Raw genomic sequence first — 144,179 nt, 5'->3', positions numbered from 1 at the left:
TAGGCTTAGAGGCTTAGGTTAATAGACAGTAACTGATTACACAGAGACAAACCTACACTGTTATGGTGGAAATAACATGATTTTTATAGATCATAAAAGAAAAGCTGATAATATATGTTGAAACACTTCATATCTCTATGGAAAAACAAGTGAAATCAAGACCCTACCTCAGCCCTTATGTAAAAATATATATTATTAAATATAAATACCTAGAAGTAAATCTAAATGTACAAATATTTAGAAAACTATAAGGGCAATATTGTATTATATTGACAGAAAGTAAAACAAAAAATTATAAAGAAAAATATTGACACTGAATAATGAACTACAAAGTGGGGTAACACATTTTCAACATGTAAATACAATAAAGGATCCATGTTTAGATTATAAAAAGTAAACATCAATCAGAAATTTAAAACAATAAATAATGGGACGAAATAGCACAGGTGAAGTAAATTACTGTAGAAGTATATGGATTTAACATATGCATAAGTGTTCATAATCAATACCAATATGAAAAATGGAATTGGAAACCATCCAAAGATAAAAATCCAAACCTGGCGTGGCGGCACATGCCTGTAATCCCAAGGAGGCTGAGTCAGGAGAATTGCGGTGAATTTGAGACTAGTCTGGGCTACAAAGTGAGTTCAAGGTCAGCCTAAACTGCATAGCAAGACTGTCTCAAAAAACAAAACACCCCCATGGGCTGGGGATTTAGCTCAAAGGCTCAAGCACTTGTCTGGTAAGCAGCAGGTCATAAATTCAATCCCCAGTAATAAAAAAAGGACAAAAATCCAAACCCAACAGATTAACAAAACTTACAATCTGATAATGCTATGGTTTAGAAGATTTCAAAGAAGTAAAATGTCTTGAGTATTCAGAGATATATAATCAGTAGTGAATGGTCTGCTAATTTGAATACATTTTGATATCATCTTATAATCTTGAACATCTTGGACAATCTTCTTTGTCCAATAACAACTTCAATTTAAAATAACAATACCAAGAAGAAAATTTAGGCATATATGATAGGAAATATATTTAAGAGAGTAACACATTTTATAGCTTCAAAAGAAAATTAAAGAAATAATATTTAAATAATTGAATTTTTGCATACTAACAATAAATATCTTTTTAAAAATCTATGATATTTAAAAATATATTTATTTTAATATCAGTTTATTAATTTTGCACTTAACAAAAATATCCATTTATCTTGATGTAGACTTGATTTTCCCAAACCTCTGTGGTAATTTGTAGATGAGAAATCTAGGATGTTTATCAGCAATTACATTTACAAAACAATTGATATGCTGATAATTCAAAATTCTATCTCTACTGTTTGAGGTCAATAGCCTTTGCTCTATATCATTTTTTATAGTGTCTCAGTGAATTTCACAGCCTTGGACATCAAAGATGTGGAAATCTACACTGGTATTAAGAACAAATATTTTAGATTTTCTGAAAAAGACACTTGTTTTAAAGACTGTGGAAATGGTAGGCAGTTAAAAAGTCAGAGATTGACTTCAGGTTGATGCAGTTTTGGAGAAGAAACAAATTAGGAACTTAGTGTTTTAAGTCGCTTGAAGGCAAAATTACAAACACTTGGAGTTATGGTTTGCATGTAGATGCCTTCCCACAAAATCACATTGTCTCATAGGTGGGGTCTTTTCTTGGGTGGGCAGTACAGGGATTAAGAGAGTGTGATAACTAAATTGGTTTAGCATAATCCTGGTGTTGATAATGGAAGGCCACTGTGTTTGTGGTATCAAACAACAGACTTGAAGCCTGAATGGATATAAGGGAGAGGGGAGGCAGAGCTGCCAGTGTCCCCCCTGCTGCTGCTGCTGCTGCTGCTGCTGCTGCTGCTGCTTTGCAACAGACTGTTGCTCCTCTACCATTCTCTTCTGCTATGCCATGGAGTCAGCCGACTGTGAACTGAATCGTCTACAAATGGTGAGCTTTACATTTGGATGTTGGGTATTTTGCCTTAGCAATGAGAAAAGTAACGAAGACACCTGACTTCCAGTTTTGAGACAGAATGAAAACCAACTTCCAAAGCAATCCTTCACAGAAACATCAGAGAAATCAATGTCACAGCTTCATTTTCCAGAGGCCCAGGTCTATGCTGCTCCTTCTGGAGCTATGGGAGTAATGTAGGTCGTTCTTTTGCAGACCATGGCCTTGCAGTGGGGAATAGTAAGCCAACTGGTCAAATGCCATAACATTTTCTTTCTTATATGATTTCAGAGAGCTTATTTAAGTATTTTTCTAGTTATTAAGTTTTGATTACGTTGATCCAGAGATTCAGAAAATGTTTTTCTTATATTTAGTTTAATTTTTCTGCATTCCTACATCTATGATATGCTATCTCACAATAATTTTGTTAAGTTTGCAAACCTGTTTTTTGAATATTTATTCATTTTGTCTTTCTTAGTCTGGTTTTCCAGCATAGCTTATACTACTTTGTAGAAAGCAGATCCTACTGTGTTGGGGAATTTAAGATGTGGTAATTAGACATTTTGTGTAAAGACTGTTGTAATCTTCCTCACAGTTAGCCTTGTATTTAATTTTGTGGTAAATCTGAGAACTGAAAACTTCCAGTTTTCCTAAGATCTTATTGTTTTTTATTGATTTTTTCCTATTGGTTCTGGGTTTGTCAAAGAAATATACTTCAGTAAGTCAGTGTGATGTATATCATTCAGCTAAAATTCAGTTTTTATGTTGAGCACTATTGCTGTGGAAAGTCTGAAGATCTTTGTAATTTTTCCAATTAAGTCCAAGTCTTACTTGTCCTACATCTTGGGATGTTGATATTCACAAGTCATTATCACCAGTGCCATACCTATGGCATTCTCAATTTCCTGGAAGCCTCAACTCCTGCTGACCTTTCTTCTTCTTAAGTGAGGCAAGGAACATGAATTATTGTAATGAAAACCAACTCCTTTCCCCAAAATGGATTAAGATTTCCAAACTAAGCATAGGTGCCTGTGTCTTTGCTAGAAGAGGAGACCTTTATGGTGGAGAAGTTTTGGACACATTTCACAACTGTTAATCTTCCTTATTCTCTCTGCCAGAACAATGGAGGGAGGGTTCCTCCTTAAAATGTAATCATGTGAAGTATTCAGTTTTTATTTGATGGTTCAAAATACCTGTCATACACACTTTAACGGAGGTGATGTTTTATTTTTGCCTTATAGTTTTGGAGGTTTCCATTCATAGTTAGATGCCCTCAAGGCAAAAATAACTTGGTACCAGGTCATGATAGATGCAAGGTGCTCCAGCCATGGCAGTGAGGAAGAAGAGACATCACTAGAGGCCCTGGGGAGAGATAATACCTGTCTAAGTTATGTTTCTGTTGACTCAGCTTCTCCAAACTCCCTCATATACTACATTCATTGTCCTCATAATTCAGTAACATTCCAAAATTCCCATCTCTAAACATGTCTTCAAAGGATGCTTTTGATTGAAACCATAATGCCATGAAACAGAATTGGTTGAAGAACTGAAAGGAAAACAAATTAAAATGTAGGAATCTCTCTAGGATTCCTGATCTTAAGGTTCTTCACACTCATAATTAATAAAACCTATGATTTGTGTTGCTTCTGGTTTACAGAACCTTCTGTTCTTGGTAAGCTATTTGGTTGCTACCTCTCTCCAAATTCTCCTGTCTATCCAGATTTCAGGGTGCCAATGTCCCCCTTAACTTCTGTTCTCTGGCCAAACATCACAGAGTTTTCATTTTGTCTTTATTGTATAACAATGAAAATGACAGTTTCTAAGATCTTTATATGACAAGAGTTAAGAGCAACAGTCCTGTGTTCTTTGTTCCTGAAAATTCAGTGTTAAAAAGAAAGAAAAGAAGCAACAGTGAATGCTTGTGCATCACATTCTGATGAAACCTTTAACCTATAATATATATCAATGGTCAAAATTTTATAATAAGAAAGTAAGCACATGGATATTTGGATATGAAGTGTTAGTATATGAAGTGTGTGCTTGGCGTAACTCTTAAGGGAATGCAAATTAAAACCACAACAAAATCCAAAACATAAGTTTAGAATGGATAAAATTAGAAAAACTTAACAAATTGTTTCAAGAATTAGAGAAGCTGGATTCCTATAGCATGCTGCAAATGATACCATTTGCAAAACAGTTTTGAAATTTCTTAAAACATTATACATATCTTTATAATATGATCTGCATTAGTCAGGGTTTTACTAGAGAAAGCAGAAATAACATGAGATATAAGATACATAAGAAGGACAAGATTGGCCTACGATGGTCAGCCACAGAGTGCGATGAGGAAGCGTGCAGAGGGTGTCTACAAGTTGGAGACCGAAGGATTCAATCCAAGGTCTGGAGTTCACCCCAGTGTCTTGTGCAAGTCCACACCAGAAGGCTGGTGGGTCTGCAACAGAAGGAAGAAGGCTTTATGATGGAAGGCTGAAGAGTCTATGCCAGAAAGCTGAAGAGTCTACACTGGAAGCCAGGAGATGATGTCCAAACCAACGGCTGGAGCTTTTCCAAAGAGTGGAATGAATTCGTCCTTCCTCCTTCCTTCCCTTTTATACCTCTAGGTGACCAGCCACCCCAGGGTGCGTCTTCTTCTGCATCCTTGGGTATAGAGTTGTTAAACCCATTTAGTTAAGCTTCTAAATATCTCAAGCTGACATAATCAATCAACCACTACATGATCCCACCCTGTTATCTCTATATATTTACCTAAGAGATAGGAATATCTTGACAAGATGGATATATTCTTTATCTTAATTGAGATATTGGTCTTAATTCATACATGTAGGCCAAAAATTGTCAAATGTAATACCTTAGCAAGATGTACTTTATTCTTTATCAACTGTAACTTTAAAATGTTTTTAAAATACATCAATATTTCTTGACATAAACTAAATATAGTTTCTTGACATAAACTAAAAATATGACTAAAAAAGGAAACAGCACTTTTATTCTCTATTCTTTAAAAATAAATGTTAAACATCCTAGATAAAATTATATATATATGTATATATATATATATGTATATATATATATATATATATATACATATATATATATATATGTATATATATATATATATATCTCCATAGAGTTTCAGCAAATGTTCAAATGAATGATTGCAATGCTATCTAAATTCTTTTTGGGAGTGTACAAACAGATAATACTCATGGGATGAGGTTACTACATCACGTTTTTTTAGATATTTCTCAGAGAAGTTCCCTTATTTCCCATCCCTTTTGCATTTTTATTTTAGTTCTTCTGTACTCCATCATAATTATTATAAATGATTTTATACTACCTTTAATTTTTGTAACATCTTACGCTTTAGATTAATATATATTATTGCCATTCTTTTGCATTTTACTATAACTTCTACTTCTTGAAGTTGAGTAGTATAATCAACTGTCTCTCTGATTCTTTCACTGTCTGCAATGTATCAATATTCAGTAGTCCCATCTTTCAGAGATGTATAAGAGTTCTCATATTATAGGACCCGTATATCAGAGGATTTATTAAATGTCATAAGTAGCAACAAAACCAGTTAAATTTGATTTTTCTTCTAACTTGCCACAATTAATTCTGCTGTTGTGCAATGACTGCTGTCTGAGTAATTTAACTTGTGTTTTCTTGTTTCTGCCAATCACCAATGTGGAATGGGTCCCTTGGGATTTTCAAACACATGTATGTCTTTCAGATGCGACTGCTTCAATTAAGACATCATTAGTTGAGCCTACAGAACTAAAGTAAATCCTTTTGAATGTGCTCTATATAGCCTGTGGATATACTAATTCTTTATCTCTTTCTTTTAATGTTATCATTTTCTTTATATTTGGAAGTTATCCCTCACAGTTTAAAGTTATAAAGGGTAAATACTTGTTTATTTCTTTGAAGATGGTATCTTTTACTCTGTGTATCATTCTTTTCATCTATAATATTTAGTTGTTTTGGAAAGGATAATGCAAAATGATATTATTTAAAATACTTTTTAAAAAAATTTCAGATGCCTGTGAGAATGGTTTTTCCTGTTAGTGCATATGGAAATTGGAGTCTTCCTTTTATTGAGTTCTGTCCCAAGCTTGTTTCATTTTCATTTAGTATTTATTTATTTTTACTTTGAATCAAGATGTTTCTAACTTGCCTACAAATATGAGAGTGGAATTTAGAATTCTTCTGCCTTAGTCTCCCAGATGTTGGCATTAAAGCTGTGTGCATGACATCAGATCAAAAACAATTTGATAATCTTGGAGCTTGAAAAATTCTAAACAATATACAAAGCTCAAAATCCATTAAACTAATTGTGTTGGTTACTTTTCTCTCATTGCTGAGACAAAATACTTGGTGACCAAAATTAAGGAAGGAAACATTTATTTAGCTTACAACTTTTAGAGAATTCGGTCCATAGTCAGCTAGCTCCAAAGCAAGGTGGCCTGGCTATACTCTGCAGGGCAGGTGCAGCACTTACTTCATAAATTCCAGCACTAGAAAATCAGCCAATCACAAATGCTAGATTGAGCCACCTTTAAAAGCTCTGCCTTCATGACCACATGAGGCTTTGGGGGACATCCAGAGTCAAACCATAACATTTCACTCCGGATCCCTCAAAAACTCATGCAGACCCTTTAAGGGGAAAGGTATTTTGTCCATCTGTAAGAATTACCAGAGTCCTAACAGTACCTCTCCTCAGAGATCTAAGGCAAATTGTTAGCTGTAACACCCTATACAAATTAAAACAAAGTTAAACACTTTCAACATTCAATGGCACAAGATGAACATTGCATTCCAAGGGGTACAAACAGGAGAATACAAAGGAATGGGACTAAAGGGCAACAGGTCGAACATTAAGTGCTGCAATTCCATGTGGAACATTCAAAACAATCTGTGGCAAGTTGTGGACTCCAAAGGGTTTGTGCAGTACTTCCCTTACAGCACTTCTGGTGGTTGTAGCTCCTACGGGTTCTCTCTTGGGTTGCATTTGCAACCTACAAAGAGCCCAGGTGCAGACGGATTCACTGAAGAATTCTACAACAAATACAAAGAAGATTTAATGCTAACACTCCTCAAACTCTTTAATGAAATCACAAGGGAAACAATTCTTCCTAAATCATTCCTGGAAGAAAATATTACTCCAAAACCTGAGAAAGACCCAACTAAAAAAGAGAACTACAGGCCAATCCTGCAAAAATCCTCAATAAAATACTGGCAAACAGGATGCAGCAAATCATCAAGAAGATTATATACCATGACCAAATGGGATTCATCCCAGGCATGCAGGAATGGTTCAACATATGTAAATCAATAAATGTAATCCACCATATCATTAAAGCCAAAAATAAGGTTTACATGATCAATTTCTATAGACGCAGAAAAAGCTTTTGATAAGGTCCAATACTCATTCATGAGAAGAGCCTTACAGATAATTGTGATAGATGGTCTTTACCTCAATATAATAAAGGCCATCTATGACAAACCAACAGCCAGCATCATTGCAAATGGTCAAAAATTGAAGGCCTTTACTTTAAAATCAGGCACATGACAAGGATGTCCCTTATCACCACTCCTATTTACTATAGTCCTAGAAATACTAGCCAGTGCATTTAGACAAGAGAAATAAATAAAAGAGGTAAGTATAGGAAAAGAAGTTAAATTATCATTATTTGCAGATGACATGATACTCTACATAGAAGAACCCCAAAACTCCACTGAAAGACTCTTAGACACAATAAATAAATTCAGCAATGTAGCTGGATACAAAATCAATACTCAAAAATCAATAGCATTCCTATACACTAACAACAAAATCACAGAGAGAGAAATAAGGGAAGCCACACCCTTCACACTAGCAACCAAAAATATGAAGTATTTAGGAATTACTCTCATGAAAAAAGTGAAAGACCTATACAGAGAAAATTATAATACATTGAAAAAGAAATTATAGATGATCTCAGAAAATGGAAAGACTTCCTTACTCATTGATAGGAAGAATAAATATTGTGAAAATGGCCATTTTCCCAAAACTCTTATACAGATTTAATGTGACCCCAATAAAAAATACCATCAATATACCTTATAGATCTCGAGAAATCACCCCTTAAAATTCATCTGGAGTGAGAAGAGACCTAGAATAGCAAAGACAGTTCTAAGCAGCAAAGGCAAGGCAGGAAGCATCACAATCCCTGACTTGAAGTTGTACTACAAAGCAAATGTAGTAAAATCAACTTGGTATGGAAATCAAACCAGAGCCGAAGATCAATGGAATAGATTAGACGATACAGGCACAACTAAAAACACACTCAACCACCTTATCTTTGATAAAGGGGCCAAACATGTTCACTGGAAGAACGACAGTCTCTTTAATAAATGATGTTGGAAAAACTGGCTTTGCACAGGCCGTAAACTAAAACTAGACCCATGCCTACCACCATGTACTAAAACAAAATCTAAATGGATCAAAGATCTGAAAATTAGAACAGAAACACTAAATCTATTGGAAGACAAATTGGGTAAAAACCTTGAGGAAATAGGAGTAGGTAGAGAATTCCTGAACAGGACTCAAACTGCATGGGAAATACTTCCCAGAATCAATAACTGGGATCACCTCTTATTAAAAAGTTTTTGCATGTCAAAAGAAATCTCTAGCATAGTGAAAAGAAAACTCACAAACTGGGAAAATATCTTAGTGAACTCTCCCTCAGACAAAGGGCTTCTGTGTAAAACATATAAAGAATTATAAAAATCAGACCCCCAAAATTCAAAGATCCAATCCAGTACCTTTTTTTTTCTTTTTTTCATTCTTTTTTTTTTTTTTTTATTGGCACCAGGGATCGAACTCAGGACCGCCTGCTTGCAAGGCAAATGCTTATGCCGCTGAGCTAAATCCCCACCCTCAAAGATCCAACCCAAAAATGGGCATCTGAGATGAATACACACTTCTCAGATGAATAAATATAAATGGCAAATAAATACAAGAAAAAATGTTCATCATCATCAGTCAGTAGAGAAATGCAAATTAAAACCGCACTGAGATTCCATCTCATTCCTGAAAGAATGGCCTGGATCAGGAAAACTACCAACAACAAATGCTGGAGAGGCTATGGGGAAAAAGGAAGTCTCCTGCACTGTTGGTGGGAGTGTAGACTGGTGCAACCATTGTGGAGGTCAGTCTGGAGATTTCTCAAAAAGCTGGGATTAGAGGTCCCATTTGTTCCAGCTATTCCATTTCTAGGCATATTCCATTTCTAGGCCAGAAGAACTGAAAGCATCATATCACAGTGATATATTTGCACCCATGTTTATAACAGCACAATTTGTAATAGCCAGATCTTGGAAACAACCTAAGTGTCCATCAACTGAAGAATGGATGAAAAAGATGTGGTATTTTTATACAATGATGTAGTACTCAGCTATAAAGAAGGATCACATTGAGATATTTATAAATAAATAGGTGTAGCTTGAGACTATACTCATAAGTGAAATAAATCAAACTCACACATGTGAATACCAAATACTCTCCCTCATGTAAGAAATGATATGAATACATAAAATTATGTGGTAATCATGATTCCCCATTATATTGAACAAGACATCATAATAGCTAGTGGTGATTTAATATCATCTTTTTTTGAAGTCCCATCAAACTGTTCTTTTGTCTCCATTGATTTTCTCATACTGTATCTTATTGTATTTTATTATATGTAATAATATAAACAAAAATTTTTATAGGCAAAGAGATAAAATAGAAACCATTGTTCGTTTTCTGCTAGCTGGTTCTAAATACCCTGTAATACTTCCATCATCTTTAATCGTGTCATACTGTCCTGATATGTTTGATGCTATATTATATGAAGTTTAACTCAAATATTTCAAGGAAAGAGACACTATGGTAACTACTATTATGTCGGGTTATCTTGTGGTGAAACACTATGTTGCTTAAATTGTTCTACTCTGACCTGTGTTGTGATGCAATCTCCCCCTTTTTAAAAATTTATTTATTTATTTATTATTTTTTAATTAAGTGAAAAAATAAATTTAAAAATTAGCAGGCTATATCATAGTAACTTTTTTGATTTCATATTAACTTGATTTGAAGCCATGGATTGCTCTTACCATCTTGTTTTGACTGATTTTACTCTATTCTGTTTTGTTTGATAGTATCAAGTTTGAGGGTATAGGCAACTACTTTGAAGGCAATAAGATTCACTGTGATGCCCATTCTGGTTTGACTATTATCGTCTTTTGAAGTCCTGTAATGTCTCCAAGTTTTAGGTTTTATTGGTTTTGTTCTGTACTGTTTTGTTCAATTTTATTATAACTGATGGATGATATAGACAATTCTTTTTAAGGTAGCAAGAGGCATTATTGTAACCATTTTTGATTATCTTGTATTCTGTTTTTACATCATGTACTATGTCCAACCTTTGTTTTGACTAACTCTGCTTTGTTTTGTCACATTTGGTTTTATTCTCTTCCAAAAAAAAGTATTAAGCACTGTGCGAGTAATAAAACCCTAAAATGTGTAATTGTTATTGTAAAAAAAGAGAGGAAAAGGAAGTGCTCTGAAGGATACAACTGCATGTGTGCTTAGGGGTGTAAGACAGATGACTGTATTACTAAGTTTTTGTTGGATCATTGAACACAACTGTTTGCAGTCTCACTTTTGAATGTCCACTTTGTATGCTTTAATTTTGTAACTTGAACAACTATTTCTTAGATGACAAAATGTAATCTATTGACTAGTGATTTCTTACTGTTTATTTTTTGAAATTCTATATTACTTGTACCCTTCTACTATTTTTTCTCTTTAAATAAAATTTAAAATAAACTATTTTAATTACAGATTCACATATGATTGTTTATTTAGATGTTGAAATTAATGGTAGCTATTATGTCCCCATCAAACAGTGGTAAGGATTGGATTTAATACTTCGAATACATTGAGTGGGTAATGTTATGCACTAGGGAACACTGCAAATAGCCAGTCTCTAAAACAGAACTCCACAGAGCTATGTTTCCCATCGGGTCCACAAACTTCATAAAAATAAAATTATTAGAAAATAAGGCAACAAAGTATCACGAAAAGTTTACAACCCACTCTACACTGATCTCACAGATACTACAGTGTGTAATTTCCAGAAAAAATTTTAAAACTGGCCAAGTGTGTGTGGTGCATGCTTATAATTTCAGCACTTAGAAGGCTCAGCTCAAGAGAAGTGCTATAACTCAAGGTTAGCCTGAGCTATATAATGAATTCAGAGACAGACTAAACTACATAGTGTGATCTTCTTTCAAAAAATATTTTTTAAAAACTAGTATTTGAGACAATCCATATTATCAAATAGATAGAAACAATAAGCAGAATGAATCAATTAGTAAAATGATCAATGAGCCCAAAGATGGTACAAATAAAACTGATTGAATTAAAGAAGATAATGCTGGATATGAAAGATCACTTCTGTAAAAATATAGTAGTTTCAATAAAGAAGCAAAGAGGGTACATGGAAAGAAAATTCTCACTTAATCAAACAAAAAAACTAAATTGAAACTCTCAACAATAGGCAAGGAAGGCCAGAATTAAAAAAGAAAAAGAAAAAGATCACAGCTTGATGACAAAGTAGAGGTAATAGACTATTCAGTAAGTATCAAAATGAACTAGAAGAGCACCTAGACAACTTGAAAACAGAAAATGTAAGAACCATTGCCCTATGTAAGGATGTGGAAGTAGAGACTAATAGCATAGAACGTGCATTCCCTGATGCATTCCTTTGCAAAAAAAGTCACAATTCTGGAAAATGAGATGAATACCAACATGCTGGAGGCATTAAGAACCCCAAACAGATGCCAAAAAACCAACCCCCCCAAAAACCCTTCTTTTACATATCATACTTAAATTTCTAAAAATTAAGAAAAATAATATTACAAATTGTAAAAGAAAAATACCAAATTATACACAGTAGTAAATCCATTAGAACAAAAGAAAATTTCTCAAGAGAAAATTTAAATTCTATAGTCTTGAATTCTGTATTTAAAGCTATAAGAGAAAAAAATATACACTATAGATTATTGTACTTTTCAAGGGTATCTTTCAAAATTGAAGGTAAAATTAAAACACTAAAAGATAAAAAAAAACTACAGAAATTTATAACCACTAAGTCAGCAGTACAGAAAGAATACTGTGCAAATCTAATCATTAGAGAGAGAATAGTCACAACCACAAAACCAAATAAAATAGTAAATCTCATTGGGAAAGTACATTTTAAAAAAAAGAATGCCAGAAATGAATGAAATACTGGGCAAAAATAAAATGACTGGAATGAATACACACATTTTAACGATAATAATGCAAGTGATCTTAATTATCTAATAAAAAGTCATAAGCTGCTCAAAAATTAAGACTCAACTATCTATTTCCTTCAAGAAACACAGCTCACATTCAAAGAAACAGACTGAAAGTGAAAGAATGGAAAATGATATAGCAAGCAACAGGAACTAGAAAGAAAAGAAGCATGGCTATACTCACATTTTCAAATTATATTTAGTAAGGGGAGACAAAGAAAGCTACTACTTATTGGTAAAGGGAGCAATCCACAAAGAAATATAACAATTATAAGTGCATATGCAACAAACCTCAGCATGCCTAATTTCATAAAAGATAAAACATCTCCTTGATATTAAGGATCAGACAGAGTCTGATACAATCATAGTGATAAAATCATAGATACTTTTTACTCTCAACCCTCACAAACAAACAGTTTACCTAGACAACAAAAAATCAACAAGGAAGCATCAAACTGCAACTGCACTGTAAGTGTAATAGATGTCTGCAGTTTTCCATTCAACAATAATATAATTACACTGTTTTCAGAAGCTAATGAAATATACTATAATATAGATAATATTTTAGATTATAAAGGAAGCCATAATAAGTACAAAAAGTGAAATAATCTCATGCATTCTATCAGATCACAATGAAATAAAGCTACAAATCAACAGCAAAATAAATCAGAGTGACTCCACAAACCACAGTGATTGAAAACTGTACTAATTAAGAGTTCATTCTTAAAAAAGTGAAAAAGATCGATGAAAGTGTAGTCAAACTTAATCAAAAGTAAGAAAAATAAGACCCAAATCAATATTTTTTTTAAAAAAAGTATAATTGCAATAGAATTTACTGCAATTCCAGTGATTACTAGAAACTATTTGGAAAAGTCATATTTCAATGAATTGAAAATCTATAAGAAATAGTTAAATTTCCAGAGTTATATATCCTATCAAAATTGAGCCATGTAGGCTGGGGATTTAGCTCAGTGGCACAAGAACCTGCCTGGTGAGCATGAGGTTGTGAGTTCAATAGCCTGTACAAAAAAAAAAAAAAAAAAAAAAAGAATTGTGTAGACATAAAACAAACTAAAGAGATCAATAATAAGCAGAGAATGAAACTGATTAAAAAAACTCTCAACAGGGGCTGGGGATTTAGCTCAGCGTCATAAGCACCTGCCTTGCAAGTAGGCAGTTGTGAGTTCGATCCCTGGTACCGATAAAAAATCGAAAATGACAAAAAAACAAAACAAAATAAAAAAAAAAAACAACTCTCACAAAGAAATCTGAATCTTACAGTACTTTTAATGAAAAATAAACATTAATGATCCTCAAACAGAACTGGTGTAACAGATTAGATCTAAAATGGCCCTAAAGTTTCATGTGTTTAGATAACTGGATTATGGGGCTATTGCTGACTTCTTGTTAAGAGGTGACAAGAGTTGGCTCACTGGAGCATAATCAGAAAGGGTATATCATGCCCTTACCTCTTCCTTTCTCTCTCTGCTTCCTGGCCATTGTGTCATGAGCAGCTTTCCCCAGCCAGACCGTTTTCACCATGCCACTCCTGCCTTGGAGCCTGATGACAATGAACTGAAATTGCTCACACTTTGAAGCAAAATAAAACTTTCACCCTCTTAGTTATGAGTGCTTGGTGCTGAACCTCAGTGATGAGAAAGACAGAGGGATTATTCCAAATACTTCAAATGAAGCTAGCCAGCGTTACACTGATATCAAAACTAAGTTGCAAATATTTTTTTTAAAAAAAGAAAGAAAAACTACAAACAAATATTCGTAGTGACATTAAATGCAAAAATTCTTAATAACATCTTTGCAGACGCAATTCAACAACTCATAAAAAAGATCATGTACTGTGACCAAGTAGGTTTCATTCCAGGAATACAGAGTGGTTCAACAAATATAAGTCAATAAATACAACACACCACACAAATAACCAGGGAAAAACTCATATGATCATCGCAGTAGAAACAAACAAACAAACAACCTTTGAAAAACTTCAATATCTCTTTATGATAAAAAATTCAAAGAAGTTTTATTACTTTTTTTGTAACAATGGACCCGCAAAATTCACAAAGGTTTTGCTCCTAGAGCACTGTGAATTGTGAAAAGCTGTGAATTTCAGATATGGTTAGTAAAAGTGCTCTAATGCCTATCTTTATAGTTTCAACCCTAAATGTCTCCCACAGTTAGGTAATTTAATTTAATAATATACTGTATTGAAAATTCAAAGAATGCAAAAAGAGAAAGATAGGTCCTCAAACTGTTGCAAGTTATACATCACAGTATCATTCTCAAGGGGGAAAAATCTCAGACCATATTTTTTAGATTCAGAAATGAGACAAAAGTGGCCCTTCCCATCACTCTTGTTCACTATAGTACTTGAAACTTTAGACAGGAAAATTAGGCAAGAGAAAAAAATAAACAGGATACAAATAGAAAAGGGAGAAGTCAAATTATTCCTATTTATAGGTAATGTCCTTTACATATAAGAACACCCAAAAATAATCAATGACTCTTAGACTTGGCAAACAAATTCAACTATTAATATGGAAGGATTTAAAATCAACATACAAAAATTAATTCCCTTCCTATACGCTAATAATGGGCCCACTGAAAAAGAAATCAGGAAAATATTTCTAATCAAAATATCTTCAAAAATAATAAAAACCTAGGAATTAATTCAACCAAACAGGCTGAAAATCTCTGTCATGAAAATTATAAAACATTGAAGAAAGAGATGAAAGGAAATATTTAAATAGTGAAAGGACTTCTTTTTTTCATGAATTGGCACAACCAGTATTAGCAATACAACTCTATTACTGAAAGCTGTCTGCATATTCAATGTAATCTGTTAAAATACAGCAATATTTTTTCATAGAACTGGAACAAACAATCCTAAAATTCAAAGTGAAGTACAAAAGACCTGGAACAGTCATAGCAGTTGACCACAAAGAACAATGCTGGGACATTACAATAACCAGTTTCAAGCTTTACTGTAAAGAAGCCACATCAATAAAAGTACATGGTGCTGGGAAACAACAAACATGCAGATCAGGGTAACAGAACTGAAGACAGAAACAAATTCGTGCATCTAGAGTTGCCTGGTCTGATTGCTGACAAAAGGACCAAAAACATAAATTGGAGGTAAGTTAGTCTCTTCAACCCAGATATCTACATGCAGAAGATTGAAACTGTATCTTTACCGCTCCGCCTGGTCACATGTCAGTAGACATGGACCAAAGACTTCAATGTAAGACCAGAAGAAATACAACTGCTGGAAGAAAACATAGGAGAAAAGTCTCAGGCACAGGCAAACATTTCCTGAACAGTCTGCTAACACAGGAAAAAATATAAAAATCAACATGAGAATGTGTGACTACCTCAAATAAAAATCTTCTGCATAGCAAAGAAAGAAACAGCATGAAAAGGTGACCTAAAAAATGGGAGAAAATTTTTGCTAGATACTCTGATAGAGAATTGATATGTATGATACATAAAGAACTAAAAAAAAAAAAACAATACCAAACCCCAAATATTCCAATAAATAAATAGTAATTAAACTGAACAAAGAGTTCTAAAAATAAGAGATACGAATAGCCCATAACCACATGGAAAAACTTTCAAAATCTGTAACCTTTAGGGAAATGCAATCAAAACTACATTGAGATTCTATTTCATTTCACTTGAAAGAATACAAGAAACAATTATGCTGTTGAGGATGTAGGGGAAAGGAACTCTCTTACACTGCTGGTGGGAAAGTTTATTAGCACAACTATGGGATTTCTCAGACAATCACAACTAGATATACCTTTTGATCAGCTATATCACTCCTGGGTATATTACTGAAATAACTAAAACTAGTATACTTCAGTGATACATCTATATATGGTACAATTCATAAATAACTTATATGCATAAATATTCTCACTGAAATTATGGTAATTAATCATATTTAACTGATAAAAGTGTCTACCTCTGATGAGATGAGCATATGAGATGAGAGTTCAATTTTAACTTTATACAATTCAGAATTTGAGCTTTTGATGCAGAATTTCTACATGACTTAAAAATAATGAATAAAAGACATAAACATCTTAAAATATCCACAAGCAAATAGACGCACACAAAATGCTAGACCTATTCTTTCAAGGCTTGAGATTTATATCCTTGAGCCTCCACTAATATTTGAGTTCCAAAACTCTATTCTAGATAAGAGGAATTTATCCCTCTAAAATGTCCTATTTCCTTTCCACATTAACCTATTAAAGTTGTTCCTTGGCCATGATTCTTGTCTTTATCTTCTCTTCTACTCATGTTTTGAAAGTTGCTGTTCTGTTTTGTAAACTTGTAGTTATTTTGTACAGTTTATGTGCACCTCTATGCTAAGGTTTCATCATTCTAAATTAGAATAAGTTCCATTATTAAAAAATTCAAATCATGTGTACATAGGTCTATTATTATAGCTATCACTTTGTCTCTTAATTTTTTTCTTTGGCTTTGCTTCCAATAATAACCTGTATTTTTTCAAGTGGATTGAGAAAATACAAAGAAACAGTTTATATTAATTTAGTCTCCTATCACTGACACAGATTTGGGTGTGGCAAAACTGGCTAGGACAGTAGGTGTGACCCTTTAATTATAATATCCCTGAACACATGCACAGAACACTTGCCAAAGCCTGGCATGTGGGCTTCTCTGGAGAACTCTAGCAGATTTTCAACAGGTGTGGCTAGATCTGATGCCAGCCTGAGTTGTGGGACCCCAGCACTGCCTCTCAGTACCCATATGTAGAAGATCTCATGGTTTTCCTTAGGATTTGTACAGTATAAAATGACCCAGACACCAAGAAGACCTTGCTCTCCTGGCTTTTGTCAGGAAGTCCATCATGCTTCATCCGGAGTGTACGTTTCTCTTGCATTTTCCTCTTTTTCTTGGCTCAAGCTCACTCTGTAGAGGGAGTTTTTCCTTCTCTCTTTATTTTCATTTTTTTCAAATAAACTTTGCCATAGTTTTTTGGTCATTTCATGCAGTTTCAAGTGAAAAGAACCCGCAATCCAACTCCAGAAGGAGAGGTATGCAACTCAAAACCAGACAACATTATTTGGTGAGCCACTTTTAGAAGGAGCCACCAGATGATATCATGACACTACCTACCTGTCATTACTCAAGGTTATAAATAAATGTTTACATTTTCGTGGCTTAAATAGCAGCTGACTCAGGATTTCAACTTATCTTCAATAGATATAAATAAATGAATATGTGAGGCTTCAATATTGAATTTTGTGAAAAAACGAACACAATGTTCTCTAGAGTTTCATTGTTTGTAATACAAGTAATATAATACTCCAAATAGCATGAGAGAAATAGAAACCATTTATGTGGTACAAGGTAAAATTATATATATAACATTTGTTTTGACAAATATGAAAATGTTGGGAGCTTCGAAAGCTGGAAATTGGCTACAAATGCAGGGCTGCAGCATGGCCAGTGCATGGCCATCCAAGGACAAAGAGCAACCCAGGCAAGCCACATGAAGAAGCTACTTCAGCCCAGAAAAACATCAAGCACTAGGCAACTCAGTAATGGGTTGTCAGGTAACAGGTTCAAATTGACATCATCCTTCTGAGTTTAAAAATAAACATGCTACTGTGGTTGAGCACTTCCTTTCCTCCTATAGGAAGGTAAGGGCTCCATAAGACCCCAACTTTTGTCTCTTTTTTATTTTCTCATCCTCTCACAGTCCTTCACTTCAAGAGGCACATGGGTCACGGCATGGAAGCATATACAAAAGTGTCAGAGAAGTGGTACTTGAATAATCACTTGATAACAAGGTAGGATTTCATTGTTAAAAAATGAAAGGGTTGGGGAGAAAAGGGAGGTAAACAAGCATTACTAGCTAAGAAAAAACACAACACACTTAAGAAGCTTTCAAAATTGTAAAAAGTCTAGTCTGTCTGCCAAACAGCAATATATTTAAAACCAGGTCAGAGAGATGGAATCCTATTGCATTGGCAACTGAAAGACTTTGAAGCCATTTATTCCTAGGGGAGTATGACCAAAGGCTATGTTTTCCAGTGATTATCCCAGCAGGGAGCTGTTGTGTGGGTTGGTAGGAAGGAGAATATGAAGACAGATAATCTACTTAGAAAGTACTATCAGTCATCAACAGGAGAAACAATTGTAGCCCAGAAAACAGGTGCAACAAATGAAAGAAGAGAGAATCAATCAGTTAGGGAGACGTTATAAAAGTCTTTTACTAACTGGATTTTTCTGACTTTTAAAAAATCTTACAGCAGTGTTCAATGCTGGTATCTACATAACAATGTTTTTAAACAACAATATAAGAAACTGTGTATTGGGCTGAAACATCAGATATTGCTTATCTGATCTTAGCAAAACAAGGGGTTATTTACTGAAATATTTCATATGAAGAGTACAGGTTCCGAAGACTTAACAAAAATCCTTTAAAATGAAGACAAAACATACCAATACGTTGCTTGAATCCACCAATGAGTTATTGAATCATTTATCACTATAAATACAATTAAATCATTAATTTCAGTATGATGTGGTATTTACATCAAATATGTTCCTTTAGATAGATAGTCAGATTTGTGATAAATTTGTAGAAAATCATGAGCAATGACAACTGCACAGAAGCAGATGGAATGGAAGTTGTCCAATAGCCTTACACAAAGTATTTGTTATAATAGCATGCAGAGAATTTGCCCAGAACACTGATTTAAAATTTACTGCTTTGCTGACGCTTAAAAATGCAATTGAATTGGAATTCCTTTCCATTTTCTCCTATTTTCCCTATAGTTGCAGATTTACAATAAAATTTTTATTCAGGGATCAGTCTTCAGCACTGAAACTATTGATATAAGTACAAACACTTACTAAGGCAGGGTAAGGAAGCAGAGGAAAAAATGAGTCTAAGCTCTGTACTCAGGAAGCAAATGCCATGTACATTTTATCTTAATTGATTTAATATTGGCTATTTTACAAGAGACTAGACTATTAGTGCACAATAGGCAAATTAAAGAAAAACAATGTTTTTGAGACCGGGGATGAACTCACAACCTGGCACTTGCCACGTAGGCACTTATGCTGCTGAGCTAAATCCCCAGACCCAAGAGTAATAGATTTTGAACACTTACTGAATTTCTTTATAACCAGTTTTATAACCCGTAGTTAATTTTGGTAATGTGATAGAAATTTAGCAAAATCTTTACTGGATCTTTTTTGTCTGAGTTTGTGCAGAAAGGTACCTCTTTTACATTTTAGTATGGAAGAGCAGAATAGCGTTTGAGTTCAGGAACACTTGACTTCAGAGAAATTTTGTTTCGATGAATGTTATTGGCTGATATATCTGGATGAAATTTACAATGAACCTAATCAAACAAAAAATTAATTAAATCAGGTTAGTCGATAGAGAGTTGTTCAATCCACCTCTATCTTGAGTTAAGCATGCTTTTGTAGTCATTTGTATCTGACCCACTTCCCTGAGATGGAAAAAAAAAGCCACCAGAACTGAAACCTAGAAAATTAGTACATGAAAACAAGAAATGCAAGATATGAGAGTTCTAGTAGGTAATGAGGGAAAATTAAGCTGAGGAGGAAGCACAGAAAGAAAAAGAACAAATCCTGGACTTCCTGCCAGTCTTGTCTTCAACTCTAACTACAGGTTTTTCCAGCATTTGATTACACTATCCATCGCAATCATTATTCCTGTTCTTAATTTTCATAATAGAACATTTTTATTAATGAAGGTACCTTTCATAACATGGTAAGTCTTGTCTCTACCTGTCAGGCTGGGAACTTTTTACAATGCAGCGCTATCAGTCTCTGATGCATACACAGTATGCATGTGTACTTCTGATGTAACTCTGAAGCATAAACCATACCCAGCCAGAGTGCAGAATGCTAAGGTACACTCATCCAGACTCCAAAATGCTAGTGTATGTTCATGTAAGGGAGACAAAGGGAAAAATTGTATAAAAATGTGCAATTACTCCACATTCAGCGCTCAGTCTTTGGATATGAATCTGCTGAATCAGAGCTGGCTTGAAATCAAGCTGCTTCCTAGAGAAAAGGCCTCGATGTCCTATCTCTCTACCTCACAGGAATAAAGCCAGAAAACAACTGGTGGAAGACAGTGATTAAATACTACAGGGTTTTATCTGTGGATTGTCAAAATTTGGTAGATGAAAGCAGTCTTGCTCGAGATCATAGCAACTGGTAAATACTGCACACGAGGATCTTAGCGTCTAGAGAGCCTATTTACTGCCTCTACACCTTCTTTATATCACAGCACAAATTCACCTCTTATTTGTGCTTGTAGTATACCTGTGCTGGACTGTGCATTTCTTTCTCACAAACCTATTTTATATAAGCTAACCACATGATATATGAAATCATCACTGAATGGAGAAGAAAAATGAAAGGGTGAATGAGAATATCTGTTATTTAAAATGGTGTCTGCTACAGTCTGCACATTACAATATCTGCCAGATCAATTAATAATTCCAATGCATTTAGTATTTGATTTGTATCATAGTTCTTGTAAAATATCCTCTCTCTCTCTCTCTCTCTCTCTCTCTCTTCCAGACTTGGAGCACTCTAATCAGAGGAAAAATCTAGACTGTGAATTCAATTTTTCTAGAATTTTGGTGAGACTATTAATCACCTGAAACAGAAAAAGACACACAAAATAACAAAATGAAGATTTCTGAGACCCCAGTCAAGAAATCCTGACCAGGTTGTTCTAGAGCTATTATTAAAAATCTACATTTGAAAAAAAAAAATTATCATAGGTGTTTCTCATCTAAGTGTCCTGATTTTTACTTTAAAAACTATGCTTCTAGTTTATTAGATCCTTTCAATAAACGGTTCCTTGTTTTGAACATACCAAGATTCAGAATTATTAAATGAGCAAAATACTTAAGTGGAGTTTATGTATGATAATGTTACAAACATTGTATAATTTCTGGCTAACATAATTCTCACAGCAACACTAAAGGCAGATGTTATTGGTTTTCTCATTTTACAAGTAAGGAAACCAAAGCTGGAAAAGTTAAGAAACTTAACAACAGAATCGCACAGGAAACATAATTCATTCAAAGTTTCCAAGTTCATACACAACATTCATTGAAATAAATTATACTTTTTCTTTTGGAAGCTGACAATTTATCAACCACTCTACCTCCATTTTCCTCTATGACCTTAACGATACCCTTTGAAATAGAGACAGTAGGAATTATTATCTCTACTTGAAAGATGAGAAAATTGAAGGCCCTGAGGATTCACAGAATTTGCTAGAGGTCACACAGTAACAGTCTGTCATCCAAACTTAAGCTTAGTTTGTCTTTTATATTTTTTTCATCCCAGCTCAACTTTCTTTCCATTGTACTGACATTAGTAGAGAGAAGTTTGTTGGTGACAATTACTTTTTGGTAAGCACCAACTGCTTCCTGGTCTCCAGCCCTGTATTGTGTTCTATTTTCACACAGAGAAAATAATAGACCCTGGATTTTTAGGCTGCTTTCTGTTGTCTGCTGTCAACTAAAGCAGGGCAGCATTGACATCATCATATCTCAGGGACAGATTTTCCCAGAGCAATTTATTCTGTGTGAGTTAATTACAGTTCCCCTCTAATGTAGATGGAGAACCTGGACCATATAGGAGACATTCATGGATGCTTTCATGTCCAGAGGATCTTTTCATGGGCTGTTCTTGAGCTGCACAACACTGACAGTTTTATTTAACCTTTTTATGAATGGAAAAATAAATTCTCTCCTGTTGCTGGATAGAGCCTTGTACACTGAGACATAAAACGCAATGGATTATACTCTCTATCAAGGTTACCCTTTCAAAAAAACCCTGAAATTTACTATGATTGCCCTGTAATAGAACAGCTGGATTATCAGCTCAATTGCCATTGGGATTAGTGAAGCACATTCTTGGGTGTGCTTGGGAGAGTATAAAGAGTTGTGAGAGTAAAGCAGAGCCATGGATGTGGGGCCTGTGGCGAGGTGTCACACTGGGTCCCTCCTCCTTCCTTTTTGAGGTTTTTTTTTTGTCTGCTTTGCTTATGACCCACACAAAGTGAACACCGTTCTTCCACCAAACATTTTCACCATGACATTCCTGCTTTCAATCATACCATGAAGGGTTAAACATTATAAGGGAGTTGATCAATGCACTGTCTCACCTTCTAATCAGTTGAGGACCCAAGGCTTTACGTCTTAAAATAATAATCAAGAACCCGAATTTGGAGCAAAGAAGATAAATAACGTTCATCAAACTTAAAAGAATGGGGTGGAGAAGTTTCCTTGTCTGATCCATGTTTTTAATCACTACCATTCTCCCCCCAAACCCAAAAGACGTGTAGCTCTAAAAACTAATTTTTTCAGTTCTGTGAATGTTTTAAATCTATTTATGAAGCATATTCAACTATTTGTTTCTTCTTAAAACCATCATTCAGTGTCTCTTAAGTCAGCATCTTAAACTTTAAACATTTTTGTAAAAAATTCATTATCATATTATCACAAATGTTGCAGGCCGGATCTCGCTGTTTAGTTGACTTGAAACTTGTCAGGCACAGTATTTTCAAGATCTCCTTCCCACTGATCATACAAGGCCACAGTCCATGTCCTGAACCAAAGAGGGAAATGGAGCCCGACATACATTTAATTGACTCAGCAATTTGAGGTACTGAACTATTCTGGATGAAAAATTAAAATAAGAAAAAAGAAAGAAAGGAAAGAATGAAACAAGAAAGGAGGGATAGAAGGAAAGAAAGAAAAAAGCAAACTTGGCTGCAAGTACAAACTCTGAATTTTCATGTAGAGTATTACTTTGTCCATTATTATCATCATTAATCCATTATGTGACGATTGGATAGATAATTATGGCTGTGGGATTTTATAACATGTTTTATTATTATTACTTTTCTAGACCCAGAAAATAAAACAAGCAAGTAAAATGTGACAGAACATATATTTATATCTAATCCATGTTTATTTTAAGTGGGTATAACTGACCTTTTTTTAGTTCTAATAAAATATAGACATCCCTTAAAGACTACATTTACTAGCAACTTCTAATTTCCAAGAAACCAAGATGATTCAACCTCTGGCTCTCCTTTAAATCATTGATGATTACTTGTACACATGGTAGATTAAAAGGCACATAAAAGGCAAAATAAAACTGGATTTGAAGTGTTTCTAGAGAATTCAGATTAGTGCAATCATTTGGGAGCAGTGCATCCTTGTGTCTTATATTCTCACATTTATTAATCAGTTACCACTGGGGGGAGAGAAACTACACACGGAGACAGTATTGGTGTTAACTGAACCCCATGAATGTCATTCTAAACAGTCTGTTATGATGAGTTCTTTAAAGGTCAGATATTCTCTCAACTTCTGAAAGTCAATATAATTCAAACTGGTAATCTGTGCAGATATTCTCTACACAAAATTCCTCTTCTCAAGTGAGCTCTGTGTCCAGTGGAAATGTTTATTCCATTTTATAAGGCTAGGAGATGGAAACTGTAAATTGGTTTAAAAAAAGAAAATCTTAGGGTTTATTGTTAGAAATATGCTAAATGTTCCTTTCAAATGATCTTTATACTTTAATATTTTATATAATTTACATAAGTGAAAATTACTTTCCAATATTTATTTATTATTATCACCCCCCTTGTATTTCAATTCCCTTATAGAAGGAAAAAAACTTAATCATGTGTCTTAGAGGTCACAAACAACTGGAATGAAAATTTTTTTAATTTTTATTTTTTTCAGTCAGTGCCAGGGATTGAACTCATGACTGTGCACTTGCAAGGCAGGCGCTTATGCTGCTGAGCTAAATCCCCAGCCCTTTTGAAAAAAAAATTTAAGTCTCTAGACTCCAGTCTGCTCATGTATGCTGTATTTTATTTACATTTTCACTTTCTGGGATTTTGTATGTTCTCTAGAACAACAACTTTGACCCCGATAAGATTTTTTTTCTTGATATTAAGCTGAAAATAGTTTGAATTTTTGTGCATTTGTGTATGTATGATTATGTTTTGGTTTAAAATGCAGGGCTGTAGTGGGACAAATGGGAGGGACACATAAATATAAGTACAGACTACACCCTCCAGACAGAAACTTAACAATATTTAGGGCCGGAAATATAAGTCAGTGGCACAGTGCTGCCTAGCATGTGTAAGGCCATGGTTCAATCCCTAGCAACATAAAATTTTAAATAATTAAAATATTCAAATGACTTATTGCCAAGTGTTAAAGAAAAACTCATGATCAACTTTAGAAATCCACTGTTTCTCTAGTTAAAATAAATAATAAATTACCTTTCCAGATTTGGCTGGTTAAAGCCAGCTTCCTAAAAAGTAACGCTTTCAGGACTTTGAAATTTACTCTGATTTGGCTCTATCTGTATCTTGCCATAATGTTTTCTTTAGTGCTTTTCCTACCTCATGTCTTGCATTTTCACTTATTAATAAGTGAAATAATTCTTAAGCTAACTTAGGATGTCTTCTCACTTGAAAAGTCTGTAATTCCATAATCAGCCCTGAATTATAACTTCAGAAATTGTGGAACTTGAGCTCTAAGTGTCTAAGAGACCCTCACAGTCACCCTCATGTGACCTCTAAGACACATGATTAAGTTTTTTTTCCTTCTAGAAGGGAATTGAAATACAAGGGGGGTGATAATAAATAAATATTGGAAAGTAATTTACACTTATGTAAATTATATAAAATATTAAAAATTAAATTAAAATTTGTATTTTTTTTAATAGAATGACAACTTACACTTTTACACGTTTTGGTGTTTAGAGCATGTGGGTCTTCATTCTCCGTATATGTGATAAAACACCATGAGTATAATTATTATTTAAAATGAGTCTCCAGAGGTTACAGTAGCCATCACCCTCTCTGGAGGAATTCCTAATTATGGGTTCTAGGATAGAACAGAATTCAGTGAAAATTACCTCATTGCTCAATACAAAAGAGTGAAATAAAAATGCTTCCATCTGTCATGTTGCATAAAAAGTCACTAATCAAGCTGAATTCCAGTCAAATACACATTACATAGATGATCTACAAAATCAAGATAAGGAGGTAGTATTAGCAGGTGGAAATCACTTGAAGAAAATCTGTGTCATCTCTAAAACTTGCTATGTCTATAGGTAATACAGTAAATATATTGAAGTAAAATAAACCATTTAGCATAAGTCCATATAAAAAACATATGTCATAAGTAAAACAAGCAGAAATACAATCCCAAATTCCCCATGTAATTCTTCTGAGATAATGATATAACTATATTTACTAATTTGAGCACATAGAACATAATAGTAAACAAATATATATAACATGTAAACTTCTCCAAACCACTAGCATCTCCAGAACTAAAACTATGAAAATCCCAAAGTAAAAGCTCAATAAAAGCTATAAAATCAATTACTAATAAATTAAAAATTAATGTATTGGTTTAGTAGAAACAACAAATGAAAGAAGTGAGATGTTAGGAGTGAAACATTCTAAAATATTTTATTGTTGCTTTAGGAGGAGTATGACAGACACTGGAACAAAATCAAGAGACAATACTAAGTATTTTTAAGATGATGAAATAATCTAATCTACAGATCTAAAAATTCTAGTCAATTCCACACATGGCTTATGGCTAGATGTCCCCCTAAAAAGGCTCATGTGATGATAGGTGGCACCTTTTGTAGATGGTTACATCTCTGGCAAGTGAGATGGATCTGAATTGACCTGATAGCAATGTTAGCTCACTGAATGGTTTAGGGTAGTTCTATGTGGCAATAATGGGAAGATTCACCAAGGACCTGGGTGGAACTGACCAATAGGCTGGTAGCCTGAGTGGAATTAAAACAAAAGGGAGGCTTGTTGCGTCCTATTTTCTGCTTCACCTGCCTTGAAGCGTTCCTTCGCTATGAAGCTCCTGGTCTCTGATATTCTACCTTGGAATCAACTGACTGGATTTAAACCTCTATAAAATGAGCTGAAATAAACCTTTGCTCCTCTAACTTGTGGGGATTATAATTTTCTTATAACAATAAGAAAATGGCTAAGACACTATGCAGATAGATAAACCAATATTCACACCTAGACATACAATAGTGACATTTCAGAATTCCAGGTAAACAAAAAAGCTTGTGAAGCATCCGTAGAGAAGTTTTCCTTAACATCAGTTGTTAAACTAAAGTTTACTTCACAACAATCAACAACTGAATATAAGAGTGATTATAATATTACCTTCAAGGTCCTGAAAGAAAGTCATTGGCAAATTAGAATTATGTACCTTAAGATACCATCTTCCAGACTGAAAATGAAATAAAAATATTTTCATAAAAACAACAATTGAGGTATGCTCATGGTATTTTGATTGGGATTACATTAAATCCGTATAAGAGTTTTGGAAGTATGGCCGTTTCCCATATGTCGGGTCTTCCTATCAATGAACTAGGGACATCTTTCCATTTTCTGATATCTTCTTCAATCTCCTTTTTCAGAGTACTGTAATTTTCAATGTATAGTTCTTTTATTTCCTTTTCAATTTTTGATGCTATTGTGAAAGGTGTGGTTTACTTAATTTCTTCCCCAGTGTGTTTATTGCTTATGTACAGGAATATTATTGATTTTTCAATGCTGACCTTCTATCCAGTTATACAACAAAATTTGGTTATTAGAACTACAAGAATTTTTGTGTATTTGAGGTCTTTTATGTAGAATATCATGTCATCCACAAATAATCATAATTTAACTTCTTCCTTTATTATCCTGTTCCTTTTATTACTTTTTCTTGTCTAAGTGCTTTGGCTATTGTTTCCAGAACTATATTAAACAGGAGTGTTGATGGTAGATTTCTGTGTCTTGCTACTCATTTCAAAGTGAAAGTTTCTAGGTTTTGACCATTCAGTATGATACTGGCTTTTGATCTATCATAGATGGCTTTTATCAGACTGAGATAAACACCATCTCTGAAAATTTTCCCTACAGTTTTTTTTATCATTATACTGAACGTGGTCACATTTTTTTTCTGTGTCTAGTGAGATGATTATTGTGATTTTTGTCTTTGGTTCTGTTTATATGGTGTATTGCATTTATTTATATGTTGAAACATTCTTGCAATCAAAACCTCAATCACACAGGAAGTAATGCAAAGAATCCACAACCGGGACTTATCTTATTAAAAAGCTTTTGCCCAGCAAAAGAAATTACCAATAAACTGAAAAGACAACCCACAGAGTAGGAAAATATTATAGGCAGCTGTCCCTCAAACAAAGGACTTTTATCTAAACATACAAAGAATTAAAAATTCAGACACTTAAAGATCCAGTCCAAAAATGGGCATCTGAGATGACTATGCGCTTCTCAGAGGAAGAAATAAAAATAACAAATAAATAAATGAAAAACTTCAACATCACTGGTCACTCAAGAGAAACAAATTAAAACAATAGTGAGATTCCACCTCACTCCTGAAAGAATGTCTGTTATCAAGAAATCAATCCGTAAAGCTTGTTTGACAAGCCTTAGGGATAACACTGATTGTTGGAGTATAGACTGGTGCAATCACTGTGGAAATCGTTGTACAGATTCCCCACAAAACTAGGATTAGACATCCCATTGGACCCAGCTCTTCCTTTTCTACGTTTCTGTGTTTCTATTCCCTTTCTATTCCCAGAAGAATTAAAAACATCATGCCATAGCAATATGTATACACCCATATTTACTGCAGCACAATTTGTAATAGCTAAATCTTGGAAACTACTGCACATCAGCTGAGAATAAAAAGATATGGCTTTTTATACAATTGAGTACTACTCAGCCATAAAGAAGGATACACTTGAAACATTTCTAGGTGGATGGATGCACCTTGAGATCATTTTTTTTTTTTTAAACCGGGGATCGAACTCACAGTCTCAGGCTTAACAGGCAATTGCTTGAGCTGTTGAACTTAATCCCCAGCCCCAAGACCATATTCTTAAGTGAAATAAATCATTCGCACATGTGTAAATATTGTATTGTTTCTCTGGTGTGAAAAAAATGCAAATGTAAATAAGGGACCAAAGTGTATAATAGGTATTGTGAAATAGGAAAGAATGGTTCAAAAGAAAGGGGAACTAGGGACAGGGAAAGGAGACAGGAAGGAAGGGGAAAATGATAAAAGAAGGACAAAATAGAAACAATGCTTTGTAAATAAGGAGAGTAAGACAGTTTGAAAGGATGGGAGGTCATTGGGGAAAAGAAAGAGAAATCAACTTATACCATATATGGGTGAAAATTCCTTATAATGAATATGATCATTATACGTATCTAAATTGCAGCAATAAACAACAATAAGATGGGGAAAATTGTAGTTTCATCACAAAAAGACACAATGAAATTGTTAAAAATGCATGCGAGTCATGAAGTAGTCTCATACAATAAATTTAAAATATGAGAGAAAAGAAGATTTAAAATGGGAAAGAGTGCAAAAAAATAAATGTGCATTGGCTAGGTAGGTAATGCTGTCTGAGAAGTTAAAACTGTAGAAAACTATTTCACAACAGCAGATCAGAATGAAGGCAAAGGCAATGAATGTGCTCTGAGTCTTCATTTGCTAGGGAAAATTAATTTCACACATGGATAAGTTAATTACATATGTTAGTCATATTTTTAAAATGCCATAGAGTGATCAGTTTGCACATGAATTCTAAACCAGTGCGGGGGAAAATGGGACAATAATATAAAATAATACATCTAGAAACCTAAGGACACATGCATAGAGTCAAACTATAAGACAAGTACGGAATGGCACATTAGATGCAATTCTAAATATATCAGTCATCATACTAAGTGCAAAAGTATTTTACTTAAAATTAAGAAATTGTTAGATTATACTAAAAACTTATGCAAACTCCAATAAATGTTGTTTCGAAGACTATGTCTAATATAAACTCACTGGAAAACTGAAAATAAGACATTAGAAATATTGTACAATTATGTAAAAACTAAGAAAGAATTAATAGATTATATCAATATTAAATAACAGAGTTTAAGAAAAATAATATTTATGTGTGTAAAGAATCATTTTATAATCAAAAAGACTCCTTTTCTTCTGAAAAACACAAGTTAAATTTTGTAAACCTTTAATAACATAGCTTCAAAATAAATAAGCCAAAATCTACAGTATTACAAAAAAGATAAGCCACAATGGAATGTAAAATACCTTTCTCAGCAATTAATAAAATAAATTTTAGTAATGACACTGAAATTATCAAGAGCATATCAGCAGAATGACTTAATGAATATGTACTACATTGGGTACAATTTCTGAATATGTAAATGCTGGAAGCACATGTGCAGATAATCGTACCATTTTAGAGAAACTAATACTGATTTGATAAGTATGAGCAGTACCTTCTACCACTGCACAGTAAACAAAAAGCATGATATCACACAGTAGTACTGCTCATTTACACAAATCCTAAAATTCATGCAACTGGTTTACATCCTTGAATATTTCCTTGTTCTTGGATTATTTCAAATTACACTTCTGGGATAAAGTTCAAAGGTAGCCAGGATGATAGCTGTTGGTGTATGTTAATAGAATGCATGCAGTCCCTAGCATCCTCTGCACACTTGGAAGAAAAAAAGAACAAAGAAAAGAAAGGAAGGAAGGAAAGAGTAGAGGAATACAGGGAAACAAGGAGAAAGAAACAAGGGAATACAGGGAAACAGGGAGAGAGAAAAGGACAGAGAAAGAGAACAAACTAAGAGGACCTCTGACAGTAAATAATTTCTGTCTTGAGGAATTTAGTTAAGAATGAGACAAGGATTTCAAAAGACAGTAAAAATATATGAGAGACATGGGTAATGAAAGGCTTATAGAGTAAAGTTTAGAAATTTGGGCTTGGTTTTATATGTGCTGAGCATCACCTAACATTTAGTGGCAGGGTATTAACACGTGTGATGCTTTATTTTAGGAAATCTCTGATGGGATGACTACAGAAGAAGCTGGAAAGGAAGAAAACCAGTAAGGAGGTTGAGCGAACATTCCAGGCTCTCTTCCTCACCTCTCCTTTCCCAGCTCCATTAGGATAGTCATATCCTCTCTCTGTCGTCCTCCTGCACTTGTTAGTTTCGCTCTCCATAGACTATACATATATATATTCCAACTAGAATGAATAAAATAGTCATCCTGCATCCTTCACAAAAATTCTGAATGGAACCATCATGTGATTGAGAAAAGAGAAAACCCAGAGTTGTTGCCAATACCAAGAACTATTTGATTTAGAAGAGGACAGAACCCATCAAAATAAATCAGCTGACAGAAAATCCATGAATTTGTTTTGAGTAGAAGAGAAAACACGTCTTCCTCCTAGAACAGTCCACTTGATTCCAAATCGAGAACCAATTCATAAAATGGCCCAATTCTCTAGAACACACTAAATATAGAAATTTATAAAAATAGAAAAATCTTATGGGGCTCCTTCCGTATAATGAATCAACCTTCTTATTTGCTTGATGTAAGTTAAAATAAATAAAAATGTTATGCTATTAATATGACTTGGGACAAAATAAATGCTATAGTGTCAATGATTTCTTGTCACAGAGGCCAAGAAAGATAAAAAGGAAATCCAGAATTTCAGGTACAAACATCAAATGATGACGGCAAATTCTGAAGAATTAGCAGCTCAAATTGGTAATACATTTATACTCAGTTTAAAGTTCAAATTTGCTACCATGTTTTGCTACCACTACTAATGTTTGAATTGGAACCAATGCCTGTACATTCCTCAAATAAATACTTCTCCTTTGTCAAGGAGTTGATTAAATATGTAGGTTTGTCTGAGAGGAGTAATCATTTGTCTGAGAGGAATGATTTGCCTGAGATGAATGATCACTGGGCATATAGTACATAAAAGGAATAACACTGAATTAACAGGCTGTACACCTTATTGGAAAAGTAATTTGGGGGACAGCTCTTTATATAATGTTTGTGTTAAATTATATCTGTTGCTTTAAAATAGGTTTTGTGCAGTAATAAATAAAAGACCAAAATTAAACTCTTAAATAGTTTATGAGAAATTAAAGGTCTTGGCTTTTAAGAAATATGGTGCTTATATATTATGTCTTTATTTTAAAAAATTAATTAGAAATGATAGTTTAACTTGAATTATTGCAATATCAGTGCTCATGTTTTGGAGGTCTCTATTAACTCTAGAGGAAATGCACTGGACCTACATTAAAAGGCCGGACCCTACTCTTGACCAGTTCAGAGTCTTTAGCAACATTCTTAACTTTTCCTGATCTACTAAGAGGACTCTTGATATGAAATCATTGCATGCAACATTGTCATTTTGTTTATTTGTATTACCCTCTTATTGGATAAGATTATTTTAGCATGAGTATCGTTTCATTCACTAAGAACTGTGTAATATTGACTGTCAGAGCTATTGTTCTAATACTTTGAGACCAAAAAGGTTGATCATTGAACAGGAATACCTGAATTTACTAGGTAGGAAATACACAGAAAGATTGGGATATTGATTAGTAGTTTCAGTGAGTATATCGGAAACGAGACAGAGGAAGTTTATTGGTTTTTTTTCTTTTTTTTTTTTTTTTGTTCTCTAACAATGAAAAACCAGACAGGCATTTCTGCGTGGTGCCTTTAAAAGCAGCCTCACTACATTGGGGACTATTTTTATTTGTCATCTTTCCTCTACAGATACAATATTTTCCCTAAATTGAATTGTTACCCTCATTCAGTAAATGGACATTTTACATTTTTTTATCTGATGGTTTGGTCATTATTTAATTTTTGGCTTTATTAAAATGAATAATTTCCTCTTTAGGAAAAGTCACTATAGATTTTTAGTATGTTTTACTTGGAATCATTTGTCATATCCTACCTTGCATTGAATCAACATATAGAGCACCTAACTATGTGCAAGGTAACGTGTTTGTGCATGAAAATGAAAAAGACAGTTGTTATCTTTAAACAGTACACAGTGTAGTGAAAAGTCACTCAGAGCTAATGGCAGTGCCATGCCCAAGAAGCAGAACTATACTCCTGGAAAAAACACGAAGGAGTGGCTCATCCTGCCTGAAGGCATTATATAAGTGGGCTGGATTTGAAGTTTGACAAGCAAAGAGAAGGGGCAAGAAATCACCCAGAGAAAAGGATCATCAAGTTCTGAGTAAGAGTTTTAAAAATTATAGAGTACAATTAAGAGTACAGGGATATATATATATATATATATATATATATATATATATATATAAATAATTGTATATATACTGTATATTACATAAATATATTCTAATAATTAATATTATTAGACTATATTATATATAATAATATATAATATAATATTATATTATTAGAAGGAGAGTGAGATAATACTGACACTATCAATGAGCAGAACACATTGAGGAAGAAATTATAGGCCAAATATCAGATCATAGGTAAGTGTAGCCAATCAGATGTGGGTTAAGAATAATGATGACATTAAATTAATAAATAACTACTAAGTAAGTTTACCTTAAAATTCATAAATGATGTAAAGGTGTAATGGACTTCATAAATACTGTGTAGACATCTAAATAAATAATTAAACTACTGGGAAAACAATCTCACTAGGTTAAAAATATTAGCTGTTCTGTCATTTGTGCACGACAATCCTAATCATTACAAGAAAATGTGGAACTATTGCATCATGTACTTGGCCAAACAAAAAGGCATTCCATAGAAAGGTATTGCAAGCATGCTGCCGGCATGGTACTTAGAAAAGGCACAAAACAGTATGAGCTGGGGTTAAATAGTGGGAAGGCAGCTGACTGTGCAACACCACCCGGCAGATTGCATTAAGATGAGTCCTTCATCCTGTGATGTGAGTCATTTTAAGAATATGAGAGAGTTAATGCTACCTGTGAATTAAAATCAGCACTGTCAGCTTTCAAGAAGAAGATCTCATTAGGTGAGAACCACAGTGGATGATGGAAAAACACCTGAAAGATTTGGTTTGGTTTGGTTTGCGAATTTTGTTTTTGTTTTTGTAGAGATTTGGGTGGGTTTCATTAGAAGATGAAAGGGACAGAATGGATGTAAGAGAGAGGTGAAAAATGACTGTGTATATAAGTAGTCAAAATGTCTTAGGGAAACATTTCAGGATGACAAGAAAAACGAATATGTGAGTAAACTTTGAAGTACTCCAATTTTTTAATTTACATTCATCTTCAGTGGATACATAAAAACATAAGAATTGTACATTTATAGGGTTTCATGTGATGTTTCAGTACCTGTATACTTCAGAAAATGTTCAAATCATGGTACACATATCTGTCTCCTCCAGTGTTTATCATTTATTTTTGGTAAAAAGATTCAAAATCCTTTCCCCCAGTTTTGTGAAATAAATGTTACTCTTTTGTATTGTCATCCTACTCTGCAATACCACACAAGAATTTATTATTGTTATGTAAATAAGCCTAGTACTAGAAGTTCAAATTTTGAATGGGCAGGTTGAGCAGTCACAATAGAAGAAAAGCAGCCAGCACTTTAGAGTATGCTAAGATATGAAAGCCAAAGGAAAAACACTTTGCAGGAAGAGGGAGTGGTCCAGTGTGTCTATTTTGATGGACTCACCAGCATCTATTTTGTTCCTTAACATGGTAGTACTTGGCAACCCTACGGAGAGCTGTGTCAAGAGTGGAATGGAAGCCAGGTTGAAACATTTCAGCAGTAAATACAGTATTAAATACAGGTAATAATACTGTAGCATAAGCTAAGGTCTTTCAAAAATATTGGAAGTGAATTAGGAAGAGAAAGAACAGAAGGATCAGATATGGTTTAAACAGAAACCTTTGGTTGTAGTGGCTGGGTGTTTACTTTTTTAATAGGAAACACATTATCTTTTTTCATAAAACTGTGTGAAAAACCTAACTGAGAGTGAGGAGTTAATAAAATGAAATAATTGCAAAAGTACAAGGAAGGGTTATCCTGAATCAGTGAAATCCAAAGAGAAAATAGGAGTCCCTGGGTGGGGAAGAAAGGCGAAGGGAATGGGGGAAAAACAAGAATCAAGATATAACACTTATAGGTACAAATTCTCTATGATGAATGTGATCATTGCATATGTGTGTGTGTGTGTGTGTGTGTGTGTGTGTGTGTGTGTGTGTGTACCAATCAATTGAAAAAATAAAGAACAAATAGAACAACCTCAATGTATTGCTAATACAGAATTATACACTTATTTGGGAGAGGTTTATGCAAAGCACCTTTGGAGAGTAGAATTCCATCCATTGAAGAATGATTTGACTTGATTCAGAAACTCTCTCCTTAGAGCAGAAACAGCTGTACCTGAGTTAAACAGGACTTCTGTAATCTCACCATCTCTCAGCCTGAATCAAATACATATTTTCAGAGTCAAGTGTGGTCAAAAGGAACTGAAATCAGAGGTTATCTTTTTTACAATATCAAAGATGCTTTTTAAAATTTCAAATCCATTTAAATAAGCTACCTTCAACTTCTTCTAAAGGCTTATTATTTGGTTCCTCAAACACTGGGTTTACCAACAGGAATTGATTTTCATTTGTGCTATTTTCTCTTTGAATTTCCTTGATTCAAGATATCTGTTCTTTGTACTTTTTCAGTAATTTCATTTTCTTAACTCCTCACCCTCTCAATGTTATTAATAGAGCTCTGTGTAACAATTAGTAACTATTAGACAACAAATAAATGACATGACATGTAAGGTTATGGACCTAGGTCTTATATACATAGACTAGCCGTATCTCTAAGGACAAATTTGGAAGTATAATTACTGATGTGGGCTGGCAAAATCAATTTGAGCTGCAAGCATCCCCATAGAATTGAACCGAGGGCCTTCATATTAAATTACACCCCCTTTCTTTTCTGTATTTTAATTTTGAGACAGAGTCTCACTACGGTGGCCAGACTGGACTCCAGTTGGAGCTCCTCTTGCATTAAGCCCCATAGCAGCTGAGATTACAGACATACACCATACACTCAGTTTATTTTGAAGACTTTAAAAGTAATAGATCTATGTTTCAAACTTGATTATCTTTTAGCCTATTCCATAGAAGCACAGATTTTACACGTTGGTGCCACAGTAGAAGCAAATACTCTTCAAATACTCAACTGGAGGATGTTAACAACCTCCTTGGTTATTTTTTTATTTACACTTTGAGGTCAAATAAGAAGTTAAAGTATTTCTTTTTTTTTTTAAATCGGTACTGCCTGCTTGGAAGGCAGGTGCTTATGCCGCTGAACTGAATCCCCAGCTCTGAAGTTAAAGTATTTCAAGGCTTCGCATGGATGTTCATCTCAGGTCTATTCGTTATTGTCAGACCTTGGTAGCAATCAAGATGTTTTACAGTGGCCGCAGTGGTTGTATATGACCTAACAAGATAGTATAGATATTCAACGCTGGAAAGAAATAGAATGTCATGATGTGGAAAGACTAAGAAGGAAGTTAAAAGCATATTAATAAGTTAAAGAAGGCAATCTGAAAATGCTCAATATTGTAGGATTTCAACTGTTATAACATGAGCTGCAGTATCTCAGTAGTATGCTGAATTTTGAATCATTTGGGTACATACACAGGAGTGCTATAGCCATATCAGGTAAGAATTCTACTTTCAGTTATTTGAGGGACATTCAGACTGTTGTCCAGAGCAGTCATAGTAATTTATATTCTCACCAGCATTTTTAAATTTTTATAACACGTCCTGACTAGAGTGAAATAGAATATTAACACAGTTTTGAATTGTAATTCTATGGTGACTAAAGGTGTTGAATGTTTTCATACATTTATTGACCATTTGTACTCCCTTTGGAAGTGTTTGTTCAGTTTAATTTCTCACATATTAATTGCACTAGGATTTGTTCACTTACTGTTAATTCTATAGTCTTTATTATTATAGTTGAGATCTAAAATATCTGCCAAAATGCTCATTGTGCTGAAAACTTGGTTACCTGTTGAAAACATTTCTGGAAAATGATTGATCATAACTGCTCTATATTTATCAAGTGGATTAATTCATTGATAAGTACATAGCTGACTGGGTTTATTAGGGGTTGGGGCCTTCTAGTTACTTTTTACTCATTGCTGAGACAAAATACCTGAAGCCCAAAGTTGGGAAAGAAAAGGTTTATTTCTTACAGTTTTTGGAGGTTTCAGTCCATACTCAGTTGGCTTCAAGGCAGGGTGGCATGGCAGAGCCGCAGTTCATGGCAGCTGCAAACAGCTAGAGAGTGAGACACGCCTTCTTCTTGCCATTACATTACCTCCTGGCTCCTCCCCTATGTGGGTGTAGCACTGACACCATCAATCCAAGCACTAGATGATGAACCAATCACAAATGCACAATGCAAAGGCATGAGGCCTGGGGGCCACAGACATAAACCATGACAGGGCCTAACTGCATGAAGGAGGCCACAGGGTAAGGCTTTGAAGGGTGTATTTTGTCTTCAGCCCTTCCTCTCCGGATCTTCTCTCTCTCTGCTCCTTGACTGCTATGCTTTCTTCCACCTTTGCTAACAGTGGTCCAGCTAACAGTGGACGAAAGTTACTAAAACGACAAGACAAAATAAATCTTTATTCCTTTAAATTGATATTGTCAGGCATCTCAGTCACTGTTGGGAGCTGCGGCCGACACCAGTCGTTTTACTTGGCGGACGTGAGGCCTGTAAGGAAGGAGCAAAGCCTGAGCTAAATTACCCCTCCCATCGAGTGAGCCAGGTTGGCGCCTGCTTCCTGCCCCCTGATTGCGCTGGCGACTTAAACAACCCGCTCTGTAAGATAGTCTGCCTAGCAACAACTGATGTTAGCCAATCAGCCCGCATCGCGCGCTTTGAACTGATTGGCCACTGTTACCCTATAAAAGTAAATGCCTCTCCCGCCACGAGAGAGAAGCACAGAAGAAGCACAGAGAGAGATAGAGAAAGTCCACCGGCGAAAAAGGGCTGGTGGCAGAGAGGAGGCCTCGCGGGGCCCACGCGGAGACAAATAAAGGCAAGGTTGCACACCGCCAGACTTTGTCGTGTGTCTTTCCTGCCGGCCGGGAGCGACCCCGACAAGTCACAGTGATGAAAAGCTAACATATTTGTATATTCCAGATATTTCCTTTGGCTGTGTAGAAACTTTGCAGTTTTCTGTACTTGGTTTGTCAATTTTTGGAATTATTTTCTGTGATATGGGGCCCTTGCTCAGGAAATCACTATTTATATCCTTCTACTGAAGTGTTGGTCATATATTTTCCTCTATTTGTTTCAGTTTCACGTCTCAATTATTTTGAGTTGAGTTTTCACAGGATCAAAGCCAGAGGTGTAGATTCAGGCTTCTAGAGGTGGCTGTCCCAGCGCTATTTGTTGGAGGGCTGTCTTTTCTTCCCTATATTCATTTAGCCCCTCTGTCAAGAATCAGATGGCTGTAGATGTATAGTTTTTCTTCTGGGTCTGCCATTCTATTTCATCTATGTGTCTACTTTTAGATCACTATCATGCTGATTTTTATAATAGCTGTATAATATATTTTAAAATCTAGCATTTTAGTAGCTCTGGCATTTTTATTTTTGCTCAATATTGCTTTGTCTATTCGTGACCTTTTGTGCCTCCATATGAGTTTTGAGATAATTTTTTTTCTATTTTGGTGAGGAATGCCTTACGCATTTGCATTTTAATGCACATTACATTGAGAACTGTAGTCACTTTACCGATACTAACTCTCCCAATCTATGAATATTGGAAGTCCTAAAAATCTTTTTCTTTGTCCCATTTTAGAAATAGAAAGTGTCTGAAATAAGTCTAAAACACAGATCTCATCCCTTCTAACATACAAGGTGTGATCAAAAGGTATGGTGGATGTTTAAATTTAAGAAACTTATTAATCTCTCTGAAAATATTCCTTCACACTTCAAACACAGGTGTCTCATCGTTCTCTGCATGAGTGTCTTAGGGATCAGAATCTAATGTTCTAACTCATTTATAAAGTTTACCTTTTATGGTAATTTTTATTTTGGGAAACAGTCAGCCATCACACTGTGCTAGATCTGTGCATACAGCAGTAGAGGACACACCATGGTGATTTTAGAAGGCTGCCCTTGTGAGGCATGAAAGTTTCTGTTGGCTGGAACTTTCTACCTGGTAAAGACATGATAGAAGACTTCTGTAACTGCTTCAAAATGTGGGAAGAATGATGGGGTAAATGTGGTCAAAATGAGCAGGAGGATTCTGAGGCAAATTAATGGTGACGTGTTAGAACATTTTAGATTAAACATGCACCATACGTTTTGAAAACACCTCATGAAACCCTAGCATTAAATATTTTGGTTTTCCCCTTATAAAAGGGATAAATAGAAAACCATTGTTTCATTTGCCCATTACATTAACACTTTAAAATAATAGCTGTTTGAAATTCAAGGAAAACAGATCACAGAATGCTAAAATGCTTAAAAATACTAAAGATCTATGATTAGGTAGTTGAGAAAAATTGTATAACAATATTTAGGAAAATTATGTAACAATAGCTTGATAATTTTCAAGTACTTTTGTTAGAAACATTAGCTGTTTTATTGTTCTTTAAAAGCTAAAAGCTATTTTGAGAAAAGGCACACATAAAATGTAATATTAAAGAGTATTAAATCAAGAGGAAAATTAAGCACTATCACTTTTCTGTCTTCCCTTGACTAAATGACTCCAAATAGTTATATTTCAGTATCGTCATCTTTATATGATATAATCAATATAATAATACTTGTAAAATAAAGCAAGTATTGAACAGCAAAATAGCGGGACATATGTGAAGCAATTAAATACCTTAAGATATGTCCTTATCTAGTAGAGTATTCTGTATGCATATAAGTTCAGGATGGCTGGCTTCTGCTTTTTATAATTGTTATAAAAGTTTTCAAGTTAATTGGAAACCAAATATGCCATGATACTGTACCCATAAAAATAAAGATGTTAGTTGGAGTTGAAAAAAGCAGTACACTTTCTCTGTGATTTTCCTTTGAAATAACCTTATAGAAAATGGCTTGCATTCCATTGCTCTAAATTATAGTTCTTTCTCCCAAAGCATTAAGAAACATATTTTTAAAGTCAAAACTCCCTCTGGGCTATGGAACCACAAAGCATCTGTGAGATTCAGAGCCTGCCAGAAGGAATGCTGTCACTAAGCGAGGAAGATTAATAGCGATAATAGCACACCAGGTTTGACCCTCTGATAATCTGAGACCTCAGTGGCATAGCTGTCTCAAATTACTATCTCTGAGGTGCAGTTAGAGGGAGAAACTAGGGCAATGAGTAGACGTTTCAAACTCCAGCAAAGAAATTCGAAATTCTAATTATTTAAGATTGAGGGAGACAGAGACAGAGGTATACTACACCATGTACATTTTTATTAGAAGTGCATTTCTACGAGTAGAAAGATTATGTTATTAGCAGTACTCCTAAGCAGCATAGAATTTTATCAGCATTTTATTTTGCAGTTCTGTAAAAATAGTCTTGTCACAACAGCTTTTAGTAACGTGAACAGTGAGGAAAATCCGAGGAATATCTCTGTTTAGAAAAAGTGATTTTTTAAGCCTTCAAGACCAGATGTCACTGCTGAATCTGCAGCTTTCAGGATGTTCACGGCCAAGGCATAAATAAATACAGCTTATTCACTCCAGCAATGGGAATTTCTATTTGTAGTGAAACATTTAGTGTGGTTCCTCCAGCTCCAGATTTGATCTTCAGATATAGGCATCAATTACTGGCTAGAAAGTCTTCTCCAAATACCAAATAAGATCCTGGAAAATTTTACCAGTACATATTGAGGGAGCAAATGAAAGTCCTACAGGCTGCTGCTACTTTTGGAACGGTGTTGTTTTGCAGAGCATTTTCACTGTAAGTCTGAAGTACACGTGAAAATGCTAGCGGTGCTACATCAAATTCTTCTCTGTTTATTTGCTGCTTCTGCCTCTCAGACTGTGCAGTGTAGCACCCAGCTGGGGAGGAGGAACACAGAACTGTTAACAGCTTGGCTTCAAGGTTCTAGACAAAACACTGGCTTTCTCCATCTCCTTTGACATTTGATAAGATATGAAAGTCAGAGAAAAAATGTGGAGAAGAGGAAAATTTAGTCACTAATGCACCTTTCGGATCAACGTAGAAATGGTGACAATGATGAATCTTATGTAGCTTTACAATAAGTGAAGATTGATGGAGATATTGTAACTTTAATTGTATTCAAAAGCATCTGGTGATTAGAACACACTCACAAATTATAAAATACCTTTAAATTAAAATAAAAACATAAAAATTGAAGAAATCACACAGACTACATAATATTAGCAGACTTTTTTCAATTAACTAAGAGAAACTAGTGTATAACTATCGTGTATGTGTGTGTGTGTGTGTGTGTGTGTGTGTATATATATATATATATATATATATATATATATATACATACACATTTTCTCTTCCTTCTTTTCCTCTTTCCCCCTGTCAATTTCTCTTTTCGTTTGAAACATAACCATTTTGAACCATTCTATTTCACCCGAGACAACATTTTTCTTTAGAGATAAACATTTTCTCTAGTGTTTTAAAATAACTCCATGACTTGTTCTATTATGATTTGAAATAGATTTATTTTATTCATGTTTATGAATTTCTTTACATATGTAAAACATTCTTTTAAAGTCAACACAATGAAGTGCATGAATTTATAAATAATTTCCAGGAAACCAGCATTAAAGAGATAACTTTAATGATGAACACTAATATGATTTAAAAAATAGGAGGTCCAAACAGATTTTTATCTGTGATGTATAGATGTTTTTAAATAATCTGTGGCTAATATTTTATAGAATGACCATAGGGAGGAATTGTTATTTCTTCCTTTAAGAATAAAATGTGTAAAAGAAAAAAGATACAAAGACATAAACCAGTATGTTAAGGAAATTGCAAGTATTTTTCTGTGGCTGGACATGAGATTAAAGAATAATTTGTTGAGTTAAGAAACTCTTAAAAGAATATTGAAATAAGGTAGAGAACATTTTTGAACAAATATTCCCTCTGCACACTCAAAGTTTTAACTTTACTGAAATTATAAAACAGATACTTGAATATTTACAAACTTGGAGCATATTGGTTTCTGCTCAACTTATACTTTTTATAGAAACATTTCCATTTTTGACCATATTCTTCAGTTGAAATTAAGTCATTCAAAACTTTATACATTATGTTTTGTATTTGCTGCAAGCTTGTAGCTGAGAGTTTTTAACTGTCAAGTCAGTTATATAAGACATCAAATAGAAAATTAATTCCAGTATTTAGTTGTAGCAAATTCATTATCTGTCTTGAGGTAATGGTAAGGTGTCTCTGTGACAGAAGAAAATCTGTACAGCTAGACATGTTCTTATTTTGCACAAAACACCAGAATATTCAGATGATGCTCTGTAAATTATAACATGAATTTTTTCTGCTAGGTTTTATTCTTATTTTTAATTACCCTTTTAATTCTTAGTATACTTACCCTTTGATTAAAACTTTCTTCAAATTATTGATATCAATATATATGGTATTAATAAATATCCTAGCTAATAGTGATATATTCAAATGAAACCTCTAGTTTTAGTTTTTTGAGGAATCTGCATACTGATTTTCATGGTAGTTGTATCAATTTACAATCTCACCACCAGTGCACAAGAGTTTGTATTTCCCTACAGCCTCGCTAGCATTTGTTATTGATTGATTACTTGATGATGGTAATTTTTTCAGGCATAAGATGGCATTTCAGGCTTGCTTTAACTTGCATTTCTTGAATAACCAGCCATGTTGAACATTTTTTCATGTGTTTACTTGCCATTTATGTCTTCATATAAGAAGTATCTGTTCATTTCAGATGTTCATATTTGAACTGGTTGTTTAAATCTAGGATGTCTAACTTTTTAAGTTCTTTTTATATGTCAGATATTAGTTCTCTGTCTGAGAAGTAGCTGATAAACTTTGGTCCTATCCTATAGGTTATCTCTTCACTCTGTTATTTTGTTTGCCATGTAGAAACATTTTAATTAGACATAATTCAATTTTAAATTCAAAATGATGTATAAAATGTTAACATGATCATTAAATACTTTATGTAAATAATAATATAAATATTTGATATGTTTGGCAGGCTACTCACTTCAGTAAACTTTTTTAAAATTTAAGCTACTATATTCTGAATCAGTTTTACAAGTTGTTTTCTGCCTTCTTAAATCTTTTTAGAAGATTTACTTTCTAATTCTACTAATATACATTGAATATATCATGAATAATAGTAAAATAGATTTCATTCTAACAATTTCAGAAAATTGTGTGTTCTATTCACTATTGATTGGGTTAGTGAACATTTTATTTAATTGTCCTTATTTTCCCTTGTAAATTTTTAAAAACAGGGAGAAATCAAAAAATATATATAGTTTAATATAGAAAGCATATATTAGTTATACATCAAGTAAGAGCTCAAAATATTTATACGTATTAAAAGAATAAAATTACCCATTCTGCCACAGAGTGACAGCAGCATAGAATCTAATAAACATAGACATAACAACAAGCCATACTGTAGCAATGGCCTACAGCATAGTATTAACCATTGTCTCCGGAGGCAGATGGTCCAGACTTGAATCTCAGCTCTGCCAATTACAGATTGAGCATCACTGGGCAAGTTATTTTATTGTTCTAATCCTCTGTGTCCTCGTTGTAAACAAACAGAATTGTAGTATTGCTCCTATTTGTGTCACTGCAAGTCTTAAATGAGAAAGTCACTTTAAAGTGCTTAACACTTTACTGTCATTATTATGAGAGACACAGTAGGAGAAACTTAAAGTTTGTCCTGGAGGGTATCAACATGTAACAATTGGTGTTGAGGGATTCAGGAAGAATCAATTGAACTGTGGCCCACATGGAATTTTTAATTGTTGACAGGTGCAGGCTACCATTCCAGGCAACATGTTCCAGAGCTTCAAGGCAGAAGAACTGGCAGTCAAGAGTGTTCACAGAATATGGGATTCATGTGAGGAAACACTGAAAATAGGGCTGAAAGCACAGATATAAGTCAGAGTTCAAAGACTCTTATCTGTCAAACTGCCTGTAAGGCTACTTTTCAGCTTTCTCTTCCATGGGCGTAATGTACTACACCTACAATCTAAAGGACTAGAGCTTTAATTTGACACATGGTTTCTCAGGATTCAGTCCAAGGTAGTCAGGCTTTAAGGCAGTCACATCAGAACAGAAGGGTGTGCTTGATCTACGATGCTTAGCTCCTGGCGTTCAGAAAGCAGAACAGGGGAACAGTGGTAGGGAGTTAAACAAAAGGTACCAGACACAGACCCCCAAGGATTCTATGCCTCCAAGACCCACTCAGACACACACAAAAATGTGCTCCATCAAATCCGCAGGGCAACCCAAAACCAGTGAAATTGAAACTTCTCCCTTATCAATGACTCCTCAGTGCTTAATTATAGCTAACTCTTAGATACTGTTTTCTCTACAAATATTTAAGCAAGCTATTATATCATTTCAAGTGATGTAACTTTCACTGTAATAAGTAGATAAAAAGTCCTACTAAAATGCCATAGTTCTTATACACAAGTACTCAGAAATTATTACATTAACATTTTATGGATACATACCCACACACCCACACTCATACTCCAATGCAAATATGTAGGAGCACTGCTTCCTTGGTAAATAATTATTAATGAAACTAATGAAGATATTTGGCTACACTGACCATATTCTGAGAAATGGGATAATGACTGTGTTGAAAGCTCAGAAGAGTAAGTCAGCAGGTAATGATGATATTTTTCGTTTCATTTTGTGTAAATATTTTTATTGTTGATTTGCCCTTTTCCCCTTACACAATAGCAGTGGTAAAGGTGGATAATAGTATAGTATAGAAAATGTTCTACTGTACTATTATTGTCCACAAAGTAAGAGACCACAGAAATAACAACCGGATTTCTAATAATTGATTCTGCCATCACCAGTCTGTTTAAAAACATCCTAATTTGCATGTATCAGCTTGGAATATCAAACGTTCAGTGACTTGAATTTGAACAACTTGCTTCAGTATTCAGTTCTTTTTGGAGCATCTATTGCACACCACTTACCATGTCAGGCTCTGGTGGGAAAGTAAATGGCAAAATTAACAAAAGTGAACTCACAGCTTCAGACAAGGCAGGCTAGTTTAAGTGCTAAAAACAGACAGCAGTGGCTATTGGAAGGGGAAGAATTCTTCAGTGCTAGAACATAGATGGGTCGGGGGCAGGAAAAGCAGTGAAAAACAGTCACAGTTTAAAAACAGCAAAAAGTTTTATAGTTTAAAATAATTTCCCACGTTAGAAATATTCAAGAAATTAGTTTGAAAATTGATTCTGACAAAAAAATAACAAAAGAAAAGATTTAAAACTAGAAAAACCCAAGTATATGAAAGATGGACAGCCAGGATTATGTATTTTATTGTAAGTTTGTTCTCCATATTGTCTAATTTCAAACTCAAAATAATGATTATTTAGGCTCATCATTTGTAAAAGCCAAAATGACAGGCTGGGATGGGTCAGCAGGGAACTGGACCCCAGGGAATCTGTCCATGAAGGCAATGGCCTTGTGCTGTCAGCAGCCTTAGTGGGGTAAAGGGAAAGGTGAGGGAGATGGCAATGTGCAGTAAGGCATTAAATTTAAACCTGAAAGCCACTGCTGGAGGGCGAGGTGGAGCGGGCTGGCCTAGGCAAGCAGTGAGGATTCTGGAAGCCCACAGATTGGGGTGCATTTAACACACTGTTAGCTTGTGTAACATTCGGCAGGTGATTTAACCTCTGTAAATCTCAATTTATCTTCCATAAAGTCAAGGCGATAAAGTTAATAACTATGTCAAAGAACTAATATGAAAATTATATGAAACATAAAATATTTAGCACAGTGCTTATAAGTCCCTTAGAAATAAAGGAATAGTCACCATTATCCTTATTAATTTGTATTACTGTCACAATAGATTTATGATCTATAAGTAATAAAAATAAATAATAGAGGTTCTACTACATAGAGTGTTGTCTAGAAAATTCAAATGCAGAGTGGACCCAGCCAGGTGAGATCCTAAAGTGATCTCAAACTCCACTGCCTGATAAAAGAATAAAGTTAGTTATGTTCTATTTGTAGCTCCAGGAATTAGAAGAGCTTTCTTATTAATAACACAGCGTGATTCCTACTCTCAATTACACCGCATATTTAATTCTTCCTTGTAGTGTAGTTATTTTTAAGAGAGTGGTTATGGTTAATTATGTAAATATATTTTGCCTCACCTCTCCTCGCTTAACTAAAAGCTCCCCAGTGGCACCGACAGGGCCAAACTCATCTTGGCACACATTTCATAACTGGTAAACTAGAACTTCAGCAGACGTTTGCATAATGAGTGGCATCTTGAATGAATGGAGAAATGATAAAAATTTAGAAACTTTCCCAAGAGTTTCATCATTTTTTTCATCATCTACATTTCTTCACTCTCCATAAATAAGTTTAGAAAATGTTATAAGACAATAATATAAGTTCCTGGAGCTCCTGCTGGGATAGTTATTTTACTTGAACACTCATAAAATCTTCTCGTTTTTCTTGTAAACATAATGAAGTCTTGTTCACAGTTCAAAAGCTTTATGCATGAGTTATGTGACCTTTCAAGTGATGGAGACTTCTGTGTGTCCCCTATCTAATCTAAACTACAGACAGGTTCTCCCCAGGAATGTGTCAGAACAGGTTGCTTTTTTGACACAAAAATGAAACCATGAATAAAGCATGGTGTGTGGAGGAAGACAAATTTCGAAATACGCATATTATTACTTTTACTTTGATAGACTAGGCTGAATTTTTAAAGAATTATGAAGTATTACCCTTTACAAAGTATTTTCACAGATGCTTCATTTGATTATCTGATGAAATTATGACATAGATTGCCTTTATTATTTCCATATTACAGTGGAGATTCAAAAGCATAATGCTGTTCCATGTTACATAAATCTATCCATGAAAATAGATGGTTAGGAAAATGACAACCTGCTGATGGCAAGGTAAGAAAATTCTCAAGTACAATGAATGTGCTGTTGACTTTCAAAATATCACAATTGCATTTTGATTTACTTTTAAATGTCTTCTTTAGAAGAGTTACTTCTTATACTGACAGTATTTAGATTTTATGAGATTACATTTATTTTTTATGGTATTTTATTCACTTCATTTTTGGTGAGGGATGAATAATATACTATATCCTGGAAGGCTGATCAGTCCTATCTTATAGTAAATAACTATAATTACACAAAGATAATGAGCTATTCTAGTCAATCTGCCAGATAATTTTAAAAGTTTATTCTTAGAGCAAACTGCTTATCCGAAGGCCCACTCAAGTTCAGAAAATGCCTTAATGTTTTTTAATGGAACCTTTTATTGAATTTTAAATAGTGAACTAGGAAACAGATTCAAGTAATTTCTGTGTTTATACTTTGAATTATCAATTTCATTGATTTTCTACTCTTTGTAAAAGTTAATATTGGAATTGATTGGGGCAAGAGCCTCTATTTAATTCCAACTAGCGCTCCTTACATTTTATCGAAGAATGACATGCACATAATACCAGATCCATTAAAATGTTTTTTTCTAGCAAATAGTAATATTCCTGGTTCAACTGAGCTTAAACTAAAAATGAATTTATGACCTCAGCGTGGTTTTACATAAACTGTAAAAACAAACCCAATTATTCCGTATCCTTTTTTTGCCTCCCTTGTGATTTTACCTGTAGTTGCACTCATAAGAAGGTTAAATTAGTTTTCTGACCTCTAAATCTGAAGTATGTTGGCGCAAAGAGTGCAGAAATGAAATTGTACCAGTTTCAAGCTCGTTTCAAGACATACTGAAGACTTCTGCTTGCCTACTCGAGAGCTCTGCTTCTATCACGTAAAGCAGTTCAGATCAGATGCCTGGGGACAGATTGTGTGTTAGTTATGATCTAAATAATCACACAGATCCTCTGTGGTGAAAGGAGAGGCCAGGGTTCCTGGTAGCTGTATTGGCATCTCAGTCATTCATACGGAATGAGGTGCTGTCTAGTGCTTTTTATTTACATTTACCTGCTGATTAATGATACCAAATAGTTTTCCATATACTTGTTAGTCACTTTATATATTCTTTTGAGAAATATCTATTCAGATCAATTGCCTATTTTAATAGAATTACTATTAAACTTACTATTTGCTGTAGAGGCATTTGGTCACCTTGCATTGTATGAACATTAGTTCTTTATCAAATAAGTAGATTGTGACGTGATCTCCCATTCTGCCAGTTGTCCTTCCATTGTGATATTTTTCCTTCGCTCTATATAAGCTTGTGGGCCACACTTCTCTTTTCTCAGTGTCTGATCTTGTTGCGTCTGTTGAATGTGTAGGCTCTGAATGTATAAATTAATCTCTGGGTTTTCTATTCTGTTAGTTTATACATTTATTCTTATGTCTGTATCACAACAATTTGACTTATGAGTTTGTTGTATAAGTTGAAGTCAGGTGTTAGGATGTCTCAGGCTTTTGTGGTTTTAGTTTCTATTCCCTCAGAATTACTTTTGTTATTTTTACTTTCTTGTGGTTGTAATAAGCATTTTGTGATATTTTTCATTTGGAGAAGAATGCAGTATTTTGATATGGATTTCTTTAAATCTGTTCATTACTTTTGAGTGTATAAGAGATTTTAACATTTTCCAATCCACAAACATGGTACGCCTTTCCATGTTTTAAAATCTTGTATGACTTTTCATCAGCCCTTAAACCGTAACTTTGTTGCAGAGATCTTTTGTTTTTTAAAGTTTATTGCTTTATTTTTGTATATTATAAACAAGACCTTTTTCTTTTTTCTTTCTATTGATGCATATTTATTCTATTTTTAAAGTTGATCTTATAACCTGTAACTATAACCTTTATAAATTTATCAATTTCAGTTGTTTTTTTGGGGGAGCTTTTACACTATGCTAACTGTAAGCAAAGTTATTTTAAGATGTTTTCATTTTTTTAATTGGATGGCCTTTATTTCTTTCTCCGGTTTAATTGCTTTAAAACTTTGTTAAGTGCCATACACTGAGAAATGTCCTATTTTACTTTAACCTTAGGAGGAATACTCCTTATTTGATGTTGACATGATGTTGTTAAGATGTTTTCATATTTTCTCTTTCAACCTACTAATGTGTATTTTAAGTTTATTGGTTTCTGTATTCTGAACATCCTTGCACCTTTGAGATTAATCATACCTCACTGTGGTGTGCAATTTTTTGACAAAATTTGAAATATTCTATTGACAAATTTGCAATGTTCATAAGGGACATTGGTTTGTAGTTTTCTGATTTTGCTATTTTTTTATTGCTTTTGTCTGATATGGCTTGGTAGTGTTGGTACCAACATAACGCTGGCTTTATAGAATGAGTTTGGCACTGTAATTTATTTTTCAAAATGTTAGAATAGCTTTCTTTCTAAGAATTGGTTTTAGTTCTTTAAATGTTTTTTCCAGTATTTAGCAGTGTCCTTAGTTATTTGTCTTGTGGCTGAGATAAAATACCCAACACTTAGAGTTAAAAGAAGTAATGTGTACTGGACTTACAGTTTGTAGAGATTTCAGCCAAGAGTTGGCTGGCTCCAAGGCAAGGTGGTGTGGCTAAGAGACATGACAGAGGAGAAAGAGTTTACAGCAGCCAGAAGACGGCAAAAGCAAGCAAGCAACCAGTAACGAGTGACAATGGCAGTTTATTTCTGCCTCTTTTATATTCTATCTAGGTCATGCAGTTTAGGAAAGGTGCCAAACTAATCAGTGGACCAATTTAGCAATAACACAGCTTTAATTCCAACATCATATGTTCAGATCCAGCCACCTCTGAAAAAGCCCCACCTAAAACTCCATGAAGCTTTAGGGAATGTCTAGACACAAGCCACATAAGTGGTGAATTCCTCACTTTATAAGTTTTTCTTTCTTGGGGAACTTACTATTGATTCAATCATGCAGTGTGTTTTTCTCCTGTTCAAGTGTTTTAAGTCTTCCTGGCTCAATTTTGTAGACACTATGTGTTCTAAATTTATTCATTTTTCTTGATTTTTTCTATACCTAAAATTGAGGTATATTCGTTCACAGAAAACTCTAATAATTCTTCGTATATTCTTCGTATTTCAGTTCTAATGTCCCTTTTTTGCCACTGTTTTATTGATCATTTCCTTTATAAAATTTTAGCCTGGCTAAAGGTTTGCTGACTTTTATTATTTTTTCAAAAATTCATCTCTTTGTTTCACTGAATTTTTGTACTTTGTAGTACTTACTTTATAATTGAGCAAATGATCGTTGAGAAGTATACTCTTTAGTTTCCATGTATTTGTAAACTTTATAACATTTCTATTTTTGTTGATGTTTAGTTTTACTCCTCTACATTAAAAGAAAATGCATGATATAATTTTTATATTTTCCAAATTTATTGAGGTTTATAGTGTTCCTCACCATATGATCTAACCTGGCAAATGTTCCATGTGCTAGTGAGAAGAATGTGAACTCTGCAGTTGTTGTATGGGGCACTTCATAAATGTCTATTAGGTCTACTTGAATTGCTGTTTGTTAATTGTTTTGGTCTGGATAATCTGGCACTTGACAAAATGGGATGCTGAGAACCTTAACTATTGATGTATTAAATTTTTTCTCTTTAGAACAAGTAATTATGCCTTATGTAATTGAGTGCTTCAGTATAAGCTACATGTATGTTGGTAATCATACCTTTATGTTGAATCAATCTTTTAATTATTATACAATGTCCTTATCTCTTATTACAGTTTTTTAATTTGAAATTGGTTTTATCTGACATAAGTACATCTACTCTTGTTTGTTTTCTGTTCCCATGTGTATGAAATAATTGTTTTCAAATTTTTCACTGTTTGCCTGTGTATGTGTCTACTTATGAAGTAAGTTTCTGACTTTTTTTGAGGGAAGGGCATCAGAAATCAAACTCAGGACCTTTTGCTTGCCAGGCAAGCATTATGCCACTGAGCTACATCCCCAGCCCTGAAGTAAGTTTCTTATGGGCAGAATATATATATATATTTTTTTCCAATACATTCTGCCTTTCTATGTCTTTTGATTGAAGAATTAAGTTCATTTACCCTCAAGATTGTTATCAACAAGAGTTTGATTCTGTCAGTTTGTCATTTTTGTTTTATTTTGATTATTCCTTCTTCCATTTTTCTTATTTATGTTTTTTATTATTTCTGTAGTTTCTAAATTTTGATTCTTTTTTTTCTTTTTTGAATTTACATATATTATTTACCATTCATTAAGCTTTGTTTGTTTTTCATTCTTTTCATGATTTCAGTTATTATCCATTTGCTTCAGGTTGGATGTACTTTTAAAAAAAAATTTTTTTTTGGTACCAGGAATTGAACTCAGAACCTTGTGCTTGCTAGGCAGGCACTTATGCCACTGAGCTATATCCCTACATCTACTTTAAGAAATTTTTGTAGGGCCAGCATAGTCGTGTTAATTTGCTAGTTTTGCTTGTCTGAAGGTCTTCGTTGCGCTTTTGTTTATAAAGGATAACTTTGCAGCTATAATATTTTTGGTTGACAAGGTTTTTGTTTTGTTATTGTTTTGTTTTTCCTTTTGGAAGTTTGTATGTGTCATTCTCATTACTTACAAGGTTTCTGCTGAGAAGTATGATAGTCAAGTGTGGTTTTCTGAAATGTGGCTTGATGTTTTTCTCACGGTATTTAGAACTTCCTTTGACTTAATTTTTTCATCATCTTGACTATAACGACATGATAAGAATATTTTTGATCAATTCTATTCAGAATCCTTGGGTTTCCTGGATTTTGGTAGCCATATCTTTCCAATTAGCATTGTTTTTAGGTATTATTTTAGGGAATAGGTTTATTAGGCCCTTTCCTCACACTTTACTTTCAGAAATACAATTATAATCTTTTTGCTTGTTTTTCATAAATCTAAGATACTTTCTCCCCCCCCCCTTTTGGTATGAAAGCTAAGTGGCCCTGCTAACATTGCCAACTAAGGCCCTTTTTGCTTACTTACAGTATGCCAATTTTGCAACAGTGAGTTTTTCTAATTCGAAGATTTTATTGACAGTCAAAATGTAGCTTGACGACTCCAGCTTCAGATCTAGAAATTGGAGATATTCATGGGGTAAAGAAACAAGGTGTCTAAACAGATATTGTTAGAATTAACATGATCTGAGTGTGGGTTTAACATATCAAGATTATTCTATTAAACACTTGGACAACCCCAAGTAAAGATCCAATAGTGTAAACAAAAGTGGTCTTCAAATCCCTGAAAAGAAACTCTGGCAAACATGGCCATCATAACCCACATACTACAGGTACTGTATGCAGATAAATTAATGGGAGACTAACATATCCTAAATGTGTGACCTCAAAAAATAGTATATTTTGAAGTCAATTAAGAACAAGTCAATAAAAGCAAGTGAAGCTAGAGATCACAATCTCCTCTGATTTCACTAATGCCCACATCATCCAAGAAATCACCATTAAGTAATAGGTTTTGCTACAGTAGAAAAAGTTGGCCACAAGTGGTATAGATTTCCCTTGGAGGAGTACTGTGGAACTTGGGCTCCTTGAGTCAAACTAAGTTCAAGAAAGGATGGTCAGCAGGGGTCAAATATGCCCTGCCTGCTTTACTAGTACTAACCAATTATGCATGTTACTCTACCTTTTCTAAGTATTGAAAGTAACATTGCAGAGAGAGATCAAACACTACGCTATTTAAATTCTCTGTGCTATGCATTTGAGGACTGTAATTTAGAGAAAATAACTCCTTCCAAGCTCCTTTTCCTATTCCACTGGAGTCAGAATTACCTCCCTCTGATGTTCTGTCAGATCATTTTCCCATGCCAATGAAACCTGGCTGTATTCAACTATAATTCTTTCAAAGTACACATGGTCTGACACATTGAACAGTTTCTTTCTCCTACTTTTAATGACTCTTAACAGTTCAGAAACCACAACATATTTTACTGCAATTGGTCCCACACCCATAAAAATTTAGAAGCAAAACTTCATCTAACTCTATAGAAGATATTCCAAGTGAAAATGATTCTCTCAGAAGTCACTGCACAGAACAGTTTAGCCCCTTGTTATTTTATCAAATATTAAATCAGAGGCCTGTGAATAATTTTGGAAATAATGGTTAACTAAGCAATACTTTGTTTCTACATTTTTGTTATGTATCTATTACTGTGTCTCTTTAGAAATTTATATAATTCAGATGAATGTAATGAAGTTACACACAACCACTTAGAAAGATATGCACTCCAGGTACCTGAAGATGAATTAAACATTTTTTGCATTTGATTTTCATGAAACACATGGGAATGTTGAGTCTGTGGCATGGCTATTGTTGGGGGCTTTTAGCCAGCTTTATGTTGCAAATCTAGAGCAAAGAGCCCAGCAGGATAATTTGCAATACTGTGAGTTTGGCCAGAAGGAAAATTCCAGGAAAGCTGTGGATTGTAAAGACAGAGTTGAGATTTTGACTGGCTGAGCCGAAACAGAGAGATAAGAAAGATGGCCCTGGAGCATCCCAGGAAGCTGGTCCCCACCCTTTGCAGCCTCACTGCAAAGGTAAAAGAATTTGCTCAGAGGAGAAAGCTGCAAAGCACCATGCTCCAGAATGGCGACAGAGGCCACATGAGGTTCCAGAATGGTGGCAACATAGAGAAGTTTTCCTCACAATCAGGTAAACAGAGCCCTGCAATCCAGGCAACTGACCCCTGCAGGCAAGAGAGAGAAAAGCCTGGCTACTGCTTCAGCTGGCTGCAGACCTTGGCAGTATCCACAAGGTACTGATTTTAGGTGCAAGGAAAATGCATACATTCTGAGGGTAAGATGGCTTCCACCTCTATTGCAAAGGGCCTGGCTGGCCAAGCAATGTGCCTCTGAGAGGGCAATTTGTGAAGATGTAAGGGTGAAGCCAAAGGTGCAGTGGAGACCCCAGAAGTTTGGAAAATCCAGGAATGTGGATGATCCAAGGGAAGCTGCAAAAAGAGAGCAGAGAAGATTTAAGAGAAAAGCTGCGGGAGTTGAAATTGCTGGAAGTGCCCTGGGGGTGGAATCACCCAAGCCATTTGGAGCTTGTAACCAGATTGCTTCAGATGCTGAGCATGGAACTCTAGGACTTAATGTTCACCCTGCTGGCTGTTGGACTTGCTTTGTTTCCAATGCTTTATATTCCCCTGCTTGTAACTTTTAGAATGGTAATGTTTATCTTGTGGCTTTGCATTTGAGAAATGTTTAACCTCATTTCATTTGTACAGGGATTACAATTAAGAGTTTGCCATAGATCTTGGAGGAGACTTGGGACTTGGACTGTTCAGCAATGCTGAAACTTAGGACTTTGGCAACTTTTGGAGGTGGAAGAAATGTCTTTCGTATAAAGGAGGTACATGAGTCCTGGGGGCCAGGGGTGGAATGTCATGGTTTATGTCTGTGGCCCCCAGGCCTCATGAGTTTGCATTGTGCATTTGTGATTGGGTCATTGTCTAGTGCTTGGATTGAGGGTGTCAGTGCTATACCCACCTAGGGGTGGAGCCAGGATGTGATGTAATGGCAGGAAGAAGGTGTGTCTTGCTCTTTGCTGGTTCCTGCTTGTTGTTTGCAGCCACCATGAACTGTGGCCCAGCCATGCCTGCCTGCCTTGGTGCCAACTAAGTGTGGACTGAAACCTCCAAAAACTGTAAGAAATAAACCTTTCATTTCCCAACTTTGGCCTTCAGGTATTTTGTCTCAGCAAAGAGTAAAAAGTAACTAAGACATTTATATATTCTAGATATTAGTCCTCTGTCTGATAAACAGCCAGAAAAATATTTTCCCATTCTGGAGGTTATCATTTTACTCTACTGATAGAATCTTACATTGTACAGAAGCTTCTAGTCTGATACAAGCCCACTTGTTGATTCTTGATAATATTTCCTGTGTGACTGAGGTTTTGTCTGGAATATCTTTTCCTTCTCCTATGATTTCAAATGTTTTACCTATTTAGTCTTCCAGAAAATTTAATATATCTGGTTTAATGTTTAGATTTTCTATACATCTTGATTTTAGTTTAGTATGTGGTGACACACAAGGGTTAAGTTTTCTTATTCTACAAACTGATAACAAGTTTTTCCAGCACTACTTGTTTGAGAGGTTATCTTTTCTCCCACATATGCTTTTGGATCTTTTGTCAAAGATCACAGAGTTGAATATGTCTAGGGAGGTTTCTGTAACCTCCATTCTGTTTTATTGATCCAAGTGTCTGTTTTGGTTTTAGTATCATTCTGTTTTTAACACTACTACTTTGTAGTATAGCTTGAAGTCTGTTTTGCTATATTGCCTGCCTTGGTCTTATTTCCCAAAATTGCTTTTACTATTCAGGATCTCTTCTGGCTCTATATGAGTTTTAAGATTGCTTTCTCTAGGTCTATAAAGTATGGTGTTAGTGTTTTGATTGGGACTGCATTGAACCTGTATATCAGTTTTGGAAGTATGGCCATTTTGACAATATAAGTTCAGCCTATCCAGGAGCAAGGAACATCTTTTCATATTCTGAAGTCCTCTTCATTCTTCTTCTTCACAGCAGTGTAGCATTATTTCCAACAAAATTAACTTATGTAATAAAGCCTGTCCTTGAAAGCAGATGGATAAATGTATTTCCATGAAAAACATTAACTCAGAAGTTCTGTGAGTGCTAAACCATTTCTAGGAAAAATATTCAGGAATATTATTGGCAGACCATAGGATTGGACACACCTAAAAAACGCAGAGGAAACTCGTGAGTTCAGTGGTTAAACAACAATGAGAGGCAACAGGAAAAGTGAAACAAATGATATGCCAAGATATAAAGAAGGCAATAGTAAAGAACCAAAATATCTCAGTAATATCTATCAATGTTAATGGCCTCAAATCTCAAATCACTAGGCACAGAATGGCAGACCGGATTAAGAAAAAAAAAAAAATTCAACAATCTGTTGCATTCTAAAAACCATCTAATCCAAAAAGATAGTTACAGACTTAAAATTAAGTGTGGAAAACAACATTTCATTTAACAGGACCCTGAAAACAAGAAAGGATGGCAATTCTAATGCAAGACACAGTAAACATCATGTTAAAATGGATTAGCAGAACCAAAGAATGTTACTACATACTTGTTAAAGAAACAATCCAACAAGAAGAGATAACAGTGATAAACATATACGCTCTAAATACTGGAAAACCTAAACATTGAACATTAAACAAATATTACTGAAACTAAAAGAGCAAATAAATATTAGTATAATAATAGTAGGAGTTTTTAACACCTAACTTTCTCAAAGAGGCACATAAATTAAACAAAAAGTAGACAGATTTCAGAACTGAACTACAGCTTTGAGCACATGGATTTAATGGATATACATGAGTATTTTACCCATCTATAAGAGAGTACACATTCTTTTCAGCAGGATATGATACTTTTTCCAAAGTAAATCACACACTAATCCACAAACTTGTCTAAGTAAATATAAAATACTGAAATTATTTCATGCATGTTATCCAACTACTATGCAATGAAAGTAGAAATGAACAAGAGAAGGAAATTTTGAAAAGCAAAAATCTGGAAAATTAAAAACATACTCATAAACCCCATGGCCACAGAAGAAATCAAAGAAGAAAATAGTTTTTATTTTAAAAAATTTGTGCCAATTATTACAGGTATAGTAGTCACTTTTCTTTCTTTGGGAAAAATAGCTAACATCCACAATTTAAAGAAAGAAGGTGTTACTTTGAATCATGGTTTTCAGAGGATTCAGTGTATTGTGACTGTTTCCACAGCTGAAATATCATAGCAAGGAACGGTGGAGGAAAATTGCTTACCCCATGACAGCCAAGAAGCAGAAATGGATGGGAAAACCCAAGGACAAAGGCACACCTGTCAGTGTCATGTCCCTAGTGATCCCCCTCTAATGTAGACACTCCTCAAAAATTCAGCCATGCACTCATCAATGGATGAATTCCCTGATGCATGTGGTACAAACATGATCCAATCACCTTCCAAAATCACTACCTCTAAATACATGAGACATTAGGGGACATTTTTGATGTAAACCACAATCAGTATCCATAACCTATGGGGAAAATTTCTCAAAACTTTGATGTTGACATTCTATGTAAAGTATATCCAGAGGGAAACCCATCCATGTGCACTGTTCCCTTTGGAAGTGGCTGTGGAAACTCTCAGTTTCAAGTATGCTGTCTCAGAATTACATGTGGGTTCATTTGATAATTGAGTTTCTAATCTCTCAGATGATTATAGATTTTTGTTTTATACCACTGTGTCTTTTGCCACAGCCACTAGTACTAAATAGGGGATTGTTCCTAAACACTGATATACCATTTTTGTTTTAACTAGAAACAAACAAAAACAAAATTTTAAAGAGAATGTTACTTACTATTACCCAAAGGATAAAATCAAGACCATTTAAATAAAGCTTGTGTAACAACAACAAAAGCAAAATCTGAGACCAAACCAAACCAAATAAACCAGTGTCAACTTGAACTCATGTGGAAGTAGAAGTTTAAATATTGTACCTAAATGAGCATTCCTTTCCTGTTTCATAGTCCTTTGTCATGAAGATAATTGAGAACAACATAAAGATATATTTCTGGCCATTGATCAAACACTTCCTCAGAATGCTTGAAATAGAACTAGCACATTAGTGTTCCATAATGCTTAATATAAGGTCTTGCTGTATCTAAAATTCATATTATCTCTTGTAGACATAGTTGAGTAATAAATCAGTTATCAGTTCACTTTCAATATTTAAAAGCTTAGGTTGACAAAATAAAATATCACGCTGGCTGGTAGAGTGGTTGGGCTGGGCAACTCTGCTCTTTTCATAGAAATAGATCAGGGTGCTCTCTGAGGATGTTCTGTGGACAGGTCTAGAAGCAGAATGAAAGAAGCAAAAATAAACAAATTTTCATAACACTGAGCTCAGAAATAGCATGCTTTTACATTTACTTATTCTCTTTGTTGGAGTGCAAACTGTGTGACCAGTGTAATAGTCCAGGAACAGAAAATTACTCTTTAAAGAGTATGTTAAAGCTATGCAGAATCAGATCAAAAAATTAATTTGGGCAAATTAATGTCACTTTTCCTGTTTCACATGGATCACATATGTTAGTGTTTCAGTTTTTCTCAATGGTATTTTTAAAATACATGTTTCCAGGATCACCTTATAGGTAGGCTCACTTAAAAATGTAAACTTAAGTTGCAAGTTATGCAGTATATGTTGCAGTCTATTTATTTAAATTTACTGGTCCTGATTGTTTAAATTCAAACCCTAAGTCTCTCACTTAGTTACCTTTATGACTTACGAAAGTGATTCCAAACATTGATATGCATTGGGGTTGCCCTGTGGAATTTTCTATAAAGCAGATTGCAGGTCTCAGTCCTCCTTAGGTGGGTCCTGTAAATATAGATAAGGCACTGCATTTGAAAAAAAACAAAAAGTACATCATTTATAACTATCCAACACTAGTTTGTTTCTGCTTTAGAAGGCCTCATGATTCTTTTTTATTTGAACTGCTCAAATTTTGAAACTAAATGGCTTTCCATATTCTGTTTTACTTCTTCCATGGTAGTTTATAGACACCAAGAAATCTAAGGGAATTTTGTACTTTAGCTGGCTTTGGCTGGTTAGAAGTGGTAGTTTTCGAGCTTCTATGCATGTGAAATGAGCTTGATTGCCTTATCAACTAACTGAGAAAATTTAAGAGAAGGAATTTGCCTCCATATTAATTAAAAGCCTTTAATATTTAATTGTTCAGCTAAATGTGATTCAATTTGTCATGTAAGTTCCCAATATGGCATTCTCATACATATACAAATATAGGAAAACTTAAAAGACATTCTCTTCTAGTATTTATATATTTCAGCTAATTCCTTAATGTAACACATATTGACTACCACAAACTATTGCAGACACAATGCCAAGCAAGAATCACTCATTTCCTGAGGTGTACTTAAGCAAAGGACAGAGCTGGTGACATTGTCATTTTCAAAAAAAGAAAGAAACTCATGCTAAAGTATGTAGAAATGACAAAGCATGAAATTGACTTACATCTTGCTATTAATTTGCTTAGATGACAAAAAGAAACAGACAAAAATGTTTACTTAGGGAACCAACATTCCTTTGAGCTAACACTTTAAAAAAATATTTTCTAGCCTGATATTTTAATCTTTTTTGCATAAGATAATTAACTTTAATATTCAGAGGCTATATGATTAGCAAATATTATCCCCTGCACAAATTGATAAATGTAACCACTGGGAAAATGTTTACACTATTACAGACAAAATTGACAGGAGACATGGTATTAAAATAACTAATTTTTCAGTCCTATCATTCTAAAACTCATATGCTGAGTAAAATTTCTCACCTTAAATCCAGAAGAATCGTTAATTATTCATGAAAATGGAAGTAGTGTTAGAGATCCTCCACTTTCCCTTCTTGTTTTGCTACAAGCATTATTAGCAGAAGACCAATCAGATTTTGTTAGTTTCAGTATTGACTATATGCCTGGATATTTTCATAATGTATAAATTTTCATGACACTCATAAACTAGTGTTAAAATAATAATTGTATTTATAAGACAAACTCATCTTTAGGGGAAAATAATTATTCTTGGTACACTGAATCAGGACTGACCCTCCCATCTCTCCTCTTTCCCCAATCTCTAGTTGGCACCATTCTCTTCTCTAGTTCCATGCAGTTGACTTTGTTAGGCTCCTCATGTAACGGAGACCATGTGGTGCTCAGCTTCTCATGCCTGTCTCATGTAACCTGACATCTTCCATGCACTCATGTTCTTGCAAATAGCAGGATTTCTTTCCTTTTAAGAGTGAAACTATATTATTATGCACATGTCTTAGTCTGTGCGTGCTATACCAAAATACTACAAAATAGATTATTTATAGGACTAAACATTTATTTCTTGTGGTTTTAGAAGTTGGCAAGCATGTTTGGTCTCTGGTTGAGAGCTTGTTCCATCCATGGTGTCTTATGGTGACACAGTCACATGAGAAGGAAAGGGAAATAGGACACAGTGACCATCATTACTTTTTTTTTTTTTGGTCCTGGGAATTGAACTCGTGACCTCACACTTGCCAGGCAGGCACCTAGCCACTGAGCTAAAACCTTGGCCTTGCCGCACCCTCTTTTAATAAGTGTTAATCTTATTCACGAGGGTAGGTCTTCTCCGATCTAAACACTCCCCAAAATGTTTTATCTCTTAATACTACCACATTGACAAGGAAATTTTAACATAGGAACTTTGAGGGAATATATAGTTATAATTATATATTATATATTTACATACATAGTACATATCGCATACTTTTTATCCATTTACTATATGATATATGTCATATAGTATATATACATATATAGTATATTTACATATAACTATATGTAAATAGATAGGTAATAGTTATCAGTTTTAAAAACTCAGTGATTCAGATTATACAGAAATAATTTTTATGTTTCAATTTTGTAGAAAAATGAAAGACATTCAAACTTTTTATGTTTGAAAGTAAATATTTAAAATTTAAAATATGAAAAATCAAAAGATGTTATAGGTGTTTTCATTTAACACTATTAACTTATAAACAAGAATCATCAAAGCCTAAAAATAAAAAAAAATTCCCCTTATGCTCACATAATTACATAGTAAAGCTGTATTTCATTCGAAATTCACCTTGTAATTTGCTACAGGATTTAATTCTAACAACAAAGTGTCACTTAATACTTTCTAGAGTCGAGTGCAGTAAGTGATGCACATATGTGTTGACAACAGCTGTTAGAGCCTATTCTCTAATAATCAAGTTAAGACACAGGAATAAATGGCATTTCTGTGACCTTTCACAGTGAGCAGAACAACTGACAACAAACAACCGTAGTACAGCATGTGTAAGGAAATATTCTAGGGAAGGTACAATATGTGAGTTGAATGAAAACGTAAGGGATAATCATTTGGTGGGTACATAGTTGAGAAAACCTAAGAAATAATAGGGAGAAAGCTTTTGAGACTCTCTAAATGTACATTAGAAATTTAAAAACCTTTTAAGAGAAAGTATGAGAAAAGCTAGAGGCAGAATTTGAGGCATGTGTTGAAAAAGTAAGTATGTTCACATGACCTGTAAATAAAGGAGTAGGGAAAGAGAGAGAGAGAGAGAGAGAGAGAGAGAGAGAGAGAGAGACTTTAAAATTAAACCAGGGGGGATATTAACAAGTGTAGTAAGACTAAAGGTGATCCTTTGGTGTTTAAAAAGTCTACTACTTGCCTCTCTCAAATCTGCGACTGCACTGCTGTGCTTAAACACTGGGCTCAAAATCTCACTAAATCAATCAACTTTGCCCTTTGTTTACAATTTCTCTTTAATATCCAAAGCTATTTAAGATGCATTCATTTGAAAGGAATTTTGTGTACAGGTTAGGTCATGTAATTGAATATAGGGGCATTTGCAATATGGCTCCATTCTTCAAAGAATCTGCAAATGCTACAAATACCTTTGTGTAAGCAAATAGTTAAAATACAATTTAAGAAAAACTAAAATATGATTTTGTATGGGTAGGTGAGACTTAACTGATTTTTCTGAGGATACTTCCCTGAGAAGGTTACATTTAATGATGAAATAAAGAAGAAGAGTTTTTCCAGGTGGATACAGGAAGAATATTCCAGTGCAGCATTGTCGGTGTCGCTCCCGGCCGGCAGGAAGAACACGCAACAATATCTGGCGGTGGTCAGGCTTTTCTTTATTCTCTCCTTATACAGTCTGCCCCGAAGCCTCTACCGGTCCGCTCTCCGCGGCTCCTTCCATGCTTCTTTCTTTACAGTCTGTCCCGAAGCCTCTACCGGTCCGCTCTCCGCGGCTCCTTCCGTGCTTCTTCTCTACAGTCTGTCCCGAAGCCTCTACCGGTCCGCTCTCCGCGGCTCCTTCCGTGCTTCTTCTCTACAGTCTGTCCCGAAGCCTCTACCGGTCCGCTCTCCGCGGCTCCTTCCGTGCTTCTTCTCTACAGTCTGCCCCGAAGCCTCTACCGGTCCGCTCTCCGCAGCTCCTTCCGTGCTTCTTCTCTACAGTCTGTCCCGAAGCCTCTACCGGTCCGCTCTCCGCGGCTCCTTCCGTGCTTCTTCTCTACAGTCTGTCCCGAAGCCTCTACCAGTCCGCTCTCCGTGGCTCCTTCCGTGCTTCTTCTCTCGTGGCGGGAGAGGCACTCACTTTTATAGGGTTACAGTGGCCAATCAGTTCAAAGCGCACGATGCGGGCTGATTGGCTAACATCAGTTGTTGCTAGGCAGACTATCTTACAGAGCGGGTTGTTTACCAAGCAGGAAGCAGGAGATAAGCGCCATCTTAGCACACTCGATGGGAGGGGTAATCTAGCTCAGGCTTTGCTCTTTCTTACAGGCCTCACGTCCGCCAAGTAAGGCGACCGGGTTTGGCCGCGGCTCCCAACACAGCATCTATCTCGTAGATGATAGAGGGTAAGTGAAATCTGTACTTAGAATCATGATGTTTCCAAGTGCAGTGTTAAAATGCTTATTAGGAAGACTTATATTTTCTCTTTATCAAAAGGGATAATTGCCCTTTTTTAGTCCCTTATAAAAAAGAAATACATAAGAAAGCAAAGACATCACTATACACTTTCTTAATAGCTCATCCTTTGTTTTCACACCTCAGGAATCCTTTAAGCTCTCCTGTGTCACACACACAACAAATGGTTCTAATATCTAGCCTCAAGAACAAATCACTGTCTTCAATAAGCCTAAACCGGAATTTAGCAATTCAGTGAGACAAAATGTATGCCAGTGGCACTTTCACTACAAGAATGGAAACAGAGAAGTGTGGCAAGATGAGTTGGCCTTCAGCCCACAGCTGGGCATGGAGTTGACCAACGCAATCCAGTTAGGCTCTCAGGTGGGGAGTGAGTATCAGCTCTGCACAAATGCAGAGGCAGAAGAAAAATTCATCAAAGGAGAGGTAGTCTGACTTGATAGGAGCCAGGTGTAGCTATGTATAAGAAAGAAAGAAAGAAAAAGCACAGATAACCACAGTCCCCTCTTCTGTATCTGATATTCTGTCCTCACACTGGATCATTCTGCTGAATATACTTTCTGCAATTTTATGGATTCCTTTTCTTTCCTATGGACATTCATGGTTTCCATCATTTTCCTAAGCATCTCTATTTTTTAAAAAAATCTACATCTGCTCTAGGATCACTAAGCATGTCTTTCATTATGGTCACCATCTCTATAGTTATAATAAATTATTTCAATTTGATTTTTTGCTAGGGGCTTATTCATTGAATTTTTACTTCTGCTTATACCACCTCAGAGAATCCAGATGGGTGGCTTTGGAATTGTTCCACTTCCTTGCTCCCTGGCTTTGTCTTTAGTGAGCTGAAAGCCTGGGGTTGCATCTTTCTCCTGTGTCTAACCCTCTCCTCTCCTTTCCTCTGCTCCCTTCTTCTCTTCTTTTTTATTGTTATCTATTTTTTTTTAGTTTAATTGCTAGGTTGATGCTTATAAATTGCTTGTGGCAAGTAGCTTTATTATTAACACTTAGAACCCTTAGGAGATGACTACTTGTTTAGAGATGTCTTCTAGGTGTAACTGGCTTTTGGATTTTTAGACTGTAGCCAGAGCCTGCCTCTTCAGTTTAGTGGGCATGAGAAGTTTCTGTCCTTCTTGCCCATAACCTGGTTCTTTGGTACTGAGCTATAGAATTTTGTGACCCTTAGACAGCCTCATTTTGTTTTACCAGGAAGAATAATTGATTAGAACGATACGTCACCTAGGCTAAGGTAATCACTGCAGCAAAAACAATAGGGTCAAACAGTCTAAAATATGACAAACTGTGGTATTTATTAATTTGCCATGTAAAAACATATGAAATAGATTTGTGGTTTTTTAACAAAATCTAAAACAAACCAGGATATTGTATACAGTAAATAACCCTAAATATGGTGATTATATTCTCAGGTGAGAAAATTTAAAAGGGATTAGGGAAAGTAGAGAAATAGAAGAGGAAGATATCAGAAACAAGGTTAGAGGACAAAGGGAGATTCTTGTTTTTGATTTTGTTTTGCTTTGTTTTAATTGCTTGTTCTTGCATTTATATGGTAGTGAACATGGTTTCTAGTTCTGTTGTTGCTGTTGCTGTTGTTCCAAATAAGAAAGAAGAAACTAAGAAAGAATATGTCTTCTTTAAGGGGTGTCTCCTCTGTCACTGGTAGTCACTGTGGACGGATGGAATCTAGATCTGAGTTTATTGATCCTAACAAGCCAGTTGTAGCTTTATGGTGAAGTGATATATAATCCCAGCAAACCTGAACCGTTAGTTCTACAGCTCAGACTGGTCTCTGTCTGTGAGACTGGAAGCCAAACTGTTCAACCTGTAACACTCTGTGTGCCTCTTGGCTGCTTGAAATGGGCTTCCTGTTGGCCTGAACTCAGCAGCTTCACCCAGACACTGAAGCTGCTAGATGGAGCCAGCTTGCAGCCATTCTGAGTTTTCAGCTCAGTTTAACTCTCTCCAAGATGGCCATGGGCCAATCATCTTCTCCCAGGGAATATCTGAACCAAATACCTCACCACCCACTACAGACTGCCACATCTACTGCTCCATTTCACTGGTGTGTTTCTCCTGGGAGGCCGCTGAGGTTTGCCAGGTCTTCATGTTCAAGTTGCACTTCCCATACAGTGAGTGGAGCTCAGGGAGAAAACAACCCTGCTACCGCCTTCTTCTTCATTAAAGTTTCTCTTTGCTCTGCCCAAGGGCTTCAGTCCTGGCTTCAGATCCTTCATGGGTCCTGAAAGCCCATTTCTGTCCTTCTCTTCCTCACATTGCTATATTCCAGCATCTGGGCTCCCAGTCAGCGTTTCTCTGCTGATTGTAACTCTACTGTCTTGCTGGAAGTCCACAGCTAATAATTTTTAGATATGACTTCTGAATTTATTCTGAAATGATCAGATTTCTGTTTCAGATGGAGAACTTAGGTGTCCATGTAGTACATGATTAGTTTGAAAATTATAGGTAAAATATTACTAAAATGTCAGTGTCTGGACATTTTTACCATAGGATGTTACTTACCAGGATGAGAATGCCACAGGCTAGATATGATGAGACTCCACTCCCATTAGAATATTGGAAAATCAAGAAAAATTGTTATGAGAACACCTTTCAACAGCTAATTCAGTGCATTACAACAATTATCTTGTTGCAAAACCCATAAACATTTAAAATTTATTACAATTTTTTAAAAGCCTCAAAAATGTACATAACTGTGATCTAATTTGTTCTTTCTGAATAGTTGAATATTCTCAATTTAAGTGAGCTTGGAAGTTAGAATACACATTTACTAGTAGGTAAAGTGAATCTGATGTCCCTGTCTAGTTTCAGTTAAGGAAAATAAATTCACTATTTCTCAAAGATCAAAAATATAATAAACATACAGTAAATCAATAGTCTATTTCTACAAAAGTTTAAATTTTATCAACTGCAGATTCCTTCAGTCTGAAGGATTAGGTATTTACTTTCCTTTTAATGGAAACGCTGTGTGACAGGGTGTCTAATATGCGTAAGTCTTGTGTACCACCTCTGTTTAAGGACTGAGACTTCCCAGGTAAGCATTATTCTTTATATACAATTTTACTCAGACAGCTTCAGTATTTTTAATATTTTATAAACAGATTTTGCCTCCAATTTTAAGCTCTTTGATGATGTTTTCAAAGTACCTTATTTCTACATTTACTGATTTTTTTATTCTATTTTTTTTGTCTTTTTTTTTTTTTTTATCAGTACTGGAGATTGAACTCACAACTACACACTTGCAAGGCAGGCGTTTTTGCCACTGAGCTAAATCCCCAGCCCCTGATTTTTTATTCTAATGAAGATATAATTCTCATATGTAGTATTCATCTCTTAAATGTATACAATTCAGTGATTTCAGTACTCATAAAGTTGTGCAAACATCACCACCTCATTTCAGAATGCATTAATCAATCTACAAGAAAAAATGCCCCATGTGTCTTCTGTTCAGTGACACTTGCTTTTAGTCCCAGTTATTAAGGAGTTTGAAGAAGCAGGGGTTTGAAGCCACCCTGTTCAACACAGTGAGACTATCTCAAAAAAAACCCCCTGTATTCATCACTCATTTTTCCTCCCTCTTTTCCCAGACAACTTCCAATTTACATTGTCTCTGAATTTTTCATGTGAATGGAAAAGCAGCATATGTAATCTTTTGTGCCTGGCTTCATTCATTTAGGGGATGCCTCCCAGGGTCATCAGCACCATAGTATGCAGCAGTACTTCATTCTTTTGTTGGCTGTGTAAACTATTGTAAGGAAATATATTCTGTTTCCTTTTTCAGTTGGTGGATATTTGGATTGTTTGCACTTTTTAGCTATTAGAAATAACACTATATTGCAAATATCTGAATACAAGTTTATACGTGAATACGTGTGCAGTTATTTTGGAAATATATTTAGGAATGAAGTTACTGGATCATACTGTGTTATACATTATGGTAATTGTAGTTTTTGGATGTCATAAGAATCCATAAGGCAGAATCTACTTTTTTTTATTTTTAAATGTATTTTTGTCATTGACAATAGATGCAATATTGCATTGTGTTTAAAGTTACAAAGAATTTCCAGGAAGTTATTCAAATTATACTGTTCACAATCCCTTAGCAAAGTACAAGTGTTCGTTTCTCTATATTCACAAAGTATTTGTCAGTTTTCCATTGCCATAACAAAATATCTGAGATAATCATCTTACAAGAGAAAAGTTTTATTTAGCTCAATATTTTTGAAGTTCCAACCCATTATGAGGCAGAGTCATTGCTTTGGGACTTTGCTTGAGGTGCTGAATAATAATGCTGGCACATATGTGATGCTCGTTTTATTTTTCTGGCTAGAAAGGAAAAAATATGCACCCTACAAGGGCAGACCACTAACGATCTAAGGATGGGCAACTAAGCCCCACCTCCCAAATGTTCCAACAGTTCCTTTGAATATTCCCCATGGACCAAGCCTTTGGTACATGAAACTTTGTAAGGCCATTCAACACCCAAGTGAAAACAATCACCAACATTTGTTATTATCTGTCTTTTTTACCTAGGTAGATAGTTACGGATTAAGAACTGGTGGTCAACTTAACGCCAGCTGAATTACATTAGCATGGCACTGAGCGAAGATGCTCCACCTGTGGAAAGTTGCCAGCATAAATAGGTGGAGAGGGAGAAGGAGGGTGTTAAGGCATTAATGCGTCGAGGTGCTGAGGCATTGTGGGCTCTCCTAGGAGTTACTATTTGAGCCTTTGGTTCTCCTGGAGAAGTGCTGGTCCTCACATGGAGCATTGCTTCCTGGCTCCAGAGAGGAAGATGTGTGCCGCTTGGTCTCCAGGATGAACTCGTCACACTGGCTTCTGGCATGTACCCGACTGTGCTTATTGCTGGAGGAGCTCGGGGGCCTCCATGTCATTGAGGATGGCTGTGGTATTTTCAGGACAGCCTGATCTTTGTTGTGAATATGACTTCTCAGCTCCAGCATAGAACCCTCATCCTATCAGCCCAGCTTCTTCACTCCACTGGAATGGACTTTCTGGCGTCTACCACTACCTTTGGACCTTCCTAGAGCAGAGCCATAAAAGAGACTGGCGTGAGTCCTTCTTGTGGACTCAGGACCTCCAGTTGGACTTGTGGGAGGCATTATCATGAGCTCAGGGTTTTCGTCTGGACTCTTGTGGGACATTGCTGTGGGATTTAGGCCCTTGACTAAATATTCTATGTCTTTGGTGTTGCGGATAGATTTCCTGCACTTTTTTGTGTTAACTCCTAGTGACCATCATAAAATAATATTATAAACTCCATGTCCTGATTCTAATTGTTCTCTGCACAACCCCTGTCTACAACACTATTTTAGTAAAATGAAATAGCATCTCACCATTTTCCCTTAATGAGCAAGATTGTTCAGCACAGCATTATGTGCTTAACCATTTGGGTCTCTGGAAAAAATGTCTACTAAAGTCTTTGCCAATTTTTTAGTTTTGTTGTCTTTTAATGTTGAATTCTCTATACATTAGATATATTATTTAAAATTATTTTCTCCATGATTTGTATCTTATGACTAATTATTAAACTTTCATCAAGTTAAATAATGCATCCAAATTTATATTTCTTGCATAATCACTATATTCAGATTTAAAATTCTTATAACAAAAAATGCAGAAGATAAAATGCCTATAACAGCTTTACCATTAAAAACAATGAGTTCCATATATATATATATATATATATATATACATAATTTGCCATTATTCATCTACAGAATCTTAGAGGTAGATGGTAGAATATTTAACATACAGTTGAGGAATTCATACTTGGGTCACATTTGTCTAGCATGCTTTATCATCCAGAATTATGGTATTTTTATATGAAATCAATTATAAGATCATCATAGGGAAGACTTAGATGTTATTATGTTCTTAACAATCAAATATTTAAAATTAATTCTATATACATGTGAAAATTTTTACATATATCTCAATGTCCACATCAATTGTTCATATTTCCTATAAATGTTTTTAATTTTTATTGATTAGCTGTACCATAATTCTGTCTTTAAACCAGAACCCTAAAATAAAAATTCTCATTATTATCAAGTACACAGAATTGTCTAAAAGTTATATGAGAACATATATATCTTGAGGTTAAAAAACACAAATGGCCAGAATGATATCTTGGAGTCAACTTTTGATTATCTTTCTATTGTGCAAAAAGAATTTAAAGTAAACAACTTCTTATATAAAACAGCTAAAAATTGCTTTAAGATTAACCTAAATCTCTGGAAAGAAGTGGAGGTGAAAAATCTTTTTGCTATACAAAGTAGTTATAAATTTGGACTACACAAAACTATAATGAGCTGCTTACAAACTTTCATTTTTACCTGCCATTTGACTATGAATATATGAACATGGTTTGTTATATAATTGCTCAATAAATGTTCAAATTGGAATAACTGCACTCTTGGATTAAGCAAGGCTGGATAGTGCAAATTTGCATGAATTGATGAGTTATACTCCTTTTGATGTTTTTGCAATTGTAATCATTATGTGATACTTATTTTGTGATGTTTGCATAATTGCTGTCTGTTATATGATGCAAGTTCTTGTTTCATAATGTTGGAAACCTACGGTGGGGAGACACTTTCCATGTTAAATCCACTAGGCACTTATATTTTAATGTGGAGGAACAGTAGGAAATTTTCCATCGAAATATTCCATTATATATTCAATACAATCTTCAAATACTTATTAATGTTTGATCTTCTGATAATCTTATACCTCATCATACTTTGTTCATCTCCATAAAACCTATCCCTTTGGATCCTAATTAATTAAAATCTCAAGATTCTCTTTTCCAATTGCATTGGAACAGTGCATCACTCAAATCTACATAGTAAAAGGCAGATGTCACAGGGTGAATATTCTTTTACTAGAATAGAAATGTCTTTCTTTACAATTCATTTAAGAAGAAAAGATAAATAAGGAAGATAATTTTATAATTATGTCATCAAGTTGAAATAGAAAATAAATGATGTTTAGATGTTTGCAAAACACAATTCATTTTGATATATTTAAGATCTACTTCTTTCCACGTCTTTATTATCTTCCTCTATCAAATGGTATCAGTTTATTTATATATTTATATATATGTCTGTATAGGTATGCATGCATTTCTTTTTTATTATGCATGCATTTCTTAAGTATAGCTCAAGTTGAGTCTCCGACTGCAATAAATATTCAAACTGTTATTTAATCTAATACTAGATTTCTTGGATTTTTGGAATTTAAAACCAAAAAGTCCTCATTCCACCTTATTATAAAGTTTTGGAGACTTAATCTCCATACTAACGGTTTACTAGATTGTCTGAAGACCTTTATGTGGTTTGTGTCCTTCCAAAGTTTAGTTTATCTGTCTCGTACTTTGTCATTACATCTGTGAAATTAGAAAAAGTGAAGGAATCCAGAGGATATAAAAATCTAGTCTCTATTTGATATAAAATTTATCAGCAATTGATACTTCTCACTCTCATTGTTGCTGAGGAGAGCCTGACATTTAATAAGCATTTTAAGGTTGGCATTAGATCAAAGTAATTTTGAAAATCGCCAGGGTAAGGTTACAGCAAATTGGAATTTCATTGAAATTCTAGTCATTTGCTTTGAATTATGGATTGGAAAATGACAGAAAGAATACAGTGTAGCAAGTTTATATCTTGTAGAACCCAAAGAGTTTAATTACTGTGGAATGTAAACTTTTGGTTTCACAGGATATAAAAGAAAAATGCACTAATTCTCTTGGAAATAATCTATACAAATTATGTCTGTGACATAAAAGTAGTCAATTTATTTGTCTATGGTTTGAAGATCTATAAAATAAGTCTTTTGTTTCCAAGATTTTAAAATGTTATGCATAGATAGACTTCCTTTGAGTTCATTAATTACACTTGACAGACATATAGGCAAAACAAATTTTGCTATTTTATTCAGAAATGAATAAAATGTAGAAAATGTAGGATTTGTATTTTGATGCTTACAGAACTGAAACATACTGGGAAAATATTCAGATGCTTTCATTAGTAAGAATTAGAAAAATGTGAATGACGTAACTATCTGCAAACAAAAAGGAATATTTGTACTTTAGGCTGCTAAGAGATTGATAAGAGCATTAAAATATGTTCCTTTATAGTATCGTAAATTTACACATTTTGTTCACTTTATTTTTGCTTTTTTTACACACTGAAAGACTTGTGAAGTACTGTTAAATTTAAGAGAATTGTAATCATGAAAAATAATTTGATAAAAAAGCAAAGCCAATTTTCTTAATGTAAAAAAGGGAATCTTCTATCAGATAGCAAGCATCAAATTAGTGGTGAGTTATTGAAGAACTGTTTTCTGAGACAATATTGCTTATAAGCACACTTTTTAAATGGAACTGCAGTCTTTATAACCAAAAGGCCATAGTTCAGCAAAGAAAAAAAGTACTATCTTCGTTTAGAGATGATATTATTTTGTATAAAATATGGGAATATCTAGAAACTGTATCTTGAAATTGGCACATGACAGTGGTTAATGTGCTAAACACAAAGGCAGTTCCTTTCATTGTGATTAAGTTTATTGATGTTTGTAAAACCAAAACAGGAGTGCTATGCACAGCACCATAAAAATACTTAATAATAATTTTAACAGCAGCTGTATAAAACTTTCATCAAACAATATAAAATACTGCAGATGAAACCAATTTTAGTGAAACACTATTTATGTTCATACACCAGAAGATACAATATGTACAAATGTCAATCCAAAAAAAAAACTAATGTTCACATCAAAAGTACAATATTGACCATATTGGTTTAATGTGTTATTATGACAACTGATTTTAAAATATATGTGGATACATAATTAGCAAACAATTGTAGGACAATTCTTTAATCTTTTAATTTTTTTTATTTTAAGGAGGATAAAACCATGGAAAATAAAATTGAATAAACCCAATCAAAATAAACCAGTATAAGTGATACAGGACCTCAAAACCTTACAAAATCAACAGTAGTTACCGTAATGACTTTGGACATCGTAAAAATCGAACAGAACAGAATAGAATAGAAACAATGAAAACAGAATTGTGAATGCAATAAAGGACTTAAAATAAGCCCAAATAGCTACCATAATAATGTCTTGCTATTTTTTAAATAGCTGCTCATGCCATCAGATTTAATATAGTCAAACAAAACAAAAGAGAATAAAACTCAACCCAACAAAACAATGAAAATGATGTGGATTCTAGGTGAGGATCACCTTCTGGTGAGGCCTGGTTCTATTTCTCCACAGTCTGTGAATGGCTTTGTAAGACAGTTTCAAAGAAAACCACATTTGAAGGACTTACATTAAGAGCTACCAATTTTGTGGTACCCCCAAATTATGGTAACAGTATTGAATTTATATCAGGATCTGTATCATCTATATCTATATCTCTCTGTCTACTATCTGTCTATCTATCTATCTTTGTCTCTATCTCTATGTAGAGAGAGAACACAGTCCAGAGCCATACATATATGGTCACCGGGCTTGCAACCGAAACATTACAGTGTGGAGTGGACAAGGAGAATTTATCAGCAAGTAGTCCTGAAGCAATTGTTTACCTATTCCATCAAAACACAAGATGTAAACAATGGAGCTTTTTAAAGGAATCAGAATTTATTGATCAGCTGATGTTTGTTTTTGAAAATAGGACGCATAAGATAGGCTAATATACATTTCTGTCAATAGAGAGGTTAATTAGACACATTAAAATAAGAGCATTTGTTCCTTCAAAGGCAGGTTTAGAAAAAAAAGGCAGATTTAGGAGAAAGAGAAATGAAGACAAATGTACAAGAAGTATTTGAAAACATCTACATATGAGGCAAAGCTCTTATATCTAGAATATTCCTAAAACAGTGGTATAAAGCATTAAGCGAAGAGAAAAACAAGTAATCTAGAGAAAGTTCATTACATTGGCAAAGTCTAATTACAGGATTTCTAAAATTTATTCATAAGTTACAAATTAAAACTAAAATGCAATACTAGTCACAACTTCCAAATAGAGTAATTTTACAAAGAAGTTTAATTGCATTGTGCACAATTAGAAATCTTGTCCATTGTTCCTTACAAGTACAGAATTGTAAAACTGTTTGACACCATATACTTCAGGAATTTCATGTGTAAGATATGTATGCAATGCAAAGACATTTATGTTAATTTAAAACATATAATTGATATAGTAGCATTATATATTGGAATATCTATTAACATTGTTGAGTTTTCATGTGATAGAATGCTCTAAAGTCATGAAAATGGTAAATTTCAATTATATATGAATGCATATGTGGTTCCCACAAAAGGTGAAAACAACTATGACATAAAAGAGCACACTGTGTTAGTTGCTTTTCTTTCATTGGTGAGACAAACTACCCAATACCCAAATTTAAAAGTTGAAAGGTTTATTTAGCTCACAGTTTGTGGAGGTTTCAGTCCATAATCAGCTGGCTTCAAGGCAGGGTGGCATGGCAGAGGGGGACAGCAGTTCATGGTGCTATGAAAAGACAGGAAGCCATAGAGATAAGACTCTTTCTGTCCCTTATGTTGTATCTAGTCTACTAGGATTTGGGTGATGCCAATCCAATCAATGGACTGATCCAGCAATCACTCACCCTTAATCCCAGCACCTTTAATCCCAGAATTGCACTATAAATTGATCATATATTATAGATTCAGCCACCTCCAAAAAAAAAACCACCTTATAATCATATGCTGCTTTGGGGATATATTTAAACACAAACCATAGCATATACATTCTATACTGTCCTTTATATAAACGAAAGCCAGACAAAGCTCTTAGTTATTGGAAGAGGAAGTCTTTTTAATTTTTGTAGTAATTAAGGAGGAATAAACGAAGCTTCTTAGCTCCTTTGTAATGTCTTTATTATGGCTGCAAATTTTGTACTTGTTTTTCAAGTTGTGAGAATGACTTGTGTTTTGTACTCATGAATTTCCCACTTTTCCCTGTTATAATTAAATAAAGAAAATAGAAAATTATTTGGCTGCATTAAGATTGTATGGCAGAAATACCACCTCAATGCACAGTTGTATAATTTTTATTTTTGAATTATTTCTGTAGAGTACATGTAGAGTACATTCTGTAGAGCAATGTTTTACAGTTTCCACTGAAATTTTGCTAGGATTTGCTTCACAAAATAATTCAAATTTCTGGCTGATTTACAAACACCAAAAAGGCACCCTCAACAAGTGTTCATTTCTTCATAGCAACACCTGTATTTGGAAGAACCATATATTTATTAAAAGGAGGCTATCATTTTTGAAATTCTATTTAGTTTTACTGTATGCTATCAAGTCTCTGATTGCTTTTACGTTTAGGAGAATTTATCTCCATGTTTAAATTTCAGTCTCCCAAGTTATTTTTGCCCTCATCTTCAAACAGAAGGTGTACAGTGTGCTGCGCAGCTTCCAAATAGTCCTGAGAGAGTAATCGATGCCAAGTCTGTGCTGCAAGATTATTATTCCCTACCTGCTGAGTCAGAATTCATTTCAGCAGTCATTAGGAAGCTTCATGTCTCGCTTTGATTGTGTGTGCAATGTCTATGAACGTTAATGGGGTTTCCATGCCCATAGTCAGGAGAGTTTCAAATAGGCACATTTAAAAATAAACATTTTCTAACTGCAGTGACACACGGCAGTTGTTCAGTTATACTGAACTCTGGGGGACTTGATTCATTTAGCCTTTGACTTCATTGAGCATAATACACCCACAGGAAACCTTGATGGCCTTTTAAGTGTGTTTGCTATCTTCTATTACTGCTTACACAAATATAGAGTGCTGCTTGCAAGCTCAGATTTTTAGGCCATAGTGTTTTTCAGTTTTCATAATCAAGCTTTGCCTTATGCAATTGCTTGGATAAGGGAAAATGTTTTTTTATAATTGAAGTAAGTATCCGGTTTTCCACAAAATTTTTATTAGCAGGGTGCTTTTCAAAAGCCTTTAACAGGAAGTTTTGCATTAAAAAAATGACTCTCATTCTTTAGTTTGATCTTTTTGTGGATATGGAAGCTCTAAGTTTCTATAGTTGGTAAAGGAGCTGACCACAAAATCTGTGCTTCTAAGGTCATCAGATCTGTTAATGTTGCTTGTTTTTTATTATGATAATTGATTGCTTTTTAAGAAAAAAAATTATTATTGCTCTTTCTCTGTAGGGTTTTCCAGTGGCTCCTTTTAAAAAAAATGGTGGACATGCACCATTTACATAAAAATATGGCATATAAATGGTTTATTCAGAATTTTTAAAGAGCAGGAGTCTTTTATTATCAGAGAAATAAAATTAATAGTGTTGTATGTTTAAATTTTGAGGTTAGATTAAGAGAGTGTCCACATTGGGTGGTCACTACTGACTCATATAATGGGGCGTCTCAGATTTGTAGTAAGCATCAAGAAATTTTGTAGGGTTTATTAAAATGTAAGATGCCGGTCTTCACCCCTAAAGTTCTGATGCATTATAACATCCTGAAAATTTGCATTTCTGATAATTGCCAAGTGGCACTGATGCCTCTGGTCTGGAGATCTCAATTTGAGAATGTCTGGCACAGATAAAAGCAGCCCTCTATAACACTGCAGCCTCATTTCCATTCTAGAAATTGTATTGAAATGTAGATTTCTGAACATGATGCTCTTTTAAGAATAATCCATTGTTGATTTTATTTGCAAAATGAATCATTTGATAATCATTGTAGCTTTTTCTGCCACACTTCAAGTGTACTTGAGCTAAGTGGCTTGGACTCTCTCCTGTGATGACTCCAGGAGAGCAGCTTCTAGCTCTCTCTTCCATTTAGTCCTAGCTGTTTCCATCCAATGCACTAAAATATTTAGGCTCACCACTCCCTTCAGTCATTCCTGACGCTTGCTCTTGTACTTCACATATTCTCTACCTGCAAAATGTTTTAAATCAACCTACCCTGAAGTTCTGCAGTGGGTCTTTCCAAAGGCTTAAGCCAAATTTTGCTTCATCTAAGTGTTAGTGGTCTTTGACTTCCCATCACCACTCATGCCTTCTTTTCTTCTTCCTAGAGCTCGTATGTCCTTTAATGAGTTGGGATCATCTGAGTAATAGAATTTCAGGCCAAGTGATAGAACTTGTTTCAGCACTGTGTCTCCATGAGTCTTTTAACATAATAGTCATGAAAATGTTTATACAAGAGGACATGTTGAAGATGTTCATTGCAGGCTGGTTTTTCCTGGGGAGTATTCTACAAACTCTTGTTGAAAACAATTTGCTTTATTCCCTTTGTTGTTTCCTGGCCATAATACAAACTTAGGATTCTTCAGAAAAACCATAGAATGTGCTTTGTAGCCCTTTTGAAAAATTTTAACCAAGCTTAAAGAGCAGGGTGGAAGAAGGATCTCTCCCACCATCCACAGAATGTCCATCTTAAACAGGGCTTAAAACATGTATCCAGCATGCATTACAGTTCCTAATGCTGATAATCAATTTTACTTCTTATTGTGACTGTAACAGCATAAGTCAGTGATGTAGGACTATGGCATACCCATCTACTTAAAGAGAGGCTAGAGCATGCCATCTCAATGCCATTCTCTTTTCCCTGAATTTTCACACATTAAGTTAATTTCAAACTACACTAGACACATTTGGGCTCCCAGAGGGTTGTCTCTAGTTTTAATCTACCTTGATCCAATACACATTGTTTCTTTTAAAGTCATGCTGCTTTATTTATATTTATAGAATTTACCTTTAACTCAATTCTGCAAATCAGCTGGTGATATCCTGCTGTTTTCTCAGCCTGCAATGGCCTTGTGTCCCTGTCCTCTCTGTGTTCCTTCTCTGTAGAAATTCTTATCTTTTACAGTACAACTCTGGATTCTATGCTGATTATCATTTTCATTTTCACTTCATCCTCTAATGGAAATTTTTATAGTTTTTTCTCTTCCCTTTTGGTTGAGCCAGTTTTCATCCTCTGTCAGTGATTGGTAAGATGATTTACATACAGGGTTGATGAAAACTTACTTAAAAAATAATCACGAATTCATGTCTCAGATCCTCTGGAAACCCCTGACAATATGCTGAGAAAGAAAACATCTTTCCTTTCCCAGAGGAACACAGTCTAAGGAAACAAACAAATATATATTGCGAATGAAAACATAAAATAGGATGAACAATTTTAACATGGAGCTGCCTCCAGAACATTCCAACAGGGATAAAAAAGGAAAACTCCTAAATTCTAGGTAACTAAGTAATATTTTGCATGAAGGCAACAAATTAGTTAAGTCGTAAGGTAGAAAAATCACTGGATGGGTGATGAAAACATGTAATACAGAGTTAATGATATGTGCATATCACAAGGTTGGGAGTTGACATGGTAGGCTGGGGACACCGGACACAGTTCATTTGCTGGTGAGTCCCAAGCAGCAAGGAGGATTGCAGTAGATAAACCCAGGTCTTTAGCATCTATCAAATACACTTGCCTCCTCTGTGTCTCTAAATATATGGTTCCCGGCAACGGAAATGCAAAGAATAAGGATTAATGAGTGGAAAACAACAGCCTTGCCAAAAAAGAAAACACTCCTTATCACTGCCATTAATCCTTCATAAATTGTACCTCTAAAACCTGAGAGAAATCAATCAGGCTAGTTGAGATTCAAGGCAAGAAGCATACCTTTGAGAAATGTGGTACGCTTTCTCCATTTTTCTCTTACAACTGATACTGACTCGATATCAATTATTGCCTTAGGGCTGGGTTGGTTCCTACATAAGCTAAAACATATTGCCATCAACATGGCTGAGGAAAAAGAGGAAGATATTATATAATATGCATTAAACAGTATTTCACAATATTATATAAAACTATCAGGCACATTCTTTAACAGAACATATAGGAAATGGAAGAATGTAGAGCAAAGAATGATGACTCACAGCAGGGACCACATGGAGTACTTCAAGGGAAGGTATCAATAAATGTGTATGATAAACTCAGCACTCCAGAGGCCACATTGCATCGCCTCTTAAGTTTAATGCATTAGTGGGAAAAATAATATTTTTCCACTGTCCAATTTTGCATCATCTAAAGGCAAATGGTATAAAGCCTTGAAAGAAAGATGATATTCAGTAATACTACACAACCAGAATTTGAGATTAAATTAGCTGCTTCTTTAAAAAGAACAAGATAGAAACAGTTGCTCTTAATTGCTTTAGAATGGTACATAAACTCTTCCCCTCTGTGGGTACAAATGAGACATAAATTATTTAAAATAAATTATGTAGATTTATCTTAATAAGAATAAATGAGCACACCATTGCCCCAGAGCAAGAGTCTTCCATAACTGGCTGCGTCAGCACTGTTAGAGTTCCAGAAGTGTTATCCTTGGGTGAGCCTTTTTGTAGACTTTATTTATTGATGGTCAAGCTTTCCATCTGAAGCACCGATGCAATATACTGACAGGTCAGATCAACAGAACAGAGAGCAAGCCGACTTGCTACTCTTTGGAGTGAAAAATATTTATGTGGCTCAGTTTCATCTTAGAGTGCAAAGCCTAGAGAAAAACTGTTAGTTGCATGCTGTCACTCAACAGAAATAACAGAGTCAAAATTTGAAGTCAGATGATCCAAAATCAAGTTTTTCTGTCACTTACAGAGTTTTTCTGTCACTGCTACTTGACTTTGGCCAAGGCACTGGATTCTAAACCTCTAACTTCTTGTGAATAGGAAGATAATTAATATCTACATTGCCTGCACTCTTGCTGTGAAGATGATGAGAAACAATAACAAAGATGTTAAGATTGTAAGATGTTCATCATTTCTCAATATTTTCCTTTCTTGTATATCTTAAATCTCAATAAACTGGAATATTGGTATATCAAGGCTGGAACAAACCAAGAATCTTATTTCTGTTATTCCAATGAAAATAAAATCACCTGCATAAAGAGAAATCGGAGTTTGTGTTTTTAATTCATGTTTCCCTTCTGGCTGTTACACCTCTTTTAAAGAAAATCCACTTCAAGTGAGTTTCTCTCTCTTAGTACCTTTGCCACTTCCTCACATTGTAAGGCTTCTCACATTAGACCATCTGGTATTTCGTGCAAAATATACACCCCCATGACGTACTAATTGTCTCAAGAGTACGACTTTACAATTGCAATTAGTTCTTTTTACAAAGTTTCTCCCTGGCAGGGCTTGTATTTTTCTAAATAAATGATAATATGGGATTGTCTGTTTCAAGGCAAAAGCCTATTATTACCAGGAATGTGCGTTTCAGATGCCAAGAGAAGGTTTGTGTTCTTTAAGAGGTGGGAACACTCGTCCTCCTATTGCCACACCCTCTGTGGAAATAATCTTTAAATGTACCCAGAAATATGATGAGAGCAATTTTAAGCAGAAAGCAAAAAAGATCCCAAAACATTATGTCATCATATCCCTTCTCCTCCAAAATTAACACAAGCTGTGTCAAAATAAATTATTCAAATATTCATGCAGAAGAATGCAACAAAAATCATGAATTCATGATTGAACTAAATGTTGAATGTTTAAATTTTAAAAAGAAATTGTTACTGCAAATGGCATATTGACTTTAATCCCCCTCACAATATTCTCCTTGCTTCGAACACACTTAGCCCATCATTCTTGCAGCTTTCTGAAGCAGTTCTGGACACTCTTCTGTAAAGGTCTTAATGAGCTAGGATCAGAAATGTCATGCTGCGGCCAGGTGGTATGCAACAACAAGGCAGGCTTGCAGAAGGTTACAGTGCATCCTCATCCACTTGATTCATTAGATCTGGTGTTACACAACTTCCGGGTCTTCCCAGAATCAGAATGACCATGATGGGTAAGCGTTTTGAATGGATTCTTAACATTAAGTATGACACATAAAGTATGACACATAAAGGGACTTCCAGGACAGCTTCAGAAAGTGGTAAGAATGTTGAGGTCCCATAAGTGTGTTTGTAACGAGAAGCAGTATTACATTTACTGTTAACAAATATTTTTTTAAAAATTTAAATATCCATTGTACTTTCAAATTTAAATATTCACTGTACACCTCAAGTACTATATGTATTTATGTAGCATTTAAACTATATTTAGATTATGATTTGTAACTCTGTAGAAAAAGAAAAAAATCAACGAATGTATTACAATCTTAGCAATATTTGAAATGGTAAAGAAGATATTTAGTGAACCAAAATTCTGGGTATGGTGAAAAATTGACATCTAATTTAGGTACAACATGACCAGGGTACAGCAAGAAAGGTCCTTAAAAATATCAGTACGTGAAATAAAGGGTGCAAGTGTTAGAGATAAACTTTTACAGGAATAAAAACTTTTGAGCTGGGTTGTGTCTGTGGAAGTGGAGATAGTCACATTAAAGAGAAGCTGGTGAAATACAATTTACCAGAATGATCACTTCTGTATGAAGGCTCGCGATGAAGAATCTATAAAAAGGGCTCATTTCCATGTTCTGAGTTTGGGTAACTAGGTGTTGCCAGTAATTCATATGGAAATTGTGGTGGGAAATTGAATTTTTAAAAAAGACAACAAGTACTGATAATTTGATCATTCTGAAATGAACATGCTTTTGGAACACTGAAGTAGAAATATCCACTAGTCATTTTTAATACATGCACGGAGAGCTTGGAGGGCTGAATTTAGAAACTTAGGAGCTATTTGTATAAATATGTTAATTAAAATTATAAAGTGGAAGAAAAGCAAGAAGAATGCAGAACATGGAAAACAGTTTTAAAGGATACAAAACTTAGCAGCAGAAGAAGATTTAATGATGGAGGCAGAGGAAAAAACCACTGAGAAGGAAACTGGGGCAGAAGTGATATTGTTGAACCCAAAGGACGAAATGAAGTTTATAAGAAAAATTGGTCAATACAAAGAACAAAGCATCACTGATGCAGTGATAATCGTTTGTTCAGTGGAGTGATTTTGGCACAGCTGCCAGTGTGGTATGGAGCAATCAAGGTAGAATTTATTAGAATTGCAATGTGTAGGCAGAGCAGAGAGAGAAAGCAGAGCGATTTTGAAGGGAAGAGGATGGAGTTTCAAAAGGATTATTTTTCTGGAGGAAAAAACTAGAAAGAACAAATTTGAGAACTATTATAGGCAAAAGAAAATAAAACAGTGAAGAAAGGGTTGGAGGCAAAAAATGGCGGGGGGTCATGGAAGGAGAGGGAGTGCAGGGGAGGGGAAACACAAGTCCTGCGATGCCGACATTTGCATACAGAGAGCAGGTGCTTAAAATTCACCTGCAATGTAAAGAGAGGCACTGTGATTGGAAAATGCAGTGAAGAAGATAGAATAGTTAAGTTCAGGGAAATTGGGCAGAAATCACAGCAGTCCGAACATGCCTATTTATGCCCAGGCATATTTATCTGAGAGAACATTTTAAAAAAATGTTTAATTCTGTATGCACACACAGTGGTCTCGACAGAAAACATTCGCAAACGATGGCTGATCGTATAAAGATAGAAAATTTGCCTTACTCATTTTATTTCAACAGCGCACAACTACTCTGTTTTCCTGCTCCTGTATCTGTGATTCTGGGCTTGACTTAAGCAGTTTACAGAACCACAAATTATTTTCTTCTTTTCTCCGTAAGTCAGTATATAGATTTGCTTTCCTTAACAAATAAAATATACAAACTAAAAAATCCAATAGTGTCTGCGTTAGAAGGCCTCACATTAAAATGCTATTGGCAGATAACTTTCTAAAGATAAATTTTAACATTTTCAGGGGGAGAGGAGATGCATTTATTTTCATACCAAGAAGAACAGTTCCTCAGAGAGGTCTATTGATTTCATAGCGATTTCAAGAAATGGCTGCCTAAAAATAGCAGTGGGAGTGAGAAATTTGCTGCTGTACCTCCTCAGTAAACATAAGGAGTTTGATTAGTCCAGTAAGGCTGCACAAACCTGGCTCCTGCATTCCTGCAGGAGAAATGCCTTTTGCAGTACACTGAGGACTGAAGACTGCACCTTGGCCATTTCTAAGGCTCTGGAACTTAAAACAGCACCCCGCAGAGGGATGGAAAAAAGGAAGTGCATGAAAGCAGGGAGAAGTGAACACATAGCTTGCCTTGAAGATGTCACAATAGAGAAAATAAGTAATAACTAAAGGAAATAAGAGCCATAAAAGAGGGTATTTAAAATGGGTTGTAGCTTCCGAAGAGCAAGAACTCATGCTTGCATGGACGTAAAGTGTCTGTGTAAGATAACTGCTGATCAAAGTGTATCTGGAAATAAGATTGCAGTGCTTTGCTGGATTCAAAGATGCTTTAAAGTTGGTTTAGCAGTGGACTTCCCGGGATGGGCGAGCTGAGAAATCACGGCACAGGGGTAAGAGTAAGACTGGAAGCAAGCAAACTCATGTCGGAAGAGAAGAGCAGATTCATATACAGTAGTCATACGGGAGGGAATAAACTTATGACTGATTTCAGAGGGTAAGACAAAACCTTTTTGCCTCTTTTTACTGTGGAAACTGTTATTACAGTTGAAAACATTATGCTGTTCACTTACGGTGATCTTTAATCATCTCACTTTACAATGACTTGCATATCGATTTGTTCTGTTTAATCATTTCCACCACCCATTTCTGCTCTGTCCCGTGGATATTCAAGGACAATACAAACCTGTATTTTTTGGTTTTATTCTCAAAAAGTATATATTAAATGGCATTTTATATTCTATACGATTTTCTATTTAACTTTTATTAAACTGTATTGATTCTGGTATGCAGGTCCATGCAATGCAAATGTCTTTGCTTTGAAGTGCTGGATAACATCCACAGTGGATTTTAACCATGCTTTGCCTACCAATACCTGAACCGTGAGAAACTAGACTGCCTCAGATTTCCATGCCCTAGCATTTATACCACCACTACAAATAAGCCATGAACATATACACACATGTGTGGTTAAAGAATCTAACATGATACATGTTTAGATCTAGATTTAGATCCATCTATCTAGAGAAGCGGAAACAATAGGCTTTATATATATATATGAACACAGGGAATTTATTGGAGGAATTGGCTCATGTAATTATGGAGCTTGAGAAATCCCACAATGCACCATTTACAAGGTAGATACTCAGGAAAATAAATAGTATGGCTGAGCTAAGTCAGAAACCTTCAGATTCAGAGACCTGAGCTAAGTCAAAAACCTTCAGATTCAGAGTTGTGGTACAACAGCCAGTTGTACCAGAGGCCTGAGAACCTAGAAGACTGGTTACTGCAGACCAGAATCCAAAGGCCAGAAACCTTAAATTTTGTTGTAAAAATTCTTAGAAAGGAAAAGAAATGCACATGGTAAATGGAGGCTAACTCTCTCTCTCTCTCTCTCTCTCTCTCTCTCTCTCTCTCTCTCTCTCTCTCTGTCTGTCTCCTCAACCAATTAGACAAAGAGCTTTGGATTTATCTCAGTGACATAGTGCCTGCCTAGCAAGCACAAGATTATGAGTTTAATCCCCGGTACCCATAAAAACAAAAAACAGCATATTATTCTCAACCAATTGGACACTGTCCACCCACGTGGAGGGGTGGTAGATCTCCCTACTCAAGTGCACTAATTGTAAAGCCAGTGCCTTTGGAAACACTTTCACAGACTTATCTGGAAATAATGCTCCACCATCAAGCTGAGCATCCTTAATCCTGTCAACCTAACACTTAATATAACAGTTGCAGGTGCACATCCAAGAACAGAAGGTCATGCTCATGCTGAATTTGTCTCGGTACAGAACACTTCACGAGAATGCCTGCCTCCTTCCCTGAGTCCATCAGTAGTGGGTGAAGGAGGACATTATCCAGAATTCTGATTTTTATCCATTTAATAGAATAATTTTGAACATCTCTTCTCAGATTTGCTAGTCTTCATTTCTTCCATCTAACATTACCCAATTTATATACTTTCAAGTTTCATCATTTTATTTGCTTTGCTTGTCTGGCTCATATACAGAAGTACCTAGTCACATTTAGCATCAAATATAGTTATTTTACTCATATTGTCTTGTCTCTGCTATTTTTCTCTATTGCATTTAGTTGATAAATATCATTATTTTTACATGATCAGTTTTATTAGAATTTTTTGGTTTTCTTAGTTTATTGCTTAAGAATTTTAAAAAGTTCATTTCAGTCATTGGTTCCCAGAGACAATTCCACCAATTTTTTTGGCATTTGTAGAACTTGTAGAGATATGTTTTACTTAAAAGGAATAAAAATTGGGGGGGAGGTATTACCACTATCCTGGCCATGGTGGAGCTTACCTTGGAGTACCAGAATGCGAGTGTTAGGGTTAGGGTTACAGTTAAGTTTTGTGCAAACACTGGGCTATCATGTTTGAGTATTATGGTGTGGGTATTAGAATTAGGAATAATGGTGGAATGTGAGTACCTAGTATAGGAGTGTGGGTATCAATATTATGAATACTGTTAGTGTAAGCATTAGAGTTAGGGATAGTTTTGTGGTACAAATACCCAAGTATCAGTATCTTGGCTTCTTTTCTCATTGCTGAGAAAAAAAAATACTCAAAACTCAAAGTTTAAGGAGGAAAGGTTTATGGTACCTCAAAGTTTGTGGAGGTTTCAGTTTCTAGTTGACTGGCTCCAAGGCAGGGTGGCGCGGCAGAGGAGCATCATAGAGGAAATAGTACGTGGCGGGCAGAAGGCACCAAAGCAACAAACTAGCAATGACAGCAGCCCTCTTTCTGTCCTTTATATTTTACCCAGGGTCCCTGTCTTCAGGGTGGATAGTACTCACACCCAGAGAGGGTCTTTCAATTATCCACACCCAGAACTATGCCAATCACCAGCCAGTGACTAATTAGTAATCATTCACCCTTGATCCCAGCATCACACACTCCAGACCCAATGACTTCTTTTTTTTTTTTGTGTGTGTGTTTTTCCTTTTTATCGGTACCAGGGATCGAACTCACGACTGCCTGCTTTCAAGGCAGGAGCTTATGCCGCTGAGCTAAACCCCCAGCCCCAAGACCCAACTACTTCTCAAAAGCTCCATCTATGCCTGCTTGAGGCATAGAGTGTGTGTGTTAGGGTTAGGATTAGATATGTGGTTCAATTAAGGGTAAGGGTACAAATGTGTTCATGTGAGACAGTTAGGGTTATAGATAAACAGGGCTAGTGATAGGCTGTAGACATTGAAGTATTGAGGTTCAGATATTAGGGTTAGGGTTAGGGTTAGGGTTAGGGTTAGGAATGATGTTGAGATGCCAGTTTCCAACTATTGATGTGTGAGTTTTAAGGTTGAGGTATGGATAGTACTGACATTCACGTAATCACATATGGAGAGCAGATTTTTACCATTAGAGTTAGGGTTTAGCGTAGTGCTAAGGATGTTTTGAGGTGAGCGTTGGCAGGGTTCAGGTTACTGATAGGATCGGATTCACAATAAGTACAGGGATTGTATTGGATACAAATAAGTGAGCATTAGGCTGTGAGAGTTAAGGATAGGATCAGGGTTACTTTTAGCTTAAATATAGGAGTAGTGTTGGTGAGCAAGTACTCAAATATTGGAGTGCAGGTATGAGGACTGGAGTGGGGCATTAGGGTTAAAATTAGGGTTATGGTTGTGAATAGGTATACAACTGGGTTTCAAGTACCTAATTATTGTGATGCTAGATATCGGGGTATGGTTAAATTTTATATAGGGGTTAAGGTTAGGGTTAGGATTAGGAATAGAGATAGTGTTGGTGTGGTCTCCAGATAGGGTTAGGTTTAGGATTAGGGTTAGGGAAAGGATAGGTGTAGTTTGGGCATGGAAGAACATGAGTATTGGGGTGTTGGCTACCCAGACAGGCTTAGTCTTAGAGTTAAGTTTGGGGTACAAGAAACTTAGTTTTAACATTTGGGGTTAGGGTTAGGATTAGTATTAGAGGTATGAATTGTTTTAAAGTATAAACACTGAAGTTTTGTTGTGCTGAGTGAAGGATAGGATTAGGTTTAGGGATAGTTATAATGTTGGAGTAAGGTACCTAAGGACTGAGGTGTGGTATATCCAGACAGAGTTGAATTAGGGCTAAAAATAGCATTGAGGTGCTCGTACCCCAGTATTGGAGTGCAGGGTTAGGGTTAGTGTTATTAGTATTTTTAGGATTCAAGAATTTGAGCATTAGGGTGTAGGGTAATTGGAGAATAAAGTTAGCATTCATGTTAAATAAATTTGAAACAAATGGGCAAAATTTTAATAAATGATAAATCTGTAAGAGGAACGCATACATGTGTCTCTTACCTGTTATATTCTATAATTTTCTGTGTGCTTAACATGTTTCAAGCATTTTATAAAGAACAATAATTGAAGCTGCATGGAATTAATTGAAATAATATGTTTTACAAATTGATAGTTACTGAAATGTAGCTGCATAGGCTTATTATGTATAGCTGCTTTTTCTGTCCTCAATTGCTTTACTCTTTAAAACAAGTCTCTCCATTCAAGTATTATGAATGATACAGACAAGCAAAATCTCATGATATGGGAGATAATATACTTCGTCTTTTTTAAGTATTCTGTGGGTGCATATATGAAGGGCAGGCACATTAATTAGAAACTAAAAACACCAATTAAGTGACTTTCTTCTGCAAAAATGTGCAAGAAGACCTAAAAGACATTTCAAGAGGCATTCTGAGTTTCACATTAGGAAGCGATTAGACATACTTGTTTCAGAAACAGAAAAGTCATCCAAATGATGAATTAAACTATCAAATGTTTTCTAGTTCTGGAAATCGACCTGCTGAGGATGCTTGAGAGATAGCTGTGCCTCCTTTCATTCCACACACCTCATTCACCTAATTCACTGTCTAACACACATGAGTTTAAGGCTCTAAATTGATCAAAGTATCTCTTCTTCAAAATTATTATTATCTTAACTTCAAAATTATTAATGAACCTTGATTTGTAAGATTTTCTTCACAGTGATTTCTCTGATGCAATTTCCATAGTTTTCCCCACAAATTGTTCTATCACATAGTTTGAATTCATGATCTGTAACTAAATATTTTTAAAAACATTTTCTGTATATCATTATTTTCTAAGTGGTTCTTTGAAGAATAGAGTATATTCTTTTTTTTTTTTTTTGACACTGGTAGTTGGAGTGATGACCTCATACTTGCCAGTCAGCTGCTTATGCCACTGAGCTAAATCCGTGGTACAAGAGAGTATATTCTTAACTTCTGTTTGTTTCAAGGTCTTGAAGACAGTCATTGATCTCTTCTTTCCTTCTTTGGCTTCCAAATAGTCTCAACACTGTTTATGAACTCTCAGCCAAAATCATCAAACCTCACCTTCTTCTCCTCACCTTGCTTACTTTTTTCTTCTGGCCCTGTGGTTATTCCCTTTCATTGGCTGATGGTTATGGTTCTTGATTTGTTATCTTGTTTAATACTAGAGAATTTTTAAATTTCATTATTTATTCTCCATGGTACTAAATTTCCTTATCATCAACAGCAGACTTTTTAAGCCTACCTCTGACATCTAGTTCTCTGACAAAATTTTAAAATAAGATCTTTTTTTATTGCCTGAAAAATTTCAATATAATACATTTTATTGCATCACACAGACCTTCTAGCCTTTATGCTAATCTGTCTGATATTCCTTCAGCATTTTAAAAAATTCATTGAGATTTCCTGGCAATTGACCTAACCAAATCTTTGCTAGTGTTCACCATTTTAATTCCTTCCTTCTTCTCATCTGTGAAACAGAATTACATATGCTGCTTTGTCAATACTGACTCTGTCACATTTTCTATTCTCTGTTAGATGAGTTGAGAATACTTTCAGCTGTAGTTAAATTTAACTGTCATTTCTTAGAAAACTGAACATTGATAAATGAAACATACAAAACCACATTGAATTATCTCACTATAGATCCTTGATGACAATTGTCAGACGAGATCTTGAAACTAGCTAGCATTTTTGTTGCATTCCCTTACACTTTTCCTACTTCCAAGTAATTATGCTTTGTTCTTTGTCTTCAAAATTCTTACTTGACAACCTCATTTAATACTCAGTTGTTGACCTAGTTATGTACTCCATGGAGATGATACAAACAATTAAAAAGGAATCTACTATCTTGCTACAACCAATATTTACTACTTCCATTTGTCACTCTAGTGAAATGTTCCTGTCCTCTCCAAGAGGCCACTTATACACTTAGATTCTAGATTAGTAATGCAAACTTTCTAGAACTTTCAAGATAACAAACAGTCCACTGTGACATGCATTGGTTCACAACCAGTGCTCTATATCCACTGCCAACGTTTGAGAATAAGCCACCATCATTTCTTGCCAGGACTACCACAACAGCTTGCCAACAGCTTTTTTCTTTGTTTCTTTTTTCCCCATTTTTTTTTTCTTCTTGATTTGCTTAATATTTTCACAACCCAGCATCCAGGGGCTCTTTAAAAAATATCTCTCCATACTACCTTAAAATCATCCAATTGATTCTTATCTCAGTTAATATAAAATAAAAAATTCCTGTTTTGATTTTAAGAACTTGTCTTTGTGATCAGTTCTGACTTATCGTCTGTCTATATCTTTTCAGCCATGCATTCTGGCTTAATTCCTGTTTCAGTGTGATTATTGCCTGCGCCAGCAATGCTTCTCACCTCCCCGTTTTTAAGAATAATCCTTCCATAACTTTCAGATATTGGTTTTACAAACCTCATTTATTCAGAAAAGTTTTCACTGAATACCTGTTAAGATCTGCAACTAGAAGTCCCTGCAAAGCCTAGTGAGCTCATGGGTGAGGCTGAGAGGAGGTGGCGGCATTACTCACGTGTGATACAAAGATCAAGAATTCTAGGTTTGCCCACTATTTGTGTTAGCATAGTTCTGGGAGTTTCTGAATGGATTTACTGGAAACAGAAGTCACACCCTGGATGTAGGTGGCAACCATAGCCTTATACACTGAATGTAATATAAAGAGACAAAATACAGCTTTCCTTGTGGGTACTGAATATCTTGTTTCTGCAACAAGAAGGAAATAAGATACTACCTCCATGATAAAGTTGCCCAATTCTAATTGTCTGCCCCTAAATTTCTTTTAAATCTTTAATGGAAATATTAGTACAGTATCTGAAATCTGCAGGACGGATTGAAGGAGAATAGATCCTCACAGATTGATACTGAGGCTGAGTTGCACACACATCAAAGCCCTTACAAAACATGAGCAAGAAAAAAACCTCGATTTCCATCAGAACAAATCAGTGGTTATATTTTTTACAGTAATTTGAGTAATAAAACATTGTATAAGGGTAATTATTATGAGACCCACAGTAACTAGTCTCCTAAAACTCAGCAAAAAACAAACTGTGGGAAAAATTTATTAGTTTTAAAGTAAAAGATGTTGGGAGCCGCGGCCGACACCGGTCACTTTACTTGGCGGACGTGAGGCCTGTAGAAAGGAGCAAGGCCTGAGCTAAATTACCCCTCCCATCGAGTGAGCCAAGTTGGCGCCTGCTTCTTGCCCCCTGATTGCCCTAGTGACGTAAACAGCCCGCGCAATAGACGTCTACCCAGCAACTAATGACGATGACCAATCAGCTCACATGCCTGCTGTTGCCCTATTGGACAATGAGTCCGTATATATGTGTGTGACCCACGCTGCTAAGAGAGAGATAGAGAAAGTCCACCGGCGAGAAAGGGCTGGTGGCAGAGCAGAGGCCTCGCGGGGCCCACGCAGAGACAAATAAAGGCAAGATTGCACACCGTCAGAATCTGTCGCGTGTTCTTCCTGCAGGCCGGGAGCGACACCGACATCTGGTGGCCCGTACGGGGAACTGATCACTCCCCTCGGTGGTGTGCAACGCTCCAGCGTGGTGCTGTCGGACAGGTGAGTAGGGGATAAACCTGGGCTCTGGGTGGCGCGCACCTACAGGGCTTTTAGACTCCCCTCAGGCTCACGCGTAGGTGACGGGTTCTCTAAGTCACACGCGGTGAGTAACAGCCCTCGGAGGTTGAGGATGGGTAATTTACCGAGCACAGAGGCACGGCCCTTAGTAAAGGCCCTTAGGAAGCTTTTAAAATCTAGAGACCTCAGGGTAGGTCAAAAAACACTAAAACTATTCATAGCGGAGGTAGATAGGGTGGCTCCCTGGTTTTTACCCACAGGGCATTTAAACCTGCCGTCATGGGAGAAGTTAGGCGGGGACCTCGCCTCGGCGGAATTGGGAAGCGATATTTCGCCGGCTATTCGCCCCCTGTGGGAAATGATACATGCGTGTCTTGAAGGGGAGGGGAAGGGGTTCCCGTCGGCAGTTAGAGACGCGGAAATCATAGACGCACGCAAGGCTTTTGAGCAGGCAAAATCGGAATGCTCTCGGGAGGGGTCTATCCAGGGGGAGAAGATCCAGGGAAAGATAGAGAACACCCAAGCTCTGGAGTCCTCCGACTCAGATAGCGAGGAGGAACTAGAAGGTGGGGCAGGAAGCCAAGAGGCCCAAAACCCCTATGCCGAGTTGCGCCGCGAATTGTGTGCGTGCGCCGCCAGAGAAAAGCAAAGAGAGGAGAAAGGACCCCCGAGCGCCCCCTGGCGGGGAGGAGATAGAGAGCCATCCGCTCCGCCCTGGAGTTCATTTCCAGAAGCGGTTCCCCACCGAGAGGCCGCTACAGGGGACCCCCCCTTCTCTCAGCCGGCACAGGAAGTGACGCCCCGTTCCACTCTGTCACGACCGCCATCCTATGACGTCGCGCCGCGGGGCAGACGGTATTTTCATGGGCGGCTATGGAGGGGTGGACGATGGTCCGGAGGGGATCCACCGATGCAAGGAATAGATTACGGTCCTTATGGAGTATATCCTATACAAATGGCCCCAGGTCAAGGGCGCAATGTGTGGGAACCCTTTGAGATAAAGCAGATCAGAGAGCTTAAGAGTGCTGTCACTTCCTTCGGTCCTACTGCACCCTATACCATAGCTATGCTAAAAAACTTGTCTTCTGGGCCGCTCACCCCAGCGGACTGGACCCAGTTGGCAAAAGCATGTCTACCCTCAGGCAGCTACTTAGACTGGCGAGCATGGTACGAAGAGTTCTCTGCCGAGCAGGCTGAGAGAAACGCCGGTCGAGGAAACAGGGGCTGGGGATTTAGCTCAGCGGCATAAGCGCCTGCCTTGTAAGCAGGCAATCGCGAGTTCGATCCCTGGTACCGATAAAAAAAAAAAAAAAACAAAAAACGAAAAAGACCAAAAAAAAAAAAAATAAATAAAATAAAATAAAAAACAAAAAGGGGGAGTAAGCCAAGGCCTACCCCCAAAGGCACGGTTAAACTTAAACAGTGAAAATTGCTCCCCAGCTATGGCACATTGTACCCCATCCCCAAAAAATAAAGGATGGGTTAAATGGAAGGACGTCCTGACAGGACAATGGATGGGCCCGGATCCGGTAATCAGCTGGAACCGAGGCGCGGTTTGTGTCTTTCCGCAGGGACCGAGACGAGAACCACTGTGGGTCCCAGAGAGGTTGACGCGTGCGACAAGTCCCTCCACTGAAGATCAGGCCTGTTCCACCAGAGGCCAACCGCAGACCCAACAACAAGATGAGCCCTAAAAGAACTGCAGGATAATCCCTTTTGGGGAGCCTGGAACGGCTTGCTCCCCTATGTGCTACCCTTGTTAGGTCCCCTGTGCTCCTTGCTTCTGCTTTTGCTTGTAGGGTCATTCTTGCTCCGATGGGTTACATCATTTATTAATGGGTGCCTTGCGGCGGCCTGGCGTCAAGTACGCCTGGTTGCCCATGCGGCCCTGGCAGCAGCCCGTGATGGGCACAATGACCCCCAGGCTTACGCATGGCTCGCTCGACTGGCCTACGACCGGGTCTAGATGTGGCGGGTCTTCCGCACTCCTTCCCTATTGACACCACACAGCAGGGTGGGTGAGTCAATGACGGGTAAGAGCGTGCCTCCCCAGCACGACTCGACCTAAGCCAGGCCCTACCCCATACTGCACAAAAGCCGCTGGATTACTAGAATCTGCCCAGATCTAGATGTCTCTCCGAGGGGATCACACGGAGGGGCATGAGTGCATGCCTATGTGCATCCAGGTTCCGTCCAGTTCACTCCTGGCCCTGGAAAAAGGACGAGGGTCTCAAGGCCTTGGTGGACCCGGGGACGGCCGACCAGGGTCCAAGCCAAGGGCCTACAGTGGGCCTCAACACAGGGCATAAGCCTCTGCACTCAATCCAGGGCGGGCTACGATGCATACATTCATTCAAAGTAAATAAAATAGGGGGAGATGTTGGGAGCCACGGCCGACACCGGTTGCTTTACTTGGCGGACGTGAGGCCTGTAGAAAGGAGCAAGGCCTGAGCTAAATTACCCCTCCCATCGAGTGAGCCAAGTTGGCGCCTGCTTCTTGCCCCCTGATTGCCCTGGTGATGTAAACAGCCCGCGCAATAGACGTCTACCCAGCAACTAATGACGATGACCAATCAGCTCACATGCCTGCTGTTGCCCTATTGGACAATGAGTCCGTATATATGTGTGTGACCCACGCTGCTAAGAGAGAGATAGAGAAAGTCCACCGGCGAGAAAGGGCTGGTGGCAGAGCAGAGGCCTCGCGGGGCCCACGCGGAGACAAATAAAGGCAAGATTGCACACCGTCAGAATCTGTCGCGTGTTCTTCCTGCAGGCCGGGAGCGACACCGACAAAAAGATAATTTGTTGGATGGAGAAGGAGATGTAACATTCAATGCAGAGTGATACCAAGCAAGGATTTGGGGGTCAAGCAGAATATGAAATGTTGGAGAAGTTGTAAGCAATTGAGTGGGACTGCAGTGTTCAATGATTGAGTGAAAAATAATGAAACAAAGACATAGTAAATTAGGCTGCACTGCGAATGGGCGTTAAAAGTACCCTCAGTCTTATTTGCAGACCGATAAAACAAACTTTAGTTAGGACTGTGAGTAACACAGAAATGTTACAAAACGTATTCTGAAGACAATTTGATGAACCCATTAAGCTGTGGAAAGACTGCAAGCCAGTGCACTGGAATAATTTTGGTGAGACATTCTGAGCATTGGAATAAAATCAGCATATGTTTAATTGTTTACAAAAGGAACATCTGAATATGAGTACTTTTCCTTTTCTTCCTTTGCTTCAATCTCAGAGTCTCAGTGTATTTATTGTAATTTTCTACACTATAGGTTATTAATGTCATTAATACTGGAGAAAAGCATTTATTATCAAAAGACTATAAAGGAAAGACAAATGTCACTCTATTTCTCTTACACATAATTTGATTCCCTGACTAACCCACTTGTATTAACATTTAAGGGTATGTCATTGTTCTGGAGTGGCAATACATGAAATAAAAATTAAAAGTAGCTTCAGCTTTTGTTGCTTCTCTGTCATTTGCCTACTTACAGTGGCCACTTGAATACTTTTAGAACAAGGTGTTCATCCATCAGAGAATTGATCGGTTTCTCACTTATCTCCTGATATATTTTGTTTTATGTTTCCTACAACATGGGCTTTCAATCTGTCTCCCAACTACATCTCTGTCTCATATTTTTGAACTCATACACACACACACACACACACACACACACACACACACACACATATATCAAGGGTGATAAAAACGTGGTGTTCTTTTTTTTTTACTTACAGGAAATTACAGATTGCCATTAACTGACCTCAGAATACCATCTGTCTTTAGGAGCCTGTCTTTCTTTTGGGTGGCACTCAGCAGCAGTATTTGTCATATTTTGATAGACTCTCTATTTTGATAGACTCTCTATTTTGATAGCAAAATAGACTCTCATGAGAAAGAACCTCCAGAACTGCTTCAGAAATTGGAAAGAACTACAGAAAGAGTGTGCTCAAGTCCAGCATAGTACTTTTTAGTGAGATTAATAACAGTGTGTCTTTTCCTGTAATAAATTTTAAATTAAATATTCAGTGTGGATTTTGATCATCCTTTGTACACCTTTTTAACCCAGTCACTTAAATAATATGTGGTAATTTTCAAAATAATGTAGTCTTTAAGGAAAATACAGAAAATAACCTAGCACAGAAAGGCAAGAAAACATGTTCCTACTCTATTACCCAAATAAATTGAACTTACAACCTTGAGAGTTCCTAACTTAGGATTTTTCTTTGCAATTTGAAAATTACATTAGATTGGATTTCAGGCTCACAGGAATTCCAGAGCTCAGCCTAAGATTATTTTGATGTTACATACAAAAAGCATAGGTGGCCATATAAGACAGCGTCAACTTCTTGGGATGCAGCTTGGGCAGTTATGCAGACTGCGCTCTGTAAGGGTCTTATGCTTGGTTTCACCCTTTCTGTCACTGCCATCTGAAAGCTTTTGCACATGGAGCCTTATATTTTATTGTTTCTCTACAACAGAAAATTATGTGGACAATATCAGGACTATGAAAGGACTATGCTTAAAACCTTAAACAGCAGATTCAAGGAAAGGGCATCAATTAGCTTCACCTGTATTCCACTGCTCTTTTCACACCTCAGTGCTCCCGGGATCAAGCACTGGATCCATATCTTCTGAGCTGGCCTTTCCAAGTTCTGCAGCTCATGAAAGTTCACCAGCCTTCCAGTACTGTAGATTGTATAAGAGGCAGTGGGAGATTTAACTTGTATTTTTCTCTGTACTTAAAACAATTTCAGCTCTAATTTTTGTCCAGTGTTTTTACTTGGGAACAAATAACTAGCCTGAAAAACCAATCCCAGGGCTTACTTGTTTGTAGGTAAAATTGCTGTGAGTTATTGAAACAGGGGCAGTACCTTTGATGTTCACTCTGAAATAACGTGGCTGTTAGGAACATGCAAAGTGCATATAGATTTGCAGAACAGTGCCTGAGCTGCCTGTCTGTATAAACAAAAGTTTTAAAGGACATCATGTGTCCATATCCTGGTATTTCACCCTTCTAATTCCATCAGAGATTATTGAAAGTCTTGTACACAGGCACGAGGTGAAGGAAATGAAGTTTCTTTGCCTGTAGCTGTTTAAAATATCCATTTCAACAAATAACATATCTCAGTCCTCCAGAGATGCATTTTATTACTATAGTTAGAGATACCCTCTTCAGGCAGTATGTTTGAGATGTGCCTGAGATACAGGTAGAAATATTTTTCAAAATGCTTTGCAAGTTTTAACACTATTTTGGATATACAATGTATAAGCAATTCACATTTTTATCCATACACACAAGATTTAGGATGTAGACAGCACATTTGAAAAACAGCAAAATCAGTCACAAAGTATATTTTACTTAGAGCTTTATCAAAGAATCTTCTTTGTTTCTTTCCAGTAGTCATTACATCAGTGATTTTTGGAAAAATCTTCTTAAGTGAAGTTGTTTACTTTGTGCAAATTTAGCACAGTATCACCCTTTATTTAGATAGCATGGCACACAGTCTCACTGAGTGAGACCTTGCTTTGTTCTAAAGAACAACAAGACTGGGGATTCCTGAGTACCTTTTTATCACCTTCAGGCTAGGAACACAACACTGAACCCTTGGAATTCATGGTTCAATACGATACTTAGGGAGAAGAGGAAAATATCTGGCACTAAACTAGCTGATTTAAGTGTATAATATATGTAAAAGTGTTTTAAAGATTATATTGATGTGTAAATATAATTAAAGTAAACATCTGTCCCTTTTGTTTATAATATATTCTGTATAAACCAGTGTTTTCACATGATGCCCATTACTTTAATACATATCTATTGAATGATTGAATAGGCTTGGCTGGAAAATACAGGATACTAAAATAGTTTATTTTTTATATGACATGACAAATTTTGTGGTTGGCACAAAAAGATCACTCAGAGTTATTATGCAGTTTTGGGGCAATGAAAAATAAAAATGTGTGTAATTAGAGATGAAAACATTGCAGAAGGAACTTTTAATTGTACCAAGTTTGCTTATGTGATTATATACAGTGAATGCAGCTGGATTTCATGCCTATTAGTACATGTTTGTGGTACACACTGATTACATTCAATGTGAGGAGCTGGCACCTGCATATTGTTACAGGCAGCTGAGTTAGAAATATAGGCAGTGAGACAGAGCTACGTCCTCAAAGGAGCCAGTGCAGAAACCCAGCTACTTTGCAACTGGGGGAGAGACAGACACCTCCTGCTGTGGGCCACACCTCAAGATAAAAGATCAAATAAGTGCATCCATATGCTAAGGACTGTTATTCTAAAAAGGTCTCTATCACCCTGAGGAATCAGGGGTCACCATCCCAACACTCTAAAGGAAGAATCACTACTCCATAAGAATGCCCACTTTCTACCTGACTCACTTTCCCAATTTAGTCAGTTTTACTTGAGCTATTAATCTCTTTTTTTGTATTTTTTATTAAACAAATTTTAAAAAAAGAAGGCGATTAAGATAAAAGAGGACGCTGGCCATCGGTGTGCGGAGGAGGAGCTGGGCAGATCTGGGGTGCCCTCATCGGCCTCTCTGCGTGTCTGGAGGACTCTGGATATCTCCGCCCAGACTGTTGGAGTGCCCCCAGGCTTCCAGGTGCAGTGAAGGGGAGAGGTGGGTTTGAGGCTTCCACATCAGCCTCCCCATTCCGGTTGCACTTGGAGAACTGCTGAGCTCCCGACAGGTGGGCCGGCCCACACTATCAGCCGAGCCCAGCCTGTTTTGCGGCCACGCCTAGCCATCTGTGTACAAAGGAGGAGCTGGGCGGATCTGGGGTGCCTGAATCGGCCTCTCCATGTGTCTGGAGGACTGTGGATATCTCTGCAAGCAGGGAGGGACCACAGGTTCCTGAGGCACCACGGCCTGTGGTGAGTACCCTAACCCGGCTGCGATTGAAGAACTGTGGAGCTTCCAAGGGGCAGGTGGGCGCACAGTGTCCCTGAGGCCCAGCTTGTCTGGAACTGCGGAGTTCAGAGCAGGCAGAGGAGGGCCACTGGTTCTGTAGGCCCAATGACTTGGGGTAGCGTGGTGCCAGAGTCTCAGTAGCTGCAAACATAGAAGGGGATTTTCAACAGATCCTGAGGAAGCTTTCAAATAACACTTGAAACACAGAAATATAGGAAAATGACAAAACGAAAGACCAAATTACAACCTCAAACCTCCAGGCCCTCTCAAGAAACCCTAGGAGTGATGTACATAGAAGAAAATATATCCCATCCACCTCATATATCGGACACAATAGCTACTGAAATTGACAAGCAACTCCAGGAAGCTTTAAAGAAATTCAAACTCGAAATAATCTCCCAGATAAAAGAAGAAATGATAAAAGAAATGAAAGAGATTCTAAATATATCTAAAGAAAACACAGATAAAAAATTGGAGGAACTAAACAAAAAGATAGAATCCCTAGACGAGCAATATAAGAAACAAACAGAATACATAATGCAGATGCACAGAGATATACAGGAAATAAAAAACTCCACTGAAAGTTGTAAAAACCGCCTTAATGAAAGTGAAGATAGAATTTCAGACCTTGAAGACATGATTGCAGCTAGTGAACAGGAAAGGAAAGATCTTTTGAAAATAACACGGAATCAGGAAACAACAATTCAACAACTGCAAGATGATGCAAAGAAGAATAACATAAGAATGATAGGGATTAATGAAAGAGAGGGAGACAACATGAAGGATGTCAGGAGGATATTTAGAGAAGTAATAGCTGAAAATTTCCCAAGCATGAGATCAGAAACTGACATCAGGATCAGTGAAGCATATAGAACTCCAAATAGTCATAACCAAAATAAAACTACACCCAGACATATAATAATCACCATCCCAGAAATCCAACACAAGAATAGATTATTAAAAGCTGTCAGAGAGAAAAGACAGATCACTTATAAAGGAAAACCTATCAGAATCACAGCAGACTTCTCAGCACAAACGATAAAGTCAAGAAGAGCATGGAGTGAAATATTCCAGATCCTAAAGCAAAATGATTTCCAACCAAGACTGATATATCCTGCAAAACTATCATTCAAAATAGATGGTGAAATACGATACTTCCATGACAAAGAACAGCTGAAGAACTTCATGAACACCAAACCAACCCTGCAAAAAATATTGAAAGACAGTTTAGATGCACAAAGGAAAAAACCACTAAGCAAAGCAAATAATTAAACAGAACAGAAAGATAAATATGCAACAGCAGAGAAATAACATTCCTACAATTAACCAGCATTTAACAGTAATAACCATTAATGTAAATGGTCTCAATGCGCCAATCAAAAGAAACAGACTAGCAGAATGGATCAAGAAACAAAATCCAACCATATGCTGTTTACAGGAAACCCATCTAACCCATAAGGATACTCACAGACTGAAAGTCAAAGGATGGAAAACAATTCTTCATGCAGCAGGAATCCAAAAAAAGGCAGGAGTAGCCATTCTGTTTGCAGACAACGTGAACTTTAAACCAACAATGACCATAAAGGACAAAGAAGGTCACTACATACTCGTAAGGGGAAAACTCCAAGAGGAAGAGATAACTATCTTGAATATATATGCACCAAACTCCAGAGCACCCAGTTATATAAAACAATTATTAACAGAAATGAAAACTCAAATTATCAGTAACACAATTGTAACTGGAGACCTTAATACGCCATTGACACCAAGGGACAGATCAACCAGACAGAAAATGAGCAAAGAAATAACAGAACTGAATCACACCTGTGAACAAATGGGTTTGATAGACATATACAGAATGTTCCACCCAACAACATCAGAATACACATTCTTCTCAGCAGTACATGGATCATTTTCTAAAATAGACCATATATTAGCTCACAGAACATATTTAAGCAAATGCAAAGGAGTTGAAATCATCCCTTGCATGTTATCGGATCATAGCACTCTGAAATTAGAAATTAATGATAAAAGATACTGCAAAAATTCGCAAAAACATGGAAACTGAATAACACACTCTTGAGCAATCAGTGGGTCACAGAAGAAATTAAACAATACCAAAAAGAAAATGAAAATGCAGATACAACTTACCATAATATGTGGGATGCAATGAAAGCCGTCCTGAGAGGAAAATTTATTGCACTGAGTTCCCACATCAGGAAAACAGAACAAATACAAATAAATAACTTGATGCTACACCTCAAACAGCTAGAAAAAGAAGAGCAAGTCAAGCCCAAAGCCAAAAGAAGAGAAGAAATTATAAATATCAGAGCAGAAATCAATGCAATAGAAACTAAGAAAACAATCCAAAGAATCAACGAATCAAAGAGTTGGTTCTTTGAAAGAATAAATAAAATCGATAAGCCCCTAGCCAACCTTATTTTAAAAAAGGGAAGAAAAAGCTCAAATTCATGCAATAAGAAATGAAAAAGGAGAAATCACTACAGACCCAATAGAAATACAGAGGATCATCAACACCTCTAAAACCTCTACTCTCAAAAGTTTGATAACACAGAAGAAATAGACAGATTCTTAGAAGCATATGAAGTACCAAAGCTAGATCAAGAGGATATAAAACTGTTGAATAACCCAATCTCTGCTAATGAACTTGAAAATGTAATTAAGGCCTTACCCACCAAGAAGAGCCCAGGCCCAGATGGATTCACTGCAGAATTCTACAAGAAATATAAAGAAGACCTAATGCCAACACTCCTCAAACTATTCAATGAAATTGAAAGGGAAGCAATCCTTCCTAAGTCATTCCTGGAAGCAAATATTACTCTAGTACCAAAACCTGAGAAAGACCCAACTATAAAAGAGAACTATAGACCGATCTCCCTAATGAACACAGATGCAAAAATCCTCAAAAAAATATTGGCAAATAGGATCCAGCAAATCATCAAGAAGATTATACACCATGACCAAGTGGGATTCATCCCAGGAATGCAAGGATGGTTCAACATACACAAATCAATAAATGTAATCCACCATATCAATAAAGCCAAAAATAAGAATCACATGATCATTTCTATAGATGCAGAAAAAGCCTTCGATAAGTTCCAACACTTATTCATGATAAGAACTTTACAGAAAATTGGAATAAATGGTCTTTACCTCAATATAATAAAGGCCATTTATGACAAACCAACAGCCAGCATCATACTAAATGGCCAAAAATTGAAAGCCTTTACTTTAAAATCGGGCACAAGACAAGGATGTCCTTTATCACCACTCCTATTTAATATAGTACTGGAAGTACTAGCCAGAGCAATTAGGCAAGAAATAGAAATAAAATGGGTAAACATAGGAAAAGAAGAAGTTAAATTTTCATTGTTTGCAGATGACATGATACTCTACATAGAAGACCCCCTAAACTCCATTGAAAGACTCTTAGATACAATAAATAAATTCAGTAATGTGGCTGGATACAAAATCAATACTCAGAAATCAATAGCATTCCTATACACGAACAACAAAATCACAGAGAGGGAAATAAGAGAAACTGGACTATTCACATTAGCAACCAAAAAAAAAAAAATGAAATATTTAGGAATTACTCTTACGAAAGAAGTGAAAGACTTATACTGTGAAAATTATAATACACTGAAAAAGGAAATTGAAGATGATCTCAGAAAATGGAAAGACATCCCTTGCTCATGGATAGGAAGAACAAACATTGTGAAAATGGCCATTCTCCCAAAACTGTTATACAGATTCAATGCAATCCCAGTAGAAATACCATCAACATGCCTTATAGATCTAGAGAAATCACTCCTAAATTTCATCTGGAACCAGAAGAGACCTAGAATCGCAAAGGCAATTCTAAGCAGCAAAGACAAAGCAGGAGGCATCACAGTCCCTGACTTGAAGTTATACTACAAAGCAACAGTAGTAAAATCAACATGGTATTGGAATCAAAACAGAACCAAAGATCAATGGAATAGATTAGAAGATACAACCACAACTACAAACACACTCAACCACCTTATCTTTGATAAAGGAGCCAAGCAGGTTCACTGGAAGAACGACAGTCTCTTTAATAAATGGTGCTGGAAAAACTGGCTCTCCATTTGCCAAAAACTAAAGCTAAACCCATGTCTATCACCATGTACTAAATTAAAATCTAAATGGGTCAAAGATCTGAATATTAAAACAGAAACACTAAATCTATTGGAAGACAAATTAGGTAGAAACCTTGGAGACATAGGAGTAGGTAAAGAATTCATGAACAGGACTCAAACCGCACAGGAAATACTTCCCAGAATCAACAACTGGGACCGTTTCTTATTAAAAAGTTTCTGCACATCAAAAGAAATCTCCAGCATAGTGAAAAGAAAACCCACAAACTGGGAAAAGATTTTAGTGAACTCTCTCTCAGACAAGGGCCTCTTGTCTAAAACATATAAAGAATTAAAAAAACTCAGACCTCCAAAATTCAAAGATCCAATCCAAAAATGGGCATCTGAGATGAATACGCAATTCTCAGATGAAGAAATGCAAATGGCAAATAAATACATGAAAAAATGCTCATCATCATTGGTCATTAGAGAAATGCAAATTAAAACCACACTGAGATACCATCTCACTCCTGAAAGAATGGCCAGGATCAAGAAAACCAACAACAAATGCTGGTGAGGCTGTGGGGAAAAAGGAACTCTCCTGCACTGCTGGTGGGAGTGTAGACTGGTACAGCCTTTGTGGAGATCTGTCTGTAGATTTCTCAAAAAGTTGGGACTGGAAATCCCATTTATTCCAGCTATTCCACTTGTAGGCATATTCCCAGAAGAACTGAAAGCATCACACCACAGTGATATATGTGCACCTATGTTTATAGCAGCACAATTTGTAATCGCCAGATCTTGGAAACAACCCAAGTGTCCTTCAACTGAGGAATGGATAAAAAAGTTGTGGTATTTCTATGCAATGGAGTATTATTCCGCTATAAAGAAGGATCACATTGAGATATTTATCAATAAATGGGCGCAGCTTGAGACCATACTCATAAGTGAAATAAATCAATCTCGCATGTGTGAATACCGAATAGTTTCCCTAATGTAAGTAATGATTCAAATATATAAAAATATGTGGTAATCATGATTCCCCATTAGGTAGCCTTAAAGCCTTATAAAGTTTTCACTCATTAATTAGAAAGGCTTTATTCTGGGCTTCTTGATACGGAAATATTTGAAGCTAGAGTATATGAAGTTTTATCCAAATATTTCAAGGAAAAAGACAGACACTATGGTAACTACTATTTCAGTCGGGTTATATGGTGGTGAAGTACTAGGTTGCTGAAACAGTCATGCTTTGACCTCTATTGTTATATTGTTATGTCCTGTTTTATCTCAATCTCCCCCTTATTCTTTTAAAAAAATTAGTTAGTCATTTCTTATGTTTGTCTTAATTAAGGGAAAAAAATTTAAAAAATTAGGATATATAAATAGTAACTCTTTTTGATTTCCTATTAACTTGTTTTGAAGTCCTGTAATACTCCCACGATCTTGTTTTGACTGATTAGACTCTGTTCCATTCTGTATGATAGTATCAAGTTTGAGGATATAGGCAACTACTTTGAAGGCCGTAAGATTCACTAAGATGCCCATTCTGGTTTGACTATTGTCTTCTTTGGAAGTCCTGTAATGTTTACAATGCCTAAGTTTTATTGGTCTTGTTCTCTACTGTTTTGTCCAACTTTATAATATCTAATGAGATAGACAATTCTTTTTAAGGAAACAAGAGACAACATTGATAACCATTGTTGATAACCTTGTACTGTGTTCTACACCATGTGCTATGTCTATCCTTGGTTTTGACTGACAGCTTTGTTTTGCCATATTTGACTGTATTCTCTCCCCCCCCCCCAAAAAAAAAAGTAATAAGCACTAAGGAGTAATAAAATCCAAAATGTGTAAATTTTGTTGTAAAAAAGAGAGGGAAAAAAAAAAAGAAAAAGAGCTCTAACGGATATAACATCAAGTGTGTTTAGGGGTGTTAAATAGCTGACTATATCAATGTTTTTGGATCATTTAACACAGCTGTTTGCAGTCTCCCTGTTTGAATGTCCACCTTGTATTCTTTGATACTGTGATTTGAGCAACTATTTTCAAGATGATAATATGTAATCTATTAACAGGTGATTTCTTACTTTTTTTTGTTTTTTTGTTTTTTTTTTTGTAGTTCTGTATTACGTGTACCCTTACACCACTTTGTTTTGTTTTGTGTTTTTCTCTTTTTCCTCTTAAATAAAATTTAAAAAAAAAGATAAAAGAGGACATAACAACTTAATAACACAGGTCAGAACAGTTTAAGCAACATAGTTTTTCACCACAAGATAACTCGACATAACAGTAGCTATCACAGTGTCTCTTTCCTTGAAATTTTTGAGTATAACTTCGTATATCATAGCATCAAACACAACATGAAAATGTAAAACCATTCAAGAGAATGAAAGTATTACAGAGTATTTAGAACCAACCAACAGAAAACGAACAATGATTTCTATTTTATCTCCTTGTCTATAAAAAATTTTGTTTATACTATCACATATAATAAAATCCAGTAAAATACAACATGATAAACCGATGGAAACAAAAGAACAAAAGCTTGGTGGGGCTTCAAAACAAGATGGTATTAAATCAGCACTAGCTATTATATTGTCTTGTTTTCTTCAAAATAACTGTTCATAGCACCACAGGCAATAAAATCAAACAATCCAGAATAAAGCCATTCCAGTTAATGAATGAAAACATTATAAGGCTTCAAAGCAATAGGGTGGGAAATCATGTTTACCACATACTTTTATGTATTCTTACCATTTGTAACATTAGGGAAACTATTCGGTATTTATAGATGTGCGTTTGATTTATTTCGCTTATGAAATAAGCTGCTTCAATTTAGTTATAAATATATCAATGTGATGCTCCTTTATACCCGAGTAGTACTTCATTGTATAAAAATACCACAACTTTTTTATCCATTGCTCAGTTGATGGACACTTGGGTTGTTTCCAAGATCTGGCAATTACAAATTGTGCTGCTATAAACATAGGTGCACATATATCACTGTGGTATGATGCTTTCAGTTCTTCTGGGAATATGCCTAGAAATAGAATAGCTGCAACAAATGGGACTTTCAATCCCAGCTTTTTGAGAAATCTCCAGACTGACCTCCACAATGGTTGCATTAGTCTATACTCCCACCAACAGTGCAGGAGAGTTCCTTTTTCCCCACAGCTTCTCCAGCATTTGTTGTTGTTGGTTTTCTTGATCCTGGCCATTCTTTCAGGAGTGACATGGAATTTCAGCATGGCTTTAATTTGCATTTCTCTAATGACTAATGATGATGAATGTTTTTTCATGTATTTATTTGCCATTTGTATTTCTTCATCTGAGAATTGTGTATTCATCTCAGATGCCCATTTTTGGATTGGATCTTTGAATTTTGGGGGTCTGATTTTTTTTAATTCATTATATGTTTTAGACAAAAGCCCTTTGTCTGAAGGAGAGTTCACTAAGATTTCTTCCCATTTTGTGAGTTTTCTTTTCACTTTGCTGGAGATTTCTTTTGATGTGCAGAAACTTTTTAATAAGATGTGATTCCAGTTACTGATTCTGGGAAGTATTTCTAGTGTAGTTTGAGTCCTGTTCATGAATTCTCTACCTACCCCTATGTCTTCAAGGTTTTTACCCAATTTGTCTGCCAATAGATTTGGTGTTTCTATTTTAATATTAATATCTTTGATCCATTTAGATTTTAATTTAGTACATGGTGATAGGCATGAGTCTAGTTTTAATTTTCGGCATATGGAGAGCCAGTTTTTCCAACACCATTTATTAAAGAGACTGTCATTCTTCCAGTGAACATGTTTGGCCCCTTTATCAAAGATAAGGTGGTTGAGTGTGTTTGTAGTTGTGATTGTATCTTCTAATCTATTCCATTGATCTTCAGCTCTGTTTTGATTCCAGTACAATGTTGATTTTACTACACTTGCTTTGTAGTATAACTTCAAGTCAGGGATTGTGATGCCTCCTGCCTTATCTTTGCTGCTTAGAACTGTCTTTGCTATTCTAGGTCTCTTCTGGTTCCAGATGAATTTTAGGAGTGATTTCTCTAGATCTATGAGGTATGTTGATGGTATTTTTATTGGGATTGCATTGAATCTGTATAGCAGTTTTGGGAGAATGGCCATTTTCACAATATTTATTTTTCCTATCCATGAGCAAGGGATGTCTTTCCATTTTCTGAGATCCTCTTCAATTTCTTTTTTCAGTGTATTATAATTTTCCCTGTATAGGTCTTTCACTTCTTTCATGAGAGTAATTCCTAAATATTTCATTTTTTTGGTTGCTAGTGTGAGGGGTGTGGCTTCTCTTATTTCTCTGTCAGTGATTTTGTTGTTAGTGTATAGTGTATCCAGCTACATTGCTGAATTTATTTATTATATCTAAGAGTCTTTCAACGGAGTTTTGGGGGTCTTCTATGTAGAGTATCATGTCATCTGCAAATAATGATAGTTTAACTTCTTTTCCTATCTTTACCCTTTTATTTCTCTCTGTTGTCTAATTTGAGCTACTAATATCAATGGCTAACCATAGTTCTGTCCCACTTTATGCCCACCTGTCTTGGGAGTTCCCCATCTTGAACTGCCTCACTCAATGGTTTTACTCTATAAAAGTCCATAGAAATGACAGAGTCTTTGGCATCCCCGTCTGGACGCCTTCTGTCTTTCTCAGACAAAAGCTTTCTTTCTCTCAATAAATGTATGTTGTTTTTAATCTTTGTTGTTCCTAAAATTCATTCTTTGATTTTAGAGAACATGAGCTCACACCAGACATACAGTAGGTGAGAGTTTCATTGCCCTGTGTAATACGACGTATCTTAACTCCCTCTGTGTCCCCTTCTCTTTCTTCTCCTTCCATCCATCTCTTTGTCCTCTTCCCATTTGCAAAAGCTCTATCCCATGACTTCCTATTATCTTTATTTTGTTCTTTAAATTTTTATACTTGGGATTTTCTCACAAAAGAGTTGAAGGAATCATGTACAGTGATCCATGCACACCCGTGTTTGTAGCAGCACAATTCATAATAAATGAATCTTGGGGGTGACTTACATATTCATCAGTTGAAAGAAAGAATATAGAAAATGTGGTACATTTATATACAAAGGAGTCCACTCTGCTGTAAAGAAGGACAAATCCTGGAGATCATAATATTAAGTGACATAAACCAGAATAAATTTAACTTTTAAAACAGAACCATCCAATTGCTTGTTCATGAATTGTGTGAAATAAGGAGATACATATATATGTTTTTAAACAAATTTATTTTTAATAAAAAATAATCAGTATTTACAGAAATGTTATGTTTTCAAATATGTATACTTTGTGGAGAGATTATACCAAGATGATTCATATATCCAGTCACCTCTTCATGTGAGCATGGAGACAATATTAAAAAGTCTATTATTTTAATAATTTTGCACTATATAACATATTTTTATTCATTGTAGTCACCAGGTCAAGAATGGTGGTGAATGTCTGTAATTCTAGCACTGTGGGAGGACTGAGGGAGTAAGACTGACCTGGGCAAACTTGTGAGACCTTGTCTCAGAATTAAAAATAAAATTGCAAAAAGCACTGAGGATATAGTTTAGGGAAAAATCCTGGGTACCATTGCCAGTGTCACAAAATAACAACATACTGAAAAAAAAAAAAGCCCTGTAATTTCTGATTATTCTCCAGTGTACTCTTTGATAATCTAACACGTGTATCCTCAAGCCTAATAACCATCTTTCTTGTCTTTACCTATGAAATCGTGTATCTCTATGGAATTGTGTATCTATGAAATCATGGATCTCTATGAAATTAACTATCTTAGATTCTATATACCATTCAGATATGTTAGAAAGGCTATAATAAAAATGAATATTTTGATACATAATTAACAAGTTAAGATATGGGATAAGTTTTTACTATGTGATAATTAACCAATAAAGTTATAACAATGTTTATAATATAAAAATTATGGCCAACTAGAGTAATGAGACAACAAGATACCAGAAAGCATCTTGTTATAGATGAATATAGAGGCCAAGTGAATCATTACAATTCTGCAGGCACAAGAATGATTTATTCAATAAATTATGCTAAGATAATTGGCTTTACAGTCAAAACAGATTATAAATTCCAACCCCTTATCATAAATAAAAATAATGTAGACATAAGTTAACAATAAAAAATTTAAAGTTAAAATAACAAAACTATTAGGAAAAATAGATGTGTGTAATTACTATGTAGGAAAAAAATTACTATGGTAGGAAAAAAATTTCCACGGCACACATATATGATTATGGAGGCAATTTAAAAATCTGTGTATTTCCTCATATTAACATTTAAAAGAAAATTATCTACATATGAAAAATTAAGGTAATAGGAAAATGATTGAGAGAAAAAATGATAAGCTAAAAATAGAAGTGCAAGCAAACAGTGTGCTCAGGCAATGTTTATGTGTTTTTTTTTTAATATGAGACAATGTCTCAAAAAATAACCAGGCAATATTTCACAGAAATATGATTTTTCCAGGATAATTTGATGATCTAGCAATATTAGATCTATATTTCTGGACAGCCACAATTTGCTGAAATCAAAAAGATGCTACATCTAATAAGAGAAATTAGGAGTAAAACAATTTTTCAGTGTTTAGCTGGCTCTGTTATTGACTCATGAGATCCATAAATGACCTTCAATTTCTGACCATGTTACAAAATCTGAAGATTAGTTGGCACCAGTGTTAACTTTTATCCAAAAATTATATCTGAGTTAGTTTCAACTATAGCTTCTAAAATTCTCTATAGGTAGAGACAACTTTGTGTTCTTTGATTCTCTGATAAGGGTGGGAATACAAGTGTATTAAAATTTGGTATGTTTTTTCTGACTTGCCAATGACTTCATAAGCTAATAATGTCATTGCCAAGTACTCATTGGTCAAAGAATCTTGAATGGAAAACATTGTATTCTTTATGAAATAATACAAATTAGAACTCTGGAATTTTTATCTAAACCGGATATCAGACAAGAGAATAGAGAAAATAGAGTTCAAAATTTAGTAAGTTGGCTTCAACACCTTGCTACATCCAAATTTGACTTTGAAAAAAGGAGAGTTATGTAAATATATTTAAGCTTAGAAGGCAACTAACTGAACCAGAAATAAATTGGATGAGAATGAAAGAAATCAAATAAATGAAAAGATTGCATCAAGTTTTAGTGCATTGAAGTAGCAAACAATTTAGTGGTGACCACACTGGAAAACATAACAATGGAAAATTATTGATAGCATATGAAATCTAGATAAATGGTTATGGCAAACAAAAGTGCTAAGAAAAGAGTCCCACTGACAGCCACTTAAGGAACATTCATATCTATATGCAATGGTATCTAACTTGAGAATGAGACCTACTTTCAACAACTACTGAATTCAATGCTAAATTCATGGGACACCTGTTGCCTATATATATATTTTTTTCTACATTAATTTTTTCTATCTTAATGTATCTATGAAATTGTGCATATGTATTTTGCTGGACATAAGGACATTTCCTTCCAGAATACCCAGCAGTGGAATGATGTCTAAAACTATTCATATTTGAACTTTTGTGTATTTTCAAACATCTAATTTGAATAGCTTTATGCAATTATATTCTGGTCAACAATGTGATATATTGCAATGTATGCTAACACAAATTTTCTGTTCTTTTTAGGGAGTTACTGTTAAATTACCTCATTATAATAGTTTTAATTTTCATTTCTCCAATTATTGTGTTGGCTCACTTTTGTGATTGACTTCTGATTTTTTCACTTATTGTCTTTCTTGTTTGTTTTGTTTTTGCTTTTTAATGGCTTTCTTGGTTAAGATTCTCTTTACATTCCAGACATAGTTATATCCTTTGTCTGACGTATGTTTTAAAAATGAATTTTCCTGTACCATATATGGCTTTACTATAAGTGCATATTTAATGTAAATGAATTTACTAATGTTTTCTTATATGTTGTACATGTAACAGAAAACTTTGTAATCACATAATTATGAAGGAACTCCTCTTTCTTTTCTTTTAGACTAGTTTTATGATTCATTTTACAGTTTGATTTAATAAATGGCCTATGTATACATGTAAACAATTGAGTTCTCCAATTGTTGGTGAACTTTTTGATGTCAGTAGTTCAAAATAGTTAACTATTTCTATATTCTGACTGAAAATTGTTCATTCTCTAAAAGCGGTATATTAAATGCTTCAAAGATACACGTGAAAAACTAAGTTTATTGATTTATTGATACTATCATATTTATATTTTTACATTCTCTAAAATGTTCATGAAAGCATAACAGCTTTCTTTCAGGAAATATACCTATTCCTATTTTTACTCACAACTTTTCTCTGTTCTTGTATTTGAAGTGTGTTCCTTGGAAACAGGTCATAGTTGTGATTTTAGAATTTTATAGAACTTGATATATTTTTATTAAAGTCTATAAAGCATTTTAATTAATGCAATTACTGAAAAATGGAGTTTAAGTTTCTCATCTGTTTTTATTTGTTCTTTGTTCCTTCATTTCCTCTTTTTCCCATTTTGTATTTATAAATCATCTTTATTTTTTCCACTTTTACCCTACATTAACTTTTAAATTATAGTCTTTTATTTTTTCTTGTAACATTTACCTTAGAATTATATTAAATATTCCTTTGTTATCATCTGCTTTAAATTTGAACTGTTATCACTTATTAATCATGAGATTGATATATTTTACTTTTATCAACATTATATATTTTGTCTATATTTTATACATTCTACTTGTATTTATTTTCAAATTTCCATACACCATATTACTGGTACATTATTTTAAACAGTAATATTTACTTCCATATTTGTAATATTTTTGTTGATCTTCAATTTTTCATCAACTCCATGATTCAATGTGTAATTATATATCTTCAGCATTCTTTAAAAGTGCTTTGTAGATGAATACCCTGGTGATTATAAAGTTATGTGCATCTGTGGGAAATTATTGTGTGTGTACATAGTATGACAGCATCTTTATTTTGTGAATTGTTTTACAAATTATGGAAAATTAGGTTGACATTTTTTCTTTCAGTAATTTTAAAGTATTTATTTTTAAATTGTGTCTGTTGTGAAAGCATCTACTTTATCTTTAAATCCAATTATTTCTTTAGTTTTTTTGTGTTTAATTGTTTGCACAATTACCATCTAAAATTAAAATTTTACCATCTTAGTTGTATCTTATTTGTTTCATTTGCTCCCTTTTCTCCCTTATTTTCTGCATCTTCGTAAGTTTAGTTGTACATTTTCATAATTATATTTTAATAAATTTTTAGAAATATCATTTATACACATTTTAAACCTCCTGGTATTACCCTAGAATTTAAAACACATTTTTCCACATATTCTAAGCCTACCTTCAAATTTATATTAAAGAATTATGAAGAGGCTTGCAATATTATCCCTGAAATTCTTTATTCCCTGTACATTTTCCATTATGCTTTTAATTTTACAAAGGCTATAAATGTACAATACAGTGCTGCCATTTTGTTTTAGGCAGCCAATTATCTTTTAGAGCAATAAGTTTTATTTTTTAAATTTCATTTTGTATGATAATAATTTCTCTGCAACACCAAACCAATTCATGATTCCTAGTCCTTAATTCAGCATCTACAAGTATAAGTACTTGCCTACTCAGACATGCTTCAGAAAAAGGATCTTACTACTTAGTACTTGAATGCCCGAGTGCTTATTTTAAAATAGAATTATTAGAAATAACAATTTATGGATTTATAAAGGGAAACAGCATAACCTAGGAATGAAGAACTTACTGGGAATTAGAATACAGACAGTCCTTTATACCTATGACTGGGAAAGTTTTCAGTGAATAGCGAGATGATTTTTTTTGCAGTCATGTGCACAAAATTTTACACAAGGGCTTTTTAGTACAAATTAGAAGAGAGTATTAGATTGTTTTAGTATAGAATGGGAACAATAACATTTTTAAAATGGATAAGTAATCAAAAGCACAGAACATAATTAGTTAAATACAGGGATAATATGGAAACTGGAAATAATTCAAAGATTTAAAATCTAAATGGGAGAATAAAAGCTGACTTGCAATGTTTTAGGATGTATAATTATCTATATTTTACATTCAAGTAAAATGCATTTCTTTTTTTTTTTTTTTTTTTTTTTGTCTTTTTCCTTTTTTTCGGTACCAGGTATCGAACTCACGACTGCCTGCTTGAAAGGCAGGGGCGTATGCTGCTGAGCTAAATCCCCAGCCCCCGTAAAATGCATTTCAATCAACTGAAAAAAGCTAGTCAAGGTGGTCTTAAAATAGAAGAGTATATTGAAATCAAAATGAGACATTACTACCCACAAGGCAGAGGGCTGACATCAAAATCTGACATATCTAAGTATCAGTAAGAACATGAGAAAAAAAAAAACTTATGATTTTAATAAAAATAAAAGTTGGTTCCATCACTTTGGAAACAAGGGTACTACCTATGAAAACTGACATAGATTGATAAATAGGCAGACAGATGGTTAGATAGCTATCAGATTTAGATAGATAGATGACAGATAGGGAGAGAGAGACAGAGAGGCAGAGAGAGATACCTCTTTTCCTACCAGGCTTCATGACAGATCCATGATCGCTGCCTTATGATACTCATTCCACCTGGTTGTGGTCTCTCACAATGCATGGGACTGACTTCTGTACTAACAGGATTTGGTACAGTTTCCAAACTGTGTATAAAAGACATCATAGTTTCCAATTTACTCTTTCTTGGAGAAGTCTCCTTTGGGGAAGCTAGCTGCCATGTCACTCAGCAGACTGCACTGAAGCAGTCTTATAAAGAGGCCTACACTGAATGTAAGTAAGGCTTTCTGCCAACATCCATATGAGTGATTCATCTTAGAAGCACATCCCTCACACCCAGTCAAGACTCAGATAACTGCAGCTCAGTACAACAACTTGACTACAGGCTCAAAAGAGCCTGAGCCAAAAGGCTCACACAAAGTGCTTTTGCATTTATACTAACTGAAATGGCTTAGAACACTAACCATTTATCCATTTTTGGAGCTACTATATGTAGGATGATATTGCTCTGACCAACAATTACACATTCAGATAAAAATTTCAGAAAAAGCATATATTTGTGCTCAACAAGAGAAATAAACTTTGTTTATAGCAACATTTTAAAAAAAGAGTCTGAAATAGAAACAAACCATATGATCTTTAACAGTAGAGTGCCATACAAAAATGATAACAGAATTCTGCTACAAACAGCAGCATAGATTGATCTTATAGGCATTGCATTGAATAATGGAAGCCACACAAACCAGCTCAAGCTGCATGGTTTCATTGATACATGTTTTATTTGCAAGTAAAAAAGATCTATGGAGATTAGAATCAGAATTCAGTTATTTAACTGGAAAGAAATCTAAGGCAATAGTGAGATATTTCTTACATGTGATCTGGCTACGTATTTGATCTCATGAAAATGTATCAAATGATTGATGTATTTTTCTTCAGTTACATTTTGCATAAAAGATATTTCCCTTACTTGGTAAGCATGAGGCCCTGAGTTTAATTCTGAAAATAAAAATAAAAACAAAAAACTTACAAACAAAATTTCCTTTACAAAAATTTATCTTTTCTACTCTCACAGCACTTCATAAACAGTTAATTCTTGAAAAATGTTTCTTGAATATATATATATTTCAAAAAAGACACTGAAGATTGTATGATAAGGCTACTTTCTACTGAATTTTTAAAAAAATATTTCCAAATTAATACTGTATGTATTTAGTTATACATATGTAACTTCATATTTTGCTTTGTGTAGGTAACTCTGATATGCATATGTTTAAATTTATAATCTTAAGCATTTTCTAAACTCATTCACCCATGTTAAGATTTATCTAATAAAATATTTAGCAAATTTTGTTTTAGCAAGAATTTTCCTCTTCTGTTAATGTCTGAATTATATAGACCATTTTCCACCTCGATGAACTAAGCCTATTTACAGCTAAAAGATGGAGGTTCAAAATATCTGATTTTTGAAAGTACTAATAATGTCTCGGCAACAATACAGTAACTGGAACTTAAATTGAAATGGGCTTTTTATTGATTAGAGTGTTTATGCTGCTGTGTTGCTCATGTCTGAAGATGAAACTGATTTATAAAGGTTTGAGAAATCTTAGGTGTTATTTCAACTGTAACAACTTCTACTTAGTACTAATCAGTATCCAAACAGGCCACATGGTACTTAGACTGGTAAAGTGAATATTGTTCAATCCTTAAATTATCCTTCTGATAGCAACGAAAAATATACAACCCTCTGCTTATATTACTGCCTTTGACTTCAAGGCGTTACTCTCTGTTTTTCTCATTTCCTCTCCTTTTATAAGAAACTGTTTTTTGAATTTTACAGAAATATGTTTATATTTGTACACATGTAAGACATGTCTATGAGTTTATAAAACTCCAGTAATGAAGTCACATTGCATCTATGTTCTTAATCAATAACATGTTAATTACACTTATTGTAATGGTAAAGTCAATTCCCTTGACAGAGTGCTCCACTTTTCTATGTTTATTAAGCAGGGCAGCAAAGTCTTGTAGTATTTAGAAACCTGTATGTGCAGTTAGCGTTTAATTTTAGAGGAAGTGAAACTTCATCTATTCAAGAATTACGTTGTTCTTATCTGTGCTTGTCAAATGACTGCCATCTCAGGAGTCACTATGGGGACACCTGTCTGAAGTCTACTGGGAGAGTTAGAAAATGAGGCTGCTCGCAGTGATACGGAGCTGTACACGAAGGCTTCACTAACGAGGAGGATAAGAGAATCTCAGAGTCACTTCTAGCTGACCATGTACCAGTCTTTCCATAAACGTTTACTCCAGACTATTATGAATCAGACACTGCAGGCAGCATGCATAGGAATTAGCAACATTTGTCTTTTCCTGACAGAGCTAAGTAGAAAAAAACAAAAGCAAACAAATAAAAAGCCAAAACAAGCCCGAATGAAGTAAACAAATAGGCTAAGACTAAATGCAAAGGAAGGAAACATGAAAACTAATTTGGGTAAAGTGAAGAACAGGGAAAGTTAAATTGGGAGAATTTGCAGGAATTTTCTAGAGTGAGCAAAAAAAATCAGTCTACACATAGGAAACACCAAAAGTAAACAAGTGGATACTTAAAACATCACGGAATCTGTAAGCAATCCAGTAGTATAAGGTACTAATGTTTGTGAATCACTGTGAAAGAGAAAACAAGAATATTAAGCAAAGAGTATGCCATCCCATAATTTATAGACCTCACTAAGGAGCATAGACCATATCTAATAGCAAATAGTGAAAAATTAAAGGCTTTTTAAAAAAAAGCCCATCATCTAAATTTACCAAAGATCCTCTTAGATTGGTTTTCCATCAACGTAGAGTCTGAGACAAGAACTGGTAGTGAATTGTTTACTTTCAAAATGGTCCCAGACACAGTGAGATTCTTGGGAGACGCAGGCAGAAAATGAAGAAAACAGAGCAGAAAGCTTTAGGATTATCACTTGGAGTAATACAAGCTTGTTTGGGTGTGTGGATCTTTCAAGAAATCTAGGAATGTTTCCAGGAATTTTCTGCTTGGGTGATAGGCGGTTTAACATTGGTTTCTGTTCACAGTGACTCGGGAGTTACACCTGGGTATTCCCAGTCTCTGCCACATCTGACTTGGACTCCCAGAGTGACCTCTGAGAGACAGCCAGAGGCCAGCAAATGAAGAAGTGTCATTCATTTTGGAGGAACACTCTCAGGAAACACAGGGATATGAATGATCTCTAATACAGATTTTCTTGGAACACAGATTATTGACAGCAATAAATACCTGAGCATAGAAACGTGAGGGCTAAGTGCCGGGCTGTCAGCAATCTCAGCAGCCTTCTAGACCGTGTGTAACGATGGTAGGTGAGGCTGACTGTTACTTTTAGAAGCTTTTGCCAAACTTCGTTTTGGCTGTGTACTTGGTTTGAATACTACCATGTTGCAAGCACCAACAGCTATCATTTTGAGCTCAAGTGATAATTTAAATATTTTTAATGGAAGAAATCTAGGTGCAAAGGCTGCCTGGTGGCTTGTGAGCCTTCTACATAATTGCATTTTGAAAGTTTCAATTTAATTTGCATTATAGCCATGGATGCAATTCTATGTGTGCTAGAGTTTTAGCAGCTTTGAGACTTCTGTGTTTGGTGCTCTTGCTCATTTTTATTACTTTATCCAAAGCAACAATGATTTCCTGAGGTTTAATGTTTACATCAGCATTTCTCACCCCTCCATGCAAGCCTTTTTTATGACAATTTGATTTATTCTCCTATTATGGCTCATTTCCTTTATTTCACAAGTATCAATGTGGCTAATTCTTCAAAATTTGCCAGAAAGACACTCCAACACCGAAGATCATGCTTGTTCTTTTAATAATAGGTATTAGTTTATTCAAGATAGTTTGATAAGAACTATCTCTGTATAAATATATTTTTAAAAATCCAAGATAATTAGGAAGCATCAGAAACAGATGCTTCTGCAAAGACACTGAATCAGACCTTTAAGATTAAAAAAGTGCTTAATTTCCCTGCCAAAACGAATCATCAGAACATAGAAACATTGCTGAAGAAATGAACAGATATCTCAACACTCAGTATGTTCTTTATTTTCACTGTCTTTTTAGTCTACCACTGATCCTTGTAACTTAAAGTTGGTTGTTTTGTGCACATTATACATGGAAGAATTGTATAGAAATTACAGAGTATTTTGCTATGAAATAATTAAGACAATTATCCTTTAAGTCCCACCAACATAAAACATTTTTTGATCTTAGAATTATTTTGAAACAATAAGACAAGATTCAATCTAAACTATTCATTCTCTGTATCATAATATCATTTCCAAACCTTGTCCATTTTATTGCTGATTCAAATATATTTTCATATATAAATGATGCTATTGTTTTTGTGTGTTGATTATAATGCTTTTTTAGTCCTGAAAATTAAGAATTGAAAAGTTTCCATAATAAAAATTGTATCACTAAACACTTTTGCCTTTCCTTTCCAATTTATACTTTTTAATTCTTTTGTTTTACTATTATAATTAGAATTTCTTGTGAAATGTTGAACAGAAGTGATAATAACTAGCATATCGCCTAGTATCTGACTAGTAAAGTGTTGCTGCTTGTTAGTGATTTTGTCATGCACATTTTGAGATCTGATTCCTAATTTCTTTTTCACTGTTACATATGAGTTTTATGAACTCAATTTTTATGTAAAGTGAATTATGATGTAGTCTTTTTCAGTTTAATAAAGAGTACCACTGGAAGTGGTGGCACATACCTGTAATTCCAGCACTTGTGAGGCTGAGCAAAGAGCATCACTGTGATTTGTGGCACCTACAAAGTGAGTTCAAGACCATCTTGAATTGCATGCTGAAACCCTATGTCAAAAAAGGAAAAAAAAGAGCACCAAAAATGTTAATTATTTATGCATGAAAATATTAGTGATTTTGAATTATTCTTATATATTTAGCATTAAAGCATATTGATTATGGTGTTTTATAAAAATAATATTGTTTGCTTTTTTATATTGATCATCATAGGAGACATTGACTGTAATTTTATTTTCTGTATCATTTTCAGCATTTAATTCAGCTAGATATTTTTCTACATATTTATCTTGCATAAATAGGAAACTTCTTTGATTAGCCTGACTAACCAAATGGAGCCAGTACTACTGGAGAAGAAATTTTTGGTAATAACAATAATTCAATCATTATGAATTTATTCATCTTCTGCGTCACTTTGATGGTGATATAGATGGGTCGATAAATTAGTAATTCAGTTTAATTTCCAAAATCGTTACCACAGATTTTTATGCTCTCCTTTTTAGAGTGGGACCCCATCACTCACCCTGTAGCTTTGTTCTTTGTTCATTCCTAGTAGGTTTTTCTTATCAATGCAATTTGTATTTTCTTGCAATTGTGTCTTAAATAAATTGTCTATTTGTTCTTTTCAAAGAAGTAGATATGTTCTATATCAATTCCTGTACTTTTTTGTTTCATATCTTATTTTTTATCTTTTTATTTTTGTTTCTGCTATTTTTGTGTTTATTTAGACATTACTGCTTTAGCTTTTTCAATTGGCAAGTGAATGTCTTTATCTAAATGTATTTTTAAAAATTAACAATAAATCCTAGAAATATTCTCTAAATACAGCTTAGGCTACTTTCTTTAACTTTGATATGTGATATTTTATTGGTATCTACACTACTAAGATGGTCATCTTGCCAATTACATGTTTTTGGGCTTTTTAAAATCTGTATTCAGAGTTTTGTTTGAAATGCCAAAAGCTCCTTCTCATAATTCTCACCTCAGTATACGCCATATCTTAGGGAAAGGAATGTGGAGAAGAAAAATCTACATTTCAAGTCTACCTTACAAAATATATTTTGTCAATAATCGAAATAACTACTAAGTTAATGAGCTACACAAAATTTACTCTGTTTTGTTAACAACAAAATGTTTATGTTCCTTTTGTTTGTATGCCTAATTAAAAATTTATGTATCAAGCACATAGTGATGGTAATAACTATGGCATAACATTGCAATGTCTACTGTGCCTTAGATATATGTATCTTCATCACTGTAGCCTATTAGAGTAGTTAAGTGACTCCCACCAAGGTTACAACACTATTAACACTACATTGCATTGTTTTTACGTATAAACTGACACAACAATGCTATTTGACAGGACTTCATTCACTTAGCAAAGTGTAATCCTAACCAGTTTCAAAACTTTGAAAAATTAACCAGATTGTTTTTATCTTTAATACAAGGGAATTTGATCCTCACCACTGTCTCCTTCTTTTACTCTCATTAGCACAGATGATTAATCACTTACCAATTACCCGCTCTTTTTATTTATACAAAGAACTTAAAGTTGGATTGGAAAGCTAGAGTACTTGCCAAGTTACAATCTCATTTCCTAGCTTTCTTTGCAGGCACATGACTATTTTGGCCAGTCACATGTAGGCAAAGGTTGCTGGGTGAAGCTTTCCTTGAAGGGTTGAGCTGGCACTCTCCTCCTGACTGGAAGCTGAGCTGCTTCCTGGAGGTGAAGGAGCTGTGAACCAGCCATGATGCAACAGGCCTGTGGGCAAGATGCTTAAGAGAGGATAATGTGGGGCCTGCTTAGCTGTGAAACAATCATATGATTCCCAGGGTGTCTATTTCCAAAGTTTCATAACTTAGAAATATAAACTCTAATTTGTTTAAATCACTGCTTTTTACATTTCTTCAAATGAGAATTACTCTTTTCTTACCTATTAGAGCATTACACCATCCAAATACAAGAAATTAAAAATGAATTAGATTATTGTGTTTTTATTACCTTTGCTGCTAAAATAATTTTCCTCAGTCTATTATAAGTTTTCTGTTGGGGTATGTGGTACCTTGACAGAAGGGACTTTCCCACATAAGTCCAGGGCAAATCTCTGCCTGTAGGCACTGATTTTCTTCAGAAGAAATTTTCATCTATTACTCTACTCCCACCTCATCCTGGAACTTAATGCAAGCTGGAGGAGGGGATTGGGAACACAGTGAGCACTAACCCTGGGTAAGGGAATGAGACAAACCAAGATAAGGATTTGCAGACGAGTGAGGGTTAAGATGTCTGCTGTGTGACTTGAAGACATAATTTCGATCTTACCTTATCTTACCTAACCTCTGAGAAGAATAACTTAGACAAAGCAAATGGTTTCATCACTTTAGTGATACTGAACACCTTGGTTTTGTCAGAAGGTGCAGTCTACCAGGGGACATGAGGATGCCTGATCTGGTAAATAATTGGTTGCCACAATTTCTAAAAGGCTTATGGATTTTGCAACAAAATTCTTAATATTTTATTTGAAATACAATATAAGAAAACCAGCCTTCCAAGACAGAGAAGCTAGTGGGAATTGACTGAGTGTACAGTACTCATTTCAGTTTCAAAACCTGATATTTTCACAAACCTAAGGAGAGCTGTCAGTGTGGGCTTCTGTCAGGAGCACTGAGCTCAGAGCCTCAAGATGGAATGACTGTATCCTTTCGGTTATAGCTGACCAGGTAATGCTAGGCACTTAGCCCAGTGGACACCAATCTATATCTGGACTGAGGACTGTGAGACATGACAGTGGCAAAAATCAATAAATACAAGATACGATGATCTAAGACTTTCTTCCTAATTCCTTACTAGGGAGAATGTGAACCTAAAAATGTGAACGCAAAGCTTAATTGGTAATAAGGAGGACATGCTAGAATAAAGATGCTTTGTAGAGGCAGAGACAGAGTCAGAGCAGCTATGAGACATAGAGTGGAACTATAACCAAACATGGAACTTTAGTCAAAGAAGTCTGCCTGATGAGAAGGACAATAAGATCCCAGATCCCGTGATTCACTGAATTATTGTTCTGCAAATGGATCTTTCTCCTTGTAAGTATACTTCTTTGCGCTGATAATGTGTAAAAGCAGTCATTGACTTTCTTCGGCCTATGTGTAGCCTATCAGAAATGGAACATGGTGAAATGAACTAATGGAACCTAAGAAAGCCCATTTTGCATAAATCATAGCCAATTCTGCTACATCCTGGGAACCATGAGCTAGTAAGTGGAATTATTTGAGGTTGTAAGGCACAGAGATGCTAAGCTTTTTATATAACACTAATTGTCTGGTAAGTTCATACTATATTCATTTACTTTCTAAATACCATTAGTTTCCAAAAGGCCTAGTTGTATGGCCCTTTCTGTTTTTGAGAGCTATTTCCCTCACATGGTCATATATTCTCATAATTTACGTCTTATAATCATATTGATGGAGGTAATTCCATTACTGAAAATCAAGGGACTTTATCCAAATTCTAAGAAATTCCAATTAAAGGCAAAGCATTGAAAATTCATTTAATTTTCTAGGTTTAAAAACTTACATAAAATTTATAAGTACAAGAAAGAAAATAATTCTATCCAAACCCATTAGCAATTTAGCATTGAATAACTGACTCATGGTTTTATAAAATTATGTTAATATTTTTATATGGAAAAGAAAAATATACAAAAGATTGATTGAAATTGGAATTGAAATTGATTACAAAAATATTACAGCTGTAAATTTCCCAAAATTTCTATGATGTTATGAATTCAGAGGTAAATAAAATATTCAATCTAGAAAATTTATTAAACCTTTTACATAAATTAATCTGATAAACATGCTGCTTATTACTTTTTAATTCCTAGGTATGTTTTGCATGCTGTAAAACTATATTTTCCAGTTATTTATAATTGTGTTAATCTTCATGTGTTACTTGTTTCATTTCTTTTCTATACGTCTGCTATTTGCATGCATGGCTGTTTTTTAAGTTTAATATCGTTTTTTAAAATTTTTTCGGGCTGCAGATTTAGCTCAGTGGCATAAGGGCCTGCCTGGCAAGCTCAAGGTCATGAGTTTAATCCCCAGTACCAAAAATAAATAAACAAATAATTAAACATTTCAATTTTCATTGAAAAAAATCAGATTAATTTTAGAATTTTTTCAGATTTGCTGAATGTTAACTTACTCAGTTTAAAGATATATACAAACAGACAAAAAATGGATATATGAGTTTTGTTGGGGTACATTGCCTAAATTTATGCCTAAATTAGTGGTAATCCAAGTCAAGAAATATGTTAAAGTTGTCAACCTTACCATTTGATTCTAGTTATTAGATAGTTATCTATAGTTAGTAAAAAGTTTTACAATTACATTTTGGAGAAGAACAGTTAGAAAATTTTCATTTTTCCTACTGTATCTATTTAGGAAAAATTTTTTTTAAAAAGAATGGTCTAGGTAAACAATAGGGGGTGTATTTCAAATTAATTCTAATTTCCAGGATAATTTTTTCCAATTTCATATCAGGACAAGCACATAATTAGCTCCTTAAATCTAGTAAAACAAAATGGAATATGCATGAACTTAATATCTTCATAATCAATAACCTAAAAAGAGATTGGAAAAACCTGCTGCTTGGAAAACAGAGATTTTTATTGCAACAGCAGGATAAATTAAGCAGAAGAGGAAGTATCATAAGGATAAATCTAGTTAAAAAAGAATTAATGTACTATACACAACACATCCTCCATGATGAATGTAACCATTATGCAATGCATACATCTATTAATAAAAATAAATTTTCAAAAGAATCAAAAGGAAGACTACAAATTGTGATTCACAAATGTGGGAGCTACATAAATGTGGTAGCAGGAACTATTATTTGAGCTCACTAATACAACACAACTGTTATAAATAAGGTTTAAACATTTCCTTTTCTTATGTCACTCTGCTGTTAAACTCCTAAAGAAGTGAATGTCACTTGGCTTATTGTGCATAAAATGTCAGGTCTTGGCTAGGTAAAACAGGTCAATTTAATTTCCTGCCTCTCAAAGTTAATACAAAAGAAGAAATAGACAAGGCTTTCCTATCTCACTGTACTAGAAAAATTTATGATTGTATTAATAAAAAAAGAAATGAATGTAAAGTAAGAAATAAAAACTGGTCTAATCATTCTTGTTACACAAAATTCATATATACTCTTTGTGCAGGAAATATAAGACTCCCAAATTATGCCTGGCTAACAAACTATAGCTGTAACATGTTAATTTGTATAATTACTCATGCTTTTTTCAAAGGAAAACCTAGTAAAATTTCATGATTTTTTTTTTTTTGGCCAAAGAATCTGGGTCTCCTTAAGAGATCCATCCCCACCACCATTTTTTCACAATGTTGCTTTTAGTCTACAACGACAGAAAGCCTATGATTTCCCTGTCCATGCACATTTTTTATGATGAGAATCTAAGAGACAAAATTGAGAAATTACTCAGCATATGCTACTGAGTAAACCAAGAAGGGTAAAGAGTAAAGTTCTTCTTTCTAAAACAGGTCATATGGCAAAATTGGTGGTTTCTTTTCCACAAACACTATTTACCTTTGATGCCTTCTTCAGCTTATCAGCATCACCTGCCTCCACACTGACCCACCACATCTTCTTTCCTGAGCCACTGGCTCTTAGATGACCATGTGTGACCAGATTGCTGTCTCCATTAAACTTTACTGTTGAGAATACAACACGGGAAATAGTGCTGAAGAGTACATGGATTCCATTCAAACTGTTAACCTGTTTTCTTTTCATAACTTATCATAGCAAATTCTTACATAGTGATCAAAATATATAAAAAACATAAAAATCTCTTTTTCTATCTTTTCTCTGTCACATATTGAACTGGTAACAGCTGGATAATAGTCTTGATTTTTAATTAATGTAATATATTATTTTGTACAATAGTGAAAAGCATTATTTTCTTTAAAAAATTAGTAAAGGATAGCATCTTTAGATGTTATTAGGTAGACACTGGCAACTCTTTGGTCTTTGGATTTCTATAGTAAGGCTGTAGCAGAAATATCCACATACATTGTTTGTTGATTAAGGGAATAATGCATTATATAAACAGTACTTTAAACAGGCAAGGTATAGTCTTGTCATAGTTCATATTATCATAATTCATATTTAAAGAGACAGTCACTGTATTATATGCCCGGCTGCTTTCAAAAGGGTTGTGAAAAGATTAGGAATTCTAATGGTGTTGGCCCATTTTCTATGTCATCATTCATAAAACATTAAATATTTGATAAGATGGAAAACTGTATAGGATATCACAGTGAGTAATTCAATGGTTTTACTAATAGCAAACCATAAGAAGAAGAAAATACAACTCTATAACTCAGGTCTATTCCAAAGAAGACAGTTGCTACCAATATTGTCAGCTTGACATTCATTAGTAACTATGAAGTTCAAAGTCATATTAAAACCTACTTTGGGGATGTCTTTAGTGCTCACAGATGGAAGAGTCAATGTCGGTAGTGTCATCTATGAGCCATTTGTATCCTCTGTTAGAGCACTGGGTGGATTAAACAGTGTCTGCATCCTCAAACCTGAGCCTAATCGGAGTCTCAAAATATGATCTTACTTAGAAATAGTCTTCCTTATGAAGAAGAGAAAACATTATGGCATAAAACTTATGTGTTCAGTGAATTAAGAGAAACTACAAGGGTAAATGAAACAAACTAGCATATGTACTAAAGTTTTTCAAAATATTCTTGAAACAATGGAATACATAATTTGGGGAATATTTGAATTTTTCCTACTTCCTTTTTGTCTATTTTCTATTTTGCACTCATATATATATATATATATATATATATATATATATATATATAATATATAATATATATATATATATAATTTTTCATATAAAAAAACCATGCGTCTTTTGTTCTGTTTTTTCATAAAACAAATAAATAAACAAAGAAATAAATGGAGTCCTTGCTAGTGCAACTAAATTAAAATCTTCTTGGATTAAGATTAACTTTAAATCTATTGTCTGGAATACTTATGAGAAGAGGAAAAAAAACCACAGAAACACAGAATAAAGCTCCACGAAGACACAGAGAGTAAGCTGTACTAGCAGAGCCAAAACCCACCAAAGGCTGAAAAACATGAAGGGATATAGACTCCCTCAGTGATTTTAGAGGAAGTATACACTACCTGCACCTTGATTCAAACTCTTGATTTCTAAACTCTGAAATTGAAAAAATAATTTTCTCTTATTTTGAGGCACCCAGTTTGTGGCATAATAGCCTCATATTATCTGCACTTTTGCCTTTCATAGTTTCAGTTTCTCATGGTCAACAATAGTCCAATTTTTAAAATTTAATTGGCAGATACTAGCAATACATATTTGATGCCCTTTTCTTCCCTGCAGTACTCGCCCATCTCCTCTTTCTCTTTGCTCTTGCTCCTTTCCAAAGTCTGTTGCAGGAATCATTAAATGGAAAATTTCAGGAGCAAACAATAAGATTTTAAAATTTTATTGCAATATACTGTTAACATTGTTCTATTTTATTACTTAATGCTGCAATTCTGTTACTGTCTCTACTGTACAAATTAAATTTTATTGTAGGTTCATGTATATGCAAAATCATCATCTCATTCATATATTCACAGTTTAAAGAATTCACTGGGCGTCTTAGAATGTACCCCCTTGGATAATGGTAGAATATTGCAATTTTTTACAGCATTCCTAGGAAACAAATATCACTATTGATACTATTTGTGACTTTACTGAGCTTTGAGTAATTTGACTAAGGAAAAGAATGATAACATAATAAAAAACACAACTTCTCTATATGATTCTTTAGATACCATTATTCTATAAAGCATTTTTATTAAAAATGTCATGTTTTCGATCCACATGGAGAGATTAATACACATATTTTTTTCTAAACTTTGCTATGAATCCATTAATATTTCTCTTGTACCAAAACCAGTCACAGAAAACTCAATATAAGATTTGAGCTAAAACACAGCCACCAACCACATAGATCATAAATAGTTTCCATCAATAAACATTCAAGAAATATGCACTTATAATGCAAAAAACCAAATGTCCAATTATCATGAAATGGATACAGAAGAAAAATCAGACCACACAATTGAAGCACTGAAGAATTAAAATTATCAGTAAAGCCTAAATCAAGCATGGTTATATTTTGAAAGGATATAGAAATAACTTCAAAATATAACAAAATTAACATGAGACTGTAGATGGACCAAACAATTTTATAAAGGAATAAGATGCCTTTCTGAAAAATAAAAATAAATAAATTCATATTAAACATCAAATGAGTGACATAGCATTCAACACCTTTGAAAAGAGAATGGCTGAGTTCTAGGCAAATCTGAAGAAATGATTCAGTGCATGCATGCAAAGCTAGAAAACGTTTCTTAGAAAATTACAAATGCATTAAAGTTAGAATACCATCTACTATCATTGGATAAGTATCCCCCAAAGGTCTGGATATAAAAGGCTTGCTCTGTTGGTGTTGCTGGTGGAAGAAAGCACAATGGGACCACAGTAAGAGGTCACTAGGTATGGGAACAGGCCCATGGAAGTGAACTATTGGAGCAGAACCTGTTTCTCTCTTTTGCTTCCTGGCTATTTTGTGTGCTTTTTATCTCATCACACAATTCGCCATCAATGCCATTGGCATTCATCGAAAAAGCTCAAAGTCTTGAGCCTACACAGTCTTAGACCGGAAAGCCCCAAACTGAATAAAATAAATTTACTGTCTTTAGAAGTCAATATCTCAAGTAGCTCTTTCCAATGCCTTAAACCTAACAGAAACATCCAGAAAAAGATGAGACAGAGAATTTGAACAAAAGGCGTCATTCAATAATTTGAGAAATGCAACAATTTGCAAATAATCTATGCATAAATAATGCATAAATGTGAATCATGCATACTAAACTTGAATGATAGCAAAACATTTTTAAAGCATTCAGAAAGAAATTTTTCTACATGGACATAAAAATTAATATGAGAGCTGACTTTTTAACAATATTTCCAGAAGTCAGAACAGAGTGGTCCATATGTTGGATGCAGAAAATACCATAAACTTAAGATTTTATACTGGCTGTTGTGTAACAAATGACCACAAAAGTTACTTGGACAAGAAGCACTTATTGTGTCAAATTTTATTTGGGCTAAAATTCAGTCGCCTGCTTAATTGGCTATTTCTGGCTCTTAATAGGTGGAAAAGATGTGGACTCTTGAGTGGAACTGGAAGGTAGCCTGGAAAATGGCTCTTACATATGATTGTTGTCAAAGAGTTTATTGGTTACCAGGTGTTAGCCAGTTTGTCTGGTTATTTGCCACATATACCTCTCTACAGCATTATCTGATCATCCTCACAATGTAACAGCTGACTTAACTAAAGAAAGAGATCTGAGAGAATGCAATAATAAAGCAGCATTTCTCAAAATGTGAGAATGCATAAAAATGCAAAAAACCTGGCACGAAATAGTCCATGAAAAGCAAACTCACTTGTCAGCAATATGAGAGCCTAAATTAAAAGATCCGACCTCAACCGGGAATGTATATGTTTGGTAAGGGAGAATTTTTACTCTTCTATTTATGTCCACAAAAACCATTAAAGCGTCCTCCATACTGATTTTGGGGATACAATGAATTTTAGCAAGGAGATAGTTTCACAAATATAGAATCTGCAGACAATGAGGATGAACTGTGCGTTTCTCAGTCTTGAAATGCAATGCTTGCATGTTCCATTAACTGACAGTCCTGGTTCCTGATTAAAAATACATACGTATTTCTTTTTTAGGTCTGACCATGACCAATTACAAAGGCTTTCCTTAGCAGTCTCGTGGAAAAAGCTTGCCTTCTACATAGCAGAGTTTATGCACAGCCAGTGCATTGAGGTCTCTGAAAAGGGTTGCAGTTAGAGACTCACCTACCCTCTAAGTGGCGGGTTCATCTCTGTCTGCACTCAGCCCCAGCACCTCCTTCTTAGAACTCTGTATTCAATGCTTTTAGTAGCAGTCTTCTCAAGAACTCTGCATATAAGGGAAGAGAGACCCTGGAGATCCTTTCCCCCACTGTCTCAGTTCTCAGTGCTTTTCCACTCCTAGGCTTTCCCTCTTGTTCTTCCTAACACCAGTGCTCGTAAGTCTCTTCGGATGTGTGCAGCAGTGAGAGGATTCCCACATCTGCACCAATCTACCTGACTTTAAACCAGTGTGTGGATGCATGGTAGGAAGTGTAACAGGAAGGCTTTCTCTGAATTTTAGATTCCAGCTTAAACAACGGCAGTGAAACGTGAAAGCCTTGATTGTTTCTTTCATTTTGACTTCCTGATGTTTAGAAGAGTGCTTCATGGGCTGGCAACTCAACTCTCTGTCTAGCTTAACTTCACTCCAGTTATCTCTCCAGTAATATTTCAGAAGAGATTTTAGGAATTATTTTCTATATACTATTACAAAGTTACAGGTGGGGGGAAAACCTAGGTCAATATATGAAATGCAAGATTTAACCTTGAAGTTTGGCTTGTCTAAAATTGAAATCTGCATTTTTTAGATTCTGAGTCCCAAGTTCTTTCATAACATAGTGAAGAACTTTAACTATGACCTGATTACCTTCTCAGTTGTGTATCTTGTTTTTCTTTTCCTGAATATCCTGAAGACCTGTTCAGTCATATCTATGATTTTATGTGTTTGAAAGTATACCTCATAATGGCATTTCTGAAATACAAACATGCTTTATTTGTTCACAGGCCAGAAAGCAGGTTAAAGTTTCAGAATTAATGAGCAAATAGAAGAGTGATAGGAGGTGAATTGGAAGACAGTGCCATATTCATCAGGAGATTACACACATCAGAGTATTCAATGAGTGATTTGCTTAGGAGACTTCTTCCTGTAGAGTGAACTCCTGGAAAGTAGTAATTGCTTCCTTTGTTCCTAACTTCTCAGTATTATATGTTTTTAAATGATACTCAGTTTATTAAATGAATGTACGAATTAAGAGTAGTCTTCCACAGAATTTTGTCAAAATGAAGTGATTCAAAAATAAAAGACTCCTGGGAAAATGTCTGTAAGGTTGGTATCACCAAAAACGCCGTAGATACTCATGAAATTTGAGGTAGGATTGCATATTTCCATTTAAAATAAGTCAATGAAATAGAAACTGATATTTGGAAAGAATTATTTTTGTTTGTCATCTGAATTTCATTTAACTTGAAATTGCTTTATAAAATCATATTACAGGATCTAAATTTTGTCAAAGTTCCTATGATACAAAATTGGTAAACCCTGAATTTCAGCAATATGTTACTACTTTGCTCTCAATAGCTACTTGTACTTGGTTGCTAATAAAGTTGAAAATAAACGCTAGCTACTATATGTGTAATATGTTTTAATAGAGATGCAAAAACTTCATAATAATTCACAGAATATGTAAGCTTTAGTAACGTGATACTAGTCTTGTAATATAATTACCCTTGATATAACTACATGGCAAGTGAGCATCAATCATTTTCACTTTCTTTTTATAGATTCTGGTAAGTAACTTTGAAAACTAAAAAGTAATAAAATTATACTGTCACTATATAAGCTAAACTCCAGAAAACCAAGATTCCATATAGTACAGTAAAAATTAAAATAAAAATTATTCCATGAATCTCATCTTTAACAATATAAGAGCCAGGAAACCCCATAAACATATAAAATAAAAAATAAGGTTGACCAAATAATAAACAGCAGCAGGACTTGCAAAAATCAAAAGCTGTGTGATGAGAGAAGTTGAAAGATGAGGAAAACACTCAAATTTGGTTTCCACATGGTTTAGTTCAGAACATGAGTGCAAAGTAAAAATGAATGGTGATTCCCAAGGGTCCGAAATGAAAGCAGCGCCTGTGTTTGTGTACTTCATATAAAAGGAAAAGCTGCTCAAAATGAGAATATAAAGAATCACAGGCAGTGGCCAGTGGTTTGGTCAACTAGTTAGAGACCTGGATGAAAAAGGACTAAATCGGCCATGAGTAAGTTAGAGACAAATGTACATGGACGTTCTCCAAGGAGTGAACAGGAAGAGTACAATTTTTAAATCAACTATTAATATCCACCATGAAACTAAACAAGTGGACAAAATCTCTCAGGCAGTCAACATTAACCAACATTTACCACGAGTCTCCCCAGAACTGCACCACATGGGTGGAATAGAGAGACAGGAAGAACAGCTTCATATGGATATAACATGGATACAGGACATATTTAGCTCTTTCTGCCTCTGATAATTCAACCTGTTAGCAACATAGGCTAAAAAAAAGCTCCTGATCTGGTATGGCTTGTCAAGGAGATTTGTTGGTCACGTAGGAATAATAAAGATCAGTGGCCTTGCAGTCAGTGATATTTGTAGGGGCCCAATGATCTAGGGCATGACAGGATGTCCTCCAAGATTAAGGACAAATAACCCCATCTGTCTACTAAGAAGTGCAACACCAAGTAAGTCTCTTTGAATTTTGGAATTATAGTACATCCTACTTGGGCTTGTTAGTTACCCTCCATTCAAATGAATAATCCAACAATTGCTAGCTTTGAGTAGGGTTTAGAATAAGAAAAATATCTGCAGATGATCTAGTTATAAAGCAGGGTTTTTGAGAGAAGCTGTGCCATCTCCTACAGATAACTGTGCTCTTTACGGTTACTAGCCTTACATAGCTTTTGTGTTACTACCGACTTGTGTTACTCCTGGCTTTAATAGTAGCATACGTTTAATCATGAGTCAGCACGTTGCTATGTGACTAAGAATGTTTGTTACACTCTACGTGTTTTCTTTACTACAAGTCACAAGACGGAGCATTCACAGCAGCTGACCACCATCCAAGGGAAGCACTGTGTGTGAGACCCTATTCAGTAAGTCATAGCCATAAATGGCAGAGGTTACTACATCTCGTATTCATGCATATACTTCTGCCCTCTTCACCCACTACTGTAGGCTCAAGGAGACGGTGCTATGACGCAGGACTGCTGAGAATTAAATAGGGCTTGGCAGCGTAGGCAGTACTCTATTCTCACCAAAGTGTTCCTGATGGACAGTAATGATGAAAAAATGTCTGACTGGTTATACTTTAATTACTACTTTTAAACTCACAGAGTGAGTGGAAACAGTTTAGAGAGTTTTCATATACTCCTCTCTCTCAACTCAACACTTTCCTAACAGTTTTTATCATCAGTATTGTTTCTAGTGCAATGAATTTGTTAAAATTAGTCTTTGTGCATTTCCATTAGCAAAAGTCCACGGTGTATATTAAGGTTAACTCTTTGTGTCATGTACTTCCATGGCTTTGACACACCTATAGTGTTTTATGTTTATTACCATGGTATTTTACGAGAGTTTCACTGTCCTAAAAGACTCCTGAGTGCGACTTGTTCAGTCCTTCCTCTTGGACCCTTGACAACCGCTGGTATTTTACTGACTGTGCAGTATCTCCTCTCCCAGTTCTCTTGTTTTTAGGAATCGTATATGAGTGCAGCCTTTCAGATTGGCTTCCTTTCCTAAACTCAGTGCATCAGTAGTTGAGCTGGAAGGGATTAAGGTGTCACATGTTCAGATGGCCCTTTAAGACAACAAGCCAAAATTACACCAGCAGGCAGGCCTTTCATCTCTTATTGTGATGTATAACCAGGAGGCTAAGCAGGAAGAAGTACCAGTTTTTTCAGTGCTAGCTGAAGGTGAGACTTAATGCAGATGAGAGAATCATCTCAGGGCAGACACAGCCCTGAACAAAGGGCACTTACTGTTTTATGGACCTGGTGGGGATGACTGGGAGAAACAAAAGAATTAAGAGTGAAAAACTACTGAAGACTGAAGCAAAATGGAGAAGTAACTTCAAGATCCCGCAGTAGGGTAGAGTAGTAGGCGAACATCTGTGCAGGCAGGCTAGTGGGAGTGGAGAGTGGGCTCCCCTAGATGGAAATCCTAGCAGATTGCTCCCACATTTGCTAGGCAGACAGAAGCCTTCCCCAGAGAGTCCTGTGAGAGTCCTGTGTTTTGTCGCTGCTCAGGGCTGTTAACACTGAAAAGTAACACCTAGCATTTTGGGCTGGAGCTGGAGTCTACATCCGCATTTAAATTCCCACCATGTCTTTTCTTGGATTGCGATGCCACTTCTGTTTATCATTGAGTATTATTCCAACACATGGACATACCAGTTTGCTTGTTGCCTTTTAGAGAACATCTTACTTTCTTTCAACTTTTAGAAATTATGCATATAGCTATTTTAAACATGAGCAGGTTTTTGGGTGGATGTAAGTTTTCAACACATTTGAAAAATAACAACAAAGATAATTATTGGATCACATGTAAATACTATGCTTAACTTATAAGAAATTCCCGAAGTTTCTTTTCCAAAGCAGTACATTCTACATTGCCACAAACAATAAACATGAGTGCCCACTATTCCATTTTCTTCTTTCTCTCTGTTTCTTTTTTGTTTCTTCCTTCCTTTCTTCCTTTCTTCTTTCTTTCTATTTCTTTCTTTCTTCCTTCCTTCCTTTCTTTCTTTGTTTCCTTCTTTCTTTCTCTCTCTCTGTCTCTCTGTCTCTCTCTCTCTCTCTCTCTCTCTCTCTCTATATATATATATATATATATATATATATATATCTTTCTCTTTCTTTCTTTTGAGACAAGGTCTCATTGTATAATCTAGGCTGACCTTGAACTCACTATGTAGCTCAGGTTGGCCTCAGTTTCATGACAATCCTCCTGCCTCAGCCTCTCATGTTCCTGTGTTCTTGAAAGTATTTGATGTCAGTGTTTTGAATGTTAGGCACTTAAAAATATATGTAGTGATCATTATTAATAATTTGTACTTAATCACATGTTATATTGAGCACATTTTTATATGCTTATTTGCCATGCAGATGTCTCTTTTGCTAAGGCATCCGTTAAAACATTTTGCCTTTTTTACTTATTGTTATCTTTATCTGTTTTTTATTGTGCCTTTATGTTTCCAGGCAGAGTTCAAAAGCATGTTCACTGTTGAATATTGTGTATGCAGTTCTTAATTTTATCTATCAGTTTAAAATGATCATGATCAAAGTCCCAGAAAAATCATCCTGTGGGTGTGAAACTTGATTCTAAAGTCAAAAGACCCCAAACAGATATCATAATACTGAAAAAGAGCAAAGTCAAATAACTGACTTAAAGAGTACAAGCAATGTTAATCAAAACACAGTGCCATTGATAAGCAAACAAAGAGATAAATAGAAAAGAACAGAAAGCCAAGAAATAAACCACATGAACACAGTCAACTAATCTTTGACAAAGGAGCAATTCAAAAGAGAAAGACTAGCCTTTTTCAATAAGCCATTCTGAAACAAATATCTACATTTAAAAAAATTATCTTGACCCAGACCCTAAATCTTTCATAAAAATTAACTCAAATCAGTTCACAATATGAAATAGTTAAAGAATTTGAATGTGTTTGTACCCATGTGTATTCTTATCAAAAGCAACTTAAACAGAAGATGATAAGGTGAGTAGAATTATTCCATGGATATCGACTGCTCGCTTTTTCCATCTAGTCTGCCCTTGCTCAGAACTCATGATAAAATAGTCACGTTGACAAAGGCGGAGGTTTAACAAGTGCTCAGTGACATGGATTTATATTCTTGAAGATTAACCTGGCTTTAGCCACTACTATGTGTCCAGCACACCAACAGTTCACCCAGTTCTGAGTCCCCGGTAAGGCACTAGTCTCAAGAAACAGGAAAACACACCACTTCCCACCTGTCAGTTTGATTGCAAAGGACCAGTTTCATCAAGAAACATCCAAGTTCCAGGCTTGGTGTTGCACTCCTGTAATCCCAGCACCAGGGAGGAATGCAGTTGGCAATTGTAAGGAAAATAATATATAGGACACATAATTTATAGAATTGTCTGTAAGAGTCACTCAGAGTCAGATATGAAAAGTGCAAGAAATATGTCGATACACTAAAGATCCCCCAAAATCTAGCTGAGGGCCAGATCCCATGGCAACATCCTGCATGAGTCCAGCTGACGACCTAAAAGCCCATGACAATGTCTCATGCAAGTCTGTTTCATGGATCTGCATTGGGAAGGCCCAAAGGTCAGCAGTGGAAGTTAAAAAGTCTGTGCCAGAGGGATGAAGGATCTGTGCCAGTGTAGGTTGAGGATTCTGTACCAGGAAGCAATGCTCAAAGTAAGAACCAGGGCTCCCCTAGAAGTACCGTAGCTGTCCTCAGTGACAGTGAGGTTCTGAGCTCCTCCAGTGATGAGAACAGACAAGTTCATATCAAGAAGCTAGTGTGACAAGCTTTTCTTGAACATTGAACAGCACACCGTCTTCCTCACCAGAGCCAGGAAGTGGAAAAGACCAGAGCTTCTGCAAAGTGACCCTAGGCTGTTCTCAGCAACAACAAGGTCCCGAGCTCCTCTGATGAAGAGAGCAGCCAAGTTCATATCAGTAAAGAAGCTTGACAAACCCCTCCAGGGAACCAACATAACAGGAGATTGAACACCACCACTTCTTTCTCTTCAGTTCTCCTTTTTATGTTGGCAGCAATCCACACTCATCACCATGCTGATTCAAGTCAGCTGGTGTTACAAGTGGATCACCAGTTGTCAATCCACCACTAGGAGGCTGAAGCAGGGGGGTCACTGAGAGTTTAAGGCCAGCCTGGGCTACAAAGTGAGTTCAAGGTCATCCTGAACTACATGGTATGACCCTGTCTCAAAAAAACAAAAAATAAAACAAAACAAAAAGTTCAAGCTTTTGATCTCAATAGAGTAGATGAATACACTGGATAATTATTTGCTTTCTTTATTGATAATGTTTCTGTCTTGATTATTTATTTGTAAACTTGTGGTAAGACTTATCCATGGACCTTATTTCCTGTCTTAGTTTTTTCAAGTATCATTAATTCTCATAGTAAAAATTCAACTGATACCATGTAAAGTGAGACAGTGACTTCATAGTTATGCAATTTGTTGGTTTTACATTTACCATAATTATTAAGGAACACTGAGAACTTTGAAGACAGTTATGGTGCCAGGTGGTAGGCACTACCTTACAGGCACAGAGAAATGACCTCTAAGATGTAGCGTATCCATTCATTGAAATCATAGTTTTTAAAGAGAGAAAGTTTCATCAGAGGATATAGCAAATCTACCAGGACACATTGCAGTGGTTTCCGTAAAGTGGAAGGAACAATGTTTCTTGGGCAGTTAGTGCTCCTTGTTCCAAACAATATAGGTGGAAAAGGGCATGTATGTGTCTTTAGGAGTAGCTGATCCTGACTAACAAGAAGAAACTGAATTGCTAGTCTCCAGCGAAAGTGAGGACAAAAGTATTTGGGACCCCAGAGAGCTCTGAGATGTGATTAAGATCAATTGAAAACTGCAACAGCCCAACTTAGAAAGAAACATTAGTAGCCCAGATTCCATAGGAATGAAAATTTTGTCACCTCATTAAGCAAGGAGCTTGCTAACCCAGAAAGAGTAGATAGAATAGGTAGTAGAAATATGTATTTATAAATACCAGCTATATCCTTGTAACTGGTTATGAGGAGTTGTGAGCATCTGTTTCTTTTATTTCCTTATGAAATATGTAACCTTGTACATATATTGACTGATTTCTTCTCTTTTCCCACTCCGCCATCGTTTGTAAAAAAAAAAAAATTAATGATAATTAATTTTATATCTCAGTACTGAAATTATAATACAGGGCATCAAATGAAGAATGTGAGTTGGCTAAAAGAGAAATTAACATCACCAATGATAATTAAGGGAACTGTGTATCCTCTCTTAAGACAGTTGCATATTTAGGGTGCAAGAAATACAATTACATTAACTTTGGGAAGGGCATGGCTGTTCTATTGTCTTTATTTGAAAATTAAATTAACTATGTTCAAAAGAAATATATAAATGGGTGCCAAGAAGACAAAGAGTAATCTATGGGAACAGTGTATTGGGTCATCTCCTGGAAGCCAAAACAGTATTTCCCAGAATTTCTTTCTGTGCTTGTTCTGGCTTGATATAGACCACCAAGGACTACTCACTTGAGTTTTGGGGGGCAAAAAGAGACACAGAAGTCATATTATTTTTTGTTACAGAGGTCGAGAGGCAGGGCTCTCCTGTATGGTAGTGAATGAGCAGCCGCAGCTCAGTCCTTGTGGGATGGGGGTGGCCCATAGCTCTTCCAGCCTGCTCTCCAGTGTGTCCTGCTCAAGGCCCCTGATTCCTGGGACAGCGACCTCATGGTGGAAGTTTTGAGAAAATTCAAGATGACACATCTTCCAGTTTATCTTCTCTAATTTTCAACCTACCCTTGTGCTCTTTTCCTGAGAATCCCATCTTTCTTTTTGAACTCAGCACAAAATCAGAAACCATAACTTCATAGAGACAGAGGAAACCATTTCTTCAATTGCATAAGGTCAAACTCCTATGGTCAGGAAGTGGAATAGCTGATATCTGCAAGGCAGTTGTTTTCCAGATCTGACAAAACGCTTGTCTTACACATTTGTCTTTGCAAAGACACAGTCTCCATGTCTTTCTCCGTGTCCATCATTGCCTCTGTTTCTGTTTCTGTCTCTCTTGATTGATGAGATATTGTATACCATAGTGCTGGATTGGTGTTTCAACCTGGACTCCTTGTGGTACTAGTATAGCAGGAAAACCACCAGAGTCCTCCTTACAATTTACCTATGTTATGTATGAAATTTTCCATCCTCTTCTTCCTTATATAAAATTCTTTAAATACTTTAGGTGCTTATTTCATATTGCTTTACATGTGTAAATCTGTTCTCCCAGCTCCGCGCCTTCCTTCCTGGTATCCTATAATAAGAAAACATTCTTAATTTGGATACAGTTTTGTCTTGTGGTTTTTCCTTGTGTGATCTTTAAGACATTTTTATCTCTCATCTTAAGATCACAAGAATATGCTCCTTTATGTATTGTATATTACTTTTAGCACTTTACCTCTGACATTAGTTTTTAAATAATTTCTCCTTCTCTCCATGGCTTTAAGTATCCACCTATCTCTGAATTTTCTGTGGTGTGTGATTGAACTGTCCGTGTCTTCTCCAGGATCCCACTGGCCTCATCACAGTAACTGTGAGCTAGGTAGTCTTAGCTAACAGGATAAGAAATATTTTTTAGGAATCTTATGGATTTTATAAACTTTACATTACAGTTTGAAAAGTGGCTATATTCTTGTGCTCTATTTTTTCTGCTATTAAAAGTACAACTAATTTTCAATTCGATGTTTTATTTCATGTATCTGATTTTATTAACACACATAAATTTTATATATAGATAGGATTCACCATGGCCTTACTACACACACATTCAGCATGTGGAGAATACAGGGGTCCTCTTTTCAGACTTGTCACCCCGTGCAGCTCTCTCTTCCCACTGTGCACTTCATAGGCTCTTTCTCTCTCTCTCCTCTCTCTCTCTTTTCTTTCTTTCTTTCTTTCTTTCTTTCTTTCTTTCTTTCTTTCTTTCTTCCTTTCTTCTTTCTCTTTCTTTCTTTCTTTCTTTCTTTCTTTCTTTCTTTCTTTCTTTCTTTCTTTCTTTCTTTCTTTCTTTCTTCCTTCCTTCCTTCCTTTCTTTCTTTCTTTCTTTCTTTCTTTCTTTCTTTCTTTCTTTCTTTCTTTCTCCCATTCCTTTTCTCCTCCTTCCTTCTTACCTTCCTTTCTTCCTTCTGTCTTTTTTCTACATATGAGAGAGAACATGCAGTTCTTGTCATTTTGTGTCTGGCTTGTATTAACTATATGATTTTCTTTAGTTTCATTAATTTTGCTGCACACGGCAGGATTTAGACTTCTTTGTGACTGAATAATGCTGTGTAACACTCTAAGGTTAATTAGGATGATTTCATATCTTACCTATTGTTAATAATGCCATAGTAAATGTGGGCATGCAAGTAATCATTTGGTATGGTAGCTTCATTTCCTTCAGATGTACTATACCCAAGAAGGTTGTAAGTAGACCATATAGTAGTTCTATTGTCTAACTGTTGAGGAAACTCTATCCCATTATCAAGACTGGCTGCACTAATTTACATTCCCACCAACAGTGAATAGACGTTCTGTTTTCCTCTGCAACCCCACAATTATTATTGCTATTAACCTGTTTAAATGGGCTGAGGTTGTATTTTACTGTAGTTTTGATTCTCATTTTTCCTAATGGCTAATTATATTCATCTTTTTGCATATATTTACTAGCCATTTGTATTTGGTTTTTTGTGAAGCATCTATTTCAATCATTTATCCAATATTAGTTGTATTACTTCCCAAAATATGTAAAATTAAGTAACCATGGACTGTTAATAGAGAAATACACACACACACACACACACACACACACACACACACACACGTACATGCATGTGCATTGAGTGTAGTATGATTCAGCCATAAAAAGTAAAGAAAATCTGCCATTATGATAACATAAGTAAATCTGTTAGAAATTATGCTAAGTAAACTAAGTCACACAAATAGTGTGTAATCTTATGTATAGCAACTTAAAACATTAAACTCATTGAAATAAAGAGAAAATTAAAAAATAAGCAAAAAATAAAATATGATGTCAGGGTCTGTGAACTGGGATTAATGGGGAGATGCTGGTCAAAGGTGCAATCTTTCAGTTATTAGATGACTGAGCTTTAAAAATCTAATGTAAAGTATATAACCTGATGATAGGCTGCATATGTGCTGTGATACATCATTTATTTGTAGTTATCTTTAGTACATGTATGTGTATACAATCATGACATTCAGTGTGGGGAGTTGGTACATGTACATAGCTCATCTTAATTCATTTTAGTTATTATATCCTAAGTGTTATGACCGCATGCACAAAAATAATAATTAGATGAGGTGATGTATTAGCTTGATTACAGTATTAGTTATTTGATATATCAAATGACCAAGTATGCAGTTTAAATATATAGTTATTTGTCTATATTACTTTAATAAAACTAGAAAAAAAATCTCAGTGTGACAATTCTAACATTTTTGTCTGCCACAATAGAGATTAGTTCTGATGTTTTGACTGTCTCTACAAACTGTAAATTTCACCACTTTAGTATAACTTATATTTTTGTTTTGGAGACAAATATGGTATACTGAGTCCAAAGAAATGAGATGTCTGATCTTTTCTGCTTTACTGCAACATTTCTGTCTAATTGTCTCAGGGTTAAATTGTTTTTGCTGTTTGCTATAACTACAGATTATCAGAAGGCGAAGGTCCCTCTGGTGTTCTTTTTATCTCCTATGTTGTTTTGTGTGTCTTTGGAGATACTGAAATATACTAGGCAACATGGCCTCACTACCTTTTTAAATGCAGGAGTCCCAAAGAAGTTAGGGTGAGAGATGTAAGGACGGTAAGCATCCTTTCATCCTATTGTCAATGGTCCATCTTTTAGTAAGCCTGTAACCATGACTGATTTTGAGTTCTTTTCAGTATATCTTCAGTTCTTTTCATTCTAGAAGATGCAAGGAGTCTAGAGCTGTCTGAGTTTGGACATTTCCCTCTCTTCACGTCAGGTAGGCTCCATTAAAATCTTGCAGGTTGGTCTCCTGTAAATTTCTCTCGCGAGAGAGTCTTGTTAAGCACAGATCACTTCCTGACTCATTTATGGCTGCATAGTCCCTCCGCAGCCCCAAAGCAGATATTTTTTCTTCTATCTCCATTCCAATTACCTAATTACCTATTAGTCAGCTTTCCCATCACTGAGACAATATCCAACATCTACACATTAATGGAAGCATGGTTTAATTTAATGTATGATTTCAGGAGATTCAATCCAACATCATGCTGAAAGTGTGTGACAGAGCAAGGCTGCTTAGCTCATGGTAGCAGGGAGCAGCACCAGAGAGAAAAAAATGAGGAACCAGACATAGATGCTAAGGTCATGCCTCCATGACCCACCAAGTCCCAGCCAGCAGTGGGCTCCACAAACCCTTGAGGAGGATACAAAAAGCAATCACATTGGCACTCTACCATAACCACCCCGGGTTCCTGGAGGTAAAACCCACACATCTCTGGTTGTCCCTCGAGTCAAGGCCTCTCCTGGTGTTTTAACTTTTAAATTGGTCCTCAGACCCCAGTAATTGGCACTTAGAGATTACAAATTTCCTCCCCAGATAGAAGTTCCCAGTTTTGGCTTTGGCTCCACTAAGTCAAAGAGTTCTGTATCCACCTGTCTTCTGCTTAAGTGTTGGGTAGCAATTTGCATTATAACTTAAATCCCCTGACAAAAAAGTCATTGATTGTCATGTCATTTTGTTTGGTGGTTTTTGCATGACTCTGTGTGTGTGTGCATGCATGTGTGTGTGCACATGCGTGTATGTGTGCATGCATGTGTGCATGCATGTGAATTTGTGTGTGTAGTGGAGAGATGATTCTTCAGGCTCCTTACATGCCATGTCAGATTTTACCAACTTGTCATAAAGTTAAATATATTCACCAATGCAGATAATTTCTGTTATTATTTAATATAAACAAACTTTTAAAAATGTTTCCTGCTTCACTTCATTGAGCTATGTGAATAATGCTGTTGCTTTTCAACAATCAGGTCAATGCAACTGAAGTTTAAAGAGGGGAAAAGTATACTATATAATGCAAAATACAGGTTAGGTCCAGAGGTTAAAGTCATAGAGAATTGTCGATTTTGTTGTCATTTTCTTGAATTTTACCAAAAATTACACAGATGATGTTAAGCAACAGAATGTCAAAAGTGTTGATTTTTAAAAGATTTAAAATGTGCCTCATATAAACAAGCATAGTATGTCATAAATGATTTAATTCATGGAAACAATTATCAATCTCATATGTGAAGAACACATAAAGAGTAGAGATTATGTAGTCTGCTACACAGTCAAACTGGAGTTACTTTGCTAAATTAGACCACTTTCAATCGTAAATGCATTCTGAGTTATCTTTTTGTCAACAGAGAAATTATTTGCATCTCTATCTTGTTTGTAACCTTTTTTTTTTTTTTAAAGAAACCTGAAGCAGCAAGTAACTTCTAAAAACCTGGAAGTCCAATAAAAGGAAATGACACTTAGAAAATTAAATAATTTCTGGAAAGCCTTGTTAATGCTCTATTATTACACTTAAAACACAATCATTCTTTGCCTTGTTTCCAAATTTTGGATAATTGCTTTCAACAATACAAAACTCTTTAATAGTTTTAAAAATTGCCCACATTAAATGTCTCTTCATTGTTCCCCATTCTTGGACATTTGTATTTTTAAGTGTTTAATTCAAGTTTAGACCATAATATTCTTCAGTCAGTAGGACTACTAGCTTGTCCTGTACTCAGTTTGACAACATAGATGATTTTAGAAAAACTTGTTTTCTAATCTTTTTGAGATATTTGTGGATTAAAGATATCAAATTTCTCATAAGTTTTTATGCACTAATTCTGGATTAAAAACTGGGATTTGGATTCATATAAATCTGTTTGTTTAGAAGGTCCAGAGATTACCAGTAAAAACAATTATCGTGCAGAGATCAAGTTTGTTTTTCTTGCAACTCAAGGGTTGAGCCCTGTGTAACTTTTGCACTCAGAAGGATAAAGTTTCTTTTCACTTCAGCCAGTTAATTTATCTTCTTAGAAAACAGTCTTATGGGAAGCCATGTAATTAATTTTATCTTTACTATAAAGTATATTAAAACTGTATTTGCATATTTAATATTTACCCCTAATAGGTTGAAAATACAGTGTTTCTTTTTTTCCCACATTTGCTAAATGAGGAATCATATTTCCTTATACAGCAGCAAAGAAATGATGGGATAGAGATGACAGTGATTGATGTCAGGAGAGCACTCACCATTCACCAGTGTTTACGCTTTCCCTATCTGATTTAATTTCAGTCCTCTGAACAATGCTGGTAGGTAAATAAGGAAAAGAGATGATCCTCTGTATAAAGCCTAACACTGATGTGTACAGAGACAGTGATTTTACTACCTTCGTGGTCAACTCTAGATCCACCAAACAGATACAGATTTCTCTGTTTCAATTCCACTTTTTCTCCAGTACATTGTACTGTTTAAAGACACTTTGTAAACTGAAAAATCGCTATTCAAATGTGGAGAAGCATCATTACCACAATTATTTCTGTATCCCTTACTTTTATGTCTACAGAACAGAGTATTTTGATTCACTCCGTGGATGGATAGGAGTTAGGCAAGACATATTTGTTGGGGTGGAATCTTATGAGAATGAACGTGGAGCTTCTTTCCTAATTCACTACAGTGAACTGTGCACTCCAATTTATGAAACCATTTCTGAAACTACAAGCTCTGATTTGCCTGAAATGTTGCTGCTTCCCTGCCAACTTTGTGGAAGGATCCAATGATTCCAGCATGCGATTCAGCAATCCATTCTCTAGAGAGAACCTTCTATGAAACAGGTCGCTTCCACCAGATGGTATAATCCTCTTTATACAATTTAGGGTAGATTCTATAATTTGTGAGTAATGTAATGGGTTATGTAAAGGACCAATGTGTGTAATACTTGACTATAAGCAAAAAAAAAAAAATCAAGAAACAAATATAAAGCAAAACCATTCTGATTTGCAATCAGCATAGTAATTACTGCCACCTTTAACTGCAGGAATAATTTTGACTCTCAAAATGAGTCTCTAACTTGTTCTCCAAACACTGTGTTCTCTGTCCCATCTTTAGTGTGGCATTTACTCCTGGGTTTACCACAGGCAACCAGCTGTTCTGTACTACAGGAATCAAGGCCAGAACCCAGTTGGAAAAAAAGACAAAATCCTACAAAGAATAAATGAGAATCAGAGTGTCAAGAAGACTTCGCAGAGTTGTTATGAATCAATAAAATGGATAATTTTGAATGAACAAGTAGAATTTAAGCTTCTTGTTCTTAAGATTGTATTTAAATAGTCTTTAATAGCAAAAAAAGCATTTACATTCAGAAAAGCTAGTTGGTATTTGATTTAGAAAATTTTTAAAATCTATTTTTTTCAGAATAAAAAACAAATTTCTGATTTTTCAGATTTTATGGTGTGGCATGACCCCAACGAAGTTATAACAAACAAATACTTTTTACTCCCTAATTATGCAATGATTGATCATCTTCTTTTAGTCCTACTTTCTGAACTTTTCATTGTGACACTGACAATGTTGAGTCTATGATGAAAACTTTGATTTGTAACACCGGGAGCAAATGCATAAACACACAAACTTATACAACCAGACCCTAAAACCATATCCTTTGAGTCCGGCTGAAAAATCTTTGCTTGACCTGTAATATTGCTTTCTCCTTTACCTGCCAAGCTGCAATTCACTTTTAAGGCTTACGTGGAAAAAGGCATGCCTGGGTAGTTTTTTCTATCTCTACCCGTCAATGTAAGCCGGCATTTATTATTCCCTCCATTATGTTTATATCTGATTTACAACTATTTATTCTTTTTCCTTACCTTTCTACATTCTTTCAGCATAGGCACCATAAAAAGTGAAACTAAAATGAATAAAAAAATTCCTTCCCTTAAGGAACTTTCACCTAACTGATGGAATTCATACATATACTGTGATCCAGCGAGCTAAGAGCCAATGTATAGCTCAAGAAAAGTAATGAGTGGACAAATGAAAAGCATACTCAACGTTTCTTGTAAGTGCAGCTAACATTATCTATAGATAATTTTTCAATTTACTAAAAATTTTTCAATTGTCCTTCTTCATTTAATATTCTTGACTCTATAAGTTGAATTATGATTAACAATTATATTTGCAACTCATAGAATTAATGCTGAAAAGCAAAACCACAACATAGAAAAACTCAGTCATTAGCAAAATTGGAGTCCAAAGTAATGCCTTAGAATTCAAAGACAATATTTTCTCCCAAATAATGCTATTTTTGTAGACTGTATTGAATTAGTATAAATCAGGTATTCTTCCTCCTCCTAAATTAAAAGGCCTTTGAATCAAGATGTACATCTCACAAAAATACCATCTATATAACTGATGCTCATTAATAGTTGCACTGATTCCTCAAGTTGTATTTATTCCAGTGTACTTGCTTCAGTCTCCAGCTGGGAAATTAAGACACATGAGCTGAGTTTATGAAATCTCCTAATACACACAATTTACATACATTTGTCTCGTTTCATTCCAATATTGGCCATGAAAACTAGAGACAGCTTTTACTGTATTTGGGTAAATAGCCACTCTATATCCAAGTAAATAATATCCAAAGGCACATTTATAAACAGATGTGCTGCACAATATATTCCAGCTGCAGGTCATCTAATGGATCTTTGGTATGCCTTTAATGATTAATTATGTTGATTCATGGTTTTGAGGAATAATGTAAATATTAGCTAAAAATGATCCATAATTGAGACTCAATTTATTGGTGTTTCAGCAAATATTTAATGTTACTATGTTCCAGACCTTCTTTAAAGTAATGTGAATAGAGCAGTAAGTAAAATGACTTACTTATTTTCCTCATGGACTTTTCATTCTAATAAAGAGGGCAAGTAATGAGCAAACTATGAGTAAATGTGTATGTCATATGGTTATAATGCATGCAGTGCCTTGGAGATGATGAAAGTGGGGCAGACACTAGGCAGTGTGGGAAGGCAAGTTAACAATCCATGCAGATAGGAAATAGGGAGGTAGATCTTTTGTGAAGGGAAAGGGAACAACAGATGGAAGGAGGGGAGGAGAAGGAAAGAAGATTTAAAAAAGAATTAAGACGTGTGATATACATGTACCAACTCTCTACAAGGAATGCAGTCATAGCCTATTGGTGAAAAGAAAAAAACAAAAAAATGGACAGAAACCAAGAGTTATAAAATGTCACAGGTCCATCTAGAGAAAAATCTCCCAGGCAGAGGAATGAGACTGACACCCTATGAAGAGCAAAACACCAGTGTTGCTAGAGAAAAAGGGATAGTATAAGTTGAGATGAACCAAAGACAGGCAGGAGAAACGCCCAAGAATCAGAGAGGCCACTTGGGGGGCTTTAATGTTTTGTTTATGTTGTTTAACCTGCTTAGATTTTTCAGAAATGGAATTGTAGTAATCTGCTTTTATCTGGACTCAAGTATAAGATAAATTAGAGGCATCACTTTGGAGTTGAATATTTTCCTCATTATGTAACACAGAGCAAGGCTATAAAGAGATACCATATACAAACATTGAACTGAGCCTTTTCTGTTAAACAACAGAAATTTACTTTTCACAGTTCTGGAAGCTGGAAGTCCAAGATCAGGATGTGACACAGGTTGTGGGGAGGACTTTCTCCTTGGCTTACGGTGCGACCTCTGTGCTACATCCTTACATGTTACAAAAAGAAAAGTTTCTAGCATCTCTTCACATAGAGGCACCACACTCGTCAAGAGAGCACCACTAATCTGACCTCATTTAATCTCATTTTTTTCCTCACAGGAAATCTCAGCATATGATTATGTTGGAGATTGACCTTTCAATAAATGAATTTTGAAAGTAGACCATTTAATTCATGGTAATGTATGAAGTATAGATCACAAGCAGACTCAGAGGGAACACACTGCTTAAGATTCTATTGAGTTATATCTGGTTACTTAGGGTAGTGTTCTAGTCAGGGATTGTACACAGAGAACAATTAGGATCAAGACATGGAGTTTATAATATTATTCTTATAATGGTCACCAGGAGTTAACACAGGAATATGCAGGAAATCTATCCCCAACACCAAAGACATAGATTATTTAGTCAAGAGCTTAAACCCCACAGCAATGTCCCACATGAGTCCAGATAAAAATCCAGAACTCGGGGGTTGGGGATTTAGCTCAGCTGCATAAGCGCCTACCTTGAAAGCAGGCAGTCGTGAGTTCGATCCCCGGTACCGAGAAAAAAGGAAAAAGACAAAAAAAAAAAAAAAAATCCAGAGCTCAGGACAATGCCTCCCATGAGTCCAACTGGAGGTCTAGAGCCCACAAGAAGGACTCATGCCAGTCTCTTTTACAGATCCATGCCGAGAAGATCCAAGGGTCAGTGGTGGAATATAGACAGTCTATGTCAGCAGGGTGAAGGAGCTGTGCTGGTGGGATGAGGGTTCTATGCTGGAGCTGAGAAGTCACACTCACAACAAACACCAGGGCTATCCAGAAAGGCACCACAGCCATCCTCAGTGACATGGAGGCCCAGAGGTCCTCCAATGACAAGTACAGTTGGGTACATGCCAGGAAGCAGCGTGACGAGTTCACCCTGGAGACCAAGCAGCACATGTCTTCCCCTCCAGAGCCAGGAAACAATGCTCAATGTGAGGACCAAAGCTTCTCCAGGAGAACCAACAGCTTAGACAGCAACTCGTAGGAGAACCCACAATGCCTCCTTAATGCCTCAACCCTCCTTCTTCTCCACCTGTTTATCCTGGCAACTTTCCTCAGGTGGAGCATCTTTGCTCAATGCCATGCTGATGTAATCCAGCTGGCGTTAAGTTGACCACCAGTTCTTAATCCATAACAGATAGCTATAATAAGTGGTCAAAATCTAGATATATTTTAAGGAAAAATTTCTAGGGATTTCTGATCAGTACTGGAGGAAGATAGAAGTCTTATGCAAATACCATTTTCATATTAAACCTATTTCCTTTGCAAAGACTATCTGTGGATACACTGATACAGT

The sequence above is a fragment of the Cavia porcellus genome, unplaced genomic scaffold (assembly GCF_034190915.1).
Source record: "Cavia porcellus strain 051 isolate PalLab524CR breed Dunkin Hartley unplaced genomic scaffold, mCavPor4.1 scaffold_14, whole genome shotgun sequence".
NCBI classification, from domain to species: Eukaryota; Metazoa; Chordata; class Mammalia; order Rodentia; family Caviidae; genus Cavia; species Cavia porcellus.
The sequence above is the reverse complement of the archived record's forward strand: the minus strand, read 5'-3'. Positions refer to the sequence as shown.